This window comes from Lonchura striata, chromosome 2 (assembly GCF_046129695.1).
Source record: "Lonchura striata isolate bLonStr1 chromosome 2, bLonStr1.mat, whole genome shotgun sequence".
NCBI lineage: Eukaryota > Metazoa > Chordata > Aves > Passeriformes > Estrildidae > Lonchura > Lonchura striata.
Genome location: NC_134604.1, coordinates 60,918,623 through 61,030,812, shown reverse-complemented (window position 1 = coordinate 61,030,812; position 112,190 = coordinate 60,918,623). Strand labels below are relative to the sequence as shown.

At 40.2% G+C, this 112,190-nt stretch overlaps 3 protein-coding genes and 2 non-coding genes across 6 annotated transcripts; 4 read left to right on the top strand and 1 right to left on the bottom strand.

Moving 5' to 3' along the window:
* The first annotated feature begins 16,546 nt into the window (after positions 1-16,546).
* On the top strand, positions 16,547-21,675 carry TPT1 (tumor protein, translationally-controlled 1). The gene is made up of 6 exons (XM_021528465.2): positions 16,547-16,648; positions 16,874-16,947; positions 17,594-17,784; positions 18,516-18,621; positions 19,915-20,031; positions 21,455-21,675. The coding sequence occupies exons 1-6, from the start codon at positions 16,621-16,623 to the stop codon at positions 21,455-21,457; spliced, it is 519 nt and encodes a 172-aa protein (XP_021384140.1). The 5' UTR covers positions 16,547-16,620; the 3' UTR covers positions 21,458-21,675.
* Positions 21,264-21,393, top strand: LOC116184338 (small nucleolar RNA SNORA31). The gene has a single exon (XR_004149104.1). It is a non-coding gene; the product is annotated as a small nucleolar RNA SNORA31 (small nucleolar RNA).
* Positions 21,676-22,323: 648 nt separating the features above from the next.
* LOC116184339 (small nucleolar RNA SNORA31) lies at positions 22,324-22,459 on the top strand. The gene has a single exon (XR_004149105.2). It is a non-coding gene; the product is annotated as a small nucleolar RNA SNORA31 (small nucleolar RNA).
* A 5,994-nt stretch (positions 22,460-28,453) lies between these two features.
* Positions 28,454-105,988, bottom strand: GTF2F2 (general transcription factor IIF subunit 2). Of its 2 annotated transcripts, XM_021528463.3 has the most exons (9): positions 105,834-105,982; positions 99,477-99,550; positions 98,962-98,980; positions 98,059-98,203; positions 91,358-91,396; positions 68,601-68,682; positions 38,380-38,479; positions 33,457-33,600; positions 28,454-29,302 (listed from the first exon to the last, which is right to left on the bottom strand). In XM_021528463.3, exons 1-9 carry the CDS (start codon positions 105,897-105,899, stop codon positions 29,183-29,185), a joined length of 789 nt encoding a protein of 262 aa, XP_021384138.1. In that variant the 5' UTR covers positions 105,900-105,982; the 3' UTR covers positions 28,454-29,182. The 2 variants fall into 2 exon arrangements, with proteins under 2 accessions (XP_021384138.1, XP_077637518.1); XM_077781392.1 differs by lacking the exon at positions 28,454-29,302 and having other exon boundaries at positions 32,420-33,600; positions 105,834-105,988.
* On the top strand, positions 78,350-82,249 carry KCTD4 (potassium channel tetramerization domain containing 4). Its single transcript, XM_021528464.2, has one exon. The coding sequence runs from the start codon at positions 78,537-78,539 to the stop codon at positions 79,308-79,310; it is 774 nt and encodes a 257-aa protein (XP_021384139.1). The 5' UTR covers positions 78,350-78,536; the 3' UTR covers positions 79,311-82,249.
* Positions 105,989-112,190: the final 6,202 nt, after the last annotated feature.

Genomic DNA, 112,190 nt, shown 5'->3' with positions numbered 1-112,190 from the left:
CCACATTCTGAACAAGTCAATCAGGACCTTTAATGTGCAGTGGGATTCCTTGCTGATGCAGCAAAGCAGCAGTCATTGGTAGGAACTCACATCTCCACTGCTCCTAGTAACAAAGCCTGGCAGAGTGGGAGAACAATTGTCCTCCAGAGGCTGAAGAAGCACAGACTACAGTGGTGGACATCCTGGGTTTCCATGAAGCACAGCAGCTGACGTACTCATGTCCCTCTATTTCCCAATTATCCTTCCTTATACTTGGTTCAGTGGATGCCAGCTTTTGGACGTTCTCATGCCTTAGGAGGCAGCACCAGGGAGCAGGGTGATGTGCCTCACAGCTGTAAAAAGGGTCTTTGTTCTACAACAAGGCAGCACTGTTGTAGCATCTCATTGCCAAAAGGGCAGGTGCTCCCTTACCTTCCCATATTCCCCTCCCATTCCCAGGCACACTTCTGGCCCTTTGCTCAGGCTGCTGATTGCTCTCATCTGACTTATGAGTGGGTTCAACTCACTAATTACAGAATGCACCCATCAAACCCTAGGCTTCTGCCAGCTGATGCAGCTGAACTGGCTTCACACTGGCAGCAGCACCAATGTAAAAGGAGCAGCATTGCATGAATTGAAGTGGACTCATCCTGTTGGAAGCATTGAAATATTAGACTGTTTCAACATCTCACAGGACTTAGCCACAAATATCCTGGCAGAGCAAAAACTCTTGAGGGGTTGCAGTATGCATCCTGCCTTTAACACCCTATCCTAATACCTCTAGCCTCCTGTCTGGCTTGCAGTAAGAACAGGAGGTGTCATTAACGCCCAGACTTCACACAGTGCTAACAACCTTTTCTGACCTTCAAGGCCAGACAACAGAGGCAAGGCAGAGCCACCTTGCAGCCTGCAGGCTGCCAGCTGGATCATGTGTAAAACCTCATCAAAGAACTTTGGATGGCCTACAACACAGTTGAAAATGCAGGCTTTAATTCATGCCAAAGACGGGTTGGCCTTGTTTCAGCTCTAAGGCCATGTGGAATCCAGTTCTGGCTAATCAAAGAACCAGCCTACAAACTTCTTTGCTTTTCATTTCAAATGCAAAGCCAGCAAGAAGAGAGGGAGACACAAAAAAGTAATTAAGAGTAACAAAGATGAACGAGAGAAGATAGTGCAAATTAACATTGAGACAAAAGATATGAGGAGAACAGGCCTATATGAATTGTGCAAAAGGTTTTACTGGTGCTAGACAGTCTGAAATGACAAGAGGGGGTTTTGTAAGTAAAAAGAATAAGTGATGCTTTGAAAACAGATGGTTTGCTAGTTCAGTGATAGTTGCCATGAGAACTAGGACATCTACGTAGCTGGTTCCGGAGGAAAGCACTACAGGTAAAAGCTACTTCTGACACTTTGAGGATTTTTAGAGAAGAAATGTTCTAAGGAAGGTGTCTGGGGATTGAGTGATTGTCTCCCCTTCCTGGGGGAGGTGTTGAGGGGTCCTAGAAGGTCACAGCACTATGCAGTCACACCCCAGGATACCCAGCATGGCCATCCTCCTAGGCTGCTTGGAGCATAGGACTTAGCAATAGATAATATGCTTCCCCCAAGATGGAGTTAAACTTTGTGGATTTGTAACATCTATAAATTTTATAGGAAACTAGCCCAGCTCTTATAGTTCTTACACATCCCAGATTTTACGTTATTCCAAAAGATCCACTGTTTTTATTGTTTTTATATCTTAAATGACAGTCCCTACCTGAAAGGCTTCTGTAATGGAGGTAATTGTATGTGTAGGAAAATGAGGTAACTATAGAAGCTACATAACCTTTTTCCAAATGTATCTCAGCAATATGTAAATTACAGCACTTTTTTCTGATGTTGATTTTGATCGGTAAGTATACAGCATGTGAAAGGAATGTGAGAGGTGAAAGTGTGAGCAATAAAATGTACTGTATAGATGATCTTACTCCATACAATCCAGTACATGGTAGAGGCATTTAAATGGTGTGGTTAAAGACTAGGTGCGGAAAATAACAGTGGTGTGCTGACTCCTGCAGCTCCATCTGGTTTATCTGAACAGAGCTCGTTCAATTAGCACACCAAGTCTCTAATCAGCAAAGAAGGTCTTAATTTAACCACTGCCCACATCACCAGTGCAGAAGGAGTTAGCTCCCAAACCGAGCTTATCTGACCATGTTAGCACATAGTTATGTGTCTGTCTTTTCCATGTAAAAGTTAACACACCTGACTTCACAGGTTTCAAGTATCAGATTAGTTGTGTCCCAAAAGCCCTCTACTCTTAGCCAAACACAGGCTTCTTGATACCATCCCAGAAAGAGTTCTAAGAATTTTCTTAAATTCTGCATTGTGCTGTAATGTTCTAACAATTGTGATAGGAGACAAAGCTTCAGCAGTGGTGAGACCTTTGAAACTTCCTTTACATGTTGCAGGACAGCATTAGGAATGAATTCTTGGTGTGCTGTCAGAAGTGCAGCACTTCTTGCAGCAGGAAAATCAGAATCAGGACTCTTATAATCAAAGCTGTTCTGTTAGTGCTGCAGATGTTTTGTTTTGCTGTTTTGCCTTAGAAACAATGAGCAACATTTTTACATTTTCATTAACATTCTTGGTCAAAATCATTGCACCCAGAAAGCTCAACTGAATAGCATTTCCTACTAAATCTTCTAAATCCACTGCAAAATACACCAGTTCTGTAGACAACAATTGTTCAGTCAGCACACAGCTCCCATCCACTCTCTCAACAGTTCCAGCGTGCATTTGCAAGGTTTGAAGGTATTTGCCATTTGCTGACAAGCGGCAATGGCATCAGGCCCTGGAGTTTCTCACTGACATTCAGTTCTTTCTTCTTTATTTTCCCTGTTTTGCTTACTTCAAATGCACTGAAAAAAATGGCCACATAAATGCTAATGAATTACAGGCTCATTAATCAGACCTGAGTTTGCCTCCAAGTTTTAGCTGATCTCTCTCAGCCTTGTTAGCAATATACTGTGAAAATTATTGAAAAGCCAGTTTAGTTTCAGAGGGTGGTGGTGGGAGGCTGATTATTATTTTGTAATGTTCTCAGACCATAACTTTTATTGTAGTAAAAATTGGGGGAAAATACTTGAATGAAAATCAAGAGTAAAATATTCTTGCAAGGAGACCGACTTCTCATCCTGAACCAAGGGTCTGATCATCCCATATTAGGCTAGACACAGCAATGTCAAAATGCTCCATGTGCACCAGCACTGCAAAAGATGTGGCTGATTTTACAAAGTAGGTTATCCTGTCTAGTGCACATTATACATAGAGACATCCTGTGATGCTGGCACTGTAAATACAGAGATGTGTGTTCCAACAGTGCTCTGAGCTCATAAGAGGCTCTGCTCTGCTGATTTGAGTTGACTGTGGCCATTGGGTTGAGGAGTCAATGGAGACACAGTTGTAGTCACTCTGCATTTTTGATGACTGAGATTGGCTGGTTTTATTTATACTTAAAGCTTGGTCCAGCTTGGCTCCAGAGCATCTCAATTTTAAAATCTTCTGAAGCATACTCTGAAATGTTTTCCATTTCCATTTCCATCACAGAACCCACACTAATAGAGATACTCTCCACCCCACTCCCAACCTTACTTCATACTTGAAGAGGTTCTTGCAAACATGAACCTTAAAAAGTACAGACAAAAGGGCAGGTTAAAGGGCAGTGGGACAAGTAAAAAGATTGTAATAAATCTCCTCTGTCCAAACTGCATCTTAGTTCTTGCTGCCTCTGTTTTGAAGCCCAGATTTGTATGTCTGAACTTTCCCCCAAGTAGCACATGACTGAGCCAGTTTGTGCCAGGTTCCAAAATCAGCTCCCAGAGACCTTTCCTGACCACAGACTGGAGCCAGAGCAGGCAGTGTGACCTTACTGTGGGGTCACGCTGTGCCCACATATTAAAAAATTGTCGCTATTGGACACAAAGTAAGTACACAGACACGTGGTAAGTTCAAAGGAGAAAAAAGTTTCTTCGAGCATCTGGTATTCATAGAATTACAGAGGTGACCATGGATTGGAGGATGGAATTACTACCTCTCCAACCACACTGGTCAAACTAACAGTCCATCAGTTCTCTCCTCCCACAAAGAGGAATTTAAAAATTCATTATTTCCATGAACAGTGTGTGAGAACTCCAGTAGAAATATGTAAACAGATCAGAAGGCTGAAGAAGTTTTATGAGAACTTTTAAACTTTCAAAAGAACTATAAAAGAAAGCATTTTAAAAATCAGGGCAACAAAAAATAATTTTCTTTTTTTTGTTTCACTTCTGCAATTCATTTCCTCTTACTATACACTGTTAACATAAGAATTGGTGTTTGCATTAAGTCAAAACAAAGCCATGATATCACCTCCCAGAGCATGGAAAATAAAACATTGCGTTGAAAACCACACCTCTTGTCTTGCAAACTACGTGATTAAAAAATATAACAACTGCAGCCAGCTCAATATTACTACTGTATCACACACTAGGCAAAACCAGAACTCGTGTATTCAACAGTCTTTAGCTTTCAGATGTCTATTGGACATTTAAAAGACTAAAGTACTTTCTGCCTGAGTTCAATATGTAAGTTCAGATGTGCAGTGTATACAATCTGTAGCTTTCATGTTTTTCACATAAAAATTATTTTTTAGTTTTTTTAGATAAGCTAACAGTAGTTAGCATTGTGTGCATTTTTATATAATTTTTAATCTTTGATATATATAGATGATAATGTTTAAATTTTGTGGTGATAATACAAATCCGTCTTTCTCCTCTTTGTGGCTTTCTGGTAAATTCATAGCTATTCTTAGCTGCAGTTTTTAAACTAGTATGTCCTTCATGTTAATGATATAAAAAAACAACTAAAGGACTTCAGAACTCTGAATATGACTGAAATTGCACTGACTGAAAATAGGTTGTAACAGTGCTTGATGCTGTTCACATCTTTGCAACTGGGCTTGAACAAGAGGGTGCAATTCCTATATTTTGTAATACTCAGTCTTCTTCCTTGAGGCCTTAAGGGGTCTCATCCCATAGACTGCCCTTCTGAGCTGTTAGCAATGATTCTTCAGGGTATTTCTGTGTGATCTGTAACTGCCCACATGTACACATCACGAATAAAGGGACTGAAAGCAAAAAATGGAAATCCAAATTGCTTGCCAAGAATAAGACCTGAGCATCACAGGAAGCTCCTGCCTCTGCTGGGAAATAGAAAAGTACTTTGATTCCTAAAACATACTTACAGGCTTAGCCCTGAACACCCTAGAAAGTGGCATGGCTCCAGCAGGGCTGGGACATGGAAATTCCCCACTGTCAGTCCAAAACTCAGCCCTTCTCTTTCAAGATTAACATTTTGTAACTTGGGCCAAATGCCACACTGTGAAAACAAACTTTGTACCTCTCTGTAGACCAATACTTCATCATCAGCACTACTGAAATATTATTATCATTATAAGATCTCAGGTTGTCACTATCCATCCTGAATATCCATGATCGCCACAGTTTTGTTTCCCTATCTATGGAAATAAGTAATAATTCGGTATGACTGTATTGCACCAGAAGAAAAGCTACGAACAAAGAAACATATCTGGTCAATATAACTACCCACCATCATGGCTATGTTCAGGAATGGAGAATATAATCAGAAATCAAGGAAATTATGAAAAATAATTTTCCTGGTCCTTAATTTTCAGTGGGCTACAAATATCAAAAGATTTGGCCTTTATGTTTGCACTTTCCATGTGAAGGGCTCTAAAAAAAAAAAAAAAAAAAGAATTGCAAATAAAAATCATACCCTGAGCCTCTGTCTGCCTAGGTCAGACTCCAGGTAGTAAAGACACACGAATGATCGGGTTGTTCCTCTGAAAAAGCTGGCCCTCAGGAAAGCAGCTTGCTTGTAAATAGAACTGCATGCAGAAACTGAAATGGTGCCTTTTGTGCTCAGCAGCAGCAGACCTGTTCAATAAACTAATGGAGAAATTGCTATTTTTCTGTCTGTGTTTCTTGTGTGAAGCATGCAACTGAGGACTTTGGATGAAAGCCAAGTCTTTAAATAGCACTGGCCACCAGTAGAAATCTAAAGCAGTGGATAGTAAACTCAGATTAACAGAAAGAAAGAAAAACTATCCCCATTTTCATGGCATTGCTCCTTTGAGCCTGACTGGAGCTCACCCCTTTGCCTTGCTTCAGAGGATTTTGAGGCCAGTTTCTATCCTGCTGCTTAGGAGCCCAGCACAGCTCTGGGCATCCTGAGCACATCACACCTGGCACACTCTCACCCTGTGTATGCAAGATTCACTCTACCCAAAAGCAGCTTCTCTCCAGGATGTTCAGCACAAACCTGCCAGTGAATAGTGAGAAAATGCACCAAAAAGATGATCAGAATAATTTGCATATATTTGATGTTCAGCATAATGCATCTGTTGCATGGTTTCCATATTCATGCTGTTCTCAGAGGAGAATCATTTGCTTTGTGCTATAAGAGCTACACCCCACGCCTCCCTGATTTCTCCACATTCACTTGCTCCCATATGTATTATTTTTTTGTGTGGGATTTCTTCCTAGTTTCCTATCCCCATAGAGTACTAATGATTTCTTCTGTGAAGCCTTGCAGTAGGTGGATAAACATTACTGGCCTCATTTCATGCATGGAGAATCTGAGACAGGAGGGTTATGCACAGACTGCCATTGCAGAGAGGAGGGGCTGTAAGCACCAGTTTTGACACACAGGAATTTCTCTGTTGCCTCACAGGTGTGTACTGTGCTCCCACCCACGCTCTTGAGCTTTTCAAGACTGAAGGATAGCATGACCTTTTAGGAAAAACAAGCCCAAACCTAACAGGCACTGTGTGCACTATGGCCACAGTGGTTGTTATTTACAGCAGAAAAATATGTGTGCTCAACTTTGGACATGCACAAATGTGTTTTCTACGTCCCAATGCACTTTGCTTGTATATGCGTACATGTTTGTGGGCTGAGGTATTCATGTGTGGCAGGATATCCCAGACAGGAAATTTGCAGTGATTTAATGTCTGATGAGACACAGCTGGAGGAACACAGGACTAGGACCACATTGCAGAGCAAGTTAAAAATGAGACACACAGAGGAGGCCTGTGGCCATACAAAAGAGTGCAGAGGGTGGATGTGATTTCTTGGCACTGCTGAAACAAGGCAGCCTGACCTCACATCACCTCTGTAATCCTTCGCTTACTCAGGGATATCCAACACTGCCTTGGCTGGGCATTTGAGCACAGTCATTAAACAGTAAGGAAGCTGGTGGCAGCTAAACCACCTGTCACATGTGAGGAAGGTTTTGCTTGCTCTTTCAAATGTCAAAACCAGGTCAGAACTGCAAGACAGCAGGATTAGATGAGGAGAAATCCTCAGGGCAGCAGCTAATGTAATTGGCATAGCTGGGAGCTGGTGAGGCAGAATGGACAGCAGTCCTCCTTCACCTCAGCATGGCCCCAAAAGTTTGCTAAGTGTTATTTCAGGGCAGAGAAACAGAAATGATTCCTTAGCCTCCTTATGACTTTCTTTCCCCCTCAGTGTTTCTAGAAATGTTCTCCCCTAAGGCTGCATATGATTAACAAGGTAATAAAGGGCATTTAAGGATACAGAGATATCTTCAAACCCCTTCCTGAAAAACATACAAATCTATGCAGAGGAAGGCAATATCTCAGTGTTGAATTTCCTGACCTCCAGCAGTCCTTGGCTGTAGTGCTTCTTCCTGAGCCAGAAGTGCTTAGTAGACCTTTCTGCAATTTTTAAAAATAGCTTTTACAATTATCTAAACTTTTGGCATCCACAGCATCCTCAAGCAATAAGTTTCACAGGGTAACTAAACACAAGGTGTTAAAAGGAGCTATCTTTTGACTCTTCTGAATTTGTCACCTCATCATTTTCTTGATGTTCCCATATTTCCTGTCTGATTATATAGTGAATAGTTGGTCTCTTCTAATTTTCTCAGCTCTGTTGGTGATTTCAAAGATTGCCATCACACCCACCACTCCAGATATCTCTTTTTAAAGTTAGTGTGTCCTATTTCAGATAATATTTTGCTCCTTGCCTCTCTTCTTGGTACTGGTCCCACTTTTATCATACCTTTTTGACACTGTGAGGCCAGGCCTGCACATGGCACTTGACATTTGGGCATGCAGCAATTACTTACAAAATGTGTGTGTGTGTGTGTATACAGACATATGGCAGGGATGTGTCTGCTTTTATTCTCTATTTCCTTCTTAAAATTTCATTAACAGTTTAGTCTTGTGATCAGCACTGAGAGATGCTCTTATGTTTTCACAGAAGCATCTATTATTGCTTCAGGCAATTCAGTCCTGAATTGTATTCATTAGCTAAACTGCTTTTTCTTTATGTAAAGCTCCTGAAGAAATACATGAGATGAGCTGGTTTTTCCATTTTTCTTCTCTACCTACAGTATAATAGATGTGGAGAGAGACATGTGCCCAGTGACCCAGTGAAAGAACCAAACAGTGAGGAACACTCTGGTTCATCCTGTGTGAAAGTACTCACAAATAATATAGGTAGGCTTTTTTAATAAATACAGAAATTTATTTCTGTATTATTCTACACAGCCAAGTGTCTGTGTAGAATGGGGCACAGTGAGCTCCATAAGGATCTGAGCATCAGACAGACCTCTATATCCACATTAATGCAGGTTATGATCCATCCTATACTTGCAACACTCACAGGGGAATGGTAGGGCCCAGCCCCCTGTTCAGTAAGCAGTTCTGTTTGTTCTGCAGAGGATGATGGAAATCTCCAGCACCAGGAAATCTGAAGAACAAGGTAAGCAAACATCTCCCCAGAGAAGTGCATGTCTAACTAATCCCCTTGATGAAAGAAGACTGTCTGACTGAACTCTCAAGGTCCTTTTCTACCCTTATCTTGAAGTGCCTCAGATTATCAGCTATCTCACCATCAGCCATCTGATAGATAACCAAATCAGTGCCTATTTCCCCAGAGCATATTTGTGGATAGAATCTGCAAACACCTTCTTCTCTTATCCTTTTCTTAAATTTCCCCATTTTTTAGTAGCTCCTACAGTGCTGTCATACCTTTATGAAACAATAGAGCAATTCAAAATCACTCAGAAGCTGGAAGATACCTCCTCAGTGTCCAACATATTCTTTGTCACCCAGGTACCCTTTTGCAGAAAGGAGGAATGTAACAGAAAATAATAAATACCTGTCTTGCAATATTTGAAAATGACAGTAGCTTTTTATTTCCAGCTGACATTTGTTAGAACCTCAAGTTACTGGATTGCCATTTGAGAAGCTGTTTTCCAAAATGGAATCTTTTAGTCCTGTTGCCTGCTGTCCCCTACAGTATTTTAAAGTGATGCTTTGAGAGACCAAGAAGTTCATCTACCCATTTCCTCATAATAGGTATTAAATCGTGCCATTTTCCTGGTGCATCTGCAGCAAAGTTTGCTTTCTAAATGTAATTGTGTTACCTGCTGGTAGTGTCAGAATTCTAGGGATGACACCATTAACATGCTGAGTGCTCTGATGGTTATTTCCCTATTGACAAGACTGAGAACTCACACTGTGTAACAATGACCTAAAAAGCACACAGGGATGGATTAAAATGGCAGAACTCCATTTCAGGCTTCATAAGATTTCTGAAGCAAATGCCATTTTGAAAAATGGCAACTGAGTGAGTTTAGCATGGCAGGATAAGCCCCTATAATGGTTAAGAACTCAACAAACCCCAGCTCATTACGAGTGGATGCTAATTATCTGGAGTGAATGGTATCGGTGTGCAGCATCCAGCTGGCCAGGAGCCCAGAGTGGCTGCATCAGTTACAAGCCCAAGATCGAATTTTACTTGCGCTGGTCCTGGGGCATTTCAGGCGACATGGGAACGGTACCAACAGCAGTGGAAAAAGCTCTGGCCTCCTACCAAGGTGAGCAGAGCCCTGCTTGCCATCCCCCGGCTCCTGTCCCGCCATCTAGTGGAGCGTCTCCACATGGCACAGGCGTTCAGAAAGCCTTAAGTCTGGCATGAAACTAGCTCGCAGGAGGACATCTTCTTTGGGTCTTCTCAACAGGGATCGCTGAGTTAACTGAAGATGTATTCAGGGTGAAGAACTGTCCAGAGATGTTTGCCTTAGAAGCACTGGCTAACTTGAAGTGGTGCCTGTGGATAGAAATTGTACCCTTGACCCAAGTTGCAGTAAAACCAGCTCTATGGATGGAGGAGCCGCGAGCTGCCCTGCTGGGACCATCTTCCCCAGGGCTCGGCAGCTGTTTGTGCTCAGGCCCATCCTTCACTTCCCACTGTGGTTGTGCTGCAGCCACACTGTGTCCAGCCCCATGTCTGGCTCATCCCAGCCCTTGACATGGCTTTAGACATTGGCCCCACACTGCTGGCCCAGCTGGGACACCCTGGGATTGAGAATTTGCTGGGGAAGACACTTCCCCTGTCTGCAGTTCCAGCTCCTCTTCCCTTATGTAGCCTGCCTCGTTGCTCCATGAGAAGTCAGCTTGAACTTTCTTAACAAATGGATCTACTAGTGAGCTATCTCTGCTGTGGATGATAAATAGGATAAATTCCATTCCCATTCTTTGCAAAACAATTGAACCAGCTAGGCATGCACTGATTTTTTTTTTTTTTTTTTTGGTGGATTACTTTATGAAACTCTGGTGGAAGAGTGGCTGTCTCTGCAGAGAGACATCCAGGCTTACTGCCCATGGACTAAGGAGAGTCCCAACACAAGAAATTAGATCCCTGATTACCTTTGCCTTAAGTTTGACATGGAAGGAGCCCTTTCTGCAACATACCTCTAATCTGAGTCAAAGGATTGTACCACACTGTATTTAAATAGGACTAAAATAGGGCCTTACTAGGATTAAAACTCTGGGCACTGCAGAACCCGAATGCTTCTCCTTCTGTGTACATATGATTTCCATGCAGACCCATCTTACCATGCAGGGCAACATTCCTCTCTCATAATGTTCCTTTTCCAAACCCTCCTGTTCATTCTGAATAGTGATTTGAGGATATTAATTTTATCTTGATTGTGTAACCACTCTAAACAGGTATAAATGACATAGTTCACCTAAGAATCACTTGGTGATGAATAGGGTTAAAAAGGACCTAGACACAGGCAGAATCAGCTGTTATTTGTGTCAATAATAACAGATTTAACATGCTTTCTGATCTCCCATGAGCAGGTTTCTAGCTTATTCTCAAAAACCTGCTGGGACGGACAACTAGGTAGACAGCCTATTCTTTGCTTCTCTGTTTGCTGTACTGAAAAGCATTTCCGATGGCTAATCTAAATCTTTCTCACAACAAAACAAACTCATATTCCTTCTATTCATTCCCTCTGCTCTTGTGAACCCTTGCATACCTTTTTCAAAGTGTGTTATTAAAGCTGGAGTCAGTGCTCCAGGAAATATCAGCACCATTAAACAGAACTCAGCCCCTCATATCTATGACAGCAAAAGTTTCTTAAACATAACATCACCACTTATCTACTCCAATATGGTGTGGGTTTTTCTCAGAGCAGGTGAAATATACATCAAGATTTTTTTTTTCCACTGAAAGGCTGGTCAAGCATCACAACAGGCTTCCCAGGGATATAGTTGAGCCGCCATCCCTGGAAGTATTTAAAAGGCAAGTAGATGTGGCACTCAGGGACATGGTTTAGTGGTGGACTTGGCAGTGCTGTGTTAATGATTGGACTCAATGATCTCAGAGGCCTTTTTCAAATTAAATGTTTCTATGCCTCTATGATTCTTGTTCAGCTTTGAATCCACCAGTATCCCAGATCTTTTCTGTAGAACTGCTGCCCAGATCTCTGTCCTGTGTCCATGGCTAATCATTTCTGCCCTGCACTCACGAGCATGACATCAGAGTACCCATATGGAGCACATCATCATCTCAGCATTCCCTGGCATTTGCCAACAGCAGAAGCCTACAGCAGAGCAGAGGACCAGGGCCAGGACAAGGCAGCACTTCCCCTATGCACTCTTTCAGTTTATAGTAATGTGTGGCTCAGAGCTTGTTTGAATGTTATGCATCTTTGTGTTCAAAAGCCTAGGTTTTCCTTTCAGTAAATGAGTGCTCATTGACCTGCTGGCCTTGTCCAAATGCCTTCTAACTATTCAGGCCACTCGTTCAGTGTGTCAAAATCACTTTTGAATTCCAATCTTAATCTCCAATACATTTGTGGTCCTTCCCAATGTAACGTTACTGCCACTTTAATGAATGCACTCTCTATTCCATCATTGAGCACATCAGTGGGACACACTGGCAGCAGACCTGAGGATCAGGTGCAGGCCTTTCCACCACATCCATTTCAGTCTCCTGGATGTTTATACAGCTAGTAAGTATAAAATTGTGGGTAGGCACCTTGCTTCATAATTCTTCATGTGGGAATGGCAGTCCTGTTTTTCCTAAAAACGCAGCAGTTGCTGACAGCCTCACACTCCCCAGGGCAGGGTTTGGGCGAGCTGGCCCGGTGCAAGCTGTGCCACAGATAAAAGGGGTTTGTGGCTGTGCAGTGACCTCTGTGTCTGTTCGCAGAAGTGCACCAGCGAGAGGAACAGCAAATACTGAAAATGCCAAGGTAAGAACACCTAGGTAAGAACACCTGCATTTGTTCTGAATGCAAGTGGGGTTGTTGCTCAACAAAAGATCTTCCTTGTATTCTAAAAAGTGATGCCTTTGTCTGGGATACCTTACTCTATCTAGTCCAGTCTAATATGGTCTATCATTTGTGAATAGACCTCAGCTGATAAACTACACTAATGATCAAAGCTCAACTCTTCCAAATATTAATCTTGGGATCTGAGATTCTGGCTTAGTAAACTGCCAATGTAAATCTAAATTATGAATTTTGGCTCGAGATCCAAAACAGTCAAAGGATTTCTAAGCACTGGAAGACTGACTATATTCATAACATAAACTCACCTGAAAGAATCAAACCGATGGTCTGGCTTTGTAAGATCAATTCCCAATTTATAAGAAAGGGTAACAAACAGTCATCAACTCTTTATTGTCTGGAAATGCCCTGGGGAAAGAACTTGAAGGAAACCAATTAAAAACTACACTTTCCAACTGTGTGTGTTAAAAGAGGGGATACAGAGTCAGTCCTAAATTCCAGATAGATTTGTGAAGATATGAGCTGATCATGTGCATCCTCTCGCCCAAAGCCTTTGTGCTGAGAATGCACTGGGAAAGGGAACACTGGGCATAGACTGTCCTGCCAGCCTTTATGCAGCACCAGGGCTTGCTCAGTCCTTTAATCCTCGTTTTTTCCAATTTCTTTCTACCAGCAGATATAGATGTGTACTTGGGATCCTCTCCCCACACCCAGCAAATGATATAAAACATCACCACTTTTATGTGACATTCACAGCCTTTTACAAAGGTTAGAAGAACACACTGGTGCCATCCCTTATGTCATAGCCCAGTATCACCTCTCTTCCTCCAGCCTCACCTTTGCTTTATTTCCACTGATTGCACCCTGCAGGAGACACAGCTGAAGGCAGGATCTTTTCTTACAGCTCAGTAGGAGTTTCCACAATGGGGTGAAAATGTACCATTTATTTAGGGACTGAAGTATCAGCTGTCATCTGGCACTTTAATCCAAGACACAATTAGTTGAGTACAGCCATATCCACACAATACTTGATGGAAATAATACTGCAGTAATTCACAACTGCCTGAGGTGTGGCTTTCCATGAGAAAGGCTTCTTGTGAGACTCTGCAGACGCCTGCCTAGAAAATCCTCCTCAGATACTATTAGAAGACTCCTCTATAAAGCCACAGGATTTCCATCAGTCCTTCGGGATTTACACAACACCAAAGGTGAGGTACACTATCAGGAAAACTTCTCACGTCATTTTCGTTGTCAATTGGCAACTAAAAAGGCGGAGGGAGGGAGGGACCACATTTTTACTATCACTCTGAAATGTAAATCCAGCTCTGGCTGGATGTGAGAAATGCTCTAAGAGGCTGCCTGGACAGAAAGCAGGTGAGGAACACTAAGATTTTCTCAAATGTCACTGGTTTCTGAAAAAAAAAAAAAGGCATCTTCAAATCTATTTCACAAAGTATCAGTACATGACATAATTCTGTGTTTATATGGGATCACAGGAAAATTTCAGCACTGGTACTTCAGTGACACCTATGCCAATTTAAACACTGCTAACTTCAGCTTGATACTGATTTAACTTAACTCCACATCAAGCTGGTGTTCACACAGGGGCCTTGACCCGTTTAACAGATGCATTTTTAGATGACATCTCACATTTTACACCTGCAACTCTTAATACAGACCTACTGGCAAGGCAAAGCAACCTGAAGGTCCATCTACCTTCATACTGTGCTAGAAGCTTTCTACCCTGACTTCAGCCAATTGAGTCAACTGATGAATTTGTAAGAGGCTTCCAGACTACTGCAGAAATACCCATTTTTCTAGAACGGTCTCTTGAAAATAAAACCAAATTGAAGCACACCTACTAACTGGATGTTTTTAGCTGCATATTACACTATGTAGAAGGAGCCAAATGTTCCCCTGTCACTCAACACACTGCTAAAGATGTAAGTTGCTCTTTTTTTACTGTGATTTGTAAAAAGAGAGGCTATCTTTTATCAGGCCAGCTGCCACTGAGAAAAAAAAACAAACAAACAAACAGGAAAAGCTTTGGGAAGAAGCCCCTTCTTCAGGCCTGAAATAATAGCAGTAGTCTTGAGGGTAAAAACCAACAGAGAACAACTTATAAATGTAATTATGTAAGAAGCTAGACCATCTTAAAAAAAAAAAAGGCACTGATATCTGGAGCAAAGGAAGGAAGAGCAGGGAAGGAGATAAAAAGGGAGCTCCACTGCCTAACGAAGGTGAGGGACAGGGAATTGTGTCCTCTGCTCTGATGTCTCTGCCAAGTCCGAGATCATTAGCAGCTTTAAGCATTTCAGGTCCCATGATGTCTTTTGAAGGTATTTTTTCAATGTCTCTTAAGAATCAGAGTTCAAGTGAGGTCTAGATTTGTTCTAGGTGTGACAGGCTGCTGCAGAAAAGCAAGTCCAAAAGGGGAAAAAGAGGTCTAGGCATAACTGCCTTCCGTTTTTCATCTGAACCCTGATTACTGGGCTAAATCTCACTTATCCTTAGAAAAATAAGAAAAATATACCTGCCCCAGCCAGCCCTTTTGCAAGTGCACAAGTGGTGCCTCTGAACATACCCTACTGAATTTCCCTGAGGGAATAATAACAAGAAGAGTCCAACAGCTTCCTAATTATTCCCCTATAAATGTTTTGAAAACAGCATGTATTTGGAGTTCGCCAGTAGGGCGAATGAATTTCTGTGTCCCTGTGTCCCAGCCCTTGCAAAGTCCAGAGCCACTCAATGGTGTGTGGGGATCACGGCGAGGAGGCAGCAGCTGGAAGTGGCCAGGACAGCTGACAAAGACACACACCTGTCAGGCTGCCCATGGAGGGGACACTCTGGCTGTGGTGGGACATGGGCAGCAGTGCTTCCCTGGGGTGCTTGGGAAAAGTTGGGTGCAGTTCTCCTTGGAAAGTCAGTGTGTGGATTTACAAGGCTGTCTGTGTTAAATTGGAGGCTAGTCTGGAAATATGGGTGGAAAAATTCTTCCTAATACGACACAAGGAAAAGAGAGTGGATATACATAACTGTCTCCCTGAAAAAAGAGGTTGGGAAAAAAGAAAGGATGCATAGATGTGCCCAAAAGCTGTACCATCTTGCACCAAATGGAAAAAGAAAGTGAAAATGTGATTGTTCCAGCTTGGTGACTCTGAGTAATGAGAAAAGAGCCAGTGGTCATACATCCCAGACACCTCATAAAAAGTTAAGACAAAAAGAAAAGTGTTACTGAGAGCTTAAAAGATTAGGAGAAAGAGGAAAATTGCTGTTGAAACCCATGAAATGCAACCATGGGCAATGAGGGAGAGGCACCAGCCCTGCTCTGGCATGGAGCGGGACTGGTTGCTCTCTGGAGGTCCCTGCCAGCCCTGACTGGGAAGGATGAAATCCTGCTCCCAGCTTTGCAAGCTGAATCTGAGCAGAGCCCTGGCAGCCAGGAGAGCCACCCGTGTCCCGGGGTGCCTCAGCACAGCATCCCAGCCGGGCAAGGGAGCGGATCGCGCAGAGCTCTGCTGTGGCATGGGCCGGCCTCGCCTCGAGTGCTGGGGCAGACACGGGGCTGTCAGGGCGGCCAAAGGAGGCAGTGACCATGCTGAAGGACCTTGAGGGGACGCCTCAGTGAGGCGCTTGGCATGTCCATCCTGGAGGAGACGGAGGGGAGGGCTCCCCGCAGTGCCAGGAACCGGCACCGGCACCGGGACCGGGACCGGGACCGGGACCGGGACCGGGCGCTGCCCCGGCCCGCGCTGCCGGAGCCCCGCGCTCGCGCCCCCTCGCGCGGCAGTCCCGGGCGCGGCCGCGCGGGGGCGCAGCCGGCGGCGGGGCGGGGCGGCGAGCAGTGCGCGTGCGCGGTGACGCGCGGGGCCGTGCCCGCTATATGAGCCCCGGCAGGCGCTGACTCGGCCCTTTCCGCCCCGCTCCCGCCCCGCGCCCGGGTCGCTGCGCTGAGACCCCGCGCCCCCGCCGCCCCCCGCCGCCGCCATGATCATCTACCGGGACTGCATCAGCCGTAAGGCCGCGGGGCAAGGGCGCGGCGCGGGCGGGAGGGGCGGCGGGCCGGCGCCCGGAGCTGGGGGGGAGAAGCGCGGGCCGGGCCCGTGCGCTGGGCCCGGCGGCGCCGCCGCGCATGTGCGGGGCCGGGCCGGGGTGGGGGGGCGCGGAGGCCGGGGCGGGAGCGATGGGGGAGCGGAGGCTGACCCGGCCGGGTGTGTGTGCGCTTGTGTGTCCCCCGCAGAGGATGAGATGTTCTCGGACATCTACAAGATCCGGGAGGTGGCGGACGGCCTGTGCCTGGAAGTGGAGGGGAAGGTGAGTGCCCGCCCGCCCCGAAGGAGGGAGGGAGGGAGGCAGGGCTGCCGCGGTGACTCACGGCCGGTGGGGAGTGGGGGCGGCGTCCCTGCGAAGGGCCCGAGCAGGGAACGAGAGAAGGGAAGACTTACCTTGGCCCGGTGTCCCGTGGTGCCTGAGAGAGCCTGGGTCAGCCAGGCTGGAGTGTAATGGAGCTTGGGTTATGCACCGTGTGGGAGTTGTCCTTGGGAGTCATAGAATCATAGAATGCTTTGGGTTGGAATGGAACTTGAAGATCATCTAGTTCCAACCTCCCAGCCATGGCCAAAGATACCTTCCACTAGACCAGGTTACTGAAACCCCCATCCAGCCTTGCCTTGAACACTTCCAGAGGTGAGGCATCCACAGGTTCTCTGGGCAGCCTTTGCCAGTGCCTCCTATGTAAATAATTTCTTCCTAATATCTAATCTAAACCTACTGCCTTTCAATTTGAATCCACTCCCACTTTTCCTGTCTCTGGGAAATTAGTGCTCAAGCTGCAGCCAGGTTCCTCGCACTGAACTGTGGCTCTCAAGTTGTGCCCTGCTCTCAGGTCATAGGTGTGTAAGAGCGGTAGCGCTAAGGTTTTTTGCAGAGCCGTTAAGTTTTTTGATGTCTCTAAATCTAGATGGTCACCAGGACAGAGGGTCAAATTGATGACTCTCTAATTGGTGGCAATGCCTCTGCTGAAGGTCCTGAGGGAGATGGAACAGAAGCCACGGTCATAACTGGTGTTGACATAGTAATTAACCACCACCTTCAGGAGACCAGCTTCACAAAAGAATCCTACAAGAAGTACATTAAGGATTACATGAAAGCGTAAGTGTTGGTATGCTTTTTCTTTTGGTTGCATTGCAGTGGGTTTTATGTGCTCGAGATTTAAAAACAGCATTGGCTTTATTCCTAGTAGGTGTTAGTTCTGATATAGCTGTGAAACTGGCTGTGAACTTCAGTAATGTCTCAATGCTTGGCAGAACTGGAGCCCTAAAGAATGGGGGATGGAATATCTATGTTTATTTTGGCTGAGGTAGAGCACCTGATCATGTGCTTTGGATCTTATTTGTGGCCTTGCTATTTTCTTTTATATTTCTCCATGCCAAACCTTTATGTGGAAGGGAATGAGGTGGTAAAGAAAAACTTCTGAAGCTTTTCTAGAGTGACAGTGTAAACAGCCAAAAATGTGTGTGAATGGGTCTTTTTGCTAGTTCATGTTGTAATATCAGTTGGTGTTCAGTGGGGTTAATACTGAAAGTGAAAAAGCTTTGTGACGTGGGTGGGTGATACTCCTGGTGCTGTGGAAAGGGCTTGCTGATTTTTGCCTAGCACTAGCATGGTTGTAAAATTACTTCATTAGGAGGGCAGGTACTGTTCTGTGATTTCACTTGAAAAGCTAAGTTAAAATTTAGCGGCTTTGAGAGGGAGTGGGGGAAAGGCAGCAAAAATCTAAGTTTGACAGATAGCTGGGTAGATTGTTTCTGCTATGACATGCCAGACAGTGAAGATATTAAGCTAGAACATGTTTTCAGAGCATTCTTTCATTCTCCTTCCAGAATCAAAGCCAGACTTGAGGAACACAAGCCAGAGAGAGTAAAGCCTTTCATGACTGGGGCTGCAGAACAAATCAAACACATCCTTGCCAACTTCAAAAACTACCAGGTAAGTTATGTCTTCTTATAGCACTATTGATAAGCTGTGGTTGGTTCATCTGCTGAACAGCTTGTTGAGAATTTTGAGGGCTCCTGTTGCGAGGATGCTAACCTGACAGTCTCTGGGAGTTTTAGGGGCCCTGAGAGTCGGGGAGGAGAAACAGCCAAAGGCTGTTACCTGTGTGGAGATGTAATTTCAGCTGGTAATGCTTGCAGTTAGCTACATTTGTTGTTATGGTGATTCAGGGACTGTGCAGTAGTCTTGGATCACTTTGGCCCTTGCTGTCTCTTACTCTGTTCAAAGCAAACTTATTATTGAATCACAGAATGCTTTGGGTTGAAAAGTGTCATGGGTTCCAATTCCTTGCCATAGGCAGGGATAACTTCCACTAGGCCTGGTTACTCAGAGCCCCATCCAACCTGGCCTTGAACACTTCAGGGATGGGGCATCCACAGCTCTTCTGGTCGGTCTGTGCCAGTGTCTTGCCAGCACCACAGTAAATAACTTCTTCTTAATATGTAATGTAAATCTATCCTCTCTGGAGTTTCAAAGTCATTCCCTGTTGTCCGATTGCAATATGCCTCTCTTCAGACTTTTTGTAGCCCCTTTTAGGTTCTGGGGGCTGTAAGGTCTCCCTGGAGCCTCTAGGGGTGAACTTACTGAGGAAGCCCCAACTTCCTCAGTCTGTCCTCACAGGAGAGGTGCTCCAGGCATCTGACCATCTCAGTGGCCTACCTGGGCTTGGCCAGCAGGTCCAATTCCTTGTGTTGGGACCCCAGCTCCAGAGCTGGATGCAGCACTCCACGTGAGGTCTCAGCAAAGCAGAGGAACAAAATCACCTACCTTGACCTGCTGGTCACACCTCTTTTGATGTTTGGGTTTCTGGGCTGCAAGCTCACAGTGCTGAGTTACATGGGGTTAAATAAGACCGCGAGTCCTTCCGAGAGCTGCTGTCAAATCCTGCTGTCAAATCCGTTCCCAAGAGGGCCCACATGTTTGGGGTTGTGCTGACCCAGGTGTAGGGCATTGCACTTGGCCTGTTGAACTTTACAAGGTGTTCCCATGGACCCACCTCTCCAGCCTGTCAAGGTCCCTCTGGATGGCATCCCTTTCTTCTGGTGTGTCAACCATGGTGGCACTAAGATGGACAAGCTACAGAGAAGGAAAATCCCTGTGGCTGGTCAGGGAGACTTTTAAACTGAGCTTGGTGATGTTGTATTGTTTATACGAAGGTATTGTATAAAAAGGCATTTTCTTCTGGCATTAATCAATTAAATGTCTTAGAGACATGTTCCTCTGAAGTTCTTTGTAGGGGAGAACATGAATCCAGATGGAATGGTGGCTCTCCTGGATTTCCGTGAGGATGGTGTGACCCCATATATGATTTTCTTTAAGGATGGCTTAGAAATCGAGAAATGTGTAAGTACTGAACTGGGTGAATGTATCCAAGTAGATGGTGAGCTCCTTCATCTCTTGTTCTCCTGTATCCCTGTTCAAGTTGAACAGTAGCTGCTAGTTTGAAAACTTTAAGTATTGTGCAAGTACAGCCTGATTGGTGCTTTCATAGTATACAAAGTTCCTGAAACTTTGAGTACTATTCAGCTGTACTAAAAGGGGGGATGTAGTATCACTGCTGTGATTCATGGCAATTTAATGGCCAAGAAATGCAGAAGGGCTGGCCCTGCTGGGATGTGTATAATTGGGAATGGGTTTAAACCATTAGATTGAAGAGCAGGTCCTCTGAAATGGAGCACTTCTACTTTGGGTCCCTTTTCTGGGGGTTGATTGTGAAGTACCTTGCATGGTCTTGTTTCATCTTTCACTTAATCTGATGCCTTTATACAAGAGCTGTCAGTTTAAATATTGCCTGAAATTTGGGAACACAGTATTACTTGACCAGGTACTTAACCTTTTTCTCTCTGGCATCTCCAACTACCTGAGCTCCTGTGGTCTGCTTTAACTACTCTGTGTTGGAATCTGATTGCCACAAGACATTATTTGGATCCCAGCACTTGTGAGCTTTTGGCTTGCTTGGAGACCTGTGGAATTCACCACAGCGTGGGATCAACAGTTGCTTTGCCCACTTATTGTGGACTTGTGAAGTCTGTATATAGACAGCTAAATTTATCTGTAAAGCCTCTCGCAGGCTTGTTGGTATGGAAGTCATGTAAATGTGAGCCAGATGCTGGTGTGGAGCAGTAGCCCAATTAAAGGAATACTTCAAATGGCCAGACAGACACAGCACCTCCCACAGCCTGATGGAGGGGAGATGTCTGTCCTGGCCCTGGAACAGGTGATCACCTGAAAGGTACCTCGTGGGAGCAGAAGCTTCTGTGCACCTCCTGTATGGGAAGACATCCCTCTATGGGGGTACACTTTTTGGATGTGTTGTTTAGATAACTCCACATACTTCAAGGTGGAGTAAAACAGTAGTAGAGTGTTCTTACGTGCAGTAAAACCTGTTTCAGCTTGTTGGTGCAGCTGTTTCCAGAGGCAGCCAGGTACATTGTAAGCTCTGGTACTTGTTTAGGATATGCTTGAGAGGGAATCTGAACTTTGGTATGTCAAGTAGGAAGGGTGTGAATCAGTGTTCAGCCTGGCTTGCACAGCAGCTGGTGGTGCCAGTTGCTCTGTACGATTGTAAAAATGATCAGCATCCTCTGATAGACCATGGGCACTTGTCCTGTTGCTCCCTGGTTTGCACTAAGATGCAAAAATAATTTCCTTGCGCTTTCTGCCTGCCTGACTGTGGCAGCCCAGATTGAATTAGGGAATACACAAGTTACAGAAACTTGCTGATACTGTCATGACCTTTAACTAACACTTGTTACTCTTGTTTCAGTAACAAATCAAACAGTATGGTTTTGGATCACTTGTCTTCATAGCTGGCTGCTGTTCTTCTTCATCGGCACAACACCAGGAATCAGCAATGTCTAACTGGACTGATGTCATCTTGAGCTTTATTCACTTACTTTGACCCTGATTTGGAGTGGAGGCATTGTTTAAAAAAATGAAAAAACATCTATCATGTAGGTTGTCTAAAATAAAACTCAATTAAACTGATTCTAGGTCATGTCTTTTGGTCTGATGTGTCTCTCAAGGTGACTCGGAGAGGTTGCACCATGGATTGAGTGCTGTTAGTAGCACAGCTGGTGCTAGAGCACTACAACTGGACTATTTCCAGACAGATTTCAGTTTGCCTGTGGCACTGGAGTGCAAAAGCAGGTTGAGGTTAATAAGGCAAAGTTCAAGAAATGCCATAGTGGAGTGGACCAGCATCATCTTTTGTGATTGTGCAGACTTATCTCTGGAAGAGATTAGAAATTATTAATAAAAACATCTCAGAATGGAATATGTGCTACTCAAGCTGAGTGCTGGCTGAGCTGCTTTGTGAGACGAGTACTTGAGCCTTTCCTGTATGTTTCCAAGATCAAGGCAGGAGGCCGAATGGGAATACTGAAAGTGAAATGGCTCAGTTTCCCAACACAGCTTGGCTGTGGTACTTGGTATTTGACATCTGTTGGGGAGCATGTGAACTGGAATTCAGTCAAGTTGCAGGACTTAGGGTTTTTCTGTACTTGGCCTCTTGGAGAGAGATGTTGGAATGGCCTAGCCCTGCCCTAGACTTCCTCCAAACCAGGTGAATGCCTGTACTTGGGACTTAACCTGAGTGTGTATAATTTATGTTCCTGCTGTGTTCCTTGTTAGGGAATGCATCTGTTTGACAGACCTGGAGCAAACACTGTTGCTTCTCGGGTTCTCTTTTGAGATGCAACAGTAATGGGTTCCTTGCGCTTTCTGCCTGTCTGACTTGGTGGCAGTTTGGATTGAATAAAGGAACACAAATTCCTTCAGAGCCCCACCTGGAGCAAGGGGGTGTCTGATGCTGCTAACCTGGTCCTGACCAGGGATGTTGCCTTGGACTGGTAATCATTAACTTTTTACCTGCTGCAGTGATGGCAGAGGCATTGGTGGTTACGGTGCCTCAAAGAGGAGGGCATGGCCCACTTGCTAACTGTTTATCTCCTTCAGAGTTTTCACATCTTTTCTGTCTTGTGTCAATTTTTGGCCCCTGGTGCTGGAGGGTGGAGATGGAGGGGAGTTCTGCAGGGGTGAGATAGATGTGGCAGAAGGCTGGGAGGAGTGAGAGACTGGAGGAGGGAGTGGAGTATGCTTTAATTATCTCTCAGGTTCTTGTCTGGTGAAATACACCCTACTTTAGTTCTGTGGGAACTTCATATATGTATGGGGGTTTATAATTTTTTAGTTTTTTAAGCTTTGTCAAGAGAGGATTTTGGGTCAGCTGTGCTGGATGAGGTACAATTTTGGTGTAGCCTGTTTTCACCCAGCGAGGCTGGGAGGCAGGTTCAAAGTCTAGATAAAAGTCATTGAGGCAGCTTGTGCTTTTCTTGCCGAGAATGTGTTTAACGGGGCCAGGTGAGGATCTTCCCTTTCCTGACGCATCTTCATTAAAAAAGGGAGCATTAAAGGAGAGGGAGAGGAAGCAGTCCTCAGTTGAGTGAAGTTAAGTGTGGGCAGGGCAGTGGTGCTATGCCTGTGCTGCTCTTCATAGGCCTGGCTCCCACTTCCTGTGAGTCAATGTTTAAAATTCTGGCGGTGCTCTGTGGGAGTGGAAATGACTCCTCCCCTGCTGGCTGGTCCTGCCAAGGCTGGGAGCCCTGGGCACCAGCCTGGAGCAAATTGCCACGTGGCACCTGTGTACAGACATGGAGCTGCTTTGAAAAGCAGGTGCTTCAAAGCAGGATGAGCACAGCCTTGCTGCTTGGTTGAATGGCAAATTGTGTGTCATCCTGTCTGTACTCCAGGCTCACTGGGATATTTAATTGCTGTGTGCAAACATTCCTAACTAGGGAGTTCTGTGCTCCAAGCAAGTGTGCTTTTCTGTATGGCACAGCCTCTGGTGGAAAGGCTCCTTCCAGCCTGCTGTAAGGAAGTGTCAGTTCAAAGGCTCTGGAGGCAGGATATTGTTTCTTCAGTGAGCTGCAAGTGAAGTGTTCCTGCTGCACTCACTGCACTTCCTAAAAATGCATTGCTGCTTTCAGTTTCTCAGGGAAGAGGATAAGTCTTACTCCTCTGCAGATTCACGTCTGTCAGATGCACCAGGGAGGGCGTGGCAGGGAAGGACTGCGGCAGTGGCAAGTGGTTGTCACAGCTGCGCTGCTGTGGAGTCAGGGTGAGGGAGAGGTGGGAGTCACCGCATGCCGTGAAGGGGGAGGCCCGTGCTGGTAAATGCACTTATCCACAGTCCGCGACGCAGCTCTGTGTCGGGAAGGAAGTCAGCGTAATTCCTCCTCTTCCGGCCCATCTTCATCTCAAGCAGCTCTTTCTTTCCTCGGCCTGAAAAGCTGAAGTGATTTGGAAAGGAAAGTCTCCAGACAACAGCTTTGGAGTTACTAAATTGATAAAATCCCCCAAGATAGCAAATTACCCTGGTGCTGCTTAGAATACAACTGGAACTGAAGGACAGCTTTAACAGTCTTGTTTTAAAATGTGCTTATCAGGCTTGCATTTTGCATTCCTGGAAAGATACTTTCAGTAGATTTGGGAAGGATCCAAATTGCATTTTCCCTTATGGAGCAGGTTAGGCAGCTGGGTAGAAACCTTCCTTATGCAGGTTTGGGTCTCAGGCTCTGTGGGGCCAGAGCAGCAGTCAAACATGTTCATTAACTCAAGGATAAATGTCTTGGTAGGAGGAAAAGAACCCTAGCCAAGCCTGGAAGTTTTTGCCCTAAACAGTACCAAATCCATTCCTAAGAGCACAATCTTGCTGGTTTGCCAGTCCCTGTGTCTGGCTGCCTTTTGGTTGAAGCTGCAGCTGGAAGCTGTTGTGCAAAGATCACAGCCAAGTGCTTGTGGCCAGGACTGGTGGCTTGAGGGCACTTTTTTTGGGTGCCTACAAATGCTGGCAACCCTGCCAGTGTGTTCTGCAGGAGTGGGTGGGATGTTGTTGAGGATGCACATGGCTGCTGGGCATTTTAATCCACTAGAGCTGCATTCATCACCTTCCACCTCAGGCAGATAGGATTCAAACACCCTTGAAGACCTTTTTAGGACCATTTTGGTTGTGTGATAGCAGTATTACCAATGTGGCAGCAGCTGGACACACTGATAAAATGCTGAACCATTTTTTCTCTGCAGCCCACACTTTATCCTGGGAGTTAACAGTTGGGATTCGTGTCCCCATCTGTAACCAGCAGCAGTAGGAAGCACTGCTGGCATTTCAGAGAGCAAACCTTTTTTCCTATCCCCAGTGAGGTGCAGATGTGCTGGCACAAAGCAGTACAGCTGTTAGATATTTTTTTTTTAATAGGGAATGTCCATGAACATAGATGTCAAGAAAGTTTTTAAAGATCAACTTCCCAAATTCTTTGTAACAGTGGTTGAAAAATGGCCATGTAAAGCTGGGTACCCCTGCCCTCTTCAGCTAATAAAACCCCGCTCTTGCTACAAGGGCTGAGGTTTAGCTGCTCTACCTACAGCTATGTCTGTACCCAAGCTGGATGCCCTCGGCCTCTCCCATGGCAGTAGGGAGGGATGATTTTGCTGTCCCTGCAGCTGTGTGGTTGCTGCAGCCACAGAACTGCCTGCAGCTGCTGGTGCTTCCTCACACTGCCCACAAAAAGGTGCTTCAAGGAGTCAGCTCTGCTCTTCACTCAGCTGCAGCTGCCCCAGCCTGCCAGCTGCCCCTGGCAGCATGTGCCATCCCAGTACCCCTGTGTCCTGATTTTCAGCTATGCTTATTTCTGGGTTAATTTCTTCTCTGTAGCTGTTACAGTGCTGTGTTTTGGATTCAGAATCCGAGTGGTGTTAGTAACACACTGATGTTGATTTTCTGCTAAGTCGTGTTTACCCTAAGTCAAGGACGTTTTTCTGTTTTCCCATGCATTTTTCGGTTGTCTCATGCGCTGCCAGTGAGAAGGGATGCAAAAGAACTGGGAGAGCACAGCTAGGACAAAGGACCTGGGCTCACCAGGGATATTCCACACCACAGAATGCCATACTCAGTATATAAACCAAGGGTCACTTACACATAATGGAGGGGGGGGACTGACCTGGGTTCAAGAAGGGGGAGTCTGCCATCAGAGGGTGATGAGCACTGATGTCCATAATTTGTTTTTTCCCTTTTTATTATAAATTTATTAATTTTTACCATTACTACTATATTTTACTAATTTTCAGTTATTACACTGTTCTTTCTCAACACATGAGTTTTACTTTGATTATCCTCTTAATTTCCCTGTGGTGGAGGGAAAGCGAAGGGAGGTTGGATGAGCAGGGAATCTTTAAAGGGGTGGCTGTCACCTCATGTCTGCTCAGGTCCTTGCCTGAGCTTACTGTCTATGAAGTTTCCAATGACTCAAACTGGTCATTCAGGACAAGCAAGACTGGAGAGTGGAAGTGCTTTTTATCTCCTATTTAATGGTGTTTAGCACACAGAAACTTCTGCTCGTGCCTGTGGGACCCTCTTGTCAAGCAGGGTTTTGACCACTAATATTCAAGAACATCTGCATGAGCGGAGTTCAGCATTGAGCAGAGACAGCAGTACATGGGAAGACCAGCAGGGAATTGTTCATCACTGCTGCCAGTCCAGAGTTTAATCCAAATGTGGGGACCAGGGAATTGAACCTGAATGTCTCCAAGCCTCTTTTTCTCTTCTGGCAGATGGAAATCCTGCCAACAGCACTTATGTAAGGGCGTCATGCAGAACAAGTGCAGCAGAGCTGGAGAGGTTTTGCTGATTATTACGCAATGGATCCGAACAAGGTTCTCCCAAATGCTCAATCATTATTCCAGCCTTGCATGAATTTAGACCAGTCCTGCAGTGCCCTGGGTTACTGCAGAAGGTAGAATATGCAGCATGTTTAGCTTGCTGCTTCTGTCTCTATGATGTTTGTACTGTAAGATCCCATGGCTTAGTTGTAGGCTGAATGATGATCTGCCAAGGGCACCTAAAAACACCACCCTCATCTTTACCACGTGCTCCCACTAGGCAGGAGCCAGCAGAGCCCTTGAATGCATGGCACAGATCCTGCTGCCAGCACAGGAGAGCATCTTTGATGCTCTAAATCAATATCTCTGTGGGCTCATTGTTCCCTTCTCTCATGCCACTTGGATTTTGTGGCAGCTTTTGAGGCTAAAATTCCAACTGCACCTGAACATGCTAGAAAATCTTCATGCATGAAGCACATAAAAAAGTAGCTCACAAGCTACCTGGCTTCTGGACTCTCCACTGGTTATCTTTTCTTCATTTACTCTGATATAGCATTTCCATTTTTGAAATGGTGTTTCCTCACTGTCCTGCTCCTCATTATTTATAGTTGGTGCTACTTCACAGAAGACTGCAAGCAAACCAGTACACCTTGGCATTCCTCATCCCTTCTGGTTGCTTGCTGGTTGAAAACTCCACTGCTTTTTTCTGTTTACTTCTAGCATTCTACAAGTTTTTAATGATAATAAAATCAGCCCTTTGCAAAGACCATAAACCCTATAAAAAACAAAGTGCTCTGCACATTTTCCATTACTCCTGAGCAGAGCTTATTTACCCTGTCCAAAGGCACTCTGCAGATCAATAAATTACCTCCTTTACTTACACGTTCAGGCATTTTGTGCTGACTGATTATGTCCCTCTCAACTGAAGACAAACTGTGAAGCAGCTCACATAAAACCAGAAATACAAGTAGATCCAAAACTCTGCTAAGCTAATCCTGCTGGAGATTCCACTCAATGTAACCATTTCCTGCTGAATGTCACAGTCATTTTTACCTGTCGTAAGGAATTACACCACTACTTAGTCAGGATTGCATGGCATGCCCCTGCATGGTTTCAGAGGACCATGTGAGGAGCAGTACAAGGGAGATGCTTACGTAGACTTGGTTGGTGCTTCTGCTTCACCTGCTGAAGCAGAACATGGATCCTAGAGAGGAGCCCAGCCTATGAAAGGCAATCCTACTCACCCCTGAACACAGATCCACAGAGGACTCGAGCAGTACAATGAGGACAGCAGTGTGAGCAGGCCCTGGCTACTGCCCCGGAGCACATCATGTTCCATAGCAAGATACAAAAGCTGACTTCCTGTGTTCCTCAGCATCCTCAGATGGCTCCTGCAGCCATCTGCCAGCTGGGTCCTGCTGTAGAGCCTGAGGAGACACAAGGCAGTGGCAGTACTTATGAAAGCACATGCCCCTGGAATGCAATCTGCTCTTCAAAACTCTCAGCAGTCTCTCTTCTGGGAACTGGGCACTTAATGCTGCAAGGATGCTGAGCACCAGCCCCAAGTGTAGCTGTAGAGAGATACCTACATAACTCTAGAAAAAAATGAATTGAGGAAAATTGTGTGACTTATGTATAAGAGTTGTTTTACAAACCTCTGAAAGCACTTGACCACTCCCAAAGCCTTTCATTGCTTCCAAGTGGACCAGTAATACAATGTTTGCTTCTCACACAGACCTCCTGCGTCATTACAGTGAACAGAAATGATGCATACACCTGAAGGCCATGAGAGAATGTGAAAGCTGAGCTATCAAACCTCACCTGCTTAATTTACAGGTATAATAATGAGGTTATGCCCACTCTGTGTTCTTTGCTCTTTCTTTAACATAAAAGCTTTGAGAATGAAATTAAATAGTCCCTTTCCTGCTCCCTCCTAAAAAGGATGTTGAAGGAATAACCCTTGCAGTGTGCATTTCAAAAATGGGGGAACAGAGGCACAGACACATTTAGCAAACCACAGAGGAACCCAGTGGCAAAAGCAGCAATAAAAACATGCTTTGAAAAAACACCAGACTTATGCCACCTAAATCACAATGTGTTCAAGTCAATATTGTGTGGTACAAATTAAAATAATACTTTTATTTATATGCTTAAAACAGAACATAGGTATCATAAGAAACCTAACAAAAGAGAAAACTGTTCCTTGCTGTACCTAACAAACATTTCATTTTTTTCTCAGTGATCACATGGAGGGGACTGACATCTTCCCACTGACTTTATGGGTTTTTAACTGCACTGGTTGCTAGGGAGTATAAGGATTGTGATGAGCACCATGGTTGTGGCTGTTTTTCCTAAAGCCTGATACCAGGAGGAGCATCATGTCCATTCCACACAAACACTGCACAAAGGGTTGTGCACATTTGCCAGCTTCCAGACAAAGCCCTGACAGATGCCAGCAGAACTGAAGGTATTAACCTGGTTACATTGGAATGCAAACCCACAAAGTTATGGTTTCCTTTAAGAAGCATTTTACATCAAAGTTACTGAGACTTTGTGGAAAAGCCACAAAGCTACCAAGAAAAAGTAAGAGGAGAACTCAGAATATTTCTAATAAAGATAAATCTAATACAAGTTTATTCTGTAAACTTTTCCTGTCAAAACACAAAGCATATATAGAAACATACAATAAATTTTCCTTGGGGAAAAAAGCTACAGAAAATTATGAAGTATCAGCTGCTTTAATTTATCTTTATCCTTGCAGAATTGCACTGTGCTCAGTCCCGTCTGGAAACATCACAGTTCCCTCAGTGCAATCCCTCTTACATCATAAGTATTTTTTTTAATCACTCTTTTCTTCTCCTTGGTAATGTCTGTATTCCGGCTTCAGCTCCCATGTGTTTTTGTGGGTCCCCTTCACATTGTAGATGCCTATTTCTCTCAGAATTTCTTTCAAGTATATCTGAAAGGAAACAAAAGTTCAAATGAAACAGGCAGGCAATTGCCACAGTTCCTGCACACCTGCTCAATTGCATGGATTCAGTTCCTAAGGGGCAGACAGCCTGGCTGGCTGATGGGCACTAACTGGTGAGGGAAGGACTGGGGTAGACTTTGATCCCCAGGCACCAGCAGGGATTAGCAGAAGCCCCAGGGATGCAACGGGGAGTCCCAGGGGTGATGGCTCACTGGCAGTCTCTCTGAGAGGCAAGTACTCCAGGGGTGGCTGAAATGAAGTTACCAGCACCTCTTGAGAATTATTATGTCACACATCTTCCTCCTTCCGGAATTCCTCCAGTTGAGCTAAAAGCTCTTGACCTTTCCTCCTGCTTGGGCTGAGATTATCTTGAAAATCCTTGCCTTATTCAGACTTTGTCAAAGCCTCAAGCTGTTGGTTTTCATGCCATTTTGCAAAGCTTTAAGCGTTTTATTATGGCTTCATTTTTAGAGGAGAGCTGAGTGTATGTCTGAGGATTTTCTAATACCTTAAAATATTAGGGCTTGGAAGAGAAAGAAAAAATCAAAACAAGTAGAGCTATTATGCCAGTAGTATAATAATCTTTGAAAAAACACAACTCACTGATATTGCCCTCCTTCATTCTTTATAATAAACACCAGTAATTTTCTTAAGAGTCACAAGAGCCTGCTTGTTTGTTTAATTATTAATTGGGACTGAGATGAGTGGATTGTCATGGCAACTATAGACCACAGTTTAAGAATCCCACATTAAATTAATAATTGCACGAGTTTGAGCAATTTAATCCTGCTGGAGTGCTTCTATTGAACTGAAGTTGTTGGAATGCTTGTATTTTCTGCATCTACGGTTCCACTAAGTGCAAATATCAACATACTCCAAGCTACTAAAACCAACAAATACATGTTGAAGACACAGGAAAATAAGAAAAGCTGATGGTCTAAGCGTTCCTTACACTCTTTCCTCCTTTGCTAAATGGAAAAGCTAGGAAATACATAAACAAAAAATATATTCTCAGTCAGTAAAAGAAGTGTCTTTTAGTAAAACTTATCCTTACTCTCCCTCTCCAGCTACACATCAAAAGTATGCAAAGCAGCCCAACACGTAAGAAAGGTGACTGTCAGGGATGTGCATATGGACTAGCTTCTTAGGGTTTTTTAGAATGTTTCCTTTGAGCAGAGCAGCCGGGTACAGGAGCAGGGAGTTCACTGTGCAGGGATGGCTCCTGAGCCTTCTGGGCGCCGGATGCAAACCCCAGCAGGTGGCAGCAGGAGATCACCGACGTCCCCTCCCACACCTCGTCTGCTGCACAGATGCCGTCATTATTTCCCTCAGGTACCCGGGACACACGCTCCCTACGGCAGCGATGCACCACGCACGGTGCAAAAGGTGCTGGGAGCAGGTGAAACAGCCATTTCTGCATGGGTGTGTGCAGATGTGCACACCTGCATACCCACTGCCTGCTTTGCAATCCCTGCACTCGAGGCAGTGTCACCGACAGACACTTCAAAGCATGGCAGAAGTGGGTGGGAGAAACATCTGGCAGCAAGGTTAAATTCTGCTCTAGATCGCATGGACAGAGAACTGGAAAAAATCTCCTATCATTGCACTTGGTGCTATGAGGTAAACTGATCTGCAGTTCTCGAGCTGGCAGATCCAGTCTGCCTGGGAAGCTGGGTCACAAGCTGCTGCTGGGCTCAGGCAGTGAAACCACTCTGGCTGAACTTTCCACAGCACCCACCCAAACCCACCCACCCAGCTATTTAAAGTAGTTTTAATTTCAACTACTTTCCAGACTTAATTACCCAGGCAGTTCAGTTTCTCTCAGGGCAAAACTTCTAAGAGTGTAACAAAATGGAACAAAACCAACCCAAACAGAATAGCAAGATAAGGTCTGTGACACAGATAAACAGTACTTCAAGCTGGAATCATGAACTGTAGCAGCTGAGGATTTCCACTTACTTTCCATCTCTGCTGCAGGGGGTAACCAGGCAGGAGAGGTGTTAGGGAGGGCAGCTGACAGCATTAACCCCAAAACATCAGTGTGTATTCACAGACAACACTGAACTGCTGGAATTTTTAGACAATTAGGAAACATGGATAATCCCACTGTGCTGTGCTGTACACCTGAGAGCAAGTGGCTTGAAGAGATGAGTTCAGGGGATGCAATGATTTTTCCTGCAGGATCAGTTCTCCTCCTAGAAACCAGGAGTCCCCACCTGGGTCTGCACTGCACCAGGCTGGCCTATGTATCTTGAAGTATAGCGCTCTGATACTGTACCATGGAGAGAAACCCCACACTACTCCCAGTGATGCCAAATACTGAATATTAGAGCCTGGTGATTGCTAATCAGGGGGCCACAATTTTTTCTCAGAAAGGGATCCAGTGTGTTTATGTACATATAATTCTAGCACAGAAGCTCATCTGTAGGTGATCTGTTCATATATTTAAAGCATCTTCTGCTCTGTTCTACCTTTCCTCATTTTTTCCATATAAAGTGAAATGTTATAATGTAATTATGGGATAAAAATTTCTGAGGAATAAACTTACAAGATCTAAAAATCCTTCTGAAACTTTGAGGGGGAAACAAACCCTGTTGTATTTAGGATAACCATTACTTAAAGCTAAAAGATGTCAGCAACTTCTTGTGTAACAGGTAACATATTCTGTAGCAAGGGTTTAATTTACTATTTACATTTACAATTACATAAGAAAAGTAACTTTATTTATTTGTAACTTCAGGTTCTTCAGTAGCTTAAGTGGTAGTTGTGGGTGACTACTGCAAGCTGATGTCATAGTAGATGAGATAAATCTGTACTGACTTGCATTTAAAGTGATTGAGATAGTGACTGCCACACTTCTCTTACCAAAAAAAAAAAACCCCACTTAAAAATTTCTTGCCACTTCCTCCATATCTTCCTCCTATTCCTTCCTCCTTCTCAGCTCCCATGGCCCACACAACTTCTCTGCCACAGAGATATGGAGCTGACTCATGAGATAAATGAATGGAAGACATGGATATGTTACTCAACTTTCAAGTTTCTTTCAAGGCACTAGAACACAGTGAACCTACATGGATTTTACTTGGGTAACATCTTTGTGCAGCTTCTAACCAAACAGATTGTTCACTTATACAAAGGCTTGACAGAGATACACTTCATTCTAAATGTGAAGTGAGCAAAACTAGTATGCATCTTCATTTCTGCCCCTTTTTTTTTACAGAGTATATTTTCCATAATCCAGCTGTTACTCTTCTGTCTTCTGTCTTAGCTCTAACAACCTCTGACATTGTTGCTCCATTTACACTCAATTAGATCCCCTTAAGTGTTCTGAAATCTGCACCTGGGTTGAGGACAGATATTGAAGTTGGCAGTGAAAAACATCAAAAACACCAAAGGTCCTTTGCATGTCACTATCACTCTCCAATTCTTGCCTGCTCTGCTCAAGGAAAGCTTGAACACGGAAAGAAGGGAAAGAACTGGAAAATTTATGGTTCATCCATGAAAAGACTGACAGACACTGCAAGACAACAACACCATCACATATGCAGATGTCTTGGTGCTTTTCTTGTCTGTGTATCAAAACACTGTTTAAAAGAAAACCTCAAATAAATCCTAAACATCAGCCACCGATCCAGTGATTTTGGAGGTATTGAGCCTGAGCTCATGATGCCTGAGCTTCTAATATGAGCTTCTAAATCCCTTCATTTAATACAAATGCCATGAAATATAGAAAAAGAGCAACCCCTATTGCTGTGCCAAAATAAAGTTCAGAAGCTGAGGGAAGGACTGACAATAGACAAATGCAAGCTTGCAACTCCCAAGAGAATAAGCTTCTTTGAGGACAGGATTAGCAGGGGAGACATGAGAATTTGGTTCCTAGTATTAAATCAAACATAAATAAGAGACCATTTAGGTTATTTCAACCATCTGTCAAGAAAAAGCACGCTCACTACAATTTTTGGTATCCTACACTGCCCTATAATGCTGAACTTAAAACTTGGTGATTTCAGTTTGTCGTAAAACATATTTAGAGAAGAGTTTCTAAGGCAAATAGTATATATAAAACTATTTTCTAGATATGTAAAACACACACAATAGTGACTACTGAAAATGGTTGTATTTACAAGACTTGCAGTACGTACCACTGGCTGTTTGGTTATGTCCACAAGGTCTTTAATGTTGTAATACTGATGTTTCTCAAAGGCTGAAAAAAGCATGTCCAACACTTGTTGTTTATCAGCTCGAGCTCTTTTTCCATCTTCTTTCTTCTTCCTCTCATATTCAATCTGTTACAAAACATTTTTTAAAGTCATTCACATGTAATGCTGTATAATTCCCAGTGCTGAACATTAAGCTACAAAAAAACCTCTTTTATTTAATAAAACCCTATTCAATGACTCAGTGCTTTTCAGCTGGAAAGTTTTCTTTTGAACATTCAAATATTCTTTTATGAACATAAACTAAGCATTTTGTCCTCAGCACAAAAAGCTTCTCAGATGTATCTGCTTTAACCAGAAAAAAAAAAAAAAAGAAAAGTGGAAACCAAGCCTGCAGGTTCCCAAACCTGGGAAAAAACTAACAATAATATAGGAATCCAAACTGAGATGGTATTCTCACTCCACCTCTATTGGTACCAGCTTCTAAGGTACAATGACAAATGTCAAACAACCTCCAAACTGCCATGCTTGGGAAAATCCACAGACTAACATGGCTACATCCACAATCATAACAAGCATCCGCCCAATGAATGTTCCCACAGGCCCTTGGACACTGTCTCATTTTTTCCAGAAACAGCACTCAAGGTATCAACTCCATCAATACACCACCAATCTTCAAAGACACACTTTGAGGATCTGGATTGTTTCTCTTCAAGAGAAACCAAAGTAGCACACATGAAGTTGCACTAGTCCCTAAAAAACCAAACCTTCTAAGCAGGCAGAGGCCCCTTGTTGCCACACATCATCCTACTTCAAAATGTATATTAAAAATTACTTAACCATTATGATCTGTACCAGATGACTATATATTTTCACAGAAACTTATCGCCTCCAAAAATACTTCCTCTGATTCATCATCAGAAGCACAGACCAGCACACCCCAAACAAACCCCAGTCACCAGAGAGCACCAACCGCGACACCTGCCAGCACATCACCCCACCCACCCCCAAAACCACCCTCAAACAGAAAACCAGCCAGCTCCTTGGAACCAACAAAAGTGATCCAGAAGGTAGTGTAAGTCATGTAATCATCAAGTGCTTCCAGGCACTGTGGGTGAAACTGTGTGGGTGAATCCATAGCGGCACAATGTACAGAAGAAAAGATGCATGTGATCAATAAGAGACACACGCCTGGCTGTAAATGAGATAATTCACTATGGGAGTTGTTCTGCTTCTGATGGCTCAAAGCTTACTCTAAAAAGAAAGACCTTCAGATGAAAAGCCTAGAAATGAAAATGCACAGATCTACTAGATACTAAAGATCTTATTTTTAAGAAGAAAGATTGGTTTTACGGCACAATTAATTTTTTCCTATGTATCCTTGCCAGCCAACTCCCTCCTACTCTCAGAGTGAAAATAGCTTGTCTCTTGGTAGCTGTCCCAAAGTGGCTAAAGATTATTGCCATTTTTGCCATGGCTCCCAGGTCCCCAGCCAGCCAACTTCCTTCTTCACATTCTGAAATGGATGTACATCATTAAACTGGATCCAGAGCAATTGTTCCCAACCTGTAGCTTGAAGTCTCTTCTGCTTTAAAATAAAATAGGTGTGCACAACTAAATACTTGCCTGCTTTTCTAACTCCGTGCAGTATTATAAAAGCTACAATCTCACCACACAAACCCATCATGCAATTGATTTTTATCCAATAACACAGTTTAGTGTAATTATTTAACTCTTTAGCCATTGCATTTAAAGAAGACTAAATCTTCGAAACAGTAATAGCTTTGCAACATAGCAAACTGTAACACTAAGCAAACTAGCGGGACAGTACATCATCTTGGTTGCCAGGATCCACAGCAGAACTGCTGTACCACAGACACGAGAAGAGGAACATAAAACTATGACACTGGCCTTCCTTTAAACAATAGCATGTCAAAACATTTGCTTCTTCTGGAAGTCCAACAGATGATTATTTTAAAAATTCCACGTGAATATTCTTAATTCATTAATGTATAAAATCAACTCACATAAAAAACTGAGTATCAAACCCTCCTTTTATTGAATAGTTATTAGCTTATTAGCTGCTGGTGCCCCAGTTGCCTACTCTCTAATTAGCAATACTCTAGCATTTTCCTCTAATTTCAGCAACAGTTTCCACTGTTGTCTAATAGAAGAGCACATTGATGAGTGCTTAAAAAAAAAAAAAAAGCCTGGTGTCTTCTGTTGTTGATTTCTTCTTTTTGGCCTTGTGAATACACTGCTCATAGGAAGTTACAATGCAGCCTTTCACTTTTTTCCTTCCTGTTTTCTTTGCAAACAGAATCTTCTATGTAGTAGGCACTCTTTAATAGTCATGTAATAGAATGCACTTACACTGTAAACTAATTAGATGTCTTTAAAGTTCAGTGTTTTTTTTTAATTTAAAAAAACATTAAAATACTACTTGATTTCAAGAAAGAACCATTTTAGAACAAGCTGTTTAGCACGGATGTTGTGAGTTTATCCCCAGAAGACTTTATACGGAAATCAATTTCTCTTTGTTTACCTTCCCAGGATGTTGCTAGGCTTGCTGAAAAGCTGCCAAAATTGCCTTCTTGAAAGTATCGTTAATACTGAAGCTGATGTAACTGCTTTGGTAGACAGTGAATACAAAAGTGATAGAGACGTGAGAATAAATCTGAAGTTTCATCTAAAGATGCTCTAAAGTAGTCCTAAAGGTGTTATTGTCTCTTGGAGCATGGGTACCAGCCTCTACAGTACAGGATACTGGGAAGAGAGGACTACAAAGAAACCACTAGAAGAAGCCTCTGAAGGGGTAACCAGAACCCCTGAAGAACCTTTCTGCTGTATTATGAAAAATAATTAAGTCACAGAAAAGTTCCAGAATATTAACCTTGCAACTTTGCAAACACATTTAATATTTATAGATATAATGGAGGTCTTTTCCCCAGAGAAGAAAAGCTAAATTACAATCTTAGTCTATATTGTAATGGAATTGCAATTTCTTCAAACAAAAATATAGGTGTAATATAATTTCTTGCAAAAATAACCTAATCCCTCTCCCAGTTCTTCAGTTCAAACAAGCTATTACTATTCCCCATCCACATGTAACTTATTTCCCTCCTGCTTCCTGCTGTAGGTTCATTTATAGGTACATGGAGCAGCCACACTTAAGCCCCATTTTATATTCTTTCCTTCAAGAAATGTTAACCCTTTCTGTCTTACTTAGTAGATACTCATTCTTCCCTCAGGAACTACCCAAATGGTGACTATATTAACATCTATGACAGTTTGTACATTTTTATTTCTTTCTTGTTAAAGTCCTGTCCCCAACACAGTACCCATATGATTACATGCAATGCAGCAAGTTCTAAGAAATCAGCTGCTGCTTGAAAACCAGAAAAATTCAACCAAGAAGTTTTAGAAGTTCATGGGCTTTTTCTCACAGTTAATACCCTTTCAGCCACCTGAACCTTAATAAAAGACTTAATGAAAAGAAAGATTTTGTAGAAAGTAGTCATGCCTCAGCCTTTAAAGTCAAGCCAAAGTCAAGGTAACTCAAGTATGTCTTACAATATTTTTCCCATCAGAATACCTTTAAGGTAGACATGAAAACAAAACACACTGCGGATGGATTCCCAAGACCATGGACAGCTATGTAACCAATAAAAATATAATAATAATTAGGACATAAGAGCATGAACACTTTTAACAGGCCTGGTTATACCTCCTCAATCTCACACAAGATTTAAATTTCCATAATGATATGATGACCTGCAGTTTGCAGCTGGAATAAAGCTACAAAGCTATTATCTCTAGGCTGTAGTCATACTGCCATAATTATGCTGGTGTCAGGGAAATGGAACAGCATCCCACTAAAAAGAGAAGGTGAACCCCACCAAAGCTTATTCCATAACTAAACGAGAACACCAGCAGCATCATAAAACAATATACTGTTGTAAAACTGCATCTGCACAGTAGGAAACATCAGTTTGACTGTTTTGGTTAAATGGCATTCCCTCAGCTGCAATAGTTACACTGGTATGATCATCCATGTACCGAGCAGACTTTGAACAGTATCTACTACAAAACAGACCCATGAGAGTGAAATTATTATTTCTGGTTCTGTGGCAATAGACTGACTTTCATAATAATGCTTAAATATCATCCAGTATATTGTCACTTGTTTTATGTAAATAAAATCTTAATAAAAAGTGTAAAAGTTTAAATGACTAACACAGTGATTCATTTTCAGTATGACTTAATGTTCCTCACATTCAACATACTCAAAGAGTATCTTTAAGGAAAAGGACGCTACAGTTTATATGTATATCAACTGATCTGGAACAGCAGTGTGGGTGTAATATTGACAAAGCCAATGATGCCAATAACATGTACTGCGAAGGTAGGAAACTGAGAAAAATTATCAGCTGTTACTCTTTTCTACTTGTTGCCAATTCCTCCAAAGGACTGGAAACTAATGATTCTTTTCAAGTGCTTTACCCTCCTGCAGATGAAAAGTTATTTGGCTCAAAAGAACATTTCCACATCTCATAGCACAAAGCCAGAACTGCCTTTCATCCACAAGTGTAAAAATTACATTAAAAAAAATTAGAGGAAGAATGTAATAAAGCCACTTAAAAAGGGTTGGGTGAAGGTGGTCTGCCCTCCATCAGATAATACAAGACAGTTACGACACGCAGACCTTAGCCCCAAGGGTTATACGGGTCTTGAGACAGAAGATCCCCAGAAGACAAAAATCAAGGAGAAATCAGATGACACATAGCATTGTCAAAGACAGCAGCCAACCATAAGCAAAAGAGCTGCTGGAGAGCAGCAGAACAGTCCTGGAGTTCTAAGTCAAATTCCTCCTGAAGAAAAGAAGGGAGAATACTAAAAACTACTTACATTATACTGATGATTAGCCACTGGTTTGTAGTTTGTGGTTACAGCTTTGTCCAGCTGCTGTGATAACCTTACAGGTTTAGAAGATTCTTCTATCTGTAATCTACAAAAAAGGAAACAAGAACAAAAACTTTAGACAAGCACACACTCAAAGTGAATTCTAAAAATCTGCAATTATGAACCAGCCATTATCAAAGGTCAGTTGCAAACAATCCATAAGGCAAAACAGATGCACTCTTCTGGATTAAGTTCTTTCTACTCTATTTTTGCTTAAGGACACTGAACTATTAGGGTGCTGTATGCTACAGAAGATACTGAAACGCTGAAAAATCAAACAGTTGAAGCGAAGATACTAAAACTGAACTTTGAACACAAATTTCACTGCAAAAACCTAATTCTCAGATGGCAAAAAAGCCCTTGCTCTTAAAAAAGATCAAATCCAACCCAAATGAATACAAAATCTGACAGTTTACTCAGCCAAGGGATGAAAAAAGCTTTTCATCCACCTCTGCTAACCCATAACCTTCTCTTAGATATTGAAATGTAAAAACATACATTTCTGTGACCATTCTTTTGGCACTACACTACAGTAAGAGAGTGCAAATAACAGTTTTAAGAGCATTATAAAGACATGTAGAGAGAAAAATCCACCCATCTTCAAATCGATGTGCAGTCAAGTCTCTAACACACAGATAACAATAGGTGACCTTCAATTCTCTTTGGGAAAGACTCTCAGAAGGTCAGAGGTTGAGGACATCTTGTCAAGTTTATCCCTATGCAATTTAAACCTTCTGTATATGATGTAGAGGGAGTGTTCAATTTAATTCAGATTTAGCACTCAAGAATTTCTACTTGAAACAAAAAGGCAAGAAACCAAGCTCTAGAAAAGCACAGGACAATGGCCCTTCTGACACAATGGCTTTATGTCAGATCTGATGAACATGTTAATTATCAGTTTTGTTTTGTTTCCAAAGGTGTATCTTGTAGAGAGAGGAGTCAATTTCCACTAAACAGAGTATAACACAGCCCAATAAATGCACAGTGAAGCTTGTTTCTTTCCAAACAAAAATTAATATGGTGACATTAATGAAAACAATAACTGCATGTTTACTAGTGTAAAACATACAAATTATAAAACTGACAGATCTTTAAAAACTGTAAATGTTTGAGATCATTGATTTATTTTTGTAAAGATACCATTTACACCTAGAAAGATAAAATTTAAATTCACAGTGTTTCTGAATTAATACCTGAAGAACCTAAATAAATTACATTGGAAGGAAGTATTAAATCGAGAAATAAATTCTCTAGTTGTAGCGACTTGGAAGGAAGAAAATCATCCCTCATAGCTAGTATTCCTGGACAGTAGGTGGGGACAGTTTTTTCTCATACATAGATAAACATGCTTTCTATCAAATCTTTATATCATAAAAATGTAGAATATGAGGCAACTGTTGCTTAAAAGTAGTTAAAGCTACTGAAAAAATGGTAAGTCTGCAAAAGGAAGACGGAAAATCAATTGGAAGGTAAATGAACACTGAACATTTTTTGCTTATCACAAGAGTTTATCTTTTGGCCTTCAATCTAATTAAATGATTTTAAAGATTTTCTTGATCTGGTTACCAAAGATCTTCTTTTGTTTCACAAAATGCACAGACCAAAACGAAATCACTATCTTTTCTACAAATCTGTCTTTTTCTCTACTTCTCCTTCTCCTGCTTAGTGAGAGCTAAAAAAACCACGACATTCCTGATACTACTTTTTAATGGAAACAATTACAGCAGTGGCCACATGCCAATATGGAAATTTATATGGGAAGCTCTGTGACCCAGGAGGTAAAGTTTTTTATTAACAGCTTTTATTCTACACATGCATCTTGCTCTTCTCCCTAATGGCTGCCCTTCCCATTTATTTTTCTGCAGCCTTCACAATTTCAGAGTCTCAGGTTACCTTCCTTTACTTTCCTTCCACTGGGCTTCCAGGTGGAATATTGTCACATAATCTTATGTGGAATAATAGCTGATGCACATCTGGAATTGGTCTCACAAAAATGCAAGAATGAAGGGAGTGACAAACATGATATAAACACCAAATTAGCAAGTGGTTCACGTGGAGATGAAGCACTGAAATTTGCTTAGTACATTACAAAGGGTAAAGACAAACAGCCCATAATAATTTCATCCACAGACACTATCTGCAGGGAAAATACAGCATGGTTGTTTGGGTTTTTTTCAAAATCGTGCTGCAATTCTGTTATATTCAGAAAGTAGTATGTCTGGGGGAATATAATTAACTTTTAAACTTCGCATAGATGTTTGAAATAATTTGATGAAAATAAATTTGTACATTCCAGTAATTATACAATCAAATATGCATAACAAAATCTAGGAATGGGGAATCATACTAGCCTTTTGGACAGATATTTTAACATGTTACAGATATAATTACTTTTATTATTTAAAATTTCTTAAACAGAAGTTAAAAAGCAGTATTAACCAAGAATATCCAACAGTGCTTTATGCAGAATTTCCTCAGAGTGGACCTGCTGAATCTTAAACTAAACTGCTGGCAGGAAAAAACTAAAAAAATCAATAGATATTCTGAGTCACAGGTGGCACTGATTTAAAGGAGCAGTGGCTTTTTACCTATTACTCTTTATTATGATTTGCAGGAGTTAAAACACTTAGCTATAGTTCTGAACAATACACAAACCTCCAAGGAATTAAATTTTACACTGAACTTTTGCTGAAATAGTTAGAGCTGTATTTCATGCTAATATCTGGCCTAAAAAAATAAAGATAAAACATAGATATTTTTTCCTCAAAACTGCCAATGAATTAGCAACAGAGCAGCCACCAGCCGGCACACTGTGGTTTTCTCTTCCACCCCCAAAATCAAATATAGCTCTTCCACCTTGAAATACAGCAAGTAACCAGCACGGCATGGAATTCATCATGATCATTTCCCAGCAAAACACATTTCATACCACAGCTTTGATTTGACATTGTGCTTACAGTTGAATAAGGGGAAAAAAAACCATTCAAACAGACTGGAAATCATTCCATAGGACTTGGCAACACGTAGCAATCTCATACAAAAAGACAGATAAAGACAGTATATACATTCCTAGGAAGAGATATTCATTATTTTTTAAATACATGTAATTTTCAGCAATAAAAAATAAACAGAAGACCTTTAGAAGTGATAATCTACTGTGATTAATCTTTTGTCACAAAACAAATGTTTCAAAGATTTGAAGAAGGCATTAATCAGAAACATTGCTAGGGCTTGAATTCTTTGTATTTCTAAAGAAATTATTTTACGTATAAGAGAGGAAAGTTTATGTACCATTTTGTGCTTGGCTATGTGTACATAGGGCACCAGTAAGTAAGGAGTCAGTTTTACTGATGCAAAAAAGGAAAGTTGTGTTTCTTGTCTCTCTGCACTAACATCCAGCAGAGATGTACTGGAAGAGAGGAGGCACACTGCCCAAACCTTTTTGAGGGGAAGAAACACAAACTCTCCATCTTTGCATGGTTTTGTAGCTTTTCTCTGACTGCTCACATAAATTCCCTGTCCAACACCAGGGAACTGAAAGCCAAGGGAACTGAGAGCCTAATGCTCTCATAGTCCCTTACTCAGTCATTTTGTACCAGAACCAGGCATTGACAGCTGCATTACATGGAGTTTCATGATGCCTGGTATGGGCCATGAAGCTTTCTTGTTGCTTCCTTATTTTGCTACGTCTTACGGCCTGGGGTCCCGGGGTCCATCTGACCCTGGCTGCTGTAGGTGTCCCGGATAGCACTGGGCTGATAAGCACAACCTGCCCAGGTCCTTCAGGCAAGCTCCCAGCCATGGGCAATCCTAGCAAGCAGCTCAGCTCTTAAGAGAGATCCGCTCTTTGGTGAATTCAGCTCTTTAGTGATTTCAGCTCTTTGCTTGCTAAGTGCCTCGGCAGACATGTAGGGAGAGAGAGGAGAAGGCTGTATGAGGTTCCACAGTGGTGTCTTTATTGGCCTATCTTGTGAAGTGGTACAGTGACAGCTCTTCTGCCGAGCTGGGCAGAGATGAGGTTTTATATAGGGTACAGGGGTGTTGTAAATAGTAAGGGTCGAGGCAAACATGACCTGTAGTCTTACAGAGAGATAAGGAGGGTCTGAATGCAGAAGGGGAGTTTCTGTGGTCCAGTCATCATGATTAGGCATTTCTTATCCTAGGCAAGCGACCACCAAGGAGGCCTTCAGGGCCTCTGGCTGCTACAGCTAAGCATCCCAAACAGGACAGAACCAGGTACATCCTGAACAATCTCATCAAAAACAATCTAATAAAATAAATATAACAATATAGCCTCACACCTCTTCCTCTTTTGTTCATTGGGACTTCTGCACCTTGCTGAGGTTCAGGTAGCATCTCTCTTGACTTTCCTTTCAAGCTAAGAATAGCAGTAATGTAAGAAGCAAGTAGGTGATCAACAAGAGATGAACATTCTTATAAGATACTGGAAAAGTTTCAGTAGTTCCATGAGAACTAAGGGACTTCAGCACCCTGTGGTGCACATCCTGCTAAAACAACCCCATGGCAGTGCTCACACACAAACAGCATAGGAAATTACTAGAATGGCCACACCAGTAAAAACATGCACTATCTAATAATAAAAATGACAGTCTGTTGCTACACCAAACAATCTGTCATATATTCTCAAAGACAAGAACAACATGCAAATTCTGCACGTTGTGTTTCATTGCAAAGAGCCCGACTGTCTCACATTCCATGGAGGCGGATGACAGCCTCCATCTCATGGATGAATCCACTGTTCTTCAGACACTCAGTGTTACTCCAGTGCAGTCAAAGCAAAGGGAGTCTGTCCCCATTTATGAAGACTAGACAGGCAGACAGAGAAGAGCATGAGCTGAATGAAAATGGCATTAAGAAGCGCATTTGCCAGTGTTAAATAATGAAATGTTTCAGATTATTAATATAGGATATGATTTATAACTAATTTTAAGTCCTGAAACCCTGGCATTTCAAGGAAAGTGCTGCAATTATTACATGTTCAGATATTAGATTTTCCTGAAGTCAACATCTTCAACTATGTATGTTGAAGGATAAGCAATGAAACATATGAGTATATGACAATTTCATGTCTAATACTCAGACATCCACCACAGTTACAACTGAAGTCTCCAATTGTACCTATAGTATCTTCCCCCAGTACAGAACATCAAATGATATAAATGGCAATTCAACAAAAACTAACAATTTCTTATGTATTTGATTTTACGGATTAATAAAAAGTGAGTAATTGATTAAAACCAATCCAAGCTTTCCTGTCTGCATTTAGTATTGCAGATGACTAAAACCTTCTCAGCTAAGCTTGTGTGAACAAATAACGTAAAGATAAAATAAAACCTATTTTAGCGTTAGGAGTGATATAATTGAATAATTTTCTCTATTTGCTTGATGCACAACTTTAAATATGTTAAGTGATGCACTAATGCAATTAACTTAAAAAGAACTGTAACATCTGCTTGACATCATAGATATTTTTAATCAAGCTCATGCATGTTTATAGATACTCCCACTGGAAGCGTGCTGACACTGATGAAGTCAGGCTCTGGCATTGCCTGGTCCACACTGGGGACAAGGTGGAAGAGTTTTATCTGAGACTACATTCAAAAAGGAATCACACCTCAGAGGTATCTTCCATGACTATATTCTATTCTACATTAAATGAGGTTATTAGCAGCCTATCCAATACCATGGTTGACAAAGTTTGTTTCGTGTCCCTGCCTCCATTAGGTTTATCTGCCTAGATCTGTGTCTCTATTTTGTTTGTTACCTCCTCCTTTTATTCAGCACCCATCCCTTTTTGCAGTGAAACGGATCCATGACCAGATATCCTTAAGGGCAGAGATTCCCATTCACCCTTGTGAAGCAAGGCAGCCTCTGCACTCCCCTTGTCTTTTCAGCAGGACTTAGGTCAGGACCTGGGCCACAGCATCACCCCCTTGCCCGCAGGTGAAAAGGCCCTTTCATCACTTTTTAGGCTGTTGATTGACAGAAAATCATACAACCAACCACACAATAATTTTGGTTGGAAAAGACCATCAATTTCAACCATTAACACAGAACTGCCAAATCCACTATTAAACCATGTCCCAGAGTGTCCCTACAGGCCTTTTAAATGTCTCCTGGGATAGTGACTCAATCACTACCCTTGACAGTCTGTTCCAATGCTTTACATTCACTTCAGTGAAAAAATGTTTCCTAAAATCCAATCTAAACTTCCCCCAGTATAGCCTGAGGTTGTTTCCTCTTGTCCTACCATTTATTGTGAAGAAATGAACACTTCCTTATTACAATTCATGTACTCTGGAAGAGCAGAGAAGTTTGCAGCTTTGCAGTTGTTAAAAATGTCAGGATTTTGCAGTCCTTTCCAACCTATGGTCATTTTAGCCCATCAATTAGTGCCCAAAAGGAAAAGAACTCTCCGTTATTGGTTCCTGTCATACTTCCAATGTTTTCTTATTAATGCACATACCACAAACATCTCTGTTCTACCCAGTTTCCTGTCCAACACAAGTGAAAAGATCAAGCTGGAGAACAAGCAAAAGCAGAGCTAAAGGGGAAGGTCTTCCCTGAGGACTAAGTCAGGGTAAAGGTGCATCCATGCACGTTCAGTTACATGCTGTAGCTCCATATGGGGCACTTCATCTTACTTTCTAAGTGTATTAAAACACAGTAGATTTTTATACCATGGTGCTTATACTTGTGGCTTATTCCAGTGACAGGAAGGCGTAAAACTAGGATGAAGTAAAACCTTGATGTCCATTTGTGCTGTTTGGAGCATGTAAGGGTACCTTGACCACAGGCAAGGTTTGAGACTGGCAGAGTGATAAGGTATACTAAACAAAAAAATTAGGTAACATGTCAGGAGAAATGGGAATGCAGGTGAGATTTTGGGGAGAGAGCTATAAAGAACCATGCAAATGTACATGACACACATCATTCCCCCATGGAAAAAGAGAGAGAGGCAACACAAAGGCTGCAAGACAAGGACAACAAAATAGGATTGGTTGAATAGGCAGGAGTCTGGTACACATGCTCCTGAAAAATAGCAAGAAAGGGGAAAAAGCAGGTATAAAAGCTTTTGGGTTTGTTCAGCTAAGACACCCAGGTGGCGAGCCACAGGCCTCTGCCTCTGAGCCAACTCTTCAACACTGGACACTGCAGTTTATAGAGCACAGGCAGATGCCAGCATATGAAATACCGTAGGGATGAGTAACCACAGAGCAGATCCTGGCTCTGGGGGAAGTAGCCTCACAAGCCCATTACTAATACTAGAAAAGGTGATATAGGAAAAGTGACTCATTAGCAAACTAAGCAAGAGAGAAAAAGCCCATGAACATTAGCTCCTGAATTAAAGGCAGATAGTCTCCTTTCTCACTTCCATTTGCAAAGATTCAATTTCCTTTCTCGCTCCCATTTTTCTCAGTCCTCAAATTTCTCCACAACAAATGGATTTACTTGCTAGACAGGGTTTTAATTTAGATTTTAGAAGAGGAATTTTAAATTCTGAATTATTATTTTTAAAAGTAAAACAAATAGATTTGTCTCAAAATTACATCATCTTTGTACTCCTGCCAAAACTCATCTGGTGTGCTTGGAGCTGTTTTGAAATCAATGGTAGAAGTAACAGGGGTTTTTTGGTCCGGGCAACACAAAGCCAAACAGTTCTTGTCAGGCTGCAGGTAGAGAAATCATATTTATTTTGCTAATGGGGACAAGAGAAGAGAATTTTAAAAACTACTTTGTTAAGACAGAAAAGGTACGTCTTTACCTTAACCTGAAAGGTCTAGTTCTTGAATTACTGGTAAAAGGGTGAATGATTTACAAGCTCAGTCAATTCACTCCACAATGAAACTGCTCACAGCTAAGGAGGTGGAAAGAAAGAGGCACTCTTGGCTACAAGTCCTCAAAGAAAAAAAAATCCCAACAGCACCTCAGCTACATCTCTTTAATCTGAATCTCTCCTCCCCTTCTCCTGTAAAATGTCTTTATCAAGTTATAGCTGCCTGCACTCTGACTCCAACTACATGCTGCCATCTCTAAAACTCCAATTCCCAAATACTTCACCACTCTCCTGATTGTTCTGCAACAGCTATGGCATCTGGCTCAATTGGGGATCTTCCAGTTAAAATTTACTGTAAACAATTTAACAGTTTGTGACAATCTGGAAAACATTTGGACTGCTTTCCTAGAAAACCTAGCTGGCTCAAATCCTCAAGGTTTTTCTCAGTCTCTTCCTTCCTTAGCTTGCATACCCTAAAATGCTGGATAGCAAGAACAGCTTTTGAGGACCCACCCCTCCCTTCAGTAAAAATATGCTTGGAAACGACTGTCAAGGAACTGATGCAAAGGGCACTGAAAGGCAGGTGCTGGGAGAATGTGCTGCACATGCCCATGGGTTAATGACTACACACTGCCTTTGATAGCTTAGAGGGGAATCTTGCACAGTTCAGCTGCTGTTCAATGGTTTAAACATATGGTTGCACTAAAACGCAGAATTAGCTCACACACAACTGCTGAATTAACCCACCCAACACTCTTTCCTGTAAACAAAGAGAATGAAATTAGTTTTAACTGAACTCTGAAATCATGTTTAATCCAAACAAAACCAGCATTAAGTTAAAAAGAAGAGCTAGGTAGGTTCAGCAACCCTAGAAACACTACGCTATAAAAACCAAAGCAAAGGCAGAAAATAAACCTTTCTCCTCAGTCCATGTGAAAAAGCAGTCTTGCTCATTCCCCAAGTGGAAAATGTACCAGTTTCTCCTGCATGCCACAGGAAGAAAAAAAGGTAACACAGCACAGACTGAAAGATATATCAGTTAAACCAGAAAACTGGAGATTTTTTTTAAACTTCGATCATCATTCTTTCAGCCAATTGTATTTCCTTTGCCAATTGTACAGAACTACTGCTCTGCTGCATTTGCTCAAGTAGTTAATTACATTTTACCTCCTCCTATTTTGCAAAACAAGTGCTCCCCCAGCTCCCTCTCCCAATATATTACATACCTTCCCATCTCCACTGGAAAATCACTGCTGGACGTCCCTCACCTGCTCAAGTGGGAACTGTGCTCCTAAAAGCAGAGCAAGAGAATACGGAGCTGCAGCAAAGGCAGAGGCAGACACCAGCTGTGTAGAGGGAGCCCAGCAAGCAGCACAGGGCTAGGAGCTGCAGGGCTGCTCTGCAGCTGGGAGGTGATGGCAGTGGGGAATAAGGGCCACCAAAGGGTCACCTGCTACAGGACTCCACTCCTGCTCATCAGGTTGTGAAGGAAGGTTTTATAGCAGCCCTGCCTCATTCAATTTGGTTTGAGTCACCCTCCTTATGGTCTAGTCTTTGAAATGCTGCTGCAGAAGGCAAACCTGGATGTTATTTTCTTAAAAAGCCTTGGCTTCGGTGCATCATCTTCAGGGTGGTGCTTATCAAAGCCACAGCTGTATCACCATTAGCCCCAATAAAAGCCCTCAGTAAAGTGGAGAGGAGACTGTGGCTCAAGACTCAGCTTCAAGCTCTGCTATAGCTTTAAACCAACAATTCTCAAAGTTATTTCAAGATAGCTCTCTTTAAAAAGCACACTGATAACAACAAGGCACAACAAGGACATGACTAGATTTTCAGGCTACTGAGTCCAGAAAGTATTAAGATTTCATTTTGCATTTGAAAAATGTAACTTAAAAAGTAACTCAGCCTTTGTTTCAAAGAAGAAACCAACATAAGTTTAGTAGTTCAGAACAACATCGTTGGAACATTCCCTAGAGAGCTTACTTGTTAAGAAATAAACTTAGCTCCATGCACTTTGAGGTCTGCTACATTAGTATTCTCTTAATTAGAGATTTTCAGAAGAGAGCATCTTATTTGTGAACACAAAGAAACTCACCCAGACTTTGTGAAGCCATACCTATTCTGTTATTAAATAAAAAACCCCAAAGATTTGATTACAGATTTGTCTGGCATGACAAATTCTAAAAACAGTTAGTGGCTGAAGCACAACCATTGTCTAGCTTCTCCAACAGGAAGCCAGATAATTGGGTTTTCCATAAGATCTGTGTGAAAGCAGACTCCATTCATGTGTAATTTGGTTGAGTACGTCTTCCACAGGGAAGGGCAGGGGGGCGGGGAGGGAAAGAAAGAGTCTTAAGTTTCAGGACCATTGTATTTTAAAGCTTGATTTGCATAGAGTTCCTTAATTAAACTTAAGGTTGCAATTTTAAAAAATGCATTCATACAAGAAGAAATGCTCCACATAAATTTCACTGGTTTGTCATGAACTGAATTTGTTAGTCAGTAATCCAAACATGAAATGTAATGTGAAACCATTATTACTGTACTAACAAACTGTGATACCATGATTATTGAGAAAAGTATCAGTTTTCAAAAAGCTTCTATAGTTTTTACTTCAGTGTGTGCATGTTTCTCAAATGGCAGTGTAAAACAGCATCTATCAGTGCACTGAATCCGACAGGGATGGGCTGAGCCTTCCCCACAGTAGACCCTGAAATGCCTGAGCAATGCCCACACAGCACCAACACCCCCAGGGGCTGGGAATGGGCAAGAGGCTGGGAGGGGACACAGCCAGAACAGGGGACCCCAACTGACCAAAGGGATACCCTGTACCACATGGTGTCATTCTCAGCAATAAAAGGTAAGAGAAAGGAGGAAGACGACATTCCTCATGAAGGTGTTCTCTTCTGAAGCAGCTGCTATGTGTTCTGGGGCCCAGCTTTCCATGAAGTGGCTGGACATCGCCTGCTGATGGCAAGTAGAGATTAAATCTATATTTTTATTTTACTTCTACACACAACCTTTGCTTTATTTCATTAAACTGCCTTTAACTTGACCCATGCTATTTTCCAAATTATTTTTTCCACTGCCCTGATGAGGAGGGAGTGTGACAGAGCAGCTGGGTGGCATCTGGCAGCTAGCCAAGGTTAACCCACCACACTTAAAAATGCTAAAAATAAGCTTGTAACTTTATAAAAAGTTACCTCAGTCTTAAGAGATATTTAGAGCTGTAAATGTTTTAAAAACACTTTAACATCAATGGGAGATGTTCTCTGGATTCAACAATACACAGTGCTGTCGGCAGAGAACACACAGCAGTCAACATAGGTCAGCACAGAATGATGTGAACTGCTGGATATCTGTTCTTTCTTCAGTGGTATACATGGTATACTTCCAAGAACAATCATGAGATATCACATATACTCAATATTTTACTACATCTTCTAGTAGAACATGTCCCTTATGGCACATCTGCTTATGGCAGAGGTTTGGAACCACATGATCCTTAAGGTCCCTTCCAACCCAAGTCATTCTTTGATGAGACAAAACAGAAGTTGTTTTTTTTCCCTACTGACATGTCTCCTATTAATTTCATTTTGGTTTACATAATCATCTTGAAAGACTATTTTTTGTTGTTATTATTCATTGACTTTGCACAAAACCAAAATTATAAGCATCTCTAGGGGAAAAGAGAAACAAATCATCTTTTGTGTAAGTTGTGAAAACTCTTTGGAGCTGTTTAAAATTCCATGGGAGATAAATTTTTAAATTCTAGCTCTAAGTCTACAGGAAGTTAAGACATTCTAGAGAAAAGAACAGGAGAACAGATTCACTTAAAAATCTCCCCAAAAAACAGCTGTAGCAAATACTTAATTTTTAAAATGTAGAGAACAGTCAAGCAATTATTCAGAAAGGTATGAAGTCCAACAGGTTTTTTTTCCAAATAGATGCTTTTATATCATGTTCTTTCTGCAATACTTTTTGGACTACTTGCTCTACTCCACCAAATCCTTTAATTTAATAACTTCACTCTGGAGAATTCACACATCCTTCACTGCAACAGGAAATGAAACATAAATTACCTACCAGTTTCTTTATTGCTAGAGCTGCAAACATTTTGTGCTAAGTGGGGAGAAGAAAACTGCCTCTGCAAGGCTGTTTCTCCAGCTATACAGAGCCTCAAGACCTCTATGACAATTCAGCACCTCAAGCCAAGTACCTCCTGCTTTTAAAGACTACAGGATCTCTGAGTTAAAGAAGACAGGTATTATGCACTATATTCTCTTCTACATTTGGCTTAGCAGAAGCAGAACATAGACAGTTTATCTGGCCTTCATAATTTTAGAAAATCCTCCATTCTGAAGAAACAAGGAAACTTCTTTATCACAAAGGGAAAAATGCCAAATTAAACAAAATGATGTTATAATTAATTTAAAATTCCTTTCCACTTGATAAATGAAGAAAAGACCTGTCCATTGTTTCTTCTCAAGTGCAAATTATGTTAATGGCTGCATGAAAACTGGGTTTACAAGGGGGAGCAGCAGCACACTGCTTTCTAATACAAAAGGGCAATGAAAAATAATAACATATAAAACTACCAAATAATGAACACTGTAATATTGTGAATTGAAACAACATGCCTTTACAAGAGGTGTTCTCTTATGCCATACCCCATGTAACACATTAAATAAACACTTTATTGCAATTAAATACAAACAACCTGGAATGGGACATTTCCCTTTGTACACGTTCCATGACAGACGGTACTGGAATGATATTTGCTGCAAACCAGATTAAATCAGTTTTAGAAACTGAATTTCTCAATGAACAGATTGCACCATCTGCTCTACTAATATACATTAGAGAATGTGTATTTTCCATAGCTGCATATTTACTCTGTAATCAGAAGCCTACGAGACAAATAGGTATAGCTTAGCTACAGAATGGCTGAAAAACATGATCATCTGAGAATGTCAAGGGCGTAAACAAAAAAGCACTTAGGTTATTGAAGGCTGTGCATTGAAGTAATGAAACTAAATTAGGCAAAAGAAAATTTAAGCAGCACACTGGGACACTAACAGTCATCGCAGTGATGAGAGAAATACAAATGCAAAAAGCGTAGATGTAATAGAGTTTCATACTAATAAGATGTAGAAAAATAAAATCTTTCAACTGAAGCCTAAGTAGGGCTGCCTGGAAATCTTAATTTTTATTACATGTTTTTTTGTGCTTTTAAGAAAAAACCCTAGATTTTAATCAGGAGGTAAGCCAACATTTGAAGTTTTCATGGAACAGAAATCCTGCAAAATTTTGTTTTGAAAATCCAAACATGATGTTCCCAAAACAAAATATGCTTTCCCAGTATCCTCAGCAGCTGCTGACTGAAATTAATGCAATTCCTTTTATTTCACAACTGCCATTTTTATGGCTTGCTGTGGAGAAAAAAATGACAAAATCTACCTTAGACTCCAGATCAGGGACTGCCAAAGCACCTTGCAAGACCTCTCTGACAGTGCAGCCATGTGAGCTGCTCAGAATGCCAGAGCCCTGCACTCCCAGGCCAGCTGGCTCCCCACACCACCCATGGTCTGTACAGCCAGCCAGGTGACTTTAGACCCACTGACGTCTCACACACAAGACTCCTTCTTATAAGCATCTGAAAAGTCATTGGTGTGACATTTAGTGGCACACTGATAAAACAGCAATGCAAAGATGAGCCTGAGGAAAAAGCTTGAGAAGCCAGGGTGAGATTTCACCATTATTATTCTATGTATCCTCAGTAGCAAGGATGGTTATTTCCTGGAGAGTATGATACCAACTGCAATTAATGAAACAGTATTTCATTATAAATTGTGGTCTTCTCTCTGAAAGCACAATAAAACAAACAAGAACTATTGGGGCACTAATTTTCCCCGGTATAAATGCACAGAGGAATGTAACAGGTTACATTCTAAGAAAAAAAAAAAAAAGAGTAGAAGTCTTCAGGGCCAAAAAATAAAAAAAATGAGATATGAAGGTATGACTGAGTTGTATGAATTCATTCAGTCCAGGAATAGGGAACAACAACTGTATGATGTTAATACCAGAAGTAGCAGCCATTAAATCACACGAAAATCCACTGCATCTGTGGAAAGCAGTTCTTCATACAACTTGTGTGAAGAAAATATGTAAAATGGTGGAATTTCTTGATGCTGTGCATATGGGTTACCAAAAAGTAACTTTATTGATGACTGTTGAACACCAGGAAAACCCAACAGTCCTTGAGATATGTGTATCACAGGACAAGCACAGTGTGCTGGATTTAGCAGGAAAACTGAGAAGACAAGCACTCTTTCCATCGAGCAGAGTGAGGCACTCCCTCTGCCCTGCCCTCCCGCCATATCCAAAGTGAGCAGCCACAGCCTGCTCTGTCACTAAGCACAGCTCCGTGCAGCTCTGAAGATCTGGATGTGCCAAGCACTCACTCCAGCTCAATACAAATGAGACTCCAGAAAGAAAAACAAGAAAAACACATCGGACACTGTTGTGATTTTTGATTTTTTTTTCTCACAGTCCTGAGAAATATTAATTACTGGGACAGCAATCATGTTTCATAAACAGCTGCTGCAGATAAAGAAAAAAATTTAATGTCACGCTAAATGTGTGTAGATTTAATTAGCTTCTGCTCAATGGCACCTCTTAAGAGAAGGATGGGATCCAATACACAAAACACAAAGGCATTATATTGCTGCAATCCTATAGGTAGAAGTAAGTCTAAGCTATAGAAGAAAATTGAAAATTGAAAGGACGATTTTCTGAGTAGAAAATTATTTCAAAACCAAGGCTTTTGATTTCAGAGTCTTGCAGGGGAAGAAGCATTCATATGACCTATATAGACAAAAAGAAAAATAAGATTAACCTGGTCTGTGCCTGGAACTGGGAAGTGAGCATGCCACAGAATTTCTGTCAGGACATGCAGAAGAGTACCATCAGTTCACACTCACCAAAGCAGGACTAGTCAGCTTCTTCACACCTCTATTTCCTCACTCTAAATCACAGCATAAAATCAACCACTCAAAGTGTAAAGCCTTTTAAGACCCTTGGGTACAGGCATATTACAGAGAGTATTAACAAACCCCAGTGGGCCATGCCATGACCATGTGAATAAACACAGAGGTACCACTTTGGAATAAAATACAAGCTAAACAGTTAAGCCAAAACCAGTCAAAAGAGGAAAAAAAGTGAAACATTTATTTCTGCTAGCCAGTGAAACTGCAGAGAAATTAAATTACTTCTTCAAGATGGGCATACATGACAAAGCTGGATATTCACATGCATGATAGAAAAGAACTATAAGAATAGAGTTAAAACAAAAACTTTGTGAGTTAGTGTATTATTTAGAATGAAGTAACAGTCATGACTTAATGAGGATAGCCTCAAGCAGGAAACCTATGCATCAATACAGACATTCAGATAGACCCACCTCCTAAAACTAGAGGAAATTAAGAATGAAAATGTAGACAGAAACATATGACAGATAACTGGAAGGGTTTTGGAAGAGTTTTTTTGTATGATCAAGAAGTCATAATTACTTAAAGAAAAAAGGATTTCTTCAAAAAGCAATAAAGGCAAAATGGGGAGGAAAAAATAACCAAAAAATATAAAGGAGAGGCCCATGAACAGCCTTCCTAAGATATTAATTTTCTGTACTTCACTTAGGAGAGGGACATCAGATAGAATTTTGAATACTTGGTGTTCTTAGATAAACATTATGTAGGTGTACATAATGAAACTACTATTGCACTCTAATCTCCAGAAGTCAAAACAGGGCATCCTCAAGGATAATTCAACAAGGAATAGAAACTGTGGACAGAGTCAAGTATCTCTTTCTTGTAATCTTGAGGGGTGTTTTATGAGTTTTTTGTTGAGTTTTCTTAATGTCTAGAGCTTCATCGTTCTTGAAGATTGGCTACTAGCTCCTTGGCTTGAGTTAGTTTGATGGAGCTGTTTCTAAAAGGCTCATATTTGCTGCAGCAAGAAGCTGTATCTGAACAAGAATCATTTTGTCATCTAGCTTTTAAATCCTTTAAAAACGATTTTTCTTCCCCTTCTTTATTAATATTGCAATGAACGTAAAGTACTGCATTTTGCCAAAACTTCAACAATCTTTAACTTCAGAAAAATTCTAAACAAAATCAAAGCAAAACATTATGTTTTAAAAGGTAAGGAATATGCCTATACTCTGAATGAAGTTACTGATTTATCTTAATAGAAGGCAAAAAGGCAGGGTGCACTGATTGCCTCGTCCCTGAGAGCTCAGAGCAGATGACTTTTTAGCCTCAATTCCTTTCACAGGGGCCTTTCAATTCACACATAAAACTGAAGTGAAAGCCAGGTTCAATTTATTTTATTCTGACATTAACTTAGTCCAGGGCACTTGCTTGTGTTCATATTGATTAATAAAGAGATGTAACTGTCAAGCCAGTATGAGAAGCCAGGTTATCTGAAGAGCACCTGGGGGACAGAACAACACTTAATCATTCTGAAGGGAGCACTGCAGAATGGGTGGCCTCCACATTGCATTTTATTTCAGGGAAAAATCCCTCACTATTATGGCAGCATCGTCTTTGCTTACATAGTAAAAGCAGAGTCATGGGAAAAGGATAAAAGAATTGAAAAAGCAAACCAAACATTAGCTGATCACAAAACACAGCTAACACATGGGTTCTGTAGCACCATTAATGGGATGATTTAATAACTATTGCACTGGATGGAAGTCTTCCTTGATTTGAGAGGATTTAGAGACCAGGCACTAAAAGCTCCTACTAACTACCTGGTTAGTGCAGCATGACATGAATTCACAACATTGTTTGAATTCTGCCTTTTGAATTTTGATAAATAAATGCCTTGTGCATCAGTCATTCTTATACAGAAATACATCAAAAGACCTTGGTAAACAAAAAAGCTGACTTGATGGGTTCCATTGCTTCCAAAAAGGACACTGGTCTTTCTGAACTTAGTAAGAGCTTGTGCACTTGCTTTTCAGATCTCCATACCAAGTATTCTATTTTTCACTCACCAGATTTCCTAAATCCTAGACTTGAATAGTGTTTATTCTTTTATTAAAATCATGGCATATGTGACATGTGGGCAAATATGCTTATAATTCTTCTTCATCTTCTCTGGATGATACATAGGACACTTGTGCTTCACTCATCAGCTTCCAAAATGGATCTGCCCATATTCTTCAAATTACTTCATGCATAATTAGGCAATTCCTGATTTTCATTACTCATGTTCATTGCTGCAGCATTTACACAGCACCAGTCACACAGCTGCCCGTGTACAGACTGGAACACACCACTAATTACATACGTTTCATTTGGTTCTATTCCTCTACAAGTGAGGTTATGGTTTCCAAGGGCCATGTTCCAGGCTCATACCCAGATGTTCGGGGACCAGGAAGTCCCGGAGGTGCATAAACTCATTTGAATTTACTGACCCTTTCAGAGAAATAAAGCCACAAATAAAGTATGTCTGCCATTTTATTTCCTAATTTGCATATCTACAGCTAAAATATGACAGCTTGGATTCACTAAAGCTGGTGATGCTTTACCTGTTATTCCTTACATATCATTTTGAAGTATTGTTTTAAAATTATATTAAAAGAAAATACAGTTTGAAATCTTCATTGGAAAACAGTAACAATAGAATAGCTTATAATTTGTTTGCTCTTTTCTCATCATTTCAGATGAATGAATGTGTCTGTTTAGACCAAGCAGCTGCTTTTCAAGCAGCTTTCACAAGTCTTATTTTCCTTCATATAGCTGAAGTCACATTATATACACAGAAGACAAAAATACAATACTATTTATTGTCCTCTGTTTAGCCAGTTTGAAGATTTCCACAAATGCTATACTTAGGTAATTGAAGCAAGTAAAATATTTATTTCATCTTTACTTTGCACACATATAAACATGAAGTAGAGTGTAACAGAAAACAACTCCTTAGATTTTTAAGAGCCTATGAGGCAATTAAACAAATAACTGCCATATTCCAACCTATGTTCTGCCAAATTTCGTAACGTAAGTACAGACTATGCAGCAGCTAACATACTTCACTGAATACACAAAACAAGAGCTCACTTTCCATAAGCATTGGTTCTTAGGCCTGTCAGGAACAAAAACCTATATGCTCACTGTGGCTAACATCTATCATTTACTCACCTAGCATTTCACTTACATACAGCTTAATGAAATAAAAAAAATCCAAATGCTATATAATAAACCACCTCCACAGAGTACAAACCAATATCCAAGTGTTATTCAATGTTAGTTTTTTATTTTTTAAAGCAGCAAAAGGATGGATTGATAATTCTTTCTGTACCAGACCATGCAAATCTAAGAGTACAGGATAGAGAAGAGGGTAAAAATACTGTGTATAACTACAATGAAATGTCTTAAATCTGGCAGATCTATTTGCTAGCTTTGTCCTTGCTCAGATCCTACAAATTGTGGGAAGCGCTTTTTATCCCCAGAGTAGATACTACATCAGGTATTTGTCTTCTAATATGAAAATAAGCTAAAAAGAGTTAAAAGAAGAAATAGCAATAAAAACAGCTTTAATAATCTACTCCAGTTGGCTGATTTAGGCATCAATTTATAAAACCTACACCATTACTCCTACTCTAATATGTGGCAGTATAACTACGCTGTAGGTGTTTCTCTCCAAGTTGCCTTGAGTACCTCTCATGGTCAATATTGCAGTAATAAAGAGCATTTCATGTTAGTTTAAATTTGTGGCATAAAGACCAGGAAATAAGGTTTAGGTGCACAGTTAGAAATTTAAAACAGATGCTTTAATTTATTAAGAAATATTCATATGATTCAGTTTCACAGCATGCATGAATATAAGTCCTCAAGAGATTTAATTAGGTGTATTTTATCATAAATTGCATTCTCATAGACATGTGCTGTTCCTGCTTCCTGCTGATAATAACAAAGACCAACTGATACTTAAGAGCACATCTGAAATGTGGTTTTCTGACAACATTAGGTACAGTAAGAAATTAAAAATCAGTGCTCAATATAAGTATCAGTGGTTTTCCCAGTTGCTTAACCATACTGACTTAGAAGGGAGCTTATTTTATGCAGTACAAATTAAGCTAATGAAGTTGTATATTTTGTCGATCTATAAAATATATCCTTTGCTTCCAAATACCATAAACATGGCATATAAAAAAAATTCTGTTTGCTGTACCCATAGATGTGCTTCATGTGAGCCTACAAAAACATTCTCTTGTTTTGAAAATCACAGTTTTGATCAGTTAACCTCTTATTAACTGAGTCTTTTCTGTAATATAGTGATTTCTTAGTGCTCTAAGCATTTTGATCACAGTTTCATACTTTCAGGATGCAGTACTTATTCCCTAAATTTCACTTCAGAGGAAGACTACTTCATTTTCATGGACTTCATTGAAAAATTCTTTGTCAACATGAGCCACCAACTGCAAAATAGTTAAAATTATCATGATTTTTCTAGGCAGTTCCCAAAGTCAAAACAGAAGCCAATGCCTGAGTTGAAATTAGAATTCAAAACAAAGAAATTATATGAAATGTAATTTGAAAATCATATACGGGTGGTTTGGGTTTTTTTAATTTTAGTTTGAAATGCATTATATAAATACAGATCTAAAGGGTAGTTCTCTCCCAGATATTATCATTTAACATCTTCAGGTATGCATCCACATATTGGTGTTGATTTCCACGTGGTCTGCTATTTTTATCACATATTTTTCTACTCCCGCCTACACTCACATACAGTATAATTTCTCTTTCAAGATGACTTCACAATTCAGAATATATCCCAGAATGCAGGGATTTTCTTCTCTTTTTTTACAAAAAAAAAATCTGTCCATGGATATTTTAGTGTTCCTGTTTCTCCAGTCTCTTTTCCAATTAGAAAAAAAATGGAGTGAACTAAAATACAGATAATATTGAACCTTGTAACAGGTTTTGAGCACAGGGCTTTCTTTAATCTCAGAAACAGCTCTTGTTAACACTGCTGGAGAGCTAGGATCTTTTCAGATATGACATAAGAACTTTTAAAAATAAGCTTAGCAGACAGAATGCATGTCTCACTACTTCTAGGCCAAACAAAACAACTACTTAAAAAATCTAAGCCATTTTGAAAAAGACTTTTTTCACCTCCTTCTAAATCTAAGTTCTGGTCTGTGCACACAGTGGTTTGTAAACTGTTCAAAGATGGCTCAACTAGAAATAGCTTTAGCTAGCTTATGTTACAACACCCACACAGAGATAATGGATCCCAAAGAAAAGAAAATTAAATCATTTTGATAGAGCAGGTAACATATATCAATCCCTACCAACATGATACGTTTGGATATCAATAGGATATTAATTCAGGCATGCAGAGACACTTTTAGTGCAGAACATTATCAGCCTTGAGGTATGTCAGAAACTTGGGGGAAGATGAGAGCATTTTTAAAATAATTTCTATTTAGTGGCTTTGCTATATTAATTGCACTCTGCTGGAAACTTTAATTTCAAGTAGCATCCTAAGTTTCACTACTTTATGGTATACCTTGCTTTCAAACTTGAAACAGGAGAAGCTGGCAACTCTCAGGTGATGTACTACCCTTTTTACCTTTGGGTTGGAACATTTCAGTCTTCTTGTGAGGCACTGGGAAAGTGCAGAGTAGAGTCACCTAGAACACGGCACTCCAAGGCAAAAACAGATCTCTACAACTTGTGTGTGAGAGGCTTTCTGGGCTGTGAGCCCAAACTGCCAGCTCATGTCCAATTCTTTATCTACCAATATTCTCGAGTCCTTCTCTACCGACTGCTCTCAGCCACCTGGTTTGCACTGATTGGGGATTGCCCTGCTGCAGGTGCAGAATATGCCCATTATCATATATTTATGTGTCCTACAGAAGAAACTCTTACAAAATTATAAACTAAAGTAACATTGACCCTAAACCTTAATGATCACTGGTAGTTGTCACAAAGCTTCCTCAAGTCTAGCTTTCTGCCAAAGCCAGCAGGGGACGAACTAAGCAGTAGAGTCCATGAGCACTCTTCATGATTTCTGTTGGGGTTATCACAGCATTCAAGGTACAAGGTTAGTTCAGAATATACTTCTCATTTCAATCTCAGGAATGGATAAAGCACATCAGCCCTGTAACAGTTTCACTGTACTATTCAACAAACATACAGCCAGATTTGAGTTGTAATACTCTTTCTACTAACTCAGAGGCACTTGTGTTGAGTCCTAATGGTGGTACTGGCTTAGAGCACAGTGCAAAATTTTCAGTGAAGTATCAGATACCAAAATGATAATGATTAAATCCCAGGCAAATCTACTGACTACAAACAAAGAAGGCAACAATCTAGCAAAAACATCATAACAGACTTTAGGAAAGGTGCAATTACTGTATACAAGGTTCAGTTAAAAAATGTTATTTCATTAAAATGCACAAAGCAGCTTGAAAATTTCAAACTCAATGTAGACTTGAAAGGAAGGAACACTTTCAGGACTTACACATCACTAGAACTGACATTTGAATCATATTCTGTTGATAAAATACCATTTCAAAAGAAACCATCTCATTCTCTCACAATCATGTCAGTCTTGCAATGGTAACTGAATTAAAATAGCAGCATATGTTTTTCTTAAGGCCATAAGCAGACATATCTGTATTTAAATGAAGGCATGGCAAGAACAATGAATTTGCAAGCCATTATTTTTATATGAAATTGTCAAATTGGTGTATGCACATGAATGTACATAAGAAATATTCCAGGTAGTGGCCCTTTGTATTAATTTCTGCTTCTTTCAAGCTATGGGAAGTAACAGTTTGTAGAAGAGCTTTTGTGAAAAATATTACTGATGATTTGCATTTGAAGTGTAAATAAGCCTCATGATTTTAAAGTTCCTTCACTGAATTTGCAGCTTAAGTATAATTTGTTGGCCTTTGACACTGGCTATCCCATTTTTTCTATCCAGATGATTCAAGAGGAAAAAATGAGTTTAAGTAGACTAGATGAGTGAATTTCAAAGAATTTTACATAATCTCTCTCGCTTAAAGCAAAAAAAAAAAAGTTATTTACTACCCTTTTCGATTTTATGGCATTAAATTTGATTTCAACTGCAAAGCATTTTTTTAAAACATCCCAGACGGAAGCATTAGCAGGTGGCTGCACAATATCTTCTCTTTTGGAAAACATTTCAGGATTGTGCCTAAGTACTAACCAATTGTTGCAGTGCTTCAGTATCTTGTATTAATATCTGAGGCATCTGGAGAATGAAGGAGTCTTCCATAAAATGCATTGCTGTGATTAATTTTTAAAGTTGTCATCTTTTCAAACCACAGAGCCTTTGAGGAGCACAGGAGGTACCTCCAGGGCTTTCCCCCATGGTACCTGGTCCTATGGCACTTTAGGACTTAAAGTCCCACTGGAATTTTGCCATGTCTTCAGGAATTAAATCATCCACTTTCACAGGGAAACAGGGAAACCCAGTTTGAAGCACTGGAATCCTACAGGCAGATATTCCTTTAAAAAAGAGCCAGAAACAGAAGATGGACAGCTTGTCACCTATGAAATTTCTTTGAGCTTGGTGACATCCCAAGTAACAGGTGCTACTTGGAGGGACACATGTGCACCCCACCACCTTTCAGACCATCATCTCAGTGCCTTTCTGTAGCTTCATAAATTTCAGAAATGTTCTGATAAGCCAGGAAATAAATACACCAACAACAGAACTTTCCACCTGATGATTCTAATCTTTGATTCTGCACCAGGTAGCTTTTAGGACTCAACGATACCATAGAATTTTTGGAGCTCTTTTGCAGCAGGAAACTGTTGGATGATACCAGTCTACTGATCTGCTACAAACTCCAAATATCATCAGTAGTATGTGAATAAAGCAGCTTAAAAATAGAAGATGTGGTATGGTGCTGACATTCTACATATTGTGAAAAATTGAGCCTGTCAGGTTGGTAGTTGCCAAAGCAATTTTGCAGAACCCAGAACACTGGCAGTACTCAACATGACTACAGCATTTGGAATGGTGGCCAGTAAGAGATCCATGAGCTTCAGTGAGCTCTGCAACAAAGAAAATGCTGATACTGAGAAAGAAATGAGCTTTTTTATTTACATCAGTAACATCAGGTCAGCCATGATAGCTAAAACTGAACTCTCAGATTTTAACCCACTACAGTGTGACTTTCATATTACAGATGGAAAAGAGGATGAAAAGGAATGTGTCACCCTGGGAAGAGGAAGGATGTTCCTATGTACTAAACAAATCCCTCACTAAAATCTGGAAAGCACCTTAGCAGCAGAGACATCTTTGTAATTATTGCTGCCCTGGTAAACCGTAAGGTTAAAAGACCTCCAGCACTGTACAATACCAAGGACTCTGGTTTCAAGAGAAAGATCAGTGCCCCTGAAATTAAGGTTTACTAGAATTATAAATATCCAGAATTTCTGGTGCTGAGCACTGGTAGTGAGTGAAGGTTTTTTCCGGCCTGAAGAAGCTGGCTTTGACTGAAGCCTGAACATACTCCAGGGTGACTATTTTTAGCCTCACAGCTTTCAACAGATAGAAGGAAAATGGATGCTATTTTGCTAACTACCATAAAGGCAAACTAGATAAGTTCTTAAATGCAAAGCCTCTGTTTCATGAGCATTTTGTCAAAAAAGCCCCAGGACAATGAGAACTATCCAATCACAACTACTGTTTTCCATCCCCAAGGTATAAGGAAAAATTAATGAAGTATTTGCCATAAACTCTTAAATATTCATCCCAAAGTATCTCTCTTCTTTCTGAAAACGACCTTCATGCTAGGCTTCTCTCAACAACATACCTTCCTAAAATGGCACAGAACACATTCACTATGCTCTCTATTCAGAAGCTATTTCAGTTCCAGAGAAATGCAGAGGAATCTGGACACAATCTTGGGCAACCAGCTCTAGGTGGCTCTGATTGAGCAGGGGTGTTTTGACGAGATGACTTCCAGAGGTCCCTTCTCACCTCAACCATTCTGTGATTCTGTGACTCTCACCTGGAAATGATGATACTTAAAAAATAGAAAAAAGGCAATTTTCATGTTATGCTGTAATGACGCCATTTTAGGGTAAAACAAAAGAAGAATTGTAAGTCGTCCAGCAAAGCCTACTTTTTTTTGTCCTGTCTCCAGGCTTTTACAAAAAAGAAGGAAACTGAGATCCAGTTACCAGATCAATGTCTCTCCCAAAATTTAAGAAAGTATCAGTTTCCATAACCAATAGAATTAATATGCTAGAAAGTGTATTAAAAAAAAAAAAAATGTTTTATGCCTCTTCCCCCCTGCCCAATCCCCCTCATATTACCCTGAATACACTTGGCTACTAGAAGCTGAAGAATACAAAGGAGTAAAAAGAACATATTAACCTTCTGCATCCAGCTGCAGATTTAAGAGAAAAACACAATAAAATACCTGCTGCATTACCATCAGTAGGCTATGCCTTATTATTAGTATCATTATAATGGCTGGAAGCAATGACCAAAATTGCAACCTTTTTCATATCACTGAACAAAAAAGCATGGTACTATAAAAAGGCCTATTAAAATCCAGTCTCAGAACACTACTTGTAAGAACAACAAAAAACAACAGACAAAATGAAAAGGACAAGGGACAGTGAAGAGAGTCTAAGATCACAAAAAAAATATATAGGAAACAAACAAAAGCAACACTCCTGACCAAATGAGGAATAACCACTTCTCTGGGCTGCTGAGCTCGTCTCACTTAAGCCTTGTTTTTCTTACTTGCTTCTCTCAACTACTCTGGTAAAAAATGTGAAAAATGGATCAAAAATGGACATTCATACTGAAGAGTGTCTGTTACTTTGCAGTCCAATTGTTCACAATTAGAGTGTTATTTACTTGATTCTTAAAAACTGGTGGGTGTCCAAGAACACAAGAATCACATTAAATACATAACTTAACAGTACAGCTTAAACTACATGAACATGATTCACATTACTTTTTTAGAAAGCGCACATAACTCTTCAGGAAAAACTATGATTGGAAATACTATAGCATATGAAAAAAAAAAAATTTTGTACTTGATGAGTAACTTAAAACATCCTAGGAATGTGTTTTTTTACTATGCTGAATCTTACCTCAAGTCAGAGGAACTGATCTTTGATACTTGAAAAATCAAGGTCACTGACTGACAGGCATATGCAATCTCAGCCCTGCATAAAACTGGCTTTCCACCTCAAACAAACTGAGCATCATTTGTGCAGCACATCAGCCTTTGTGGAAGTATACATACTTATGTATTTTGGAAAGGAATTCATAGCCAACTAAGCATATCTACAAGAATATATAGGAAGCAGTAAGGTGGTCAAATGACTCATTTTCTTCTGCTAGCGGGAAGTATTTGTGGGGGTGAAAAAAAAAAGGAAGAAACCCAAATCAACCCAAAAAAAAAACCAAACCAAAAAAAAACCAACAAACCCCTGGCATAATGCTCATTTTCAGCAATATACTGAACTGTCAGTCAGTCAATACTCTCTCAGTACTTTAGAAAAGGTGAGCAACTCATCTGCACTAATTTAATTTCACTTGCTTGACCTAGAACACGAAGCTTCAGGACTTCTAGAGGCATCCATAATATGGTTGTAAAGAAATGTGACTTTTCAAATGTGGAAGTTCATTATTCTAGAATGTTTTACAACCCATTATTCCTAAAAGTCTATTATGCAGGTTTCTTCCAGCAGCTTTTATAAGGACTCTCATTATATTCTCTATATAAAACTCTTACAAGACAAAGCAAGAAGATACACAAAATTCTTGCCAGCCTTGTTACAAGCTGTCATACATCAATCACTGTTTTCACTAATGACACTTCAAGACATATTTTTAAATTACTTAAGAGAGCTATAGGAATTACCACCCTTGTTGCAGTGTTAAATGTTGGCTCTTCAGGGCTTTTGGTAATCCTAGAACTCCTTCTTTTTCTTCACTTAGTGTACAGTTTGTGGACTTCAGTAATTCAGATTAGGTATAGTCAAACCAGAGTATTCCAAAGCCATTGCGAAAGGTGACCAGCATTTCAGCATCACATTTAAGAATGAAATAAGGGCAGTGAATTCATCCTTTTTTGCCTGCCATTCTCCACTGTTACAGAAGTGCTAACAAACACATCACACAATTCATCAACTGCTTGAGCTGCACTTCACATGTGCCTTCAAAACCTCCTCTGAGAACTGCGAGCCTGCTGCCCAGCCACCCCAGTGCAGAGGACTTGAGCAGTCCTAGAGACCTTTCTGTAGCTACTCAATTTGTCCATGTCAGTCTAAATTGGAGCTTTGCAGAAGTCACTCTCAGAGATTTTTTTCTTCTTAACTTTTCCTTAAAATGAAATGTATAAAATACTGATGTGGTCCAAATACTTGTGAAAATATTCTCTTCTATGAGGAAATGGAGAAGCAGAAATGGGAAAGGCGGACTGAGAAAGATTTGGGGAAGAAGAGAGTTTGCTATGATCAGAGGGATGAAGAGAATGGATGTGAGAACCAGTGCAAGGATGGAAGCAGGTAACGTGGCAGAAAGAATCTGAGATGGATACAACTGGCATGATGATATTAAAAATACAGAAAGAAGGCAAGTTTCATGCAATGCTGTAATGACACCATTTTAAGGTAAAAGAAGAATTGTAAGTCAGCCAGCAAAACCTACTTTTTTTATCCTGTTTCCAGCATTTACAAAAAGAAGGAAACTGAGCTCCAGTGATCAGATCAATGGTCTCTTCCAAAATTTAAGAAAGTATCAGTTGCCATAACCAATAGAATTCATATGCTAGAAATTGTATTAAAAATAAAAAGAAAGGAATGTTTTATGCCTCTTTCCCCCCCACCCCCCCACCCCCCCCAGCACAATCCCAGCCCTCCATTTCCCCTCTTTTGTGAATAGCAAAGATTCCTTAGGAGTATCAAAATAGTATTCTCATCTCATCTCAAGTCATCTGGAGCCTGAAGCGATCCTAAATGTCTGGGGAACTCCTCTCTTCCTGTGCCCCATGCTTCTCAGTGCAGACAAACTGCTTGGAAGATTTCTCTCTTCGGAGAGGTCATTAATTCAAGGTGGTTAAACATTGGCATCAGGAAATAAAAATCTCTTAAGCCTCAGTAAAACAAAATGAAGGCACAGACAATGCATCTTCATGGTGGAAAGTTGACTACAGTCAGGAAATAGTCTGGTTCATGTGGGACTGGCTAGGGAGGATGTGGAGCCTGCCTTAGGCAGCCTGACAGGATCACATGGATGGTGGGAGCACAAGCCTGGTGCAAATACAGACTGTGCTGCACAGTGAGCCATGTGTGTGATTCCCACCTGTGACACATGCATTGCTACCACAGTTCACATGTGCCCCCACTGTCTGACAGGCTCCATGGGGCAAGAAGGGAACTATCATAGTGTAGGCACAGTATTTTCTGTGACACTGCACAGCAAAGATGACTGCAGTTAGGAATGGTCTGCCTACTTTTTCCCCCACACAGTCCAAATATTTTTAAATGGGATCATGAGATCCACTCCCACAAGACAGAAACCATGACAGGTGCTTGGAAACCACGTATATTATTTTCCAGCTAGCCTCAATAACGCAAAATGTAAAACCAATCATTAAGGTGCTATGAAGAAATACACTGCTAATAAAAATTTTGCAGAAAGTTCAATAGCACAAACCTTTACTAGTGCAGGATGGTGGGAGTTTCATGGTATTTGTCCCTCTTCTAGAATGTGAAGTTCAGGAAAACTGAAGAAGTTTAAATAAATCAGCCAACAACAAAACTTGAAAAATGGAGTACCAAGTGAAGGTCACACAACCTCTGTTTTAGTTTAGTCAGGGCGTAGTTATCCCTAGACACACATTTGTACCTTGTATTCAAGATGTTTAGAACATCAGCCATCTCCATCCTTTCTGTTATCAAATCAAAACCAGGGGGGAAAAACCCTCCTGACTACTACATTTGTTAACATTTTCACTCATAAGTGTCACCAGTTTCTGTAGTTTCATCATCCATCCTTAAACCCACACGTCATCCTTATCTCCCACTTAACTCCCAGCAAGCCCATCACAAGACCATGGCTTCATCCTCATGCTGAAACTCTACAGAGCAGCAAGGAGACCAATGCCACACCAGGCATCCCTCAGCTGATCTCCTCAACTAGGATGCAGACGGCAAAACAGACAGGATCTGTATCTGCATTTAATACCAGGAAGTATATAATCCATTTTGGTTACTGCCAGCTCTCAGAAAAAAGTGATTACAGATTTTGAGAGTGTGCAGCTCCATTTTCTAGATCTTAAATGTTTGAAGCTATTGCATCTATCTTTTAATTTTACTTCCTCCCCAACTCAACTTAGTATTATAGCACTCAAAGCCTACACAATAGACTTGCTGTTTTATCAATATTATAAATTCCATCTTTGAAGAGTCTCTCTCATATAAAGCACAACAGTAAGTAGAAAAATGAACAAAATGGTTTAATATAACACAGCTCTATAATGTATGTGTTTTATCTTTAATGCTGTCACCTTTTTTTATGTACAGACTGTAGCATGTTGAGGGTGGGAGAGCATAAAGGGAGTGAAAAATTAGATCCTACTAATCAAATACCAGATACAGTATTTGGATATAAACCAATTCCTTCTGAGGCTGTGACTGCTAGATGTGCTAAATCTCATGCTGATTCTCAACAGATCAGACTAATTTTTTTTTAACTTCTTGGTAAGAAGGCAAAAAATCTCTTAACAGCATGTGAATTTAGAAAGTAGGAATACACAGCCTGCAATTTTTCTAGAGGAAGGAAAAAACAACAGTACCATTGTTTTCACCTGCCAATGTTTTCAGAGACAAAATCTGCTTTTGTGTTTGTACTTCTGTTGTTCCTATAGGAGTAGAAAATGACAAAATTGAAGACCAGGAGGAGCTGCATCCAGGCATGCATGACAGAAAGTTAAAGACTGAAAAATTCAAAGTTTGGGTAGTACTTAATTCAAGCTATCAGTTCTGTTTTGGTCTCCTTCTGTGGCTTTACATGAAGAAACTTATCTGATCAACTACGTACAAAATGCAAAAAAGCACTTGGATCAGGAAACCAGTGATTAGAACAAGTATGAAGCAAATACATCTTACATTCTATATTCATGTACATTTAAAATTGCCAGATTGAAATGAGTCCTTTTCTATAACATTACATTTGCCTCAACTCCATTTCCTACTGATGACAAAAACCATGACAGCAACCATAGAATTCCATCTGAAATTAAGTATTTCATTGTACAGGAACAAGCCTATGGTACTAATTTCCAACAGCTAGAACATAAAATGTCAAAAAATGTCAAAACGGAATTAACTCCATAAGGAAATACTGGAGCAATTTAGATGACAGAGAAGGTTAATAAAATACAAGATACTGAAAATGTAAATGATACACAGAAATCAGATCAGGCATCGGAGAAAAACTTTGCATTTTATGTTTCTTTTGACAATTTTAAAACCAGTCACAGACAATTCTCTTCCTCAAATTTCCTGCTTTGAATTTCTCCATTTACAACAAACTCATAGTATAAAAAGGTGATCTAATGAAAACCACATACTTAAAATATATAAAGATGGACTCAATATAAGGAACAATTCAATCCCAAATCTGATTATTAGAGAATATCAAGTTAATTACCCATAAGATATATGAATCACATGACAAATTCTAGAGGTATCTGCTTAAATTTTCAGAAGTCATTAAATGATCCTGTTAAATGTGTGTGCTGTGGTTTCCATGCCACTTCTGGTATTTTCAGTCACTAACTTTTCTAAGAACCATGCCAGTTTAGATCCAGCACTTCTCCAGAAACTCCTTCCTATTTTGGACATTTTAAATACCTTTACAGAAATCCTTTTTGTCTAGCATGGCACAGTGTAAAGCGGAATTAAACTTGGGTGATCCACAGAAAACCACACTCAAGAAGTGCACCTCAAGCAGACCAATGTAATCCCTTAAATCCTAGGAAATTCAGCTTGAATCACATATGTTCCAATATGGAAAGGTACATGTGCTCTAGTAAGAGATTTGCATATGAATGGATGCAGAAGTCTGTATTATCCCACCAGACAAAACCAGAGGGAGATACAATGCCCACAGCAGCCTTCACTCCCTCTCTGCAGTAAATCCACCCCAAAAGCAAGATCATTTCTGGTTCTGTGTAGATCTGGTGTAAGACCATGATAATACCGAAATCACCCTTCCTTAGTAAGGCAGTAATAAAAGCACCAAAGTCAGATATCACATATCATTTGTCATGAAGGACTCCTACCTTTTCAGCTTCATATAATTTTCACTAGCTGCAGGTCTGCATTCAGCACGTTGCACCACTATTCCTTCCAAGGCAAGTTTATCTAGAATGAAAAGAAAATTAAGTAAAACTGGACATTAAAATAAGATCCACCAAGATGGTCAGCATTTGCATTGTTTTTCACTAATTAAGAACTTACTAAATATAACCTAATTCTAAGGTCTCAAATCAAGTTCTAAAATCCCTGCTATTTAGACACCAAAAAATAACCAGGAAAAATGTTTGCATAGCTGGTATACCCTAGACTTCCTTGTTTTGCCTACAGATGTTTTACATATAAGAATGGATCACAGAGATCAAATTTTAAATAAGAGATTGCAACTCCTCTCTCTAGACGTTGCACTCAGATTATTATCTAGGAACTTTTCTGTAAATGGGCAATTAATACAGTGACTATTAAAACAATAATCAACAAAGATAATCCAATAATCAAAAATTAGTGGAAAATAAAGCAAAAAGCTAATTTTATTCTTATTCTCAGAAAAAGACTATTACATTTTCCTTGTTACAATTTTTTTAAAAAGTACACTAAAGGAAAACAATGCAAAAAAAGTAATAATACAACAGATGGTAACAATCAGGGAAAAGAAGTAAAAGCTTTCAGTTAGTAATCTAGGACACCACATACATGTATTTAGGTAATACGCCTCTCTGTACATTCACCACAAAGTGACGCAGTCACTTTGTTACCATGCGTGACCACCTTTTGCCTAAAGCAACGATGACTAACAGAGCAGTAGCAGCCTACACCATAAAGGTAGGTAAACCCAAAAATTAAAAGCAATTTAATGCAGAAATGAAGAGAGAAAAGTGATGGTGGGCAAACTTCTTCACTTCTACTATGATGTTCTAGTGCATGATGTGTGGATGTGGGAGGAACACATGTCAATTTAGCCATCTGTTTTGGGCATAGCCAGCGCAATATGTGTTAAACATCTCTGGAACAGCCCTGCATTACATGAAAGGATGAGTTTTAAAGGCTTGATTAGCTCTCAGTTTTAAAATGTCCTTCCAAGAGCACTACACTGCTGCAATGTCACAGAAGATGACAGAAACACTTAGAAATACTGATGTCCAAATAACCCAAGGCACTCTGAGACACCTCTGGATTTCCTATCACCTTATAGACTGAAATATTACTACATCCACACATTTAAGTGTGCTCTCCCTGAATAATGCCAGAAACAATTACTTAGACATAATGTATTTTAAAATTATTTAATCTAAAATTTATTGGATTGAGCCAAACTAAATCTTTGAAAGCAGTAAAAAAGCCATATATTTTAAGGTAGGTTTGAATTAAACAGAAGAAAATTTGTTTTAAAACACTTGTGGTTTTGTAGATTCCCAGCTTAATGGTCAAAAGAGACAACTTGGCAAATTTGCCTGACTTCCTATGCATCATGAACAGAAAAATTGCATGGTCTTTCTTCTTTACAGAACCTAGTAACTTATTTGTGGCTAAAGTGGTACTACTATTGCTGCTTGATTTCTAATAAGAATTTGCCTTCAGCTTCTAGCAGTTGGTTCATCTCATGACTTTCTACACTATGATAAAGAGTCTTTCAGTACTTGGTGTTTTCTCCCTTTGAAAGTACTTATAATCATTACCAAGTTGCTTCTCAATCACCTTTTCAATAAATGGACCAATTTAAGCTCATGCATTATCTCACTACATGACATTTTTGCCATACTTAAATCACTCTGGAGTTTTTTATTTGCATCTTGTTCAATCTTGAAATGATGCTTTAAGATAACCAGAAACTAAGAGAGACTTTAAACTTTAAGAGACCAGAAACTAGATATAATACTACCAAACCGACTTTATGAAAACCATACATGGAAGAAAAATAACATATATAGGAGCTGTAATTTCTCTCACCTCACTTAAGCCATTTGAAGGTTATTCAGAATCTAAGAATTCAGCAGAGAGAGGGAGGAAGAGAGACTGTCAGGAAAAAAATGGTCCCACCTCTTTCAGAATTCAATGATTTTTTAGTGTTTTTTTTGTAGGGTTTTTTGGAGGAGGGGGTACACGGTGTCTATGTCCCATGACTGTTTCATGCTTAGATGGCTAAAACTGGGCTAAGATCAGTATGTCTCTAAAAACCAAGTTCTGGGGATTTGTGGAGTTGACTAGCTATTGTATTACTAACACAACTATTTTGAGTCTTTTCTAAGTCTTACATTTTGTCTATGCGCTCTGCATTGCCTAGGTGTATAATTGCCTTTGGCTTGGTGAAAACTCACTGTCGTTAAAACAGATTCTGTGAATTAAGCAATCCCAGTCACACTGTGACAGTCCTGTCATAGTTACTCACTGTCTGACCAGCATTTGTGTCAATCATGACACATTTTTTAAAGCAGGGATTCTCACCACTGTCCTTCTTGCAAATCCTGGAGTAAGCCCTCCAAACTACAACTCAAGAGGCTTCCTACTCATAATTCCTTTCTGATAACTGTTGGCTTGGTTTTAATCTTGTTCTGTGCTTGTTTTTGTTTTTTTTTTTATATATATATCAGAATGCCACAAGGATCTAGACTATGTGCAATAGGAAATGCTAAGCAGGCTGCAAATGTGCTATTCCTTTAAACTCACAATCTTCAAAATAAACTAAATTAGATGTGTTAAACCAGAAAAACTTTACATAAAGCCATGTTTGTTAGCATTCACAACATTTCCAATCTTATCTTGAACTCCATAACAATTTTTTGCTGACTTCTGTAGTACAGGTTTCAAGGCTAGCTAACCTATATTCACCTGAACCATCTAACCAAGCTGCCTGAACCCTGACATGTCACTATCAATCTCCCTGCACCTTGCAGAATTTTCAAATTATTTTTGAGTTTCAAGGATCAGAATCAGTAAAGCATAGAGTTCCTACTCACTAACTACTTAGAAAACGAACATGCCAACTAAACAAGTTTATCCTTAGTATTACCACATAATAGTTTGGTTTAGAAAGGGCCTTAAAAATCACTCCATTGCAACTCCCCTGTCATGGTCAGAAACACCTAGACCAGGTTGCTCAAAGCCCCATCCAACCTGGCCTTTAACACTGCCAGAGTTAGGGAATCCACAACTTCTCTGGTATCTCATCCTCGTTGTCTCGGCTAATACTCTCTTTTAATTACCACTGATCCAGATTTGTCTTTTGTGGTCAAATCCAGACAAAACGTTCCAATCAATGTACAAGGCTGTGCATAGTCTCCCAAACACCACCTTGCAACTAAGCTTGTCTGCTGTCTAAGAACATCCACTGTCCAAAAACCAAGGCTTATGTCCCACTTTTTCAGACCCTCTTTGGGATTTTAACACATCCTTAGAGTCTAGCAGAATACATAAAGATACACGCAAACATCCGGGATGCAAGACTGTAGTGAGGGAACATAGTTTTTATTCCCTTTGTAGCCTAATTAGATCTCATTCACCAAACTGAAATTCAGAGACTTGGGTCTGTCTTCAACTGTTGCAAGACCAGAGATGCAATGAAAAGATATCCAAAAGTCTACACACCTCTGCCTTGATACTTCCACAGTCACAGCAGCCCAGGAGGCAATGGATGAATAAGGCATGGAAGTGGTAATTCTCTGTTAAAAACTCCTACTCAAAGTCAATAGTAAAAATAAATAAATAGGTCAGAAAGACTAGCTAAGATCAGTGATGAGAAGGGAAAATAAGAGATTTTCCCAAGAGACTCACTCTCAAATGCCCAACATACGTTGGCAGGTACAAAGACCCTCTTAGTGCAGCTCCAGACAGAACCCATACGTTCATCATTAGCTGCCAAATGCATCCTCACCATGAACTCCCTGCCTGAATGCCCCGGTGCCAATTAACAAAGCAATTTCAACTATTGTCTCAGTGAGATGATAGATATGCTGGGGAAACACAGATTCCAGTTGGGAATCCTGCTGACAATCAAAGAACAGAATATGGTAGAAACACTTAAGCCAATGTTAATAAACAGGCAGGAGAGGAATTTACTGGAATTGTGCAGTAGATGGTCTGATAGGGATTGGCTTGTAGTTTTTAGAGAGAGAGAGAGAGAGAGAGAGAGAGAGAGAGAGAGAGAGAGAGAGAGAGAGAGAGAGAGAAATGGACCGGCTTGGAGATTTTAATGTATTAATCTTCTAGTCTGACTGCACTCAGCTTTGATTTCCAGCCACTGTCTTGTTGGACCATTGACTGCTAAGCTGAAGAGCCTGCTAGGAAAGCATTTCTGCCTATCCAAGCACTTATGTAGTCTCCACCTTTATCAAGCCTAATAAAAATAAATCATGTTTTCCTGAACCTTCCATTATGCCAGTCCTTCAGCTTCTTAATTGTTCTTACTGGCCTGAGAAAGTCCAGTTCATGTATGTCTCTCCTGAGATACTGTCTCTCACAGCTAGACTTGATAGCATGTGGGTCAGGCTCTGGAGCTTGCTGTGAGCAGCGCCAAGCAAAAAGGGAGAAGATGACCACACTCAGGATGCATGGTTCTCAGGCGACAGGAAAAAGGAGATGAAAATGCAGTAAGGCCAGGCTGTGGGCACATGTGCCACCATATCCTCAGCTGTTAGAAGATGGGCTGCTGCTTTCCAGCTGCCATGGTTCAACCCCAGCCAGCAACCAAACTTCATGCAGCCACTCACTGCCCCACAAGCAGGATTAGGGAGAGAATCAGAAGGGTAAAAGCTGGAAAACTCATGTGCTGGGATAAAGACAGGGATATATCACATATAACAGTTACTTGGGAAGAAAAATGCCATCACTCAAAATGGATGTCATCACTCCAAACTCCTTCTTCCTCCTTCTTCCCCCACTTTTTATACTGTGCATGATGTCACATGGTCCGGAACATTTGGTCAGTTTGGGTCGCCTGTCCTGGCTCTGTCTCCTCCCAACCTTCCATGCACCCCTAACTTCCTCACCAGTGTGTCAGTACAAAAAGCAGAAAAGGCCTTGGCTCTGTGTAATCCTTGCTCAGGAATAACAAAAACATCTCTGTATTATCAACCCTGTGTTCAGCACAAATCCAAAACTTAGCCCCATACCAGCCACTGTGAAGAAAGTTAACTCTTCCCCTGCCAAAACCAGCACACCAGCATCCAAGTCAGAAGTCCTGGTAAGCTCACACTGCTCACTTAAACCACAATGCATCTTCCTAGGCTTTTGCATGTGTTGGCTGGAAAAGGAACAGCCCCTTCCATCACTAGACCTCAGCTCTGCTCTTACAGACAAAAGGCATTTTGTGGCACCTCTCTTGCCTCAAAGCTGGTGCCCTTCTCAGAACATTCTTCCCTGATAGCTATGCAATTATGGAACAGGCTCTCCAGGTCATCACTTGGCATTCCCTTATTTAGGCATGCAGTGATACATTCTGTGTTTGTTTTGCTGACCACTGCACAGAACTCATGCTCAGCTGTCAGTGACCTATTATACATAGATCAGAACCTCTCCCTAACTCTCCTGCAAACATAAATACTGCAAACTCTGTCTACAGTGTATTTCTGGGCATATAAACTTTGTATTTGGTGATAATAAAATGTTATCCAAACCAACTATCCAAATCCTGCAGCATCATCAATGTATCACCTTACCGACTATACTCTCAGGTGTATCATCAGCAAAACCATCACCAACTACCTCCTTGATCACTCACTAGAAAAAAACTGACCAAGAACCAAATCACAGCAACATCTGAGTGATAATTTTCTGCTTAATATTTGACAGTTTGAAGCCTGCAGGTTAAGTTCTGTATAGCTAAATGATAGGGAAACTAATGTGGTATATTGTTGCATACTGTGGCAGTATTTATTCTACTACAAAATTGCAAATGAAACACACTGAAGGATTTATCAGAAAAAAGCATCACCTGCTTTGCTGAACAAATTCTAATTTAAGAAAAGGGCAAAAAAAATTTTCTCTCCACACATTGATTAGCATTATATTACTCTCCCTTAATTTTTAACTGATTGATTTCCAAGTCAGATATTTTATCATTTTTCATACAATACCTTTTCATATTTAAATACCTGTCTCCTCTAATTCATCTTGCAGATATTGGCACAGCATTTGCTTTTCCAGTCTTGTAGAATTGCAGTGCTCAAAAATTATTAAAAATATCAACAGCAACTTTGACAGTTTCTTAGACAGCCTTTTAGAAACTCTCGAATGCAAATTATTCAGACTTGCTGGTTTGAAAATCTTTAATTACTATGCTGTCTTCAACAGTTGTTAATCAACATCTGGAGATATTTTTGAAATGTGAATTTCTATGCTACCAACACTGAGTGACAGGAGCTACTGAATGGTCTAAATGTCCAACAACCTGGCCAATTTTCTGTGTTTTGACATTAAATGACGAGCAAAATACCTCAATAACCCTAACAGATTAGGGTGCATTAGCATGGCTTCCTAATCTAAATTTCTCTCCCTCCTACAGCTCAGAATTGTCCTCATATTCTTTTGTACTCTAATAAAAAATTTAGCTGGTCTCTGTTACCCAGGTTATTTTCTCTGACAGCAGACTGTCGGTAAAGCTGATCTTTGGATAGGCAAGTGAGCTGAACCATGGGTAAAGGACCAACTTTTCCATGTTGTATTCTGGTCCTGAATCCTCAGCTCCATGGCATGCTCAAGCTTACAGACCAGGAGGTTCAGGAAGAGGGTGGAAGATGAGTGAGAGTGAACTTATTTTCCAAAAAGAAATATGTAGGGCAGAAGGAGGGGAAGATTCCTAGCCCCCTCCTCCTAAGTTTTATTTTTCTGTGTAGCTGCTAGACAACAGCACTGAAATTTCACTGTCTCTACGACAGCTTGTCTGAGTGAAAACCTGGAAATCTCTGTGGATTGCCCTTCTGCTGCAACCCAAAGTGTTTGTAACTTGGGAAGGGAGTACTACTACTATAGCCACTCTCCTAAGTGTGGACAAGGGTGCTCAGTGTACTTCCTGACTTAATCTGAAACCAAAACAATATCCTTTCAATTGCTGGATTCCAGCACTATTCCATACTTCAACAACAAACCCAGCATACAGGTGACACTAATAATTAATGAAAAAGCAGCCACTTCAGGATTGCTATCCCACACTTTAAGCAGAAGACTTCAGCTGGACAGGGAAGAAACAATTCACTAATAACAGGGAAAAGCACCCAGCAGCAAGCTACTCTGTTTCAACCCAAGTGGGAAGCAAGATCTGGGATGCACTTGGCATGTCTCACCTATCACAGACTGACCAGTACACAACATAAAAGACTTTCAGAGGACAAAAATGGTCAAAATCTCTAACTTGATAGCAAGAAATATTTCAGTATCTTTGCCAAAATGAACTTTTGGATAATCTTTCAGTGCATGGAGAAAAGGAAAGAAAAAAGGAAACCCAGCAAACCTACACCTTCAAAAAACAGTAAGTTATATGAAATCACCCCATTAAAATTACATGCACTATAATACCATACGTATCACTAAGTGCACAGAAAGAATGAGGGCTTTTTGGTAAAGTCTTGTAGTATGGCACAGAAAGTGGAAAATTTTCACTGAGAAATGCCAGGATTTAGTTTTGTTTTACAGATGACTGTCAGCTGCAGTGAAATAAAGCTACATGGGTTTGTGGGGATGAAAATTTTACAGCAGCTCTAAATTTTTCAAGTCTCAAAGGTTTAAGTGTAAATATTCATGAACTCCACAGAGTATATTTTCCACACCAAATCCATCTTGAATATTTTATCATACAAACCACTAAAATGATTTTGCATGATCTTTTAAAGAATACTTACTTGTTCACAAAACTGGAAAATATCAACTGCAAGTGTTAGAACATCGAGAAGATTATGAAAAGAGAATACACATTGTTGTAAATTCTGTCTATTAAAATGCAGTCTAATTGGACACGGAAAATTTCTTGTCTTTTACAAATCCCTTCTCTCCTTGGAAATCCCTGGTTACTTGTACCAGGATGCTCCTAGCTCAGCTTTAAAATATTTCAAGTTCACTGTGTGAGATGAAAGCACCACCAATCATTCTCTTAAGGTTTAACAGACAATAAGATGGTTCAATATTTTAGTTATGCAAAATCTAAGCACATTATGTGAATTTTCAACCACTTGACAATAAAATAAATTTGAATGGATGTCTCCTGTAATGGAAAAAAAGTCTTATTTGAAACTACCTGTCTTTTTCGTTTTCTCAATTACTAATTCAGTGACTTGAACTTGAAAAACTTAGTAATTAGTGAAAGGAGTTAATCTTGAAAAAAAGTCTAAATGTTTAAAAATAAGAAACTGATTGAAATCTCTGACTGAAGTTATGTTAAACATATCCATGGCATCAAAGAGTTAAAAATAAAACCATTACTAATTCCTGGTAAATCAAACCTAATTAATAATACTTGCTTAATATATCATATACAGCAGCAGAAAAATTCAGTGTATCTGGGATACACTAGGGATAGGATACCCTGGCAAGGAGAAGAGTTAGAGAAAACATTTATTTTCACTAGTCAGTTACCAAATAATAAAATAGTACAGTGATTACTCTGTGGTATCAATAAACAACCTTATAGACAGTGGGAGCAGTAGGAATAATATACTTAGAGCCGAAGAATTTACAGAAAAATAATCTGCCTTTCCACTGCTAGCAGGACACATCTATCTGTAAAGTGAAAAATACATCTGGAGGAAGATGGAACCTCCTCCTCTCCAGGTCTAACCCAAGGAAAGCCTTTGCTCCCACCTGTGCTGGGGAATGCGTGCAGTGGCTCCTATCTGTCCACTCCCCAAGGCAACACTCATAGAGATGTGTGGAGAGCTTCTCCTTTCCTGCTCCAAACTGCATACATTTAAAGGGGAAATCTTCTAAGAGGCAACTGGGAGGCTCAAAGTACAGGAGAGAAGACAGGCATTTGATTTCAGTGTGTTGTGCCGATGTCTCTGCCTCCCTCTACCCCAGTGTTGCTAAGCTATGGTGTTATGTGATGTTCAAAGCTATCTGTAGGCACACAAGCCCTTTGTTCCACAGGGCAGATGAGTTTCACTATTGAGAAAAAAGCAACTGATGCTAGACAGTCTTGGTGATTTAAAAACCATCATCAATATAAATGGTAAATCCTCAGTGTAAAACTGTTTTTGTCTATGGCATACAGGAAGGCAAGAAAGAAAACCTAATCAGGCTGCTGATCTTGTGATGGTGAGGATAGACCCTCTGACTGCAAATAAAAGCTTTTGCCACAAATCTGGAACAATCAGATCAAGTCCTTAGGACTACTTCCAGGGTATCTTCTGTGGAAACATTTTACTGCTGCACACATACCAAATAAATAAATGACATGCATATGCACACATTCCATAGATGATACCCCCCTTATACACACAGGGACACCTTTCATTTCTCTGTTGTCCTGCTGTATGCATCAGGTACTGTCATCAGTACTAAAAAACAACATGAAAAAACAGGCTTCATGAAAATAAAAATCCTTGAAACACAAATGAAGCTGTTTAACACCATAAGCACAAAATATGATTTGGCCAGCTGACACTACAAATACATCTTCAAGTATTAAAAATAAGTTGCCATTTAGTATAGCAGTACGTATTTCTGTGCAGAACACCCTAAGCTATGCAAACTACTTAGACTTAAGGGAAAGAAATAAAACAAACAGTTGTTATACGCTTCTTCCCTTACACAGTTAAATGCAAATTCTCTCTTACAGTCATATTCCTGCTATCTCCCTGCACACACAGCTGATACGCCACCTACTGCAAAGCCAAGCTGACAGTCGGAGCAATGCGAGCAGCATTTCTATTCCAACATCAAGCTGGAGCTGAATAAAGGTGCTTTTTAATAAGAAACATTCTCTTTGCAAGCTGACAAGAGCAAAGCAGGATAGCTGTATTGTTGTCCTAGCTTCAATAATGGAGAGAAAAGCAAGCAGGAGAGAAAATGAATGCGAAGAAAAAACCAGCAACTCTGAAAGCTCCGAGCTAGACAAGGACTATAAAACGTCTCTGATTACTCTGAATGTCGGTGGTTATCTATATATCACACAAAAACAGACACTAACCAAGTATCCAGATTCTTTTCTGGAGGGGATCATAAATGGAAGAATAATGTGCCCATTTGATGCAGATGGTCATTACTTCATAGACAGAGATGGACTCCTTTTCAGACACATCCTCAACTTCCTACGGAACGGAGAACTTCTTCTACCAGAGGGGTTTCGAGAAAATCAACTTTTGGCACAAGAAGCCGAATTCTTCCAGCTTAAGGTACTTTCAGAGGCAGTGAAAGCAAGGTGGGAGAAGGAACAGCTAGCATCCCGAGAGACTACTTTCCTGGAAATAACTGACAGCCACGACCGTTCACAAGGACTTAGAATCTTTTGTAATGCTCCTGAATTCATTGCAAAAATAAAATCCAGAATTGTACTGGTGTCCAAAAGCAGACTGGATGGATTTCCAGAGGAGTTTTCAGTATCTTCAAATATTATTCAATTCAAGTACTTCATAAAGTCTGAAAACGGTACACGACTGGTACTGAAGGAGGACAACACCTTTGTCTGCACCCTGGAAACTCTTAAATTTGAGGCTATAATGACAGCTTTAAAATGTGGATTTAGACTGCTGACCAGTCTGGACTGTTCAAGAGGGTCGATTGTTCACAGTGATGCACTGCATTTTATCAAGTAATCACAAAGGCAAAGGAAACGAGCACGCAGCCAGTAAACCTCCTTGAACTGCAGCCTCCTGGCATCACAAATAATGCATCTAACTAGCCCTGTACCACAGAGCTCAGCTGCTAATCAACTGATGTGAGCTAATGGTATGTAAATCTCATAATGACATCTATCTCTGGCTTACTTAAGCTGAATGAAAATTTTATGCCTGAATTTAACAAGAATTATCTGCTAACATTGTAAACACAGATGGACTGCTTTATGCTCTTTGCAATATGTTTTCTCAATGCTGTCTTTTAACCAGAGAGTCTAGCTGAATTTCTGTGTACCTATGTGATGAACATACATATACCTAACTGCTCTGCTCAACAGCAGTGAGAGTGTTTTCAGATAATAAGCAGGCTTAAAGTATGTATTGCTTATAACAAATTCAGAATGGATTTTAACTGGAATAAATTATTTTGACTGTTCATTATTGTTTATGGTAATGTATTGTATTGAATTTGCAAAAGTCAAGATTGCAGGAGAGTTTAAAATAACCAACTTAATTTTCAAGTTAAATGGTTTCTCAACTCACTTAACCCCAAATTTATACCACATTGCTATACTAATATTGCCAGAAACATGTAAACCAACAAAATAATGCTTGGGGAGATTAATTTTATTATAGGAATTGGGTTCAATCTGCACAGAATGTTAAATTTTCTAATCATACATACACATCAAATAGCTATTTGATAGTTATTTGATAGCATATCAAAAAGTATTTGACATTAAGTTTAGTGTGACAGGTTTCCAGTACTGGCATCCTACAATGCCACAATCAGTATTTCCTAGCAATCATTTGTGCTCCTAAGGACAGGCAATGAACAGAGCCCTTGCTTTGCACAGTGGCTTACGAAATGCAATGAGTACTATCAGTTCTGAACAGACTACCTGCTGGCATGAAACACTATTCACTCTAATTAATAGAATAAATATCTTTATTTTCCTCATCTCCACTATTTATAAAATCTTTTAATTGATATTTTAAACAGAGTTTTAATAGTTTCTATAGAACAACTGTAACTAATTTAAACCCAAGTCTTACAAACCAGCCACTTCACAAAAGCAAGCTGAAAAATCATCACAAAAGGCAAGAAGAAGCAGCACTAACTCTAAGCATTGTTTGTCATTTAAACCAATCTTCATTCACAGCTTATATGAACCCAAAATTCAAGTAAAATGCTTATAAAGAAAGAAAAAAACTAACTAAGTAGTCTCCCAAAGCATTGATTTTATAGAGGAAAAAAATAATGTCAACAAAAGGCAGTACAATCCATACTAGAAGTGACAACCAAGGAAAACAGCTAACAGAAGACAGGCTGAGAACAGCTGTGGTTTGGATTTTAGGGGGAACAAATCAATCTTTAGTATCAAGGGCTGAGAATACAAATTCAAGGTCCACTTATCCCTCAACATGAATCTCTTTTTCACTTTTAACATACAACAGGTATTCTTAACTAGGTCCCTTGCTAGAGGTGAATTAATGCAGGGATGCTACATCTCCAGACCAGGGAGCAGTAACTGAAACATATTCCAATATGATTTTATCAAATGAGGGGATTCAACCTCTCCATAATACTAATAATTTCTACGCAGTGTATTCATTCTGATGGAGTATTCTGGAGAGGTTACAGACTTACAGTTCATTTTAAAATGTGGTTTTATAAAAAATATGGTTCTAAGTGGAACTTTTCCAGACTCTAATGTTTAAAAATCAGATTACTTTACATTTCAGGCAGACATGCTGAACTGTCCATGTATCCCAAAACGTCTCTGAATTTGTCCAAATGCATTAATTATATACACACAAAAGATACATAGTAAAATACTATTGTTTACATATGCCACCAGCATGTGTCATCTTCTCTCCTCCCCCTCCAAGCTATTTTCAAATTGAGATATTAAAAAAAATCCTCATTAACCACTAATCTTGTGCTTATAAGAACCTGTAGGAATTCTGTGAAAAGCTTCCCTAAAAGCAATACAAAATCCTGTTGATCTTCTAGGACAAGAACTAGAAACACAATCATGCAGAACAATTACATGAAAAGCCCTTTGTAGATAAAATTCTCTACATGAACAAGATAAAGTGGCAAGCCAATCTAAAAAAGCTCCATAATGAATCCACAAGTTTTAAAGCAGCATGCTCACAGTGCTGTCAAATACACAGCCTGCATCAGCACAAAGTCTGGAGGAGGCTGTTGTTCCTGGGATGTCAATCCATTTGCACTTAAACACTTTTGATTACAACCTTCATTTGTCCTGGGTCTTTGACTAAAATTTAAAATGTAATTGCAGCTGAAGAGAAGGACAGCGAAAACAAATTTTTATTTCAAACAATTAATATATGTTAATTAAAATATGTTGTGGTTGCTTGCCTTTCAGTTAGGCTCTTAGGATGCCAAACACCAGGAAATCAATTGTTAGCACTCCCATATCAGGAAGCAGCATCAGTTTTTTATTGGAGGATGACTTTTCCTCATGAAAAATCAGTAGACAATTTGATGAGTCTGCATTTATTGTAGAAAATATTTTCAGAATATAAGTTATTCATAAGCTGATAATCAAATGTAACATGGAAACCATCTGAAGCATCTTCTAAGAATATTCTATAGCATAAAATATTTATTTGCTAGGCTTTTGGTTCTGAGTATCTATTGCCTTCTCAACCTATGAAAGAGAACTTGAAAAAAAAAAAGTTTTTAAAGTGAAAAATGTACTTCTCTAATCATTATTAAAATAAATACCTGTGTTGTTTGGTTGGTTTATTGCAGGTTTGTTTGTTTGTTTGTTTAAAATTCAATGATTCATTACCTTATGTAATTTTAACTGTATTTTTTGTATATTTCTGTGTAAGTAGCACGGACATCTATGGCACACATGTAAAGTCATCTGCTGCAATACTAACTTCAATATTGTTTATTTCCCCTTTTCCATGAGCAGGGATGCATTTTTGCAAGTGCCAGGGTTTGAAATTTTTACATACTACCTCTGATCAAAGGCACCTCAGTTCTTTGAATTACACAGCAGAAAGGAACATGGAGGTAAAAAATAATTCTCTTCCCTATTCAGACTAAAGAAATTCACAACTGTCTTGAATCATGCCATACCAGCTACAATTAGACACTTCAAACTAAATATAAACTTGAGCATTTTTTCAGGGTGGGAGTGTCTTGTTTTGGTGTATGAACAAAAAAGCACATAAAAACCTCAATACTGTGAATAATGTTTCCTTTGCACTCCATAAAATTACTAAATATAACATAAATATATTTTGCATATGTTCAGTCAGGTTTCCATTATGTTCCATCACAGTATGATGAGCCAGAAAAAGTACCCAGTTATGCATCAGCTACCTTTTCTGTCTTTTCTTTAAAGCTGAAAATTTCATATTCAATAACTACTATGACAATACAAAAGCTTCAAAACCAAGAGCTTAAGTCAGAAATACCCACAGTTGTTCTAACAACATTAACATTACTTAGTATATGATGTGCAGGTAAAGTATTTCTATTCTCCTTTCTCTCCTTAAGACTTGGATCACAACAAACTTATCAGAACTGCCCTACAAGTATCAGGAAGGAATGACAATTACCATAATTTCCCTGGTGATCTTCAACTGCTCTGGTAGGAGTAAGAAGGAACTTCCCTCCATTTCCCCAAGGAGGTACTTAACCTGCTCCCAGGCTTGGTCAGTACTGCTTGCCTCCCTGCCTATTTTGTCAGATGAGAAAAGGGGTCACCAAGCAGAAAAGACAGAGGCAACTGAAGGCAGGACTAAATTCCATAGACTACAAAATGTTTTGGGTTTTTTTTGCCCCTATTAATTTCTTGAATGACTACTCATGGAAAAATATAAATAGCTGCCAAACTGACCAAAATACTGACATCTGGATGCCCACCTTTCCTCAGTGGCGGAAGAGAAGCCAAGGACATTATCAAACTTGGCAGTACACTGGCATAGGTACCAACTATATGGATTTCTATTGAGAACAAAAGCTACAAGTGGCTGCACTATGTCACACTAAGGCCTGTTTTAGCCCAGTTTTCCCTGGTGACTGAGAACTGTTTCTATACCCAGACACTTCACATGTCTGGGAGAACTCCCATTTTTGATCCTTTGACCTTCACATTCTTTCCCATGTCTTGTTCTCTCCTCCTATGATACAACAATTTTTCTTTTCTGTTTCACCACACCACTTCCTTTCGTCAGGCCAGTCGTGGAGCTTTGTCAGGGATGCCTAGTAAAGAGTAACATATTCATATACAATGTATATGGGAAAAACATATACAATGCCAGCTCAAAGTATTTCTTCAGTCTCTAACCACTTACTGTCCAATGACTTCTAGAGTTAGATGTGATTTCTAGAAGTAGTCTTGATGCTGTGAAATACAGAGGCTGCACAACAAAGTCAAATTGCAACTCCAGTTCTGTACCTTCAGTACTGACTCACCCACTGACCAGTGTTTCACAGCCTCATAATTGTATTATTGATGTTTTCAAAGGCTCATGTCATATTTTTACTTTTTTGCATTTGTACCAATTACAACTGTTTAAGTGACAACAGGTCACTTCTTTTCTACAGTAGGTAAAAATCACATTTGCAGAAAATCAGTAGCATTGTTATTTTCGCTTCTTAAAAGCATTACAAGGCTTCCACTAAGTAAGGTGAGAAGAGGTTAGGAAAATTATCTTCTTCCTCCACTCCTCATTAGGATACAAGCAGAATAAGGGCAGGCAACAAATACCATATAATAAGAACAGAGTCTAATCCATTCATTTATTTGTGTAGAAGGATCATGTTGCCCTAATGCTACTGACTGATAAATCAGGATTGGGGATGAAGAGCACAAGTTCACTTGGATCTGTGACAAAATAAATACTATTTTCCTAGGCTGGATCATCTTTGCAAAATAACTATTACATAAACTCAACATTGATTGCTGCCCTGCAATACAGGGTATATTGACAGGAAAGTGACTACTAGTTTAAAAATTAAGGAATCCTTATATGAAGAGAGAGGCTTGCATAGTTTACTGTGTTGAAACAAAATCAGTAAGTAAGGCACAAGAAATTTAGGATCAGAAAAACAAACATTTTGGGGTTTATTTACATTTGAAATAGACATTCTGTGACTCCTATGTATTGGTATATCACAGAGAACATTGTCTCAAAACACTGCCTCTGTAAATCATCATCATGCCCAACAAAATGCCAGAAAACAAGCAGTGTGGCAAAGACTGGGGAAGATGTATGATGACACCTGAGGAACACGGATGAGCAAACACTCCAAAAAAGAAGCTGCAGTTGCCTTTCCTTCTGAAATTGCATAATATTCTGTAGAACTAGACAACTGATTTCTTTTCCCAAAAATGTTTGTAGTAGGAGTACCACACACAGCTAATGCAACAGTCTCCCAAGAAGCTGTTTCTATCTGTGCTGTTCAAAGCTGGTACAATAATTATAGCCGTAAACAGCAGCTACTCATTTAAAACACCATTACAACATGATGATATGCAAGCTCAACATGCTAGGATTTCAAAACCAAGTTGTTAGAAGATGACTCCTATAAATTGAGTCATTCTGAATGTCTGTAAGCTTTTCCTGGTAATGCTAAAAATTACAATACTGCCTTGTTCATTGGTGGTGTGACTTTGGGGGATATAACCTCGGTTTACACATAGTTCATGAAAGCCGTCATCTTTCTGGGCATTAAAGGGAGATTCCACTAGTTCCACCCCAAGCATTATTTCAGTTTTGTACTGAAATAGTATAGTTTTGTACTCTACGCTTTTCCAGAATACGTATTTTTTCCCCTTTGACACCACCAAACTTTCAGCTTTGTTCCAAGTATGGAAAGCCTGCTTTAACCAAAGCACAAGGTCTCCTTGATCGCAGCTCTTGAAGAGAGATATGGCATCCTGTGTCAGGGGGTGGCACTTTACCAGCAACAGAAACACATCAAGGAAATGAGAATTCAGATTTAAAAACCCAAGGCTGCTTGCTGGGGAAATGCCCCAGGAAGATGAAGTTCCAAGGGGCTTGCTAGAGTCTGGAGTCTGATGCTCAGGGAAGTCTGCAGTGCTGGACTCCCCCAGCTGTGAGAATGGGGAGGAAGAAGTGTGGTGAGAGGGCCTATGAGCACTGTGAGATGAAGAGGAAGGGACTCAGTGTTACCCTCTGTCAGCTGAGGTCTTGGTTTTGTGATGAAGACAGATCCACAGTGCAACACTGAGGTTATACAGTACAAGTAATGTCTAATAATCCTGAAATAAATAAATAAATAATGGAGGAAAAATCATATAAAATTTTCTTTTTGCTTTCCATATGCCAGCTTTCAAGGAGGCAATTTTCTTTACTGTAGCAGAAATCTGAGGAATTAATTTTTTTAAAAAATTGTTAATAGAAAACTTCAAGCTACAAATCTCCTGCTGCAGCTCCACAGAAAGCTATTTGTTAGCTCCTAGGAGATTCCTGATTTCGTACCATAGCAAACAGATAAAGTGGAAAGAAAAAACCAGGTCAGAGGTGGATACAGACTCTCAATCAGGAAGAAAAAATAAGCAAACAAACTAGCAATGAACAGGCTAAGCATGAAAAAATGTAAACAGAACAAGCAACTGTAACACCAAACCCAGTCATTTATTGCCTCTCTGCTACTTAAATAAGGCCTTTGGCAAGTATTAGAGATAAAGCAGTACATTTTCTCAGTGCTGAAACTGGTAGTCTCAGATGAGACAAATTAAAGGTGTCCTGCCAGCCAGGTTGATAAGAATCAGCTAAAGAGAGGAAAAGGCACTCTTGAGGTTAGAAGTCTTATCAATACTAATATTATCTAAGGCCTGCAGCACTGCCAGGTCTCGTGACATTTCCAACACATTTTCTAAAAAGAACAGCAAATAAAGTTCTTTCCCAACAGGGCAGAAATCTAACATGTAGGCCACTTATGCCTTCCCATATGAAAATAAAAGTCTACTTCTGTAACTTTTCTGCCACGCCAAGATTATGATTTCTGAGATTGCCCACAGAGCTCCCTCATATTATTCACTTTGAAACTGACTCCTTCAAGCCTTACATCTGTTACATTTCAGTCTTGTACTGGCCAACACAGAAAACATTTGATTTTCCTCTGCCCCTTTGATCCATCATTCAAGGCTCTGAATTTGCAATACTTCAAAAACTTGAACCCATCAAATGTGATCAAACCCATCAAATGCTGGTATGTGGGTGAACTGCAACAATCAGCAAAATACCTCACAGAAGACAAACACAATTTGTGAAATAATGATCTGCAATGCTAAGATTCCTGGGATTCCTCAAGAGTCATAAGGAAAACCAAGAACTCTGGTACAAGCCAAAAGCACACTTCTGTTTATTCAGTACTTCTACAAGTTGGACATGGACATCATAGAAGGACAAAATACAGTCATGGGATTAACTCCCATTGTTTTATATCAGGTTCTGTTGTTAGGAGAGAATCTGTATGACAGTAAGTGCATTAGTTTGCTCAGATATAGATGATAGACTATTTATACAATATCCTAAAACAACCAGACTCTAAGGGCACCAAGGATATTTACACAAATTCTCAAAAAATTTAACTCAAATTAATGCTGGCCTACATTAAACCCATATCCTTTTGCTACTCTACCATTGCACTTTCCCTGTTCTTGCACAATATTTATTATAACCAGTACCATAGGCCTTGACTACATATACCTTAATGCAGGAATAATTGCTTTGTTGGTTTCAACAGTTACCAATGAGTCTCACACTGATTACTGGGAAGCTTGTATTTTAAGTTCTGTTGTATTTATCTGCCAACAAACCCAGTTATATTTAGAAGACAAAAACCTGTTTCTGTGTCTTGAACATGGCAGAGTCTGTATCTAAATTATCTTCAACACTGAGTTGCAAGCTAGTATTTAAATTAAAAGTTACTGTTTTATTCCTCCTGACAATCATTTTTCAGTTAGAGTTTTGCTTTTGGAGTTTAATTAATATACATTAACTGCTTGAAAAAGGGTAAAATCAAATGTGCATTTAGCAGCTTTATATCATCCCATGTTATACTGTAAGAAATCTCCATCTTTACCAAAAAATTGCTGATTTTATCACATGGAGTTCAGTGGTTATCATCACACAATGAATTTCAAATATTCCAACATATGTATAATCAACGTGTGAATAATTTTTTTTTAAATACAATTTCAAGAAATTAAGGAAGTGATATCTACAAACAGTTTGAGTGTTGTATATTTGTGTCTGCAGTCACACACATACACTTACAATTGGTAAAATTTTATTACTAAATTCACCCTATATTGTCTGTCTACATGCTCAAAACTTGGGCAACATTATATACTCAGTTCCTGCCCATGCAGCTTCCATAATATGCACTTCCACAAGGACAGCACCCAATTAAATTTGCTCTTACATGAGAATGCATTTCTTTACTGTATCATTTTCAGCAGACTACACAGGCTCAAAGCAGCAGCTTCTGAGTATTTTTATTGGGGGGGAGCAGGTCACACTTTATACTGGCACAAATGCTTGGTTTTCACAGCTTCTGTCACCACTGACAGCACTTTCAGGTAGGTGCAAGCAATGCCATAAACAAACAAGAGCCACATACACATATTTGGATTTAAATTCCTTGCTCATCCTCATATAGGACCAAGCAAAGCTAATCCTCACTTCTCTTTTTCTTTAGCTTAGTGTGTCATGTGCTATATTCTTTTTACTTTTAGCATAAACCAGCCTTCAGGCACTAAACAACACTATTTGAATCACCAAGCACTGTTCATCACAAGCTCTAAACAAATAGGATTTCTGTATGGAAAAACTGATCTAAAACGATAAAATGCAAAAGGACTTCAAATTTAGTTTAAGGAAACTTGTCTCAGATATGTCTTGTCTGGAAACCCAGGGCTAAAACCCACAAAACTCACAGTCTTGATTCCTGAATATTTTGACTGTAAATATTATTTGAAATATCATGGCTACTAAAGATTTTACATGGGCTCAACCAACAGGGACACTTCATAGAAGAAAAATCCATGAAGTCCTGTTTGGTAAAACACCATCACTCCCTGAGTTGTGAACCACTGAAGGCTGGAAAAAGCTGGAACAGGTTGCCCAGAGAGGAGGCAAATGCTCATCTCTTAAAACCTTCAAGGTTAGGTTGGACAGGGGTCTGAGCAATCTGTTGTGGTTGGAGATGCCCCTGCTCATTGCAGGGGTGTTGGACTAAGTGAGGTTTAAAGATCCCTTTCAAACCAAACTCTTATATGATTCTATGAAAAGTACCTTGGGGAGGTACCATTGTTCTTCTACACCACTCTTGTCTCAAGGTATCTGCTGCCAACCATCACTGAAGACAGGACACCAGCCAGATGGCCTTTGGTGCAATCCAGTATCACTCACAGTCTCTCTCAAACAGCATCATGCAGAGTAGCAACACTATCATCGCTTTTCTAAGTGGTTTACAACTATCCTAACAATGAATGTGATTAAAAATGTCATACATAATACTAAGGATTTATGACATTAAAGTTTGACAGCACCTTATCAATGTAATATTTTTTTAAGGATAGAAATCAAATGGTTTCTGAATGTCATATCTCATTTACTTTCTTTACTTACTAACTATGAATAAATCTTACATATTTTATTTCAGTAAGACCCAAAAGGACCTTGTTACACTAACATGCTAAATAAATACATAAAAGACATCATCTTTGCCTCAAAAGTACTTGATGTAGGGTAAGAAACAGTATAGTAACAGAAAAATTGAGTACTAAATAGCCTGAATTACCTGAGAGGTAGTTTGGAACGGGTCATCTGAGTTCCACAATGATTTTGAGAAAAAAGTGAATAAGCTAATAGTATAACTGATGGCTGAGAGTCATCCTTTATATGCCCCAGGGTAAGTAACCACCATCATTCAGAGAGTGAATCCATAGCCAGTTTGATTCCATAAAATTGGTTCAGAACTCATCTTGTTAGCGTATTTAAACAGCTCACACCATAGAGCAAGTCATTCTTCTGGCTGAAGCAAAAGTACAAACAACTAAACACGTGGCCATCTTACACAATGATTGCAGAACACGGAGGAGGCACCAAGTGAAGAGCAGACAATTCAACCATTCAAACACAAACCAAAACAAAACAAAACCAAGAGTGCGCCCTTACAACTAAAAAAAACCAACTAAATGGAAGTATCGAAATTCTGGTTCATTTTAGCAGTTAAAATCTCAATATCTGATTTACACGAGACACTGCACAGTAGTGAATCTCAGTTTTCAAGTAGTATAAAATACCAATCTCTAGGAAGTAGCCCTTTTTACCTTAAAACAGCACTATGATTCACACAGAATCAGAGTGAACAGGTTTTACCAATTAACTAAGAAGAACTGCAAGCTATAATACACACCTTGGATTCAGTACAAGTCTGCACAGTATAACACTCCTAACACCAGCCTTCTGACATGCTTAGGTCAGTGTAATAGACAGAATCTCCATTTTATAAAAAATTCCTGTGGGAACTCAAAATGTCTCTCAGACATTTTTAGAGGTTCCAGGCCTTGGTCAGAAGCATTCTAGACCCTGGCAGACAGCTGAAAAACAACTGTGATTTTGAGTTTGAGCCATGGAATGAATTACCAACTTTGGAGGTGGAACAAGCAATCACAAAAGGTTAGATAGTATAGTATAAGTAGTCACAAAGTAGAGGGGAAATTTTTTTAGTATTGTACAGGGGGGTTTTAACACATGTACAGGGGGGTTTTCACTTTGTACATGGGGGTCAGAAGTTCTAAGATGGAGGAAAGTGGGCTGAACCCATCCTTCTTCCTTCTTCTTCCTTGCCTCCATGTTCTTGGTGATGTTGGCACTCACAGATTGGTTTAGAGTAGAAAAACACTTGGCAACGTAGGTAGTAGGTATTGGGGAATAATTGTAAACATGTTATACGTAATATATCTTATAAAAGATAGCAGCAACCCTGGGCGGAGAGAGAGACGAAGAAGACAGCAGATAGAGAGGATGTCAGGGTGTGTGTGTGCCTCTACCCAGGCCACTGATCAAATAGCTGCAGTCCAAGAACATAATCTGTTAGATAACTAGCAATAAACTGCCTTGAGACCGAACAGCTAAGCCTGCGGAGTTTTTCTTTGGAAGCACGGGTTGGAGGAGGAATTTCACCACCACATGTGGCCCCAAAACAAGGCTGGGGTTCCCACAAATTCCCTGCTACAGAAAACAAAACCCAAATCCTACCACTAGCCAGACACAAACTATGCACTTTTGACAATATTTGATGCTGAAAGGCAATTCAAAGAAATCAGATACTAGAAAAAGCAGATATCTCCATGTTTAAGTGTCCAAAAAGTACTTTCAGGAAGATATTTTAAACACCCACTTGCATTATACTTTTGTTTAGGAAATGCTTTTAAGAAAAGTAAGAGTTTGAAACTCTTTTACATCTTTCACATAAAGCATCTCCTGTCTGTGCCATTAGCACGTAACAAGTGCACTTCAGTCCCAGTACTGTTTAATCCATGTGCACCAGAGATAATACTGCTTTTTATGGACTATTTTTATGATTGCTTAGTCTATGCAATTGGAATCAAATAACAAAAGATCCTGAAATGTGTCACAAACTTTTCAACCAAAAGAAAATAATTCAAACTAAAGGCAGACAAACAATAAATTTAAACAAAAAAAGAGGTTGAGAAATAAATAAAAATCTAAAACAACATTGCAAAGAACATTACATTTCTAAACCTCTCCCTCATAATTTTATTCCCCCTCTTTTAAATAAAAAACATTAATAATTTAAACTTTTGGGTACAGCAGATAAACAGTTATGAATTTATTTTTAATGTTATGATATTCTAAAAAATATTTTGAAAAGACACTTTTTAAATTTATCAATTTCTTAAGAAGCAAAATTCAAAATCTGCAGTAAAAAGTAATTTCTTAAGTACTTCAAAGAAAATATCTGTACTCACCGGCACTGCCACTTTCTGATTTTTCTTCTGATTGGTTTTCTGTGAAAAAAAATAAACAGAAAAGTAATCACAATGATTCTGTGTTGATTATTTGAAATTACATCCAACAACTGGGTTGCAAAGTAAAGAATGATAAATTATGATAAAATCAAAATCACTAGATTTGATTAATGTTTATAAATATATCTTCTGAGGAATAATTTGCTACCAGGAACAACAAAAAAATAGTCCTTTAGTGCCCAAACTCACTCACAACTTAAATGAGAGAACTCTATTGTACCTCTTACTGAGCTCTGCAAGAACAAAGTTACACATTTATACAAAATCAGTAGCAGGATTATGCTCAAGCAATGTACATTATTCATTTACCTCTCTGGTTAGCCTAGACAAACATTTCTGTATATTACAAAAATAACCAGGGCTCTGCAAAACTTGCACTTATTGGCATGAGGTAATTTTTTGACCTTGATCAACCTAATTGGCATTAGGTAATTTTTTTACCTTGATCAACCTCTTCTCTACCCTTTTTACCGGACGTGGAAGAATTTATTTCTTCCAGCTTTTCCTCTCTGATTATTTGTCCTGCAATGATACTATAGTCCATTAGTATTTTTTGTCAAGTACAACGAATACATATAATCAGAAACATCTCCTGTTCCATGTAGCAGAGAATCATAAGTACGAAACAGACACAGTGTTGCAAAGTGACTTGTTAAAAAATTATCACTCTGGTGAATGGCAGAGTCAAATTCAGAAGCAGGTTTCTGCAAGAAATTCCAATCCCACATTTCAAGAAATGGCTACCAGTAGATGTATTGTGGTAACCTGAGTTGTAACCCCTACCAAGTCCTGTAAGATTAAACCCCTCCATTAATTTGTCAGTATTATATTTGACTGTTCCTCCTATATTTCTCCTTTTTATGCATCCTCTGATGCAGAGAACAAAAAGAACATTTTCATTTCCCTGAAATACAGTTAGAAATGGTAAAACATACTTGTCCTTTGCTTTCAACTCAGCCAAGTTACAGCTATCACTGCTCTCACAGGCAAGAGTGAATTACTGCTCTAACTCAGAGAGTAATTTTCAAGTTCAGTTGGGTTGATAATTTCTGCCATTTACAGACTGGATATTAAAAGAACTGAAAACATGAAATATTTTAGAAAACCTTTTTCTTGCCACTGATTCTCACTTTGAAGGCTTCTGTCCCTCTTTTCTCATTGAGATGGCTAGAGAGCCTGAGGACTAAAATCAAACATAAAAACCGGGATCTTACAGCTCCTTCTTTCTTTACACCAGGCAGCTGTCATTAGCCTCAGCAGCCGAAGGCACCTGCTTTCTCTATGAGAAACAATCATTATACGGCCCCTTCCCAGCCATGAGTATTCACAAAGTGAGTAAAGATCCCTGCCAACTTTCAGACATACATCCAGGATAGCTTGTTTGCAGAAAACCAAGTATTTTCTCATTGATGTAATTTTTTTGTGCATATTTGGCACACTTCCAGCATGACATAAAATAAATGCCCAACCAATACCTTAACTCAATTGTAGCTTAATGAAGGAAACATTCAGTATACACACAACAAGCAGAGACCACAAAACGAAGAACATACAAACAAAGATACAAACACTTGTCTGAAGTGAGAAGCTAGATGGAACTGGACTTCAAGCTGATCAATTTCAACTCAGTTTCAATGGAAGACCAGAGCTACCTCACTGAAACTATTGCCAAAGACATCACACTTGAACATTGCTAAGAGCATCTCTGATTCAAATAGCAATAAATGTACTTCATGTCTACAGGGAAAGTGTGTGTGCTTGTATCTGTTCTCAACAGAAGAGACAAAAAACCAGACAAAATCCAGGTCTTGCAAAAAAGTGGCATTTTTCTTCCTCATCATTAGACAAATCAGTTTTGTTATGATTAGGTCACAAGTTCTGCTTTAAAAATCTTCTCAGAATTAATATAATGAAGAAGGTAAAGGAAGTTGTACTATGTCTACTGAATATATTTCATTAACGCAGACTACAGCTGCTCAGCCTCCTCTACAACATGCAGGAGTTGACAAATGGCAACAGACTGGGGTTGGTTAGTTGGGGTTTTTTGCTGCTATTGTGGTAGTGGGGTGTTGGTTTTTTACACATACATCAGTGAGACTGGAAACAAAAGGTATTTTAAATCAATGAATTTTGCAAAAAGACTATTCCCATCACATGGAGCCCATTCTAGCAGACCATATATTTTGTGTTTTATATCCTCAATTGTTTAAATTTGTACAGGAATTAACAGTCTATAGTTTTAATAACAGAAATGAAAATAAAATAGCTTATCCCTGCCAACCAGCTGAACCTGCTTTACAGTACTTTTTTAACCTTCCAACATCCATAAGTAATTAAAAAAATATAATTTCCATTTTTTTGAGATGGAGAAGGGGTATAATGTAAGTAATTGTTTTCTAAATGGACTGTATGTCTAAATAACACACACAAAATTTTGAGCCATCAAAATGATGTCTGTAATTAAACTAGCTTGAGCCTCAAATTCTCCTTTTCTGATCAAGGGTTTAATCTCAAAAATATTTGGAAATTTGCATAAATGCCATATATTTGAAAGGCTGCTGCTGCTTCTATTGCTTTTGATCATGAGGCTGCTGATAGGTTTTCTGCTTCTGTAGTCCAGAAAAGACTGAAGTACAAAACAGAACAAAGAAGCATTAGGTTAGATCCCAAAATCTTCTGGAGACTGGAATATGTGGTTAAGTGACAGCCTGAACAGAAACAATTGGAAAGTACTGTTAACGTAGACAGGTACACGTCAAAACTCCTCATCAGGTTGCACTAAGATGGCAGAATAGTGAGGGTGTTTATTTCCTAAATAACAGTTTGATGAGGCATTTCAGAATTCAGATACTTATCTAATAGAATTGGAAACAGTATTGCAAGGCATCAAGATTCTGAGCACACTGTATTTTACTGAGAATAATTAAGGGTAATTAAAGAAGTAACTGCTTTAATGAAAGACTTTTATTGGGATTTGTTCCCTTTACATTTCTTTAATGGCTGGGCAGAGCTGATATTTAAAAATACAGATATACAAAATACAGAATAAAAACCTCTGAATATTCATTTTCACTGGAATACAATTGCACCCTGTATGTTTTATGGTAGGTGTGATTCATGTTCAAACTCAGAAGAGGTCCTTTCATACATGAGAAGCTGTATAAAGGAAAAAACCCAACAATTCAAAACAATGGGAAAATTTTCAAGGAATGTGAGAATAAAGGAGCTGTTCTTTGGTATATAGGCAGAGTAACGTGTATAATTGAACAAGAACACAAAAAATAATTGAGTGTCACTAACTGAATTTCTGAAGGAGAGAAGGCTCAGGAAACTGAAGAAAAACAAAATATTAAAAGCCAGCAATGTTCTGTGAAGCATAAAACAGTGAGACAGTCCGTGCATGAATGCTGCTCAGAAGCAAAGCTCTGGTATGTGTTCTGCCAATGGAATTCTTTGAACATTTTTTACTTTCAGTAAGATGGAAAGAGCATGAAAGAATTTAAAGATGCAAAAATAGACATACGGCTATCCCACTTACAAAGGGGGAGTTGTGAAGATATATTCAAAATTTAAATAAAATGAATCATCTCATCCAACTTTACAGAAATATCTTATACTTTATCTGTATCTACAGTGTAAAATCTTTTCCACCCATCAGTCCTTTACAGTCTGGGATGCAACTGCCTGCCAAGGTCTATGTTTTCACAAGTCATATTAGTAGCACATTTTTTCCAAAAAACAGTTCAATAAGAAACTTTTATCAGTATCTTTAACAATTTTACTTATATTAAGATCCAGCAAACCTTAACTATGTGCTGGCAGAAAAATTAAGCAATGGGCAATTAAAGCAGTAAGGAAGGCAATGTATTATCATAATCAGAAAAGTCTGCAGTTAAATGTTTAACAAAAGTGTCTTCCCATTCCTTCTATGAGGAAAGAAACTGTTGAATTTCAGTATTATCTTATGCCAGGGTGTCTGCCAGCACGAACCTCAGAAAACAATTTTAACCAAATATACCCTATGTATCAAGCCCATGAATTGCCCCTAGATAGTTTCTAGCTATATGCACATATGAAGAATTCATTTTGTTCAATAAGACACATTAAAATATATGCAAAATCTTCTGCTTTTCACCCGCCAAAAAATCACAGCTATGATAGCTGATGACAAAGATGAGATAAAATGACTGGAAGCACAAATAGCATTGTAGCATAGCAACTGTTGATGTACATATGGTGATGTTTATGGAACAGAATGTGGTTCATATTTAATGCAGAAATAACACCAAAACCAGCCTAGACAGCAAGACCTAGACAGCAAGAGACAAGTGTGCTTTGGATCTCTCTGCAGACATGACAGAAGCCATGCTTCAGCTTTGCTACATTCATGTTTAGGAATGCCACCACAGGCCTCAGTGATCTGCCCAGCAGGGAGACAATGCAAGGTCCACACATGCAACAGCCTTGCAAAGGGACCAGGGAGATACTTTGCAACTACCACCTTCAGAGTACTCAGTATTATTCACTGGGGCTATTTCAAATTACAGAAAAAAGAAAAGAATATAAAATAAATTGGAGAAATCCCACAGCTAATCCAAACAGAGGATGTAGCATGTGTGAAATCCAGCACAGGACAGATTTTTAATAGTATCTGGGATGGGAGCCACTTTACCAAGCTTTCTATTAGCTCAGATACACATACACACTGCAGAAGAGCAAGAAACTGCAATTCATCACACTTCGAACACAATAAATTTCACCTTAAAAGAGCCTATTGCTGTCCATAAGGGACCACCAGAGATGCAGACATTTACAATGAAAGAATTAAAGGATTTCTTCCAACACTACAAGTAGGAGAAGCAAGTTCAGTTAAGACAAAGCAAAACAAAATCCACAGAAAATCCATTCAGAAGACTAGAAATTACATCATGCAGAAAATATTAAATTACTTGTCAAATCTGATCTTTTTTCTTGCTCTAAATGACCTGATGAGCCAATGTGAAGTGCTGAATTATCTAGAATATATAAACTGCCTACAGCATCTTCCAAGATCATAGCATATTTCAAAAAAGTCATCAAAAAGACAGTCTCTCCAACATAAGGATCCCAGGTTTAAAGGACTACACAGAGAATAGATCTTGGGATATGCAATGTCCTCAAAAAAAGGGTGGAGTGGGGAACAAATCACAAACCCACAATCAAAAAAAACCCCACCTTGTATAAAACAAACCCAACTGCTTTAAGCTATTTGCTCTGGTTGATTTAAGTCAGTCCTCAGTAAGGGTACTGACTGAGAGCAACAGTGCATCTTTTTTATCCATATTTCATTGCCTGATTCCTCAACTGGACTCTTCTAGATGACATCTGCAGTTCCATACCAGCTTAATCTTTGGCCCATGGTTCAAACTGACATATTGTTTTACATGGTGCAGATTAAAAAAAGAAAATGGACAAGATGCTTTTCAGAAAAAAAATATGCTAATTATATCTGGTCTGTGAACCTAGGAATGAATGAATTTCAATTTCCTATTATTGCCTTACGGTGGATTGACCGATGTGCAAAGATATGCAAGTTCTTACTGAGTGTTTTTTCATGGTCAGTATAGTGGGTTTTTCCATGGGGATTTTCTGGCATCCAATACAGTAGCAGCCTTTCTTTCAGTTGGGACATCTGTACAGTCCACCCTTCAGACACCTGTTTTCCCGCTAGCTATAATTCACTTTGAAATTTGTTGAAAATGGACATGGAGTTCAGAACATGCCTATACATTTAACCACATGGTGCCTCTAAGAAATTTCAGAAATATGGTGACTGTATGGAATCTGACAGAAATTTGGAATATTTGTGTCATGTTCATTTTTCAAAGCAAAAAAAAAAAAAAAAAAAATCAAGCAAGAAAAGCACAATAAAGTATATTTTTGACTGTACTGTCACTGTCCCAACTTAAATGCAACAGCAAAAGATTTTAGCCATTTTGCATTTAAATCACTTTCAGGGAAACTCACTGTCTGCATGTTATGCTTGCTAATCTCAAACAAAAACAATTATGACAGGGTCTATGCTTATTCAGTGCTTCATCCCAATCATTTCTCATGTAACTAACCACCCTTTGCTCCCAGTTAAAATAGTAACTTCTACTCAGTAAATCCACATCCTCAAGTAACTGTTTCTAGTTGCTGTGAAATGAAAAATTATTAATTGATTAAATTTTAAAAAATGAACAGAGGAAAAATCAGCATTCTTATAAAATTATAGTCACAGCTGAGTCCAGTTCAAGGAGAAAAGACAAATACTAGTTCATACAAAAAATATATGGGAACAGAAAATGATAGTTTTTCAGTCAAAACCCTAAAGGAGAATGTACACAATGTACTGCACTCTGTATTGCAGTCCACATTCCCCCTGCTGTCTCCAGCAGACTCGGAACTGAAATGTACATGATAACCCCAGAGAACTTAAATCAGTTGCTCAATCACACACAAGTAAACAGACAGACACAAAAAAATTACAATAGTGTTTTCTACACAGAAAACACCAAAACAGCCAAAATCTGACTTAGGAGTCTTCTGTCTTTTTCAGCACTGAGTTTATTGAAAGCAGACATACTGGTAAAGTCATAACAACTCTAATTCTAACTTACCTACTGAAGTTTCTGTGAACACTGTTAAGGTCTGTCCTCCCACACTTTGCAGAAGAAATGGATGTTCCCTTGGTGCACTGACTGAAGCAGGCTTTCCTCCAATATCACTGATGCTTGCAAGCTCTTCATTCAAAGTAAATGACACCTAACAGTCACAATTGCCACAGTGTTACCAAACAGACTCAACTGAATTGTTTCCCAAGTTATGGAGAAACAAAAAGAGAGAAAACATAAGTAGTATAGCATATTTCTATTTCAAAAATAAAGGGTGATATAAGAGTCCTTCCACACTGATCTCTTGTTGAAATACAGAATTCAAAGCTTTCATATACCTAATAAAATTTACTCATGTTTCAAAAAGATAAATTACCTCCTCCTGAAGTCAGAGAACAATTTGATTTTACTTGTTAAAATATATGGCATTGAGCCATTGCTCAGTATGAGTGCTGAAAAATGTTTTGCATAGCTAGCTGAGTTCCAGAAAAAGTGATGAAGTACCACAAGTGTTACTAGCCTGGGACTCCTGAATTGCATACAGCCCAGAAGAGGTTTAAACACAGCTCCTTGGCCATGTTCACATTGTACGCTCAATAGTGAAGCTAAGGAAGCTTGAAGAGGGATACTTCACACCAGCACTGCATGCTTTTCCTGTGCATCCTCCTTAGCCTTTTGTACTAACACACCTCAAAGTGTCTGAAGACAAGGTAAACAAAGTGAGGGAACAGAGAGACCTGATGCAAGCCTCACAGGCATCTATGGGCAGAACTACTAACAGAATTCCCTCCTCCTGATTCAGTGGTACAACGCTTCACTAGAGGTATAACAAAAAGTACGTGACATTAGAAACCAGCACATTCTAAACAGTTTTTATAATTCAAAACATAAACTTTAGCAATTACTTACTTCCGTTCTTCCTTGATTTCTGAAAAAGAAAATATGTAATATTTAATAAATATATAAATATTAAAATATATTTAACAATGTTTCCATAACCTAATTCCTCAAGTTTAGCTTTCCTGATAAAAAAAGCAAATTCAAATTCTACTTTAGTTATTCATCTTCATTCCTGGGCTGTTCAATTGTTTGTTATGCAGATGCCCAAGAATAAATGGGAGAAGTCAGCATGTGAGAACAGGAGCATCAAAATAACACAGCTAAATAAATGCAAATTCTGCAGTTAGGGTTCCTCAAACCTAAAAAATCAAACCTCATGTAATGGGACATTGTGACTCCCCAGTATAATTTTGTACAATTTATATTCCTAATCACTACACAAGCAAACATTACTCATGGATCAGAGAAATATGCACACTGTTGGCAAGAAAAATAATTATGTCTTAGAACAGGTGCAACATATTCTTATTTTACACAGATAATTTCTAAGAAATGCAATCAGTAAATTTAGAGTAAAGGCTTACTTGACAATCCTTAGTTTTCCCACTTCACCTCTTCCTGAAGCTTTACTCCACTGTTGTGACAAGTATTTGGGGACCTAAGAAAAGGCAATAGATTTCAAGAAAAACAGATTTTAAAATTCTATACAAACTGTGTATAAGTAAATACTTTAAATACTTTTACCCTGACCACTTCAGAATAAAGTATGAGCTAAACATAGTAGACAGCAGAGAGCCATAGATGGTTTCGGTTGGCAGGGGCCTTAACAGACATCTAGTCCAAACCCCTGTAATGAGCAAGGACATCTGCAACTAGATCAGTTTGCTCAGAACTCCATCCAACCTGACCTTGAATGCCTCCAGGGATGCCACATCCACAGCTTGTCCGGGCAACCTGTGCCAGTGCCTCACCACCCTCATTATAAAATATTTCTTCCTTACATCTAGACTAAATCCACCCTCCTTTCACTTAAAACCATTACTCATTGTCCAATTATAGGCCCTACTAAAAAGTCTGTTTCCATCTTTCTCATCAGCCCCCCTGAGGCACTGGAAGGCACCTGTAAGGTCTCCCTGGAGCCTTTTCCCCTCCAGGCTGAGCAGACCCAGCTCTCTCCATCTCTCTTCACAGAAGAGGTGCTCCAGCTCTGCAATCATCTTTGTGGTCTCCTTTGCACCTGCTGCAGCAAGTCCACATTCTTCTTATGCTGGGGGTCCCAGAGCAGGATGCAGCAATCCAGGGTGGGGTGTCACCAGAATCCCCTCCCTTGACATACTGCCCAGGCTGCTTTTGTTTCAGCCCTGGAAAGAATTGCCTTTCTGGGCTGCAAGTGCACATTGCCAGGTCATGTCCAGCCTCTCATCTGCCAGCACCCCCTCAGAGCTGCTCTCAGTCCTTTCCTCCCTGTGCACTGATACTGGAGGTTACTCCAACCCAAGTGCAGGACCTTGTGTTTGGCCTTGTTGAACTTTATGAAGCTTATGCAAGCCTACTTCTCGAGCTGTTATATACATGTACATGCACACACACACACATATATACACATATGTGTATACATATTCAGTAAGAGAGAATAAAGAGAATAATGCGGCACAAAAATAACACCAATGTAGAGTCTCAAATGAGAAAAATCTTAGTAACTTCAATCTCAAATACTACTATCCAATAATAAAAGGCAGAAAAATATCAGCATCACATTCTTAAACTAAGGAGTCCCAGTATTTTATTGGGTAAAATTATACTTTTAAATATTCATTAGAAATTATCATCTCTCTGGGGAAAAAAAAATCAACCAACCAATCACAGCGATGAGAAGTTCAGCAATTTCTGCTGTGAAGGGAAGGCTTAGAGTCTGGGAACCTCAGACACGTTGCGCAGAAGGCACAGCCTACTGCCACTCCTCCAACAGCAGGACCACCCTAGGGCAAATCTGCCTCCCATCACTCCTTCCCATCTCTTCACTGCATTGGGCAAAGTCTTTGTGCAGCTGCTCAGTATATGGAAAGCAGACTGGTCTAGCTAGGAGCAGTGGCTGACTTCTAACAGAACAACTGCACGAAGTAGTGATTTGTCCAGGAACAGGAACAAGACCTGCATAAATTGAGAATTAAAAGCTGCTGCAGTGCTGTTACCTCACCTACACACTAATTGCAAAGGCTGTGGTATCTGCAGCATTGGGTGACCTGGCTCAAAATGTGCAATAAAGGCTCTGGCAAGCAGTACACTCCTCAGAACTATACAGCCATGTTCTTTTACTGGCACAGCAAAGCTCGACCTGGCTCACACAGTCCACAGCTACCGAAAACATCTGTGCCCATGTGGAAAAACAGTGTGCAGCACAGCCAGTAACAAAGAGAAATACACTAAGCTATACCTGGGGCATTTTCTGTTTCAAGCAGCAAAGAAGCATTTTGAAGCCTAATTTTTGTCTTGTATAGAGTAAGAACTAAGCCAAGCTAGGGAAAAAAAGAGCCAGTTCCAAGAACTTGCTGACAAAGAACAACCTCCTAACTTCCTAAAGCTCAAATTAAATTAACACTAACTTTACATTTATCAGTTATTCAAGAACCCCAGATCTTGGAACTGGTGCTTAGTTAGCATTTACCTTTAGACTCACAGCACCCCATGAAGTACATGTGGAACAGCTACAAAATCGAGATGCTTCCAACTGCTCAAACAAACTAAATGGCAGTCCAGGTTCCCATAAAGTTCAGACAACTTTGGTCAAAAATACCTCAAAAGCACAACAGAAAGGCATGAATTGGCACTATCTATTGGTACGTATTTTTTCAGTTTTCAAAGTGGCAACTTTCTACAGCAGATCCCATACCAGCTCAGATACCGTTTTCTTTCTAAAGTCAAGATAAATGCTATAACATGCTCCAGCTGGCTCAACAGAAATATTACTACATGCTTACACCTAATCTCTGTTTATACTGCCAGATAATAAGGTAGATGCACATTCAGTATGAGTGGACAAGGAGTGAAGGGCTCTCATGGTGTTAAAATCACTGACTTGCTATATAATACATTCAGACTGGGAATTAAGTCAGATTAAGAGGTTGCAGATCAATCATACTGTATGGGAAGGTCTCAAAGAGTGCATTTAATCATCTTTCTGCTGGCCTACCTGCAGTCAAGGGCTATGCAGAGCAAGACAAAGAATTATGAAGGGCTGTGATCAAAGGATTACTTCCAGCTACCCATAGGTACTTCAGATAAAACCAGGTGCTGCGCACAAACATACATGCTAATGACATAAACAATCAGGAAAGACTAAATAAAGTCTTAAATGCCATAGACATCTTGTTTTGCACCTTTCTTTTATCTTTAACATAATAAATATGGTAAAGAGTCAGGTTTCAAAATCTTAACAGTCCTTGAAAGATGCACAGAAAACAAGAGCAACCTGTTTCTATAGGGCAGAATTTTCACAGATCCCACAGAAAGATTTTGAAAACTACATATGCACAGAAAGAGAGACCTGCCCAACCAAAAGGCAACTGAATGTTGTTTCAGGACAAGTGGTCTTTATTCTGGGATTTGCAGGTACAAACAGTTCTCTCTCCAAAAAAGAAAAAAAATTACAGTTTAATCACTAGAACAAATGTGATGTACTAAGGAGCTTCACTTCTTCCCACTGCTGCTCTCCTCTTGCTACTCACATCACAGCACTGCCCAGGCTGCAGTACACGAGGCATGCTACAGACAGTGTAGGACACAAGGGCGCCTGCTCCACTCATCTTTCAGCCTGGGCACAGCTTCCTACCTCCTTTAGAAGGGAACACACAAGCAGTCCCTCTCTGTAACAAACTAATTCCACTTTTCTGCAAAAAACTAAATTAGCTCTTTCTCTATATAGCAATACATATGCAGTGCATACAACAGAAACTAAGGCTGATGTCAGATTCTATATTTAAATTTTTCTTTAAACATATAAAAATAATTAAATAAAGGTATCATCTTTCTAGCTATAAGACAATGCAACAGATTAAATTAAAAAATCTGACCAACACACTCAGAGAGCAAGAAATTAACATTCTAATGGCTAACACTAAATGGGCTTCACTTTACCACAAGTACATAACCAAATACTACTACTATTTCTCCACTTTAGCTTTCACTGAAAACACAAAAATAAAAATCTAGTGGCTTTCTGGATTTGTACTAAAGCAACTCACTCTCTTTATAGTACCTCCTTTTACTGCTCATGCTTCTAAAATACTCATCACTACCTTTTTTTATTGCCCGTTAAGTAGCCTCTCTGGAATACTTCCTGTGCTAGCACAAAGCATGCTAAAAGGAAATCAAATAAGCCAGGTTTTTTATTCCATCAGAACTGAATGCTCTCTCCCTCAAAGGAAGGATAAATTCATCCTCATTGCCCTAGCTAGTGAAGATAAAAAGTACAGGTACTACACAGACACTACACTGTCTTGCCTCTGAGTTGGAAGTCCTACTAACAGATGTGGTTGTTTCCAAGTTCAAGTCCAAAGGAAATCAAAAGATAAAATCCTGCATACCCCATGTTATCATCTATCAGTGTTAGCATCTTTTAAGTATTTTTTACTATCATTACTAAAAAAGAAGACAGATGTAAGGTCAGAACACATGCATGAAGGACTACATCAACATTTACTCGGAAGAGTAATAGTCCAGCTTTCCTTTCAGTCCTGTTTTCTCATTAAACAGAGTGGCACCAGCTGTAAGAACAAATTTGCCTGAAAAGTCCTTGCTTCAGGAAACATCAAACTGTATCAGACTAAAGGACAAGCAAGTTCAGTGTCCTGTCCCCAAATGCAGCTAGTGGCAGTTACTTCAGGAGGAACATACGAAGAAAATTTATTTCCCCAGCATGCTCTTCTAATTTCTAGGGTGTTTTAGCAGACATGGGGTTTGTCAGCATATTACTTTTTAATCTCTGAAGTCAATTTTCTTGCCAGAATTTGATTGTGTTTGAGCTTCTGCAAAGTTTTGAAATTCAGAACTCCTAATTGCAAGAAGTTCCAAAATTTAAATGCACATTGTGCAAAACAATACCTCCTTTGCTCTTGCTGAGCCCCAGCAATTAATTAATCTGACACACCTCTAATTCTTGTGTCTGAACTGATTCTTTCCTGTTCACCTTTGCCTATTCACTTCTTCCTTATCCACCCATGACATTACTCATTCCTTCAGATCTCTGCAAGATTTCCAAATCAATCCTCTTGCCAGCCTAAAAGGTTGGTATTTAGGAGTTCCCTCCACAGCCATCATTCCTTGTTGCCAAGACAAGATCTGGTGATCTCCTTTTTACTGTTCCCGGGTCTGCACACTTTCTACAGTAGGGGGAATGAGACCATGGCTACGCAGAGCATTCTGGATAGAGGCAACATGATGGTACAAGAATATTTTCTCTTTTGTTTTCTGTGCTTTTTGTAATCATGTCCAATGTTGGCTCTGCTCATTTGACATATTCTTAGAGTTATCTCCATGTACAGAAAAAAACACTCCTCCTGAATTACAACAACCAGCAGAAACCCAACTGCTGCATACAAATAATTCTGATAGTTTTTCTCTAAGCACACCAGATTAGTTCTTTCAGATCTTAATTTCTTAATTTCATCTGCCATTTTATCATCCTGTCACTCAGAACGTCATGATCCAGTTCCGCAGGTTTCTGCTGCCACCAGGGAAAAGCTATTGCAGTTAGAGCACTTGCACAGTGCTCATTGGGGCTTTGTGATATCACACACTCAGCCATCAGAAGAGGAAGCCAACACAGCAACCTGCCCACCAAAAATTCTGCACAGCAAAGCAAGTCTGAAATCCCAACCGTTTTTAAGGGCCGCAGCAAGCAGTTTTAGTAGCTGAAGTGTGATGATGTTACACCCCCCTCACCACCCAGGACTAGTACCTGTCCCCACAGGTTCTTTCAAGTTGATGGTCTGAAACTATTCCTAAAGAACAAAGGGGATGAAGGAACTGTTTCTCCCAAGACAGAATAAATATAGGTCTAGAAAAAGAGGAGCACACCCAGAGGGGACACGAAGCAGGCAGGGCACATGCTCCCCCATCAGCTTCAAGTTCCCCTTTCTGAAACAATGCTTGGTATTGGCAGGAAAATGTCTTGACAGCAAAAACACTGACTCCAGGGAACAGAGCAATGCCAGCCTGTTAGTGGTGGCACCAGGCTGGACTGTGGCCCTGCACCAAACAGGTTTGATTTGACACCCTCGCTACCTTTTCACAGCCCCCCCACTACAGCTGTATTTCACTAGCACCAAAGGCAGCTGTAATGACAAGACACTGGCATCCTCTTTCCTTGCTGGATGTGGACAGTTTTAATCAGGACGTGAATCTGGGCACATTCAAAACATTGTCCAACTCTCAAAGTTTTGGAGAAATAAAAGTTACATGGCCACGTTTGTTGCTCATCGCAAACCACTAGCAAGGACAAGGAAAAGATGTTTTACTGTGAGGGTGGTGAGACATTGCACAGGTTGCCCAGAGAAGCCGTGGATGCCCCATCCCTAGAAATATTCAAAGCCAGGCCGGATAAGGCCTTCGGCAACCTGGTCTAGTCCTGGATGTCCCTGCCCACCGCAAGGGGGTTTGGGACTGAATGAACTGTAAGGCTCATTCCAATCCCTCAACATTCTGATTCTGTGATAGCTCCCGGCAGCCCTGCGGTGTCTCCTTTACTGATCGGGCACGGGGTCCAAGCCCGCGCTGTCCCCGGGAAGGGGAGCAGGCACAGCGGCTGTCCCGGGCCACCGGCCGAGCCTGGCGCGGCAGCCGCGGCCTCACGGCGCCAACCCGGGCACGGCGGGGCGGGACGAACGGAGGGACCCGGCTGCCACAGGCCGCGCTGGGCCGGGCCCGGGGCCGCGGCTCCTCACCTTCACCAGCCACATGCCCGTGTTCTGCTTGGCGCCGGTGAGGTCCAGCTCGCCCTTGTCGCTCATGGCGGGGCAGCGGCCGGGCCGGGCCGGGCGCCGGGCGAGACGAGCGCGGCAGCGGAGCGCACCCGGCACACGGCGGCCCGTGAGGGACAAACCTCCTCCGCCCGCACGGCGCGGCGGGGCGGGCCCCGCTGCGTCGGAGCCGCGGGTTCGGGTCCCCGCCCGGGCGGGGCCGTGGGAAGGGACGGGAATCCCCCGCAGAAAGTTCCTGTGTGACAGGATAGCCTAGGTTCGAAGGCACGTGTAAGGACCATCGCGTCCAACTCCCGGCCCTGCACAGGACGTGCCCGAGTGTCGCATTTGGACAGTGAGAGCACTGTCCAAATGCTCCTTGAGCGCTGTCAGGCTTGGTGCTGTGCCCACTCCCGTGGGGAGCCTGTTCCTGTGCCCAACAACCCTCTGGGTGCAGAACCTGTTCCTGATACCCAGCCTGAACCTCCCCTGACACAGCTTCAGGCCATTCCCTAGGTCCTGTCACTGGTTATGAGAGAGATCAGTGCCTGCCCCTCCTCTTCCCTTCCGAGGAAGCTGTAACTGCAGCGAGAGCTCCCCTCGGTCTCCTCCAATATAAAGAGACCAAGGAACCTCAGCTGCTCCTCATACAGCTTCTCCTCAAAGCCCTTCACCATCCTCATTGCCCTCCTTAGGACGCTCTCCAACAGCTTAATGTCTTTCTTACACTGCAGCACCCAAAACTGCACGCAGGTTTCGAGGTGAGGCAGCACCAGCGCAGAGCATAGCAGGAAGTTATTCCCTCCTGGTACCAGAATAGTTATCCCAGCATGCTGTAATGATCTAGAAGGACTGGAGGAGAAGCCTGGAGAGAGGAGGTACTACCATGATAGTGCCCTTCTGTTTAGGAGGGAAATGGTGGCTAGAGGACTAGCTTCTGTGAAAGGGAATCAGAGCATCATGGTGTGCTCAAAGGCCAAGAAAGTTAGAAAACACAGCTGGTGAATCACTTCCTGGGAATAAAAAGTAAAGATTTAAGCTTAGCTTTCCAGAAAGAGAACTCATGAGGAAGTGTTGGGCTAGGCTGTCCAAAGATAGGAGGGCATCTGAGACACTGAAAATGTCCTGTGTCAGGAAAGTGCCTGCCCATCCTAGGTTGAGGTGGGTGTATTTGGCTAAGAAAAACCCAAGTCCTTATTTTACAGTTGTCACTATCTCTGGGGAAGTTTTCCCCCTTTGCAGTTTAACTTTGTTATCTCCCTTCTATCCACTATAGGCACAAGAAAGACATGGACATGCTGGAGACACTGGCATGGGTTGCCCAGAGAAGTTGTGGATGCCCCATCCCTGGCAGTGTTCAAGGCCAGGTTTGCCAGGGCTCTGAGCAGCCTGGTCTAATGGAAGGTGTCCCTCTCCACTGCAGGGGGTTTGAACTAGATGATTTTTAAGGTCCTTTCCAATCCAAACTGCTCTATGATTCTATGGCATGGAAAGCATTTCATTAGCTTCCTCTCTTCTTTATTTTATCCTTTTACTGAGATGTAGCCCTTTGATTTACCTCCTCTCATACTAAATAACTTCCGTTTGTTCAGTTCAGTCTCATAGGTCTATTCTCTAGACCTCTGGCTATGTCCATTGCTCTCTGAATTGCCCCCAGTACAAGTTTACATCCTCTTTGAAGTCTGGTTGCTCAACGGTGAAGGTTATCTGAGTCTGTACCAGCAGCAAGCAGAGGGTATTTTCTGGTACAATATGCAGGAAATTGCTAATCTGGCTCATAAAAAATGATCTCAGTAGTATTATATCTCAGATATGAGAGTCTGCCTTTCTAATTATAGGCAATCATCTAGGTAACCAAGGAGGACAACATTTTTATATGTATCTGAAGCAATTATGGCTAACACTGAACTATTATATTGACTAGGGTAAGTCACATTTAAAATTAATTGCATTTTAAAATTGCTTTTGTTTTTACATTTGAACTGTGTTTTTCTGTAGAACTCAGCTTGGAGGGTGGATAAATCTTTTACTGTTAGTTAACTTCCACTGAAAATTCAGTTTTCTTTAAGACAACCTTACATAGGCCTACTAAGGGCTCCTCAAATGCTAATAAAAATGGAAGTGGGTGCATCTCAACAGTAGTTAGACCAGCCCCATTTTCTGGGACTGTGTCACCCCCAAATATTGTAGGTCTAAGACCCTTTGGTTTTGTTCATCTGGAAAAAGAGTGGATCTGGATCTACACAGACAAACACCATTGCTTTACAACCTGCTTTGGATCCTGCTCATAGGATCATAGAACAATTTGGGTTGAAAGGGAGCTTAAAGACCACCTAATTCCAAACGCCCTGCCCTGGGCAGGGACACTTGCCACTAGACCAGGTTGCTCAGGTCCATCCAGGTTCCATCCAACCTCGCTTTGAACACTTCTAGGCATAAGGCATCCACAATTTCTCTGGACAATTTGTTCCAATGTTTCACTAACCTCATTTGGAAACATTTCTTTCTGATGTCCAATCTAAACCCACCCTCTTTGAAACCATTGCACATTGTCCTTTCATTACAGGCTCCGAATAAAAAGTGTCTCTCTTTCTTGTGAGCCCCTTTAACATACTGAAAGGCTGCAAAAAGTTCTCCCTGGGGCTTCTGCTTTTCCAGGCTGAACATGCCCAAATCTCTCAGTCTGTCTTCATAGGAGAGGTGCTCCAGCCCTCTAACCATTTTAGTTCCTTTCCTCCAGACCTTATCCAACAGGTCAGTGTCTGCCTTGTGCTGGGAGCTCCAGGGCTAGATGCAGTACTCCAGGAGGGATCTCAAATGTTCCCCCGGGATAAACACTGAATTAACAACAAAACTGTCCCTCTACCACTGCTCCCAGCTCAGTCTGTGTACTCAGATCACATGCACCATCACATTTCAAAAGAAAAAAGCAATGGAATGGATGTCTCTAACAGGGGTGACATTTGCAGCAAAGCAGCATCATGGGGGCTCAGATGGGCCTGTGCTCCACCAGATGGAAGGAGAGGAGCTCCACTTGCAGAGAGCCCAGCAGCAGGTGGCAGGAGCATGGCTGACCACCTCAGGACTCCTTAGGGAGGGAATCCATGAGGAGTCATCACTCATATTCCATGTGTAAATGACGATAGCAAAAACCTCTGTAAAAGCCTGACAATCGAAGTGGCTCAGCTGGCAACCCAGAGGGGAAGGCGACCAGGCAGAGATCTTTCCTGGCTTCCTCCAGGCAGCCTTTCCATAGCTGTTTCCATGGAAACTGAATTTAAAGGGACAACAAGCAGGAAAAAGTACGCATTTTCATTAATTCCTCATTTAAAATCTCAACCTTGTGTTTACCAGGGACACATTTAGTGCCATGGAGGAGGACCCAGGGGCCAGCTGTTGAGCTGCAGAGCTGTGTGTTAGTCACCCATTTTCTTCTTGCTTGCATGGAAACAGATGTGTCTGAGAAGAGAGATGGCCAAATTGAGACTTACACAGCCTTTCATTTTTATTTTCCTCTTGTCCTATTAGGTGAGATGAAGAGTTGGCAGCATCATCAGCAGCCACACAGAATTTCTGTTCAAATGTTTTAGGAACAGGCTAATTGATGCAACCTGGTGGTAGTTGGTGAAAATCAGTGCAGCGGAAGATGCAAAAAGCCTGATGCTTCCCTGTTGAAGCTGATGGGAGTTTTGCATTTTGGAACCCATGTGCTTTCCTCAAAGCCCAGCAAGAACTAGGGAAGATGTGCTCCTGGGAGCCGGTGTTCCCACAGAGTATCAGCGATGGACACCATCAGAGAGGATTCCATGTGCTGGAGGAGATGAGTGCTGCCTTTATTCTGAATACCTGAATTTTCAGTCAGCAAAGACCTCATGGACTTATGAGGATGCCACAAAAACTCAAACTTAAATCTCAAAACTACCATTATTGTTTGAACTGCTTGAGTAAGAGGAGGGAAAACTTTTGCCATCTTCAACTGTAATGCATCATTCTCTCGTTTGTGGTGCAGTTGGTCTGTGTAAGCTGGAAAAAAAGAGAAGAAATAATCTGCAAAGACAAAAAGAACATCTGGGCAGATCATTATTATTTATTTTTAAATAAGAGAAAATAAATTCTGCGTAACTTACTCCAAAACAGGGTATGGTCTGCATACCTATTTCCTGAGGCAGCAAAGAATTTCCAGTGTGTCTTTTTAAGACAAAATATATGTTGGAGCTTTTGTGTTTTCAAACTGCTTTTGAGCAACATGTTAATAACAGACTTGTTTAGTCCAAGCTGTTCTGTGGCACAGAGTTGGAAAACATCAACCACAGGGCTGAGCTCCTATTTCAGTAAAATCCTAGGCAGTATGAAATCTTCAACATGGCATTTCTGCTGCAAAACACAACACAAAAAGGCAGTTCTGAAAAGATGGCAGCCTTCATTCATTCATTTATAATTTTTAATTCTTTCTATATATTTACAGCCATACATTTTTATCTATGCTATATATTGGAGAATACTTCGTTTTCACAGTAATGGTGCTGCGCCTCTGCTTGCAGTTCCAACCCATACCATGTCTTCCATCAGATTGACAGTGTGCAGTAAATTTGGCTGTAGGCAGCTTGTACTCTTGCTTATTAGGATTTTCACCATATCAAGGAAGGAGTGGGAGTGGGGGAAGAGAGAAAATTGAAAGACGCAACTGCAAATTATTTTTTTCAAAGGAAGAAAACACTTGTTAGAGAATTTCAGATACTTGGTTTGAACCTAATTTAAAATAATTTTTTTAATGACCATAAAATCGGCATTATCTTTTTAACTCAAGGTACTTTTTGTGCCTCTCAGGCATAAAAAAATATTATCTAGCCTTTTTCACCATTGTCTCTCAAGAAGGAGCTTTAAGCATGCAACATTTTCAACCTAGTAATAGTACAAAGGTAATGTGAGGTTTCATCAACTTGTTACTTTCTAAAGTGCCTTTTCATTGTAGGTATATAGAAAATGTTACATAGAACTGAGTTTAACCTGTTCTTCTGCACTCCTTGATATTTTTTCTGATCTTCTTCTCTAGTAATGTACTACCTCAGCACAAAAGGTCAGCAGCATCTATAGTCGCTCATCTCCTGGACTTTCCACTAATGAGTTGGTGAAGAGCAAGGCATTTTCTCTTCAGCTACTGAAAAAAAATGTTACAATGGATTTAGTTCCCTTATGTTATAATTTAACAAACTTAATTCTATGGCACTGATATTCCCCTTATTTTGTAGGTATAGGCAATGAACAGTCACCAAGGTATGTTATTGATGCATAAATTATCTCCTAATGAACTACTGTTTTGCAGAGGGAGCTTCCAATGAGACTAGGAGAAGGCTGTGTGACTAAACTGAGCAAAAACAACATTATTGACCAGAAGAACAAATCTACAATGCTCCTATATAAAAACAGGGCACTTCTATTGGAAAGCTTGCCAGCCTGAAAGCATAGGCAGGTGTATACAATTTTGAATTTGTGTGTACATATAAATGCAACAAAGGCATCTAGTTTGTGGGTGTCACTGCTTCAGAGGTGATCACTCTGGGACTCTTCAATGCCACATGTGTCACTGCTGTCATTAAAGGAAATGAGCCACATGCTGTGCATCTAACCTCGTGTCCCACCCTTGCACCTAGTTGCAGCTCAGCCACAGCAAAGAGCAGCGCCTCACAACAAACTCTCACTGAGATAATTAACTGGGGATATCAGAGGTGTCTGCTTCATTACTGCTGTGTGCTGCCTGCCAGTTCCCTCCAAAGTTTTTCCACCTAATGGCCTTTGCTGATAACTCACTTTTTTCCTATATGCTGCTTGTTGGCACTCCTCTAAAACAGTGCTAATGATCTAATAAATATGATTATGCAAGAGTGGTTTGTCTCCTTTCAGCATAAGCTAACAATGCTATTACAGACCAGAGGAAAATACATTCTCTTTGACACAAAGAACAGTTTTTCCACCAAATTGAAATAAATAAGCGGGAATGAGTAGAAAGTGTTATAGACCTGCAATTGGATCATATTTTACTGGATTTCTATTGATGGATGAGGTTAAATAAGGTCTGAAATTTTGCCTCCTAGTTAATTGTTATGGCGTAAACATGAAAAGAAAAGAAACAGAAATGACATTTCAGTCAGTGGGAGGAAAATAAACAGAAAAGGAACCAAGGAAAACAGAAAATAAAACCAGTGAGATTAAGAAAATCCAATGAGTACACAGGGGCCAAATGGTCATGAGAGAGGCAGAGACCACAGATAGTCCTGATGGCCTCATGTTGTTTCATTTTATCTTCTGGCAAATGACACATGGGGCTGGGGGGAAGAAATACAG

Excerpts from the sequence above, each read along its gene's own strand:
- TPT1 (XM_021528465.2), top strand. The coding sequence starts at position 16,621 with ATGATCATCTACCGGGACTGCATCAGCC. Across the intron at positions 16,649-16,873 it reads CTACCGGGACTGCATCAGCC|AGGATGAGATGTTCTCGGAC; the intron begins GTAAGGCCGCGG and ends TGTCCCCCGCAG. Across the intron at positions 16,948-17,593 it reads GCCTGGAAGTGGAGGGGAAG|ATGGTCACCAGGACAGAGGG; the intron begins GTGAGTGCCCGC and ends CTCTAAATCTAG.
- KCTD4 (XM_021528464.2), top strand. The coding sequence starts at position 78,537 with ATGGAGAGAAAAGCAAGCAGGAGAGAAAATGAATGCGAAGAAAAAACC.
- GTF2F2 (XM_077781392.1), bottom strand. The coding sequence starts at position 105,899 with ATGAGCGACAAGGGCGAGCTGGACCTCACCGGCGCCAAGCAGAACACG. Across the intron at positions 91,397-98,058 it reads GTTCACAGAAACTTCAGTAG|AAAACCAATCAGAAGAAAAA; the intron begins GTAAGTTAGAAT and ends TTTTTTTCACAG. Across the intron at positions 68,683-91,357 it reads ATCAGAAAGTGGCAGTGCCG|ATAAACTTGCCTTGGAAGGA; the intron begins GTGAGTACAGAT and ends TTTTCATTCTAG.